At 37.2% G+C, this 115,549-nt stretch overlaps 8 protein-coding genes and 2 non-coding genes across 16 annotated transcripts; 4 read left to right on the top strand and 6 right to left on the bottom strand.

The window, feature by feature from the left end:
• Window positions 1-1,189: 1,189 nt before the first annotated feature.
• LOC131938417 (serine/threonine-protein kinase LATS1) lies at window positions 1,190-28,740 on the bottom strand. Of its 2 annotated transcripts, XM_059296432.1 has the most exons (9): window positions 28,677-28,740; window positions 28,461-28,526; window positions 25,700-26,493; window positions 11,261-11,372; window positions 9,911-10,164; window positions 6,902-9,311; window positions 5,668-5,844; window positions 4,920-5,026; window positions 1,190-3,639 (listed from the first exon to the last, which is right to left on the bottom strand). In XM_059296432.1, exons 3-9 carry the CDS (start codon window positions 26,141-26,143, stop codon window positions 3,211-3,213), a joined length of 3,933 nt encoding a protein of 1,310 aa, XP_059152415.1. In that variant the 5' UTR covers window positions 26,144-26,493; window positions 28,461-28,526; window positions 28,677-28,740; the 3' UTR covers window positions 1,190-3,210. The 2 variants fall into 2 exon arrangements, with proteins under 2 accessions (XP_059152415.1, XP_059152416.1); XM_059296433.1 differs by lacking the exons at window positions 28,461-28,526; window positions 28,677-28,740 and adding an exon at window positions 27,888-27,978.
• Window positions 28,741-31,303: 2,563 nt separating this feature from the next.
• Window positions 31,304-31,376, bottom strand: Trnak-uuu (transfer RNA lysine (anticodon UUU)). The gene has a single exon. It is a non-coding gene; the product is annotated as a tRNA-Lys (tRNA).
• A 1,887-nt stretch (window positions 31,377-33,263) lies between these two features.
• Trnak-cuu (transfer RNA lysine (anticodon CUU)) lies at window positions 33,264-33,336 on the top strand. Its single transcript has one exon. It is a non-coding gene; the product is annotated as a tRNA-Lys (tRNA).
• Window positions 33,337-35,647: 2,311 nt separating this feature from the next.
• Window positions 35,648-47,726, bottom strand: LOC131938429 (transcriptional enhancer factor TEF-1). Of its 3 annotated transcripts, none has more exons than XM_059296447.1 (12): window positions 47,605-47,726; window positions 45,663-45,899; window positions 41,313-41,452; window positions 40,971-41,150; window positions 40,685-40,713; window positions 40,326-40,485; window positions 40,069-40,131; window positions 39,797-39,904; window positions 39,542-39,600; window positions 39,343-39,424; window positions 39,054-39,206; window positions 35,648-38,848 (listed from the first exon to the last, which is right to left on the bottom strand). In XM_059296447.1, the coding sequence occupies exons 2-12, from the start codon at window positions 45,883-45,885 to the stop codon at window positions 38,735-38,737; spliced, it is 1,311 nt and encodes a 436-aa protein (XP_059152430.1). In that variant the 5' UTR covers window positions 45,886-45,899; window positions 47,605-47,726; the 3' UTR covers window positions 35,648-38,734. The 3 variants fall into 3 exon arrangements, with proteins under 3 accessions (XP_059152430.1, XP_059152432.1, XP_059152431.1); XM_059296449.1 differs by having other exon boundaries at window positions 41,319-41,452; XM_059296448.1 differs by lacking the exon at window positions 47,605-47,726 and adding an exon at window positions 47,295-47,452.
• A 1,019-nt stretch (window positions 47,727-48,745) lies between these two features.
• On the bottom strand, window positions 48,746-71,862 carry LOC131938430 (beta-parvin). Its single transcript, XM_059296450.1, has 12 exons — window positions 71,738-71,862; window positions 68,414-68,503; window positions 68,243-68,313; window positions 67,950-68,052; window positions 67,634-67,780; window positions 67,354-67,469; window positions 67,033-67,091; window positions 66,373-66,454; window positions 65,935-66,003; window positions 64,402-64,503; window positions 54,460-54,532; window positions 48,746-51,038 (listed from the first exon to the last, which is right to left on the bottom strand). The coding sequence occupies exons 1-12, from the start codon at window positions 71,841-71,843 to the stop codon at window positions 50,938-50,940; spliced, it is 1,119 nt and encodes a 372-aa protein (XP_059152433.1). The 5' UTR covers window positions 71,844-71,862; the 3' UTR covers window positions 48,746-50,937.
• Window positions 71,863-72,126: 264 nt separating this feature from the next.
• On the top strand, window positions 72,127-74,808 carry LOC131938406 (translocator protein). Its single transcript, XM_059296410.1, has 4 exons — window positions 72,127-72,229; window positions 72,736-72,837; window positions 73,347-73,562; window positions 73,728-74,808. The coding sequence occupies exons 2-4, from the start codon at window positions 72,736-72,738 to the stop codon at window positions 73,899-73,901; spliced, it is 492 nt and encodes a 163-aa protein (XP_059152393.1). The 5' UTR covers window positions 72,127-72,229; the 3' UTR covers window positions 73,902-74,808.
• Window positions 74,809-76,268: 1,460 nt separating this feature from the next.
• On the bottom strand, window positions 76,269-80,791 carry LOC131938404 (uncharacterized). Its single transcript, XM_059296408.1, has 7 exons — window positions 80,635-80,791; window positions 79,517-79,588; window positions 79,021-79,101; window positions 78,302-78,371; window positions 77,893-77,980; window positions 77,664-77,755; window positions 76,269-77,295 (listed from the first exon to the last, which is right to left on the bottom strand). Exons 1-7 carry the CDS (start codon window positions 80,770-80,772, stop codon window positions 76,703-76,705), a joined length of 1,134 nt encoding a protein of 377 aa, XP_059152391.1. The 5' UTR covers window positions 80,773-80,791; the 3' UTR covers window positions 76,269-76,702.
• Window positions 80,792-83,750: 2,959 nt separating this feature from the next.
• Window positions 83,751-86,816, top strand: LOC131938408 (translocator protein-like). Of its 3 annotated transcripts, none has more exons than XM_059296414.1 (5): window positions 83,751-83,899; window positions 84,294-84,421; window positions 85,136-85,237; window positions 85,967-86,182; window positions 86,640-86,816. In XM_059296414.1, the coding sequence occupies exons 3-5, from the start codon at window positions 85,136-85,138 to the stop codon at window positions 86,811-86,813; spliced, it is 492 nt and encodes a 163-aa protein (XP_059152397.1). In that variant the 5' UTR covers window positions 83,751-83,899; window positions 84,294-84,421; the 3' UTR covers window positions 86,814-86,816. The 3 variants fall into 3 exon arrangements, with proteins under 3 accessions (XP_059152397.1, XP_059152398.1, XP_059152399.1); XM_059296415.1 differs by having other exon boundaries at window positions 83,751-83,909; XM_059296416.1 differs by lacking the exon at window positions 84,294-84,421.
• Window positions 86,817-90,041: 3,225 nt separating this feature from the next.
• Window positions 90,042-96,057, top strand: LOC131938407 (translocator protein-like). 2 transcript variants are annotated; one of them, XM_059296412.1, is made up of 4 exons: window positions 90,042-90,191; window positions 93,463-93,561; window positions 94,287-94,499; window positions 94,995-96,057. In XM_059296412.1, the coding sequence occupies exons 2-4, from the start codon at window positions 93,463-93,465 to the stop codon at window positions 95,172-95,174; spliced, it is 492 nt and encodes a 163-aa protein (XP_059152395.1). In that variant the 5' UTR covers window positions 90,042-90,191; the 3' UTR covers window positions 95,175-96,057. The 2 variants fall into 2 exon arrangements, with proteins under 2 accessions (XP_059152395.1, XP_059152396.1); XM_059296413.1 differs by having other exon boundaries at window positions 90,042-90,204.
• A 2,496-nt stretch (window positions 96,058-98,553) lies between these two features.
• LOC131938405 (uncharacterized) lies at window positions 98,554-108,544 on the bottom strand. The gene is made up of 6 exons (XM_059296409.1): window positions 108,497-108,544; window positions 106,617-106,703; window positions 103,657-103,717; window positions 99,843-99,930; window positions 99,558-99,649; window positions 98,554-99,049 (listed from the first exon to the last, which is right to left on the bottom strand). The coding sequence occupies exons 2-6, from the start codon at window positions 106,698-106,700 to the stop codon at window positions 98,838-98,840; spliced, it is 537 nt and encodes a 178-aa protein (XP_059152392.1). The 5' UTR covers window positions 106,701-106,703; window positions 108,497-108,544; the 3' UTR covers window positions 98,554-98,837.
• Between the last annotated feature and the right edge of the window lie 7,005 nt (window positions 108,545-115,549).

The raw sequence follows: 115,549 nt of genomic DNA, 5'->3' as shown, positions 1-115,549 counted from the left end.
TAAAACCGCAACAAGAGAAGAGAGATATGCATAGTTTTATAAATGACGTTATATTAGGCGATCGTCTTTAATAAATGGCGTCTCACACCAGGGGAGGGGCGGGGTTTCTACTTTTGTGGCTTTTTGTGACAAAATGGAGTTTGGTTCAGAAGGTGTGATGTCAAACAGTTCGCGTTTTTAGAATTAAATCGGGAAAAAAAAACTTGACGTCATCTACGTAAGACCCTAAAATAAATTTTCAAATGGTTTAATTTATGATGTAGTTGACAGCAAAGGAGCTATTTATTTATACCCCCACCCCCTCCCTAATATTAATTAGAAATTCCTTACCTACGTAGCACTTGGTCAGTGAAGGCCAAAACCATCTCCCGAGACCCTTTTCTTCGAACATAGTGAGCAAAGATTCCTCTTTAGACCAAGGGGTCATCCATAAATGACGTCACACTTTTTGGAATGATTTTTACCCCCCCCCCTCCCATCCGTCACACATCGTCACAAAAAGCCAGACCCCCCCCCCCCCTATAATGTCACACCTCAAAATTGCAGTTGAATTTTTCTTAAAATACGATATTTTTCCAAAATCTTGTCTGAACTATGTCAACATAGAGTATTTTAATTACAATTTATTAAAACAGTTTTTTAAAACTCGAAATAACGTCTAAAATTCGTTTTCTAACATTGCTTTTTTATAATGCAAAAGTGTGACGTCAGACCGTCTGAATACCCCCTCCCCCAGTGGCGTAGTTAGGGGGGGGGGTTAGAGTGGGTCATAACCCCCCCCCCATAGACCCCTCGGTATATATATATATATATATATATATATATATATATATATATATATATATATATATAAAGTATGAGGGGGGGGTGCAAATCGAAAGTTTGAGGGGGGGGGGGGTGCAAATCGAAAGTTTGAGGGGGGTGCAAATCGAAAGTTTGTCCCCGGGTAAAAATTGGACGACGATGCCAGAAAGGAACTCTGATTTTCATACTTGTATAGAACTAAATGGTAGATTACGAGTTATCTGCACCTAGTGCACATACACCAATCATGTGTATAATGACATTCAGTTGTTGATGTCAGTAAGACAAGTGCTCCTTCATCTTCTAAGCATCAACTAAATAAATGTGTAGCAATTGATAAAAAAAATTGATTAGCAATAAAAGAGAATGACGAAAGAAATGTAAATAAGATGCATTAACAGTTTATTTCTATAGGAATATTGCCAGATTTTCGTCCTTTCTGTTCCCACAGATTCAGTATTTACAAATGTTACACACTATCATCAGGGGAGGCAATTAGAGTTACAACAAAATAAAGTAAGAATGATGTTATTTTAAAACGGTTTAAACATATATTTTAAAAAATGAACATTGTTCAAAAGAGTTATTAAGCTAATTTTTTCTTTTAACAGTAAAAGATAAAAAACAACTTAAAAAATAAAATAATGCATTTTTAAAATTAAAAGGTTTACTAAAAAAATTAAACTAATTACCTCCCCTAATACCATTCGCTTATACAAATAAACAAACCTTGCTTCCTCTATGGGAAACACATATATAACACACACTCTCCATCATTCGATGCTGACCACTCACTCTCGTTAAGAACAGCGTGACTTAACTCCATTTACAAACAAATGAATTGACAATAGCCACCAGGATGTAACATTGATCCTAAGTGATTGACAGATGACCTTACAGTTATCCCCCCACCTAAGACATTGTATGATGGTATGAGTCTGTGAGTTTACATACAGCAAGCCTTCCCTCTTACTCCATGTAAACTGCTGTGTGTGCATGTATGTCATGAAGGTGACCAATGTATGTGTGGTAGAATGATGCACAGAAAAACTGAAAGCAGACAAACTTGTGAGTGTGAAATATTAACACAATTCTTCACTTGGATAGTTATACAATACTAAATGATATGGTGAAATACAATATTGCATAGTAAAATGTATTGTTCAATTAGTTGTTTTTTTTTTTAATAAGATGTTGATGATTTATTCATAGCTTTCACTATGTTGGTGAACTTGATTTGAGCAGGGCCGAAGAAATTTTTTGAACAGTTCACCATTTTGTCTTACTAGACTCGAGGTGAGGTTCACCAAATTGTCTCACTAAGTGTTCAGATTGTCCTACAACATGAACTGTTGTTAAATTGTCCTACAATACGCATCAACTGTGTTCAGTTCAATGTTTTATTTATTTGGTGGTGCTCACCAAAACTGTCCTGCTACACTGAGGTATCACAGTCAATTCAAGACACACGGTAGAAACTTATTCAATCCAACAAATATCCAACAATTATTTCCTACTTAAATGTTCTAGCATTATCCAGCAGTGAGAGAGTAGGGGGGGTGGGGGGAAATATGATCACCACAGGGAACTCATCACCCCTAAGGTCCATATTATCACCCCAGATTTAGGGAAGAAAAATTGCTGTATTCCCTTTTCCTGGACTATCAAGGTACAATAACCACTGTAGGTTGGTTACAACCTTTCTTCTCTTCTGAAGAAGGGGATCATTCCCCTGTATAGATTCAACACATAAGAAATGAAAAAAAAAATATCACAACTTTTAAATTCTAATTTACATAATTTTGTTCGAGTCTTTGACTGTTTCTTTCAATATAAATAACATGAATATAAATAACAGATTATTATACAATTTTTTTTCACCCTCCACCCTCCCAAGAAAATTTAGAAATTTAATCAACCCTTGTGCACTAATTAATTAGATATTTTTTTATTATCCAAGTTATTATGGCAGCCGTGCAGTGCTTTACCTAAGAGAATCTAATCCAATCAATGAATGAAAATGTGAAACAACAAGACACACTAGCGCCTTCTCCGAGGGCGCAGATGAGCTTCAGTGAAGAAAGACATGACTATTGGGTGGTAAGGCAGACTAATGGCATCTACAAACAGGCATTGATAATTTTTTTTTTCAAAATAAAAGAAAAAAATCTGGCTTTCAAATTTAAAAAAAAACTGTACAAAGGAGCTTAATCATCAAAACAGATTTGATGTCTACCATTTTTGGAGTTATTTAAAAAAAAAAATTTGTCTAAACACTTGATTGCAGAGAAAGGAATGTAAAGAATTTGAAATTCTAAAAGTTTCAGTTGTGAATGTAGATGCCAAAGTTCTAAACTGTACACACCTTAGTTAAGACTTAATTGTATCACTACATCTGTATAGTTTTTAAACATATACAGGTAAGTTGGTTTCTTGATCTTGTTGGGATGGCATCGTGCACGGATGGCCACCATCGTCGAAAAATCTTCGAAATGTAAATTCGAAAAAAGCATGTTCTGGGTGCTTTCCATTTTCTAGTTTAGAGTCTACTTTCTTTGATCCTTCTGAGTCGTTAGTTCTCAATTTATCTGGGTCTACGGGATCAAAGTTAGAGGTGTCTGTCAGATATCTTATTGTAGGCTTAAATGGCGCTGCTTGTCTGCGAAGTCCTTCAAAATTTATCCCAGCAAAAAATGCGTGATCCTTGACCTCGGGGGCCCCGTTCCTTCCCAGCCTGGTTTCAGGTCCCTGTAGCAGCTGAACAATTAGGTCAGTGGCAGCGGCTGAAATGTTGGTGCAATGACGTGTGGTCAGGGTCTCTTTCCAATTGATTACCTGAAGACACAAACAAGAGTTCAGTTACATACAGTGTATCAGCAGTAAAGGTGCTTGTAGTATTTCTGAGTTAAGAACCCAATACAATAAAATATTAAATATAATAATATCCCACTATTTATATATATATATATATATATACAGAAAAGAATAGGTAGTTATATTGTGTATTGAAAAAAAAAGGCGCATATCTAAATATACATACATGTACAAACAATTATATATAATAGTAATATAACTCTAGTATGTAAATGTATCATTACTCAAATACTGGAGAAATGGAATAGTATAAATATTTACTAGGAACTGAATATTCTAACTAAAATGTTTTGAGTAACTGAAGCTTTTATTTTTAGTCATAAAAATAATGGTGCATTATTGCAGTTAAAGAAAGTCATTTTATTTTATTTTCCTTTTAAAAAAAGGCTGACTATTAATACTATTATAAACATTTTTATGTATTGCTTGATTAAAAAAAGTTTATGCCCATTGAACAGATTAAATTTGTCTGTGATAGTGCAAAAAAAAAATTATTGTTTATGTATCTATCTTTAAATAATTATAAATAAAATATCGAATTTTGTTACAGTTCATGTTGTGGTATTTTCAGCACAAGTTGATCTACAAGTTAAGTTTGAAACCAATTTGCTTGGTAGAAGTGGGTGAAGTTTTGTTCTCAAGTTCTTCTTCTTCTTCTTCGTTCTTAATTATTAGTGTGGAAGGGGATCGAGATTTATCTGCCAGTGGGTTTGAACTCGAGACTTATTTCGAATTTATCAACCATGAGCTTTTTGCCGACTCGACCGCGCCTCCAACACAATTAAGCGTTACGTGTCAACTGTTTATGCGCCATTGAGGCCATTGACTCCGATTTCAGCCTGCTTTTCTTTTTGGAGTTGCTTCCATAGCCTTTGTCCAACCATGAACAAACTACAAGGCAGCAGTTGTTTAATTTTGGAGTTGTCTCTCCTAGAAGAGTGGCTGTCCCCAGCTAACGAGCCTCATCTGCCCGAGGGTTCGAACTCGAGACTTTTCGGGTTAGCAACCATGAGCTTTACTGACTCGACCACGCCGACCCCTGAGGGGGGGGGGGGAGGGGGGGGGGGGGGAATGAGAAGTTTTATTTTAGCGTCGGAAGGCGGGGATCACAATTTTAAATGATTGAGATATTACTTTAAACAACTTCTTGCATTACGTCAGCTGTAATCAGTTCAGAACACCGTTCTCAAGTTTCCACCCAGACATAATGAGAAACAGTTCAATTAAATAAGCCGACCAACCTTATACTGTGTCTCTGCGGGTGTGCTAGCATAAAAAGGGGGTTGACCAATCACCATCTCATACAATATCACGCCTACACTCCACCAATCACAAGCTTTTGTATAACCTGGTGGGAAAAAGAAAAAATAATTGATTAAATAAGTCAAGGTTTAAACTATCTCAGAAAATAAGCAAGATGCATTTTACCTGTTTACACAAGGTATTCCTCCTATTTTAATATGTGATTATATATAACTATAATTTATACCACTATTTAATTAACTATCGCTTTACAATAGGATATCGCTAATGGAGGTTAGTAATTTAAAACAATAAAACAAATATAGAGTAGGCTATAGCTGGAAAATATGATAGTGTATGGTACATAAGCACAATGTTAATGATAAAACATTGTTCATCACCATGTCTAAATATTAATCACTGTGGTCACACCACCAGATTTATATCATTTTATTATTGACGCTTGTCAGTTTTAGTTTTTAAAAATGTAATTGATGGCTATATTATTGCAGAGAATCATTTTCTTATATTTACACTTATTTTGATGTCCTTATATAATTACATTAACACCAATAAAATCAGTGGATATTGGAAAAAATATCGGGTTGGAACGCTTCTATGAAATAATTTGATGATAAAGGTGTTAATATATCTTTAAAAAAATGTCAAACATGTTGTTATAGAGATTTTTTAACATCTATACAAAATAATCTCTTTCAAAATGAAGAAAAAAATCAAATTTCCTACCTAAACGTAAAAGAACCTCAGGGGCGATGTAGTTGGGGGTGCCCACAAGGGAATGTGCCTGACATCGCATTTGCTCACGCTGACGCCTCCGCTCTAATGGTTTTATGACATCACATTTACACTGGTCATCTAACTGACAGTTGACCTCCATTGAGTCTTGCCTGGCATGGGTTCCATCTAGACAAATGTAAACATAGGGTTAGAGAAGATGTTTAATTTAAATACTTGCACAGAGAAGCCTTTAAAGTAGAAATCTCAAGAACTTCTGTTTTGACAAGCGTACACATAAAGACTGAACTATCTATCTAAATAATTCTAAATCACAATGTTGTTTAAACCTCAGTAAACCAAGCTTTGTCTTACAAGCTTACATCAGATGTATATGTTCTATCTTAAAAGACGTAAAGACATTTGAAAATACTCATTACTGTCAATATCAGTTATAGTTATATGGTTTCTTTCCATTTTAAAGATTATAGGAAATTTGTTTTTAAAAGATTACATTTTGGTGATCTCAAATTAATTATTTTCAAAACATATCTCTATATGAATTTCAACAAAACAGGATGGTATTAAGTTATGTGCTTTCTATATGAATTCCCCCCTCCCCCAACCTTACTATATGTTTAGGTTAGTTCCCTTATGAACCCTGTTACAGATAAGATAGATTAGCATGTTGGTATGATCACTAAATACCAGGGTGGTAATGGTCAGCATTAATTAACAGCTGTCTTTTAATCTTACAAGCTAAAGCCACAAAGATTTAACCCATTGGATGTTTTCCTGAATCAAATTCAAATTTCTCATGGCCCAATATTTAAATAACCAATGTGGAAGTTTAGAAATTAGTTTTTGTAAACAACTATTTTAAAGAGAACTGAAATGGTCATACAATTATTAGTTTCAGTTGCCTTTTACTTTTCACTTACATTTACAAAAATCTTCTATCATATTCTATGATTTGCTGAATTAGCTGACTTTAACTTTATGTACATGTATATTTTATAAAATAAACACACATGTAACTTCTACTATTGTAAAAAATAAGTGTTGGTTAACTAAGAAAATATAATTATTTAATAAACCAAACATATTATCGTTAAAAAATAACATTATATTATTAACTACAGTGAAATAAGCAACGAATATTTTATACTAAACAGTAAAAGGACAGGAAATTAAAAACAATAAAGAGGAGCAAGTAAAAAGTTAAATGAAACAAAACAAAACTGACCTCTCTGATAGTACTTTGAATTATGTGTCCACCTGAAACCTGTACACAGGCCAAAATCTGTTAACTTGATGTGACCGTCCTTGTCAATTAAAATGTTATCAGGTTTGATATCTCTATGAATGAAACCCATGCGATGCACGCTCTCAATGGCAAGCACCAATTCTGCAATGTAGAACTGAGCCAGACGTTCCTCTAGAATTTCCTTCCTGATAAGTAGTCCCATGAGGTCACCTCCTGGTACGTAATCCATGACAAAGTACAAGTTGTCTTTGTCCTGGAATGAGTAATATAACTTCACAACCCACTCATTGTCAGCCTCGGCCAAGATATCACGCTCCGCTTTCACATGAGCCACTTGATTTCTTTTTATAACGTTTGATTTTTTTAACGTCTTCATTGCATACAGGGAACCTACATCTTTTTTCCTAACTAATGCCACCTCCCCGAACGCCCCGACACCTAGCGTTTGTATTTTTTCAAACATAGAAGAATCCATTTTGGCACGCTTTAGTCGAATGTAATTAGACTCTTTCTGATGCAGCATTTTTCTCATCTGACGGGCTGCTTCTTCTGACAAATTAACTTTTGCCATTTCTTTTTCAAGCTGCAGCCTGCGATTCATTCTCTGTGAGTGAGACTTGAGCACATTCTCCACATGCTGCTCCATGTAGAACTTGAAAGCCTGCGGGGAATACATTCTCACTTTTGTGTCGCACCGTAACCTGTCTCTCTCCCGAGCTTCGGACTTGCGCTCAGGTAACGGGGACATACAGCGGTGTTTCTCGTGGGGTGGGTTCGATGAGCTCTTAGCCTGGCTGTGCCCCTGACTGGTGTCAGTGTCAGTTTCCTCGGTCTCTGACGCCTGACTACTGCTGGCAACCTGCGGCCCGGGGAGGTTGGGGGAGGCGCCAGCCTGAGAACTGTCTGACTGTAGAGCTGGGTGGGGGGCGGGGATGTTGCCATTTACAACAAGGGGTGTGCTGGGCGAGGAGGGGGAGGGTGAGGAGGAGGATGAGTTTGAGCCCTGTGGGAAGTTAGCTGTGAGGTGAGATGGAGGAAACTTTGAAAGCTGAGCCGACAAAACCTGTTGAGATGTGTCTTGATCGTTCAGTGGTATCGGAGGGGGAGGCTTGTCTTTCAATGGAATCCGCGGTGGAAGTAAAGGTGGGTTTATCTGCAACACCTGGCCCATCCCTCGCCCGGGGTAAGGTGGCGGGGGCTTGTCTGGGATGTCAGAGTTAGTGGAAGGCGAGGAGGCAGTAGACAGAACAGACATGGGTGACTGGTTTGTGGCTCGTGATACAGGTGAGTCTGAGCGTGGCGTAGACATCGCAGTGTCAGGTGAAAACTGTTGGTACATCGTACTGTTCTGCAGCCTAATGCCTTGTAAGTGGTTTTGTGAAAAGGGGTTGTACTGATGACGAGTCTGAATGGTTGGCTGGCCTGTTGACGCTACGGTTGCCATGTGCTCGTTGGTGTACGTGGCGCCGTTTCCGCTGCGGATGCCTTGCGCCAGCTGATGTTTGGGGTGGGAGTGTGTGATCTGAATTTGAACGTCTCTACGCGGGGTCGTGATAGCTCGGGCTGGCTGCGCTACGGCTGACTGCTTGAGGTGTTGCTGGTTGGGGAGGGCTGACATGCTGTTGATATGAGCTTGGACTTGGGTGATGTAGCTGGGGGGAACAGAGCCGTTCATGCCAACGCCTTGTCCGGGTGGGATGATGGGAGCCGTGGCAGTCTGCGGCATAGGTTTGGTGACTTCCTTGCTTCTAACAGACGGCATGATGACAGGCATATGGCTGGAACCCATAGCCATACGGGTAGCCGACACTGCAGTGGACGCGACCATTTTCTTCTGCATCATCTGCTGAGCTTCAGCTGAGCTAGGAATCATGGTGTTATCTAAGCGGTGGAGCTCCTGTTGTTGGTTGTGATCTAAATGGCTGACCGCTCCGCCGTTAACTCCGGCGGCAACTGTAAGCCGGGCGGCTTGAATCTGGGCCTGGGCCTGACTATAAGGGGGTGGGGGAGCTTGTGTGTACCCCCGCGACATGGTGGAGACCCCGTTAGAGGGGCCTGGAGAAGAGCTGCTTGAACTGGGGATCCCAATGATCATGTTCTGTAGCTGGTGGGAGAGGAGTGGGCTGGGCGAGGGTCCGCCCCCATTGCTGACCACTCCCACCATGACAGGTTGCTGGCTGTTCAAGCCTGGGTTGGGGCTGACACCTCGTTGTCCAACGACTCCAACCTGCTGTTGCTGGATGTAGTACGGCTGACCAGTGGACATGCGCTGGATGATCTGCTGCACGTGGCCTTGGGGCACCACGTTGTTCTGGTTGATGAGCTGACCCTGGGCCATCAGTGCAGCGTGGTTCAGCTGGAGAAGTCCAGAGTTTTGTCCACTTGATCCCTGAAATACAACAGTAACATTTTTTCTCTCCAAAATCTTACTCTTGTTTTTGAGCAGTGCAGTCAATGATTTCATGTATTAAAGTATTAAATAGTGTAACAGTTAACATTTTATCAGATGTAAAACATCTATCTATATTCAACAAAACAAATCAACAGCAGCACCTACTGTCTTAGTTTAACCCTTCCCATCCACCAGTAACAAATGTATCATGTACAAGGCAATAACTCTAACCTGACAAAAGTGACAACCTGCTCTCCCCTGCTCCTCCCCCACATAAGTAGTTACCCTTTCAGTCCTAACATAGAGTTCATGTTTCTTGACCTGGGCATGTAGAGGCATGGTGTCGCCAGCTCTATGACCAACCGCCTTTACTTAAGGGTGGAGGCGCCTGATATCCATTGGACATGAACTGCCTCTGTGTGGAGGAGTTCAGGCCCGGGCTATCAGACCGTACGCTGTTTGTTTCTGACGCAGCTGGGCTGCTGGGACCAAAATTTGGTCTCTGCGCCAGACCTGGGTTCAGGTTAGCAGTCAGGCTCTCTACCACACGCCCATGCCACCCCATATTCAACAAACAAGTGACCAACCCTAATTACCTGTTGACCTAAACCAGATCCTGATTTGACACTGTTGTCGTTGTCACTTGAAGGTGGTGGTGTCTGTCCTCTGGTTGCGTGGTTGGCCATGGTAGTGATGGGTATCCGTGGAGGTAAGGGTGGAGGCGCCTGATATCCATTGGACATGAACTGCCTCTGTGTGGAGGAGTTCAGGCCCGGGCTATCAGACCGTACGCTGTTTGTTTCTGACGCAGCTGGGCTGCTGGGACCAAAATTTGGTCTCTGCGCCAGACCTGGGTAGAGAAAAATATTTTTCTATAGCTTAAAGTGAAATTTTATTCCTCAAAACTATTTGTAAAATGTTTTATATCAATAAGAATTCAATTATGTTAATTGAGATATTTTAATTTTATTTTTAAAACCCCACTACATGACAGTAACAGAAACCACACTGAACCACCATTTAAGACTTCAGTAAGCCACACTGAACCACCATTTAAGACTTCAGTAAACCACACTATAACCACCATTTAAGACTTCAGTAAGCCACACTATAACCACCATTTAAGACTTCAGTAAGCCACACTATAACCACCATTTAAGACTTAAGTAAACCACACTATAACCACCATTAAAGACTTCAGTAAACCACACTATAACCACAATTTAATACTTCAGTAAACCACACTATAACCACAATTTAATACTTCAGTAAACCACTCTATAACCACCATTTAAGACTTCAGTAAGCCACACTATAACCACCATTTAAGACTTCAGTAAACCACACTATAACCACAATTTTATACTTCAGTAAACCACTCTATAACCACCATTTAAGACTTCAGTAAGCCACACTATAACCACCATTTAAGACTTCAGTAAGCCACACTATAACCACCATTTAATACTTCAGTAAGCCACACTATAACCACCATTTAAGACTTCAGTAAACCACACTATAACCACCATTTAAGACTTCAGTAAACCACACTATAACCACCATTTAACACTTCAGTAAAACCACACTATAACCACCATTTAAGACTTCAGTAAAACCACACTATAACCACCATTTAAGACTTCAGTAAACCACATTATAACCACCATTTAAGACTTCAGTAAACCACACTATAACCACCGTTTAAGACTTCAGTAAACCACACAAATACCTCAGCCCACACACTAAATGACAATATCACACTTAACTAAAAAAAACTTTACACAAGACCACACTAAAAACCTATCCCCCCCCCCACACCCTACAAAAGACAAGACTACCACCCCAAAGGACGCCATACACACATCATCCCACACAATATCAATCAAACAGTAAAAGTTCCCCCCCCCGACACACACAAAGACCCCCACCAGACGACAAGCAGTTACCTGAAAGTTTTTTGCCTCCATTTATCTTATCCTCCATGATCTGCAGCAGGAGACGTAATGCAGCCTCCACGCTCTTGTTACCACTGACCTTCAGGGCCCGCACTGCAATGTCCTGTAGACGGTCAAACAGTGGCGTTTTTAGACAAATCTGACATAGACTGCTTCAAAAAATGGAACTTATTGTCTTACATAATGTCTCAACGGTTATTTATACATGCGTTTTGTAAAAAAAATGTTATACTCCTAATGTCTGGCACTAGTCACATTAATGAACATTTATTTTAGGAAAATGTGAATTAAAGAGTTTGCCTTTGTCGTCTGATAAAAAAAAATTGGTTTCTGCTGAATGTCGCAAAACGTAAGATTTGTAATTTGGTAGATGCTTTTTGTTAGATGTAGTTCGACAGTCACCAATACTATAGTTGGACGAACTTCAGCGCGTTATGTAACCACATAGGGCACAAGTTAAAGCAATCAAAACATGGACACGACCACAAGAATTAAAACCAGCCACACGCCAAGTATCACATAGTCAGGGGTTCTCACACATTGGATGACTCGGACTAAACGTAATGACATCGTGTGTATGTGGAGGGTCGTCATCTATTAAAATGACGTCAAGCTGCATTTACCGATTTCCGTTAACATCAGACATCCTTACAAAACGCCGCCTTACATTGTCGACACCCCACCCCCACAATTCAAACACCAATTAATAAGCTTTTATATTTCTAATATTAATAGAGTTTATGCTAGGCCTCTTCACCAAAGTCAGCCCCCCCCCCTCCCTCACACAAGGTATCACTAGGCAAGGTAACCCAGGTGTCGATCCCTCTGCCAACGAGGTACTCCACCCCCTCATACAGTGACCAATGATGTATATAGCATTAGTAAGTTATCAAACGATCAGGAATAGCAGAATTTCTCATTAAAAAAAAGACTAGCCACTGCAGGAAATCACCTTTTGCGGTATGCACCTCCCCCCCCCTCCCGACAAAACGGGACAATCCCTACATATATACTATAAACCCGCCTTTGGTGTTCTTTCTGTTCCCTACTAAAACACATGTGTGTGACCTGAGTTATTGTTATATAGTACCTCACTACATGATCAACACAGTTATCACTGGGTACTTTAGAGTAGGCAACAACAATGTCTTACAACCCAAACATCCACTGGACTGTAATGCTAACTCTAACACCAGGCTAGTGATAGTGTTTTGGTCTGAGAGTACAGAAGCTAACAAAGTATCAAATGGGACCCTCCAATAGTAAGTGGTTGAGAAGCTTTGAATTGAGTTTTGATGGCTCCGTGGCTAATCAATGTGTAACGGTTGTACATTGAGGGAGGGGGTGCCGACGAGGTGGGGGGGGGGGGGGGGGGTCATGTCCTGGTGGTTGTTTGTTTTCAGATGGGGAGGGGGGGATAAGCCAATTTTTGTTTCAACAAGTCAAAAGTTGAGATAAACCTTTTGTTTGAGTAAAACTAGAAACAAATCAGCACTAAAAGATAAGCAGTGCCAGTTGACGGGAGATGTGTACTGTGTGATGATGTCTTACGTAGGATTTAGTAAAGGAAAAAAATGGCTGCAACTAACACTTGTTTTTGATGCTGAGTTACCCTGGTAACAGTGAAGCAAGGGCAAGAAAAACAATGCGGCAACTTAATTTTAATGTCTCCCACTTGTAAAAGTAACATATCTACTTCGTGCAAATATATTGGCAGGACATCTGGCCCATATCTTTACACTAAATTATATGTAAACTTAATTATTTATTAAACTTGCAAGACGTGGTCACAAGGATTATTGATTTAAAAAAAAAGTATTTTTTTTTGTTCGGTCAAGGCCAGCTAGAATTACATAAACTCCTGTTACCAAATCCCACCAATCAAGTCTTATTGTTTCTGTGTCACGTGCTAATAGTTTATTTATAGAACAGAACAGAGTTAATTGTAAATATGACGTGCTCATCCTATCACTTGATTACAAAATAACTTGTTTACAAACCGGGCTATACATATAAGAATCGGAGTCCAAAGACTATTAACCGACTCCTTTTAGTTCAAGTCATATGGAATGATTCATTCCTTTTGACAATCTACAATTGTTATGCTTCAATTCCTTTTTTATTGCGATCCGGGCATTTTAATTGTGACAGCTGCTATTAAACAAAGTTAATTAGGCATGAACTTATGTAGAACAATTTATTCGTCTCCAACACGGGAGATCGAGCTAATACTGGGTAAATTCTGGGGCACAATATATCACGAAATTATTGAGTCGGTCTCCGGGTTCGAAGGCCCGTCGAAGGGTGTCCTATAAGTCATTTGGAGTGGGGTAATATAGAAGAGGCACGTCCAAGAAATCGATTATGTCACCCTTGTTGTTACCCCTACCTTTCTTCTTGAACCGTTCTTAATTTTAAATTTGAAAACGACTATTGATTATGAAGTTTTGATTTTAATAACACAAAGCTGAAATTTCTCATATTCTTTCTAAGAACTGTTGTCAATGTTTTATGGCCTCAAATTCTAAACAATTAGTATGATGTTAGGGTTATAGCGATGCTTGTGCGAATCAAATGGGGCGGGATCATAACGGACATAGGAACTTTGTGATATGTTATTGTTTTAATCATTCTCCTTAGCACACGTAGATTTGACACAAGCGTAGGAATCGTATTTAATAAATACGTTAAACAGCTGATGTTGGAATTTGTAGATGGGCGCATGTTTTGGAAACAACTCATATTTAGATTATTTTTCTTCAGTAATTAAAAAAAAAACAACCTAACGTCTAAAGGACATTTGTAACAAACTGACGTTCTACTGAGGCATGTACCACACCACGAGTCTAAAGGACATTTGTAACAAACTGACGTTCTACTGAGGCATGTACCACGAGTCTAAAGGACATTTGTAACAAACTGACGTTCTACTGAGGCATGTACCACGAGTCTAAAGGACATTTGTAACAAACTGACGTTCTACTGAGGCATGTACCACACCACGAGTCTAAAGGACATTTGTAACAAACTGACGTTCTACTGAGGCATGTACCACGAGTCTAAAGGACATTTGTAACAACTGGCGTTCTACTGAGGCATGTACCACGAGTCTAAAGGACATTTGTAACAAACTGACGTTCTACTGAGGCATGTACCACACCACGAGCTAAAGGACATTTGTAACAAACTGACGTTCTACTGAGGCATGTACCACGAGTCTAAAGGACATTTGTAACAAACTGACGTTCTACTGAGGCATGTACCACGAGTCTTAAGGACATTTGTAACAAACTGACGTTCTACTGAGGCATGTACCACGAGTCTAAAGGACATTTGTAACAAACTGACGTTCTACTGAGGCATGTACCACACCACGAGTCTAAAGGACATTTGTAACAAACTGACGTTCTACTGAGGCATGTACCACACCACGAGTCTAAAGGACATTTGTAACAAACTGACGTTCTACTGAGGCATGTACCACGAGTCTAAAGGACATTTGTAACAAACTGACGTTCTACTGAGGCATGTACCACACCACGAGTCTAAAGGACATTTGTAACAAACTGACGTTCTACTGAGGCATGTACCACGAGCCAGACATGCAACTACAACACACTGAGGAGTGTAGACCGTCGCGGCCCAAATACCTGCAGGTTCGCAACACGTCGGAGATTTAAAAGGATATATTAAGGCTTGGCACATCCTGCTGGCTATAGGTAGGTATAGCCCTCACCCCCCTCCCTTCACAGACACACACCAACACTCTCACACGTATAGACTCCAACATATTAGTTCTTATTGACTGAAGAAACTGTAGAAAAAAAAACAAAAAACACGTAAAGGCAATGGAGTATAATTATTATTCTAGTTTGGAAAATTTTCCATCGTTTTAGACAGTCACTGTTTATATAACTGTAGAGTAGGACACATGTAATCGTAAGTGATCGATGACTGTATGTATCGATACTACCCAACAGTAACAGACCCGTTACAGTAGTCGGCATGTGTTGAATTTTTTCCTGTACAGTTGAAGATGTGGTGATGAGTGATCGATGCCTGTATCGATGCTGCTTAGCTATGGGAGATAAGAAGCAGCCGACATGTCGCCGTGTGCTGTGTCTGGCTCTACACACTGTTTGTTTTTATGTCCAAGCAATTAAAAACGTGTCATGGCGCAGAACTTTGCCCTAGATACAACATTCCAAGATTTTTCGTCCGCTGGAGCAGTGCGAGAGGAACGGGCGGGATGGTGGACGCTGGCTTGGTCGTGCTACATGTCTGAACGTCTTGCTGTCTACAGGGGATAGGTACAGGCCTACATCACAATATACGGCGACAGCTGAGGGACTGACAGCATACAACTTTAAGGGCCATACAACTTGTTAATGGTCTAGGGCCATACAACTTTATAACGGTATAGGGCCATACAACTTGTTAATGTTCTATGGCCATACAACTTGTTAATGTTCTAGGGCCATACAACATTAAAACGGTCTAGGGCTATACAACTTGTTCATGGTTTTAGGGCCATACAACATTAAAACGGTCTAGGGCTATACAACTTGTTCATGGTCTAGGGCCATACAACTTGTTAATGTTCTGGGGCCACAGAACTTGTTAATGTTCTAGGGCCATACAACTTGTTAATGTTCTAGGGCCACAGAACTTGTTAATGTTCTAGGGCCATACAACTTGTTAATGTTCTAGGGCCATACAAATTGTTAATGTTCTAGGGTCATACAACTTGTTAATGTTCTATGGCCATACAACTTGTAAATGGTATAGGGCCATACAACTTGTTAATGTTCTAGGGCCATACAACTTGTTAATGTTCTAGGGCCATACAACTTGTTAATGTTCTAGGGCCATACAACTTGTTAATGTTCTAGGGCCATACAACTTGTTAATGTTCTATGGCCATACAACTTGTAAATGGTATAGGGCCATACGGTCAAACAACTTGTACAAGGTCTAGGGCCACATAACTTGTAAATGGTCTGGAACTATCTAAGATATACACAACTTTAAGCCCATAGCTTGTTAAAGTCTAGGGCCACACAAGAGCCAAGAATTATCAGATCACGGAAGTCTAAAGTCATAGAACGGACTAACGAGGTAAGGTTCCCTGTAGAGCACAAGCTGCTGTATAAATGCTACATCGATCTGCCCGTAGCTACAACTTCATCAAACAGAAGAGCATTCAGGGAGACAAACACATTGTTCTCAGCATATCTCAACACACATGACTGACGCAACACACTTCAACACACATGACTGTCGCAACACACCTCAACACACATGACTGACGCAACACACCTCGACACCAACTGTCGCAACACACACGACTGACGCAACACACGACGTGTCGCAACACTCTTCAAACGCACAACTGTCGTAACACACCTCAACACACACCAACTGTCGTAACACACCTCAACACACATCAACAATCCCAACACACCTCAACACACAAGGACTGCCACAGCACACATGACTTTAACGCACACGATTGTAGCAAGACACACCGTTAACATTTAAGCATACATTTAACTTCGCCACAGCCATATATACAGACTGCATATATTATTTTTAAAATGACGTAAGCGTACACCTTCTCCACCCCCCCCCCTTATTCACACACACACACTCTACCTCCCCAATTATCAGCGGAAACAGACCGTAGCAAGTTTGTTTATCACTAAATTAATAAAAACGTATGCCTAATGGGCCGATCGATGCTAGTAACTCGGGGATAATCACGCCATCAATGTGGGGTAGCAGGGAGTCAAACCCTGGGAAAATAAAACTAATCGGTCAGTTTTCATTGAAGGGCTCGGTTGTTTCAATAAACGGATTTTAACAAAGCTTTTTAAAAAATGTGTTACCATATTAAAACAAAACAAAAACAAAGCTTAATTTGTTGCGTTTAAAAAAAAAAGAGTCACATCCTACCCCAATACCCCCACCCCCTTCCCATATCTAACCGAGTGCATTTATTTTTAAGTAAAAAGATGTATTAGCCAACAACATCGACAAGGTCCAATTAGATATAGAAAACATGCCACAACACATCTTGACAAATGGTGGTTTATAACCACAACACATCTTGATAGTGGTCTACAGCCACCCCACAAATGTGGAAAAATGTTGGTCTACAACCACCACACACATCTTGACAGATGTTGGTCTACAATTAACACACAAATATTGGTCTACAACCCCCCTCCCCCACACAAATGTTGGTATACAACCACCCTCCCCCACACAAATGTTGGTATACAACCACCACAGAAATGTTGGTCTACAACAACATCATCAAAGTTGGTATACAACCCCAACACAAATGTTGGTCTACAACCACCACACAAATGTTGGTCTACAACCACCACACAAATGTTGGTCTACAACCCCCCCCCCACACACACAAATGTTAGTCTACAAACACCCCACAAATGTTGGTCTACAACCCCCACACAAATGTTGGTCTACAACCCCCACACAAATGTTGGTCTACAACCCCCACATAAAAGTTGGTCTACAACCCCCACATAAAAGTTGGTCTACAACCCCCACATAAAAGTTGGTCTACAACCCCCACATAAAAGTTGGTATACAACCAACCTTACAAATGTTGGTCTACAACCACCACACAAATGTTGGTCTACAACCACCACACAAATGTTGGTCTACAACCACCACACACATGTTGGTCTACAACAACATCATCAAAGTTGGTATACAACCCCAACACAAATGTTGGTCTACAACCACCACACAAATGTTGGTCTACAACCACCACACAAATGTTGGTCTACAACCACCACACAAATGTTGTCTACAACCACCACACAAATGTTGGTCTACAACCACCACACAAATGTTGGTCTACAACCCCCCCCCCACACACACACAAATGTTAGTCTACAAACACCCCACAAATGTTGGTCTACAACCCCCACACAAATGTTGGTCTACAACCACCACATAAAAGTTGGTATACAACCACCACATAAAAGTTGGTATACAACCAACCTTACAAATGTTGGTCTACAACCCCCACACAAATGTTGGTCTACAACCCCCCACACAAATGTTGGTCTACAACCCCCACACAAATGTTGGTCTACAACCACCACACAAATGTTGGTCTACAACCCCCACACAAATGTTGGTCTACAACCCCCACACAAATGTTGGTCTACAACCACCACATAAAAGTTGGTCTACAACCCCCACATAAAAGTTGGTCTACAACCCCCACATAAAAGTTGGTCTACAACCCCCACATAAAAGTTGGTATACAACCAACCTTACAAATGTTGGTCTACAACCACCACACAAATGTTGGTCTACAACCACCACACACATGTTGGTCTACAACCACCATACAAGTGTTGACAAATGTCTGTCTATAGTCACCACCCAAATACAAACAGATGTACTAGACTGTTGTACAATAACCACCGTGTTTACTCTCCTAACAATGAGGTTAATCTAAATGAGCGTGAGTCGACACGTGGGCCATTGAATGAGTACACACACATACTCACACCACACACACAGCCATACACCACACAAGCAAGGTAACACGGAGTGTTGACTAGGAAGATAATGGACCGTACAAATTGTTTTCACCTGACGTAACAATTGAAATGTGTTATGAAAGGGGGGGGGGGATGAGAAGTTGTTTTATTTTAGCGTCGGAAGGCGGGGATCACAATTTTAAATGATTGAGATATTACTTTAAACAACTTCTTGCATTACGTAAGCGGTAATCAGTTGAGAACATCGTCTTCAACACAACGTATCATGACATTTCATGACTGGGGGTAACATTCAACTATACATTTTACATACAATTTAGAAACAATGTGATCTTAACTGTTTTCATAAAATGTAATATTGATTTAAAAGTGGGATTGGCTGTGAAATAATCGTATTACAAGTGGCATGCAAGCGACACCGACATAGATCGTTTGGTGTACATATAAAAAATAAAGACGCGTACATATACTCGAACAAAATCACTGAGGATGCCACATCACCTCTACTAATATATTGCATTTTCGATTTGGTGTCACCCCTCTGCCTTACAATCTTAGTATTTTTACGGGATAAAACATTATTTTGATAATACATTTTACTTTTTTTCGATTTGGTGTCACCACTAAAATTGGTGTCAGTCGTTGCATACCACGCCGCCACCCCCCCCTTCCCCCCATCCGCGCCTCCGCCTTGTGACGCCACTGTATGTGTCACGATTTTCCACCTTCTGGAACTTTTTCTCTCATATTATTGTGGCATGTTTTTTGTCTGCTGATTACCCGTTGGTCCTGGCGTGTCCGCTTGTATCAGGCCTCATTTGTCCGGTTGGAATCAAAGTCGGACAGCCTGATAATATTCTTTCTCTTTGAAACTCTTTGTCACTTCACTTCGTTGTAGTGGCAACACTTCTCGGTTCTTCCTCCAATTTTTGGCGACCGGTCTGCAATATCATTTCACCGTATTAAATATGGGCCGGGATCCACTGTAGAACTGTCTTCTTGCTGACATTACCCAACATTATGTGTCCTGAGCATTTGGGTTAAGATGACAGTCTATCTTCTGTGCGGTTCGCAGGATTGATTTGGCTTCCGTCCGAAAAACGATTTGATTGGTTGAAGAGTTAAGTGTGACTTGATAGAAGATTTCCTTCTTGTCCTCATGCCTTTCTGTTCTTAAATTATCATCAGAGACTGTCGGTAGGAATCGACTGTTATAGACTTATCGCTTATCCAGCCCCCCCCCCCCCCCCCTTATATTTCTCTCTGTGGTATTGGCAATGACTGGGCAGCACCCATTTGGCTAAAACCAGTGAACTATATCCATATTTGTAGAACATATAACAAACCCAGAGTATGGGGATGGTTAAAGGTTCATAAACGAAGTCCCTCGACTTTTAGCCCCCCCCCAGGTTCCGTCATGCTTCACAAATTACGCTATGACCCCCCTCCCACCACTAAAAAGAGGTAACAAAAATGCACCCTGGTGTCAAATAACAAAAAAAATCTTAGCGTAAATTATTAGTGTGCATTTCATAAACTGTATCCAGGAAAAAAATATATGACACATGCTAAGGTACTCCCCCCCCCCGTGTATCTCATCGTGAATTAATCTGAACCCCGTGTCAATTTAAAAAGCAGGAATTGTTGGTTGTTTTATATACATCTAGTAACATTCAACTAGTATATAAAACATGCGACGTTTTATGCAGAGACACTAAATAAATATCGAAGAAATAAACGTCGAACAGCTAGCTAGTCACTAAAGTATGTCTGGTGATAAAAGATTGGATTGCGGTCTAGGCAAATGTAGGTTAGGCTAACGGAAGAAAATGTGTAAACAAGACGCCATATATTCTCATGACAGGCAAATATGCTGAGAATGTGAAAACACAAGGCAAACACTACTTGGCCTATTCGCTGTGAATGACCATAAATATACGGCAAACATTCACTGTAAATGACCACAAACACTAGGCAAAGAGTACATGAGCCAATCAATGTAAATGACCACAAACTCAAGGTAAACAGTACTTGACCCATTCACTGTAAATGACCACAAACACTAGGCAAAGAGTACTCGAGCCAATCAATGTAAATGACCACAAACTCAAGGTAAACAGTACTTGACCCATTCGCTGTAAATGACCACAAAGACTAGGCAAAGAGTACTTGAGCCAATCAATGTAAATGACCACAAACACAAAGTAAACAGTACTTGGCCCATTCACTGTAAATGACCACAAACACAAGGCAAACGGTACTTGGCCAATTCGCTGTAAATTACGACAAACACAATGCAAAGAGTACTTGAGACAATCGATGTAAATTACCACAAACTCAAGGCAATCAGTAGCCTAGTTGAGCCAATTAATGTAAAACATGTAGAAAACGTGTGGGATGGTACAACAGCAGTTTGTAACCTGTTGTTTGTAACCTGTTGTTTGTAGCCCAGTTGACAGTTTGGCAACCAATTCTTATATATTTAACCTACACATTAAGCCAAAAATAAATCCACCACGTGTTACGGTTTATCCTATTAAAAAAAACAATGCGTGAGTATTTCTCGATTAGCTACCATCACCGTCATCTGCAGGGGATTTGATTTATTAAGCCCAGTTGTTTATTTTCGCCTGTGCACCGTCTGGTAGGGACAGCTAATCTAGCAGGCCATATATTTGGAGGTCTGTGTGATCTGTACCCTGCACTATTTACTTTGATCCTGCCGCCAACACGATCTTTGAGTTGCCAGTTTGTAAAAAAATATATATATAAATCTTGATCACAGATTTATGAATGTATTTTTATGACAAAAATTATATATTTTTGCGGTATTTTTTAGCAGTCGTTAACTATTGATATTTCCATTTGAAAAATAAATTAAAATATATTTGTAATTGAACGGATGCAGGAAGCCATACAGACGAGATTCATATTTGAATGTTACAAGTGTAGACTAATATCCCACAGATATCACAAGCAGCAACAAAACAAATCTTGTAAAAGTAACTGCAGCAGTCACGATAAAGAGGAGTGGACCAAGGTGGCTACGGTGTGTCCAGCGGGTCTAGCCATACATGGGTGGCGACCTTTCTGTAGCCATTTAATAACAGATTAAAGATAATACCACACACATATTCACAATGAAAGTAATATTTCAGATAGTGTGATTTGTCTATATAGGCCTATTTCCCAGAAGCGGATTTAGACTTGATATGAACAAATTAAAATTTGGTGACAAAATGCCCACCACGGTTTACAAAATTCTTTTTTGGGGACCTCCAAGACAGCGGGGGTCCTAAGCAATAGCTTGTTTAGCTTATACTTAAATCCGTTTCTGATGTCTCCCTAAACAAAGCATAAAGTAACCGTTGATATGTTCACCGATCACTCAAACCTAAATTTCAATGAATGTCCTAAAGCCTTAATCAAACGAACATTGTGTCTGGTACTAATAAACTACAGCCTACGCAAGGGTACCTCCATATAAAGTGTTACAGTGTGTAATCTGTACTTAAAGTTATATCCCCGTAGCAATCCCCATGCAAAGTTTATTCCATTTAAAGGATTCGGTTTGTATTTCAAGTTTTTAAAAAACTTCGCAACAAGAATTTGTGTGGGAGGAAATCGTGAGGGAAAAAAACCGGGGCGGGGGTCTGTATCGATGTCAATTAGTACAAATAGGTCTTGTAAAGTGGGGCACGTCAATCTACGTGTCTAGCTGACTGGGGTCGTTTGATTTCAAAGTCTGAACAAAGGTCTGCTTACGCCTGGGTTGTGATTTATGGTTGATGCAGGGGGGTTTAAACCAGGTCAAACACTTCAATTTAGTTCGAGCTACCACACGTAGCACAGGTGTTTCCCCAATCATGTCATACAGGTGTTCTAGTAAACAACTGCATTACGTGAGCTCTGTATATATATATATATGTGTGTGTGTGTGTGTGTGTGTGTGTGTGTATGAGTATGAATGGCATCCGATCTAGCAATTACATAAATTATGTAAGAAAAAAAGACTATTAAGGTAGATCTATGTATGTCCGCGAGCACAACAATCGCTTTAAAAATATGAGATAGATCATCACAAAATCAGTAGCCAGCGTCTAAGTATGAAAGGTGTCATTATGTTCTTGTTTTTACTGGACAATCGGAGAAATGGACTTGTGACATGATGAAACAGATGTGCTGATAATTGAATAATTAAATCAAGAAAACACATGACATGGAGAAATAGACACATCTTGTTAACTGGACAATCAGAGAAGTGGGCAGTGGACATCTAGAAAATACATGATACAGTGAAATAGACCCAGTTGTGAGGCATAAGGTAAGGCTGTAGAACGTCAGAGTGTGGTGGTCGGCGAAATGTGTAACAGGGGCGCTGTGGTTGGGCGGGAGGGGGGGGGGGTGTCGAAATGTGTAACAGGGGCGCTGAGGTCGGGAGGAGGGCGAAATGAAGTCATAATGCACGCGTTAGAGCGAGACGGCGTTTGTCAGGTAGCCACTTGATGCGAGGAATACCGACGCTGGTAAATCTATGGTAGAGAGTCAACAAATAATAAAACAAATTGAACAGATCCATTTTCGCATGTTCACAGGACAGATTCTACACACTTTGGCGCTGACTTGATTGCCCCCCCCCCCACCTTAGATACGCCACTGCTATAATATTTCAATAATCACCCCAGCATAAGTGTACCGTTGTTAAGCTCAAAATGAGCACTAGTGTTCCCATGGTATTTGCTTAAAATAGGAATCCTAAGGTAGGCTTTATTTTATTTTTATCGGTTTTGACCACACACGTGAGGTCATCTGTTAGCCATACGTGACGACGATATGAATTGTAATGTTGGACGGGATTTGCTCCAACACAATTAAGCATTACGCATCAACATGTTATGCGCCATATAGGCCGTTAACTCCTTTTCTTATTGAGTTTCCAAAGCCTTTGTCCATCCAAGAACAAACTACAAAGCAGGTGTTTGATTTTGGAGTTTTCTTTCCTAGAAGGTTGCTGTCCCCAGCTATCGAGCTTAATCTGCCCGGGGTTCGAACTCGGGACTTTACGGTTTAGCAACCGCATCACCGACCCGATAACCAGTTAGCCTAATCTGGCATTCCTTTCCAAATCTCCAAACCTTCTAATTTCAAGAACATCTTTTATTAACTAACTAGCTGTAACTAAACCGTCAGTGAAATGATCACAGAACGGACAAGAATGAACAGAGCGATCGTCCATATTTAAAAAAAAAAACTTTTTATGTCCCGGCGTCACGCATGAGAGGAGCTGAAGAATTTGATTAGAATCGAACGTTAAATACCGAAACTAAGCGTGGCTACGTGAATGCCATTAGACTGAGGAATTTGATCGGGTAGATTAAACAGATCAGCGGTCGATGTCTGTGATAGAAACTAGTCAAATTAGGAGTGGACGGGGAAAAAAAAAAACCTTCGTTGACTCACCATATATTTCGTCAACCGGGTTTCCCAATTTCATATCGATATCACGCCTGAATACAGTTTTATCGCCATATTTGGCGATTACTAAAAGCGTTATAGATATTCGTTTTGAAATATTTTTTTTATCATTATTGACAGGCAGTAAAGTGGGGGGAAAAAGTAGGGCCGGGGTACACACCATAACACTGATTCTGGAATGCGTCATTTTTAGAATCAAATAAGAAACTAAAAATAAAATGACAAAACTTCCAAGCTAGTCATTCATTTCTGGGCAAACATGGCAGGGGAAGGCAGGAGAGGGCAACATTCTTGTAAAGTGACGAGGATTTTTAAACAAGTCCACAGTGCCTCGTGGACAGAGGGTTTTATTTTATGGGCCTTGTGATTTATGACCATGTACCACGTTATAAAAAAAATGGTTACATTAGTTTTAACACACTATATTTGAATTGTCAGTGCTAGCCTGGCAATGGGGTTTTTTTTAACATAGGAGAATAAAATTTAAAGTTTGTTTTAGGTTCAGTTAATCAATGAAATAAAATATAAAGTAAAAATTTTTATAAAGAGTTATAAGGCTTTTATGGAACATTCAAAGCCTTTTTATTACCATATTAGACAAATAAAGAGAAGATAAAAATAAACCTAGTGTATTACTTAACTAATTTTATGAACTTAGATTAGGCATGATTTAAAAGGTTATTAATTTTTTAGCTTCATCATGACTAGAAAGAGCAAAATGTAACACCAACTTCTATAAGTATACACAAAATCTTTCTATTTAATTTATATCTATACATTGTTATTTTGCCAACACCTTTTGATTTATTTTACAAAATTTTAAAATCACACTTAAAATCAAATCTCAAATTACAAATTTGAAAGTATAAAAATAATAATTTTGAAGATGAAAGATCTTACTTATACTTATGTAAAACCAGCGTTTCTTTCAGACATTTTCTTTAGGGGGATGGGGACTTAAATTTCTAGGCGGGTTGCACTAATTAAAGGCCTATATTATCTATATAAATTATATTTTTTTCTAGAGGCCTAAAAGAAACTCTGTGTTAAACAGTCTATTTTAGCCTAAAATTTAACTTTAAATAATTTGAACAAATTTAAGTCAACTGTTGTAGAAGGCTGACAAACATGAACCTTATCAGTGTTTGTGTTTCAGTGGGAGTAGCTTGTCTAGAAGTTTGAGACAAGCACCAACCCTAACTTTAGTATGGATCCTTTCTTACATTGTCTTCAAGCAAAGAAAAGAAAGAATTATACACTAATTTTCTCATTCGAGACATTATATAAAACATTTACTGCAATATTGTAAACAAATGTGATGATATTGTATAGCCTTGGTTGTGAGAAACTTTAAACCAATAGTGTGTAGTTAATTAACCAAGGATATGTAAACAATAAAAATATGTACCTCATCAAAACCGTACTGCATGATTTGCTGGACTTTGGTCTGACAGGCTTCAGCGTCGCTAGCAGCGTGCGAGCTGGTGGAACTGGTGGTGCTGCTGTTGTCGCTGCCACCACTCCCACCGGACGCCCCGGTGCTGCCGTTGCTGCTGGCATTTTGATAGGGCCTCAAGCTGTCACGGATCTCCGCCAACGCCTTGTGATGCTGGTTGTCCCGCCGGGTCATCTTGCTGCCTGAGGATTTCTCAAGAAGGTTCGGGGTGCTCTGTGACAACTCGGGCTTGAGTTGGAGGCTGGACAAGTCGTTGTAGCCCTCAAGTTCATTCTTTCGTAGGTGGCTGAGGCTGTCTCGAATTTCATTCAACATCTGCCGGTTGTTACCGACAAACGTGACCAGCAGTGGTCTTCTTCCGCCTGCGCTTGGTCTATCGGGTTCCTTTCGGATCATAAGTAAAAGTGATATCCGAGACTAGGAACTTTATAAATAATGGAAGAAACAAGTTTGATGGGTACCTCACTGGCAGATGCATGAAGAGGATCATTTAACTTCTTTAGTGTAGTAAAAAAAAAATACTTGATTTTTTTTTTTGAATAGCTTCTTATTTTGTTGAATGATGTAGCATTACATGCTTTTAATTTGGTAATTATAACCACCACTATAGAATCAGGGAGTCCTGATTAACACACTCTCGAAATGGCACATCGTAATCCAGATTTTTATCAGAATGCAGAATAGTAATCCAGTGAAGATGAGCACTCTTTGGAAATTTCTCACTTGTATAATACAATCCACTGAATCTGTATTGATGAAAGAAAGTGTTGAGATATGATTAAAGATTAAGAAGAAAAAAAATACAACATCCAAAAACATTATTCAATAATTTTAATTGAATAGACAAAAAGTAACAGACCAAATGCCATGAGATATGACTAGCCAAACAGTACTAAAAAAAAACATAAGCATGGGTGACTAGCACTTGGTACATTCATGTTTAAGCTCTATATAGAACAAGTAATTTATGTGAGCCTACTAAAAACATTTCTGTTGTTAGGGCATATAGTGTACTGTTTTATGAGTAGACCATACATCTAGTCTCTTCAAGTCATAAGTATGTTGTATGGCTATTTTAATGAGTGTGGCAAAACAAACAGCTTTTTGCATAAATAAATGCAGCCCTTTTTATAAGGTATTACACAAATATGTAGCCTAAATCTACAGTTACATGTTGGTTACTGGGAAAAAAGATTGAATAAAATATAGGCCTACATCAACAATTATAAATATCAAAACATTCTATACAGCTCCCAAAATGTTTTGCCCAAGTAATAGATAGATAGATTATCATAAGTTATCTATCAACTACTAAAAGATTGCTGATTAATGAACTAAAAATATAAAAAATGTAGCCTAGACTTTTTGTTTATTGTTGACATGATCATTTAAATAAAAGAAAAGCAGTAGCCTAAGACCTAGGCAGTTCTATTTACACTGAACTCTGTTGTTCAAAACACACCTGTCTTCTGTTTAATATGACTGTGAATGTGTAGGCTACATTACACTTGAGTTTATATTAAAAAACTATTAGGCCCTAATTAACTAATTATTATTTGGTCTATTTGGGATTGACATCTGATTTTTAAACTATAGAAGTCAATATGCAATCAGCACACCTGTAGGCCCAATTTGCAGTTAGGTTGGCCTATATATTGAATAGGCTTATAACAATAGTTTTGTATAGGCATATAGGCCTATTAATATTCTATTTTAACTATTTAGGGTTTTTGTAGACTAATAAAAGTATTATATATATATATATATATATATATAATATAATATAATATATATATAGGCATATATAGTTACCATTATCTATCTATTGCCCAATATAGGGGCCTAGGCCTATTAGTAATTAATTACTAAAGGCCTCGTTGCCATGATTAGCCTAAATGATTATATTAGTAACACTGTCATTTTCAAATATAAAAAAAGCCTACCGCCTATGTATTTTTCTCTATTCTAATAATTCTAAAAGCCTATTCTTATATAGATCTAAATTAAATATTAAATACTGCCCTATTAGTAAGAGGCTTTATTTATTATTAGTAGGCCTATAGTCTAGTCTAGCAGCAGCTACTAGGCTAGACATATCATAGTCTATCTCTATATAAATGGAAAGGGAATGCATAAGTACCATATATTCAAAATAAAGACATCACGTTAACAAAGGATGGAATGTTACAGCCACTACAGCCACCATGTTATTATTCAAGCTTGCTAACCCCTCCCCGTCTCCCCCCTCCGAGATGCACAGGTAGCGCATACCTTCGGGTATGCTACGCTACAACAGTGGTACACACACAGACCCGGGCTCCACGACCTCTTGAGGACCTAGATTTTTCTGCGACGTGCCAAAATACCCCCCCCCCCCTCAATTTAACGAATACACATATATACTTTACGAATAAAATATAATGGTAAATAATTTATAACAAAAACAAATACGTAGCAATTTAAAACACAACTTTATAAGAAATTTCAACTCCTCATCGTAATCGCTGAGGAAGGTATGCGACCTTCGGTAAATATAATGTAAGCACTCGACACTACTCCGCCATGTTGTTTCTCACAACAGAAGGTTTGCCGTGTATTCCAAATGTTGTGTTCACAAAATAAAGTTTTAACGGGCCCAACTAAACATACGTGTAAATACGATTAATACAAACTTGATAAATTACTTTAAATTATAATAACTTTATTGACTTACCAGTAATCAATCCAATTTCGCGTCACTTGGACTCCCTTATTCCCAACGCCGCGGAGGATAGTATACCTGTGAAAGGGGTGCAAGCATCCATAGTTTTGAAAATTATTTTCTTTGGTTTTATAATTATAACGTTTAGAAAAAGAAAAATTAACTTATATATTGTCACCATCTATTTATACAAAACATATTTCTTAAACATTAGAGTGAAAATCGTACTTAATAAGTTAACCAAATTTTACTAAACAGAATCCTGCTACCCCTAAAAAATAGCGCGTTAAAACTCCGCATTCCAGGTTTAAGCGTGATTGACAGAGGCTCCGCCTCTATGACATTGTTGACATTCCTTGATCATGTGTTTTATCTATTTTCCTGGCAGAGGGTCGCGTGGACATGGGTTTTGTATCCAGTGTGTCACTGTGAAATTCATCCGTTAGTAGATCGTAACATTACTAACATAAAATAAATGTTGAATCCGGCAAAGTATGTCAGTGTTAGTGTATGATGAAAGATAACAAAACCAAAAGAATACAATGGAACTGCGTTAGGCTCATTTTTAGACTAGGTCATCGCTAACATAAATAAATAAAAAATTAATAGGAAAATAGTGTCGTCGTAAGGTTTCTATAGACTCGTGTTCTTCGTGTAGGGTTCGTCCATAAACGACGTCCCACACGTCACATTACTAGGTGTGTGTGTGGGGGGGGGGGGGGCGGGGCGGGTGCGGAATGGCTGTGACGATGGGGAGAGGAATAAGAAGTATGATGATACACTTATTAGAAACTGAATTTCAGCTGTTTATTTATTTATTTATTTTTTCGCTTTTAAAGGGCTGTTTTTTATTTGTAAATTTAGATGTAAATTATGATACTTTAGAAAGACCAATGTTTTAAAAACTAAAACTGCCGTTTTGATAGGGGGAAGTAGGCTGAGGGGTGTCGTCATTGTAGGGGTGGGTGTCTGCCTTTTCGTGACTAATTCGATGGGGAGGGGGGGGGGGTCATGCCAAAAGAAAAAGCGTGACGTCTTTTATGGATTTCTTTACACCGCCACACATCATTGGGGTCGTCCATAAATGGCGTCACGCTCGTAGGGGGGGGGGGGGTCAGATGGTGCGACGTCACACTTTTGCATTATAAAAAAGCAATGTTAGAAAACGAATTTTAGACGTTATTTCGCGTTTTAGAAAACTGTTTCAATAAATTGTAATACGAATTGATTAAAATTCTCTATTTTGACAGAGTTCATACAGGAGTTTGGAAAAAATATCTCGATGTTTAAAATAAAATTCAACTGCAATTTTGAGGGGGATTGTAGGCTGAGGTGTGACGTCATTTTAGGGGGGGGGGTGTCAGTAGCGTAGCGAGGACGGGGGGCGGAGTGGGGGACATATGTCCCCAGGCGCCGACCTTAGGGGGCGCCAAAATGGGTTGGAAAAATAAATTGAAAGGTTGAGGGGGGTGCAAATTGAAAGTTTGAGGGGGGGGGGGGGTGCAAATCGAATAGTTTGTCCCCGGGCGGCGGGAAAGGTCGCTACGCCTCTGGGGGGGGGGGGTCTGGTTTTTTGTGACGATGTGTGACGGAGGGGAGGGGGAGGTAAAATTCGTTACAAAAACCATGACTTCATTTATGGATGACCCCCATTACAAAAAATTGCAGAATTTATTCTTAAGAAAGCAGGATTTTTTTTTCTCTCTAGAATATGCGTATTGTAAAGTAAGTTCTCCTTCAAAACCTTACGGTCTATGGGGCAAGTGAAATAGAGTTCACTTGTTTCTGTGACCACGGCATACAAGGGCTTAGTGTGGTCAACACTATGCTCGGCCGCCTTTACTAGCCTAACGTGAGAAAGGTACCCATCAGAGCTGGGTGGACCTAGGAACGGCCTACTGACTTGAACCCGGATCCGAACTCGAGACTTTCGAGTTAGCAGTCTAGCTCTCTATCAAAAGTATTTATTTTCTATATACATTTCTGGAGGGCGGTAGAGATGCCTGGAAGAAACACTGTACGTAGGCCTATTTTGAGGTTACGCTTTGCCACTGATTTTCGTGTAGTATCTAAGTAGAAGTGAGTGGCACACAGAGTTTCTTTCAGGTTTCTCTCCCGGGGAGTGTCCAGTGTCCACCTCCCCCCCCCCCCCCCGCTCCACCCGAAGATTTTAAGTGCCACCGCCCCAGAACTTTCAAGTCAATGTGAAGTGGTTTGTCAACCCATATTAGGCCGATATGCCCTCCTAATGCGCTGATGTGCCCATATTCGATGATATAGTTTGGTGTGCCCTTGTGTGGGTTGATGTGCCCTTGTGTGGACTGATGTGCCCTTGTGTGGACTGATGTGCCCTTGTGTGGACTGATGTGCCCTTGTGTGGACTGATGTGCCCTTGTGTGGGTTAATGTGCCCTTGTGTGGGTTAATGTGCCCTTGTGTGGGTTAATGTGCCCTTGTGTGGATTAATGTGCCCTTGTGTGGGTTAATGTGCCCTTGTGTGGGTTAATGTGCCCTTGTGTGGACGGATGTGCCCTTGTGTGGGTTAGACTCCACCCCCACCCCCCATTGACCGACCCCTAAAATATTTTTACTAACTATCTATCATCCCCTGTATTCGCCACGATAACAATCTACCACCGTTGTTGGTTATTGAACAATGAACACTGCATCATACATCAAACAAAACTTAATTATTACAAAATGCTAATTAATGGCTGATTTAAACGGCATATATCCCACTCGACATAATAGACAAAAAATACTAAAATATCTATCGCTTCGTGTTTCAAAAGACAAAAACACGAAGTCGTGTTCCTAAAGATTATTCCAAAAAATAAAAAAATAAAATAAAAAATTCGCCCGATAAGGGACTTGAACCCTTGACCCTCAGATTAAAAGTCTGATGCTCTACCGACTGAGCTAACCGGGCGCGTGGGATTAGGTGACATATTTAACAGCCCAATATCCATACAGGTCGGGCACTCCCGTCTTTTTCTTAGGTCACAGAACAATGCCTGTGGGTGGGAGGGGATATAGAATTATAGATGTAGAATCTATATGTGTACGAATTTTTAAACTCAATATTACCCATTTTTAAAACAGAGATTTTCCCCCAGGTAAATCCATTTCTGACGTCAGCGCAAGAATATTTGGTGGACATGCTCCGCAGATTTGCCTAAAACTCACAAAAGAAACTCCGTTTCTAATCTTAAAGTTGAAGCTGGTGAGATTAGACTAGAGCTAAGATCACATTCACAGGCAAATATTTAGTCGTAAGAAGAAGGAATAGAATAGAAATAATTAAAATATGGTAGTGATTGTTTTGAAATCTTCATATATGAATAGTTTCTTAAGAAATAGAAATATTTAAATATTCATATATGAATAGTTTTTTAAGAAATAGAAAACAAAACAAGTGTAGTAGTAGTAGTAGGCTTATACATTTTTGAATGCAACACAAATATAAATAGATCTAGATCTATATATTTCTTTTTTTTACAGGCCTATATAAAAAAAGGTGAGGGGGGCGTACGTTGGGCATACAATTTAAATATAATCCATTATTTAACTCAAATGACTTTAAGAGGAAACGTTGTAAGCTATAAATCAAACAGAAAATAATGCTCAGTTTAGTTTTTAAATTACACTTGTAAGAAAAAGCAAGCTAATTACTAATTACGAGATCACATTGATCAAACATTTATATTACTCCTAAGGTCAAGTGTCGAGGATGGTTGACCCTATAAATCTTATACAATGGGTGAAAATCTGGTTTTGGGGGAGGGGGGGGGGGAGGGGGTTATGATTTCCAAAAATGGCAGCTATTTCACATTATGTTACTTTTTCATTCAGGTATTGTTTACTGATATGGGGGGGGGGGGTGTCAATTCGGAGCACGTCTGAAGCACTACCTATCAAAGTCATATTTTGAATTATTTTGTTTCCATGTTTTTATAGGTAGTGTTTTTTTTATTAAAAACATTGAAGCCAATATTTGATTTAACATTACTTAGGCATACACAAAAGAAGACTTTAATCAGACGCCCCACTCTAGTGATTTAATTTAGGCGCCATACATGGATGACCACTTACAGTAGGAAGTATTTTAAGTCCAATCAAACGCTACGCGTTGCATGTGCTCCCGCACTTGAAAAGCAGCCACTGGCGTTGTAGGAGACAACTACGGAAATGTAAGATAATCTAAGTTTAGAGAAGAGTAGTCTCTCTTTTGTTGCTAAAAATAAAACCTCAATTTTTAAAAAATAATTACAAAGATTTGATCATCGGCTTATTCTGTAGTGTAGGATTTGCTTGAGTTTAATGAATAGTTATTGTTTGAAACTATTTATTAATTAAGATCCCGATGCCACAATTCCACTTTGTAGCTGACTATCAGTAGGCTACTTCGCGCACTTGTGCCTTGTCGGCTGTAGTGTTCGACATAAACATGTTTTTTTTTGTTATGCATTTAACTAAACCTAGATGTAAACACTAATTAGATTTATTATTAATCTATCTAGATCTATAGGCCTATATTAAAAAGAATAATAGTAAAGCCTACTTTGGAATCTAGTACTTTAGTTAGTAGTTATTCAATCAACTAACTATTAACTAAACTTCTAAACTAGATTCTATGTTTATTATATTACATCGTCCATACTTTACATAATTGAGTGAATCAAATAAAAGTAAATGAGTCGTTTGTAAGCACTCACTCCATTCTAATTTCATTATTAAGGTTATCAACAGAATGTTAATGTGTTCGAGCAGAAACATCAATTACTGTTATGTATTATTTTTTCGCTCGTGTCAGTGTGCCCGGCTAGCTCAGTCGGTAGAGCATGAGACTCTTAATCTCAGGGTCGTGGGTTCGAGCCCCACGTTGGGCGAATTTTTTTCCTTCATAAAATTAAAAAGGTCCGCGACACCACTTTATTTATAAACTTTTAAATTTATATTTTAAAAAAAAGTATTAATGGATATAGTTTTTATATTAGTCGCCATGTGTATCCAATTATCTTGGTGTCTTCTTCTAGATCTAGGTCACGTCTTTTAGGCTTTCCTTGGTCGGCCTCTGTTTCTTTTGCTCTGATGATTCCAGGTGGAGGGCTTGTCTTGTTATGCTGGATACAGGCTTCCAAAGTGTGAGGCCGATCCATCTCCATTTGCTCTGAAAGATCTATTCTTATGTTGGCTATCCGGACTTATTTTCTGTGCCTTTCCGCCCCGTGTGTCTATGATAAACTGAGGACGACTCCTCAACACCCCATGTAAGGTCCCCTACTTTAGGTTGTTCAAATTGATTTAAACTTTAAGTCACATCCCTCTGCTAAATATTATCTATGTGAAGGAAGCTATGACCTGACTAGTAGTAGGATTCAAAATATTTAAATTAAGTGTAACATGTATTAGTAGTTCCGTAACAGTAACTGCCTGTAATAACGTCACAACTGAATTCAAGTTCAAAGACCGCAACACAGCACCCTGAGGGGGGGGGGGGGGCGGGCACAAAGACCCATTTCGGCGCCCGGGGCTAATTATCAATTTTGCCCCCCCCCCCCCCATTCATGTTGGTGAAAAAGCAACATCTCCCCAGCAGTTGGAATGGTTGAGTTTTTGTTGCCACGCAATTGATGTAGAAAACAGCCACAACAGTGTGTAAAGTCTTGTAGCCGTTTAATTTCTTAACTTTGTGTATAATTCTATACTTCAGATTTAAATTTTTCTCTACCCCTTCTGGGCTACTGTACTGGGGGGGGGGGGGGGGAGAGAGAAGAGGGGAATAGAAGAAGAAATTGGGCAACGACTGCACCTCTCCAGTAAATATGGGACAGGGCAAAATAAAATAATAAAAACTGCATGCACACATGAACGTTTTACCCCTCACAATTAGATAACCCTCTCAAATAGCTGTCATACCAACACAAAAGAAACATTTTAAAATGATTAAGTTTTTTGTTCTGGTTACAACTTTGCTTAAAAATTAACTACTAGATCTAAGACTGTTCTACAAGCAGTAATCTATCAAAAACTGGATGTTAGGACCATGCTTACACCTTTTCCCCCCCTCCCCATCTCTTTCTGACCAGAAGCCTCTTGCTTTCAATTTTCAGGGCTTGATATTTAAATTTGCTATGGATTTGGTTAAAGCGCCTACACTTGTTATGGTCCTTCATACACATGGGGTTTAGATTATAGATAATAAACTGGACATCACTGTTTGTACATTTTCTTCTTTATATTATTATAACCTCACTAATCAATTTCCACACCCCACATACAACTGAATAAAAATTCTAGTGAAGTTCGCCCGTTTTCTTCTTTATATCATTATCACTCACCACCTAAGCCCCCATAAAGTCCACACCCCACATACAACTTGATTAACTTCTACATACATGTTGAGGGTTTATGTTTGTCATATTTTTAAAGTGAACACGCAATTATTTGAATTGGAAAGTATGGCAGAGAACATATGAAATAAAAACAAACTCAAGAACTCATTCCCCATCAGTACTGTATTAAAGTTCAATAAGCTTTGTCTTCACAACTATTTTGATATTAGAATAAACTAAATTTTTAAAAAATCACAACGTTCTTGTTGGATAAAATACTTCAAATGTACAATGGTGGGATAACACTCATTTGATGCTTATGAACATTCTGTTGATGACATCATAGGTTGCTAATGAACAAAATCTGTTGATGGCTTAGGTTCAACACAATTTTAAAAGAAATAGTATTCCAGGCAAACACAGCATTTTCTTAAAATTGACACAAGTTATTGCTAAATTTTTTTTTAAAAATATATATATTTACATTGCAGATATATTTGTCATTAAATGCTTAATTGTTCAGTGAACGGTAATGAAAGGTCATAATAGATACAATAGCCTGAAGCATTTTGGACAAATAAAACACAACACAATTTCTAGACAAACTGAACTTGAAAAAAAATGTAAAAGCACTTTCTAGCAGTATAAAAAAAACAACAACCAAGAAGCAAATGTACAAATTCTGGTAGCCAGGTGTATTCAGCAGCTTGTTAAAATAAGAGTAAAAGTAAAAGCCCATTTACCTTATATGTTAAACACATTGTATCTGTACTCTTAAAATATAAAGGTTATTTTTAATTGCAAGTCATTATTTTTACTTTAAAAAAAACAGGTGAAAATGTAAAAAAAAAAAAAAAAAAAAAAAAAAAAACAAACAAAAAACAAATTCAATACAAAATTAGCAAAAATAATGTTAAACAAAACTAGGCCCTAATAGAAAAAGAAGAGCATTATTTTAATAGGTATGGAATAAAATGAGTAATGGAGACACTAATGTTAAAAAGATCATGGTAAAGTTGGGTTACATGTATTTAAAGCACAAAACCATGCATAGAAATATATTGCTAAACATATTTTCAAAATAACCATTTGATAGGTAAGAGAAAAAAAAATATATTTGCTTATTTGTTGTAAATACAATATTAAACAGTATACATTTATACATTGGTAACAAGTTAGACATCCTATGTATGTGAATAGATCTTTGCCACCACTTTATGGCATAACACAATTAGACTGGTTCTACTTCTAGACAACGCCTTATGAATCTTACTGTTTAACTGATAAATGAAAGGATGAACATATTCCTTAATTTGATATGCTCAGAAAGATCTGTCAAAAGGCACTTATGCAAATATCCTTAGCAGAGTCACAGTGATACAAAAATCTTCATATACAATCTTAATTGGATTTAACATGAATCATATTCAGTAGTAAACCAAAGTGAATAAAAACAACAGTTTTTCTGAGATATAAGTTACAGAACACTTAACTATCACAATATTACAAATGGTTCCAGTAAATAGCAGGAATGAAAAAAAATATTTATAGAAACATCAAACTTTTCATAACAACTGTCAAAAAACCCAACAGCACTTCATGACTGGACGGTCAAAAGTAAAATAGAGTTTTCATCTATGAAAAAAAAAATCACTAACCTAAAATTCTAAAGCACATATCAGACTTCATTCAGCAGTAGAGATGTAGAGCTTTAGAACATAAAATATTGCAAGGCGATAATAGGAAAATATGTCAACAGTAGTCACATTATTACCGATGTCCAAACGTGAATATATGAACCAATAAATTAAAACTCTCCTTACATGTATGTATGTATATATACACAGAACTTTGAATAAAACAATCCATAACAGCCCATCTCTCTAGGGTTCACATCAATAAAAACAATATACAAAAGGTTAGTAGTTTCAACACAGATAGATCTACTGAGAATGCTCTTAATCATTTACAAATGTACAGTGCACACACAATTAAAATGGAAGCATGATAAAATTAAATGCAATCAGAACTGCTTCAAATTATTTATGAATCTCTAGCCTTGAAGTCATGTACAAGAAAAACAAACACTAAAATGATATGCCAGGTTCAGCACCAAAAATACATCTTATGAGAGACTAAGTATGACCACAAATCTCCTATTTTAAACTACGTCTAGGTCTAGTTGTCATCTTAACTAATGACTTATAATAACTAGTTACGATATAATAGGTATGTTCTGTTGATTGTAAAACAGTGTGCAAGCACTACATGTAAGCTGTAAAGACAATGAAATTTTAAGTAATATTTAATAAGAATGAATTGATGGCTGAAAATACTGTAATGAATAGTGAACAATATGTACCAGTACACAGGATTAAACCAGTGCAAGCTTTTAAACTGCTCCTACTGTGCTGCACAGTAAGAAACTTATGTTGCTAACACATGAAATAAGATTTCAACAATTTTTTTTTATGGTGAAAAGATGTATCGTTGTGTTAAATCTCTGGTTTTTTATGACCTATCCTTTTAATGACGTATTATGTTTGCTGAAAATTATCATTAGTTAACAATTGGTGGGATGAGAGTAGGGAGAGATTAGGAAAGCAAATTTATAGAAAGAAAAAGAATTTAGACAATTGAGAAAAGGTTGGCAAGTAGAGTTTGTAGAAGGAAAAAGTATGTGGAAAGGATGGCAAGTAAAGTCTATAGAAGGAAAAATAAACAAGACAAGTTGGAGAACAGGAATTAGGGAAAATGGTCAAATTGGAGGTGGAACAGTTGAAGAAAAAAGAATGAAACAGACAGTATATAACATAATAAAGCTTAGAATGATTTAAAAATACCTTGTCACAATGAACATTCGGCAAGTATGAAACAGATATGGTCTATTGTAAACATTTCACACCTAGCCAGTTGTTCTGTAAGGTTACAAGGAGTGTCGATGTTTTCTTATTCCAGTTACACATTGCATAAGTTTAAAAAAAATTCTATGCCTATAAACCACCATTAGAGGTATAAATATTAACAACAGAGCAGTTTATTTGGCAAGGCACACAAAGTTAAGGAGAAAGAAACATCTTGACAAAAGGGAGAGACATTAAAAATATGAAAATCTTTTTCTTTCAAACACAGCAGCAAATGTAACTCCTGCCAACAGAGTTCAAAGTGCAATTTTTAGTTAAATTTTTTCCAGAAAATATTATCAACCATTAAGTAGTCACAATTCAAAATTTCAAACAAATTTAAATAGTATAACACAACCAACCCCAACCCATACTCGGCATGCCAGTGTTATTTTTTTGTATAAAATTATATAAAATATACTCTATAAAACAGTTCGAAGCAAATTGTTTTTTGGATTAGAAAACACACAATACATCTCACTAAACTAAACCATCACGAATGAGGTAATTAGCATTCACTTCTAATAATGCTTATTGTTGTATATATTGTAAAGGTTCACTTATGTTATATTTACATACGCAAAACATTGTTATTGATAAATACAAACAAAATGCAACACTCTTAATACTTTAAAATTTTCATGTATGTATATTGCATAATAGTAAAGTGATGACTAAATTGTTGCAGAATAATACAGGATTTTTTTCTGAAAGATTTTTTTTAAAATATAGAAACCAAAATGCAGTAGATTCTTATAAAACTGCAGAACAGATGGAAAAGAAAATGTTAGAAAAAATAGTTACTCCCCTTTATAATTCTAGTTGGACAAAATTGTTTCATTCCCTTCTTTCAACATATAATGTTGAAAAATAAGGGTACATTAAAAACATACATCAACTAAACATTAAATCTATAAATTTTTAAAAAGTTATATAATCACAGGACTAAAAAATACAATTTCAATGCAACAGTTACCAACATAAAAAAAAAAAAGCAGTAACCACCAAGAACGCAGAGTAACAATAACAAATGGTATACAGGAGGAAATTCAATCCTTGACCAGTTTGTAGATGTGGTGCTGAGCCCCATGTTCACTGGTGGAAACCTCAAACACAAACGCTATGCATAGAAGAGTTTCTTGAGTATCACGGTTTGTCACAACCTGCAGCAAGAAACAAACTTTCACATGATCACAGGCTTTTAATTAATCTAAAATTAGCTTACTTAAAAAAAAAACATACAAAGGCCAAAATAAATTTTTGAAAAAAATAAAATTAATACACAAATGATTGTTAAACTCATTTCATACTATCATTCTAAATACAGGTAAAGTTTATTTTGAAATAATATTTAAAGTAACTGATTACCTGTAAAATTGTGAAGTTTTCAAGTACACTATTCATCATGTATTTTTCAGGTAAGTGCTTAAGTTTGTGTATAAAGTTGATCATATACTCGCACATTGGAGATCGATGAATACGATATATATATCTCCCATTCTCAACTCTAGCGAATTCAGTCTGTAAGAAGTAAAAAAAAAAAAAAATTGATTAAACACAAATAAAAATGACAGCAATTCCAAGTTTTAATAATAATTGACTATATATAAAAAGGTCAGCATTTTTGGTTTCAGTAAATAAAAAATAAAAGACATACCTCTACTTTTTCAACAACTTGTTTACCAAATGAACAAACTTTGGTGGATACTTGGATGGTTAAGTTTTCATTGTTCTCATACCTGGTGAACAAAAAAAAAAAAAGTTTCAGCACTGTTGAAACCAGCTGTCCTACAGTATACAGTTGGAACAGCAAGCAGACAAACCCCACCCCCTCCCCACATCAAGCTACTACTTACTGGCTTGTAACACCATAAAAAGCACCACTTTCATCAGTAAGATTTGTGTTGATGTCTGCCTGTAAAATATATATTTAAGACTATTTAACAAGGGAATGTTTTTAAAACAATCAGAAAAGAAAGGTTTAAATTAAGCTTACAGACACAATAGATAAAATGATATGCCTATAGCTCCATCAACTTTCTTTAAATTTTAAAATCAAGGATAATGTTTTTAATCAAGCAGGGAGAAGATCAGCAAAATATGGATCTTACCCAAAATTTGACTAAGAAAAATGCGGAGGTGGGGCCCTTATCATACAGCTCTTTTAGACCTCCTTTTTTCTCAGGAAACTTGTCATATATTTGTCGAATATCTATTGCCTGTATAGTAATTAACACGATAGTTATTAATTTGTAAAATTTTTTTAACAAAGACTATTCAAAATAAATAAGCAATTTAAATTCTGAAGTAATTAAATGGTGTAAAAGAATAAAATATAACAATCATTAACTACACAGGTCTATTAATAGAATTTATCGCTTACCTCCAACAGAGGATCATTATATGTGGCAGTAGATCCAATATGAACAAACAAATGCTTATTGTACTGAAAAATAGGCAACAATGGAATAAAATAAAGAAAATCATTTTCATAGGAGTAACGGTATGGAAAACTCATTTTAGTTAACATTTTGAACAAGTAAGTAGACGAAAGTCAATTGGTGCTATTATAACATTGAATAACTTCCAACATGTTTCTAGATTACCATTTAGCTTATTTACAAATAGAACAAGACTTACAGAGTCAGGATCTCTCTGTTGCTCTAAGAAGGCTGAGAATTCCACCAGCCTCAGTTTAGGCCCTGCAATGGAGCGGCCTTGCCAAGGGGGTGATGCCATTTCTGTAGAGATGGACGGAAGCTTGGACTCAAATCCATATCCAGATGTAAAAGGTTTTACACTGAAAAATACAATTTCCACAATAATAATATAAATGGTCAAATAAAAAATATATACAAATCTAACAAGTGATAAATAATGTTAAAGCTAAATACATTAAACTAAACTAAATTAGAGGTAACATTAAAAAAAAACACCTGAAGTTTAAAATTTGATTACCCAACCACACAAACAAAACAGAATTTTGAAATAATACTTACTCTCCCTGTGAAAGGCCAGGTTGCCAGATCTGAAACAAAGAAAATAAAATTTAAATTTTAGAAATTTTCAACACAAAAATTAAGCTAATTACACAAACTAAAGAAGTTATTTTAATGACTGAATTCAAATAATAAAAAGTAAAAATAGCTGAAAAACACCAGCACATAAATCAATTTGTAGTTAAAACAGAAAAACATTAAATAAAGCATACACAAGTCATAATTAACAAGTGAAAAAAACTAATAAAAAATGAGCCAAAAAAGCAGTAGTTTAATTTGTACTCACTGAAGGGGCACCAGGATATGGTGGTCTGACAGGGCCACTGGACATAGTTGGGGGTAGACCACCCAAACTACCAGCTAAAGCCTTGTTATGAATTGCAGAAGCTGATACAATCTGAGCTGAAGACATGGAGGCCATCTGTTGAAGAGCTTTGTCTCTTGCTGCTTGATCTTGAAGATTTGTCTGTTTTAGGAGTTTTTTTAAATTTAATATAACGCAACCTTCATAGATTTAATTTTGTAAACTATTGCTAGTAAACAGAAAATGAGGGGTAAGGGATAAGCAACCAAAGCAAATAACACATTTTGTTAATAATAAAAAAATAAAAAAGGGGGGATCACTCACACTTACTGTGACCTTGAGTTGTGCCTGAATTTCTTTAGCCTTCCTTCTAGCCAAAACCTGAATATGACTGGAAACCTGCTTCCTAGTCCGAGTTTTGCCAGTGCGCAATTTGATGTATCTAGCAATAAGCTCATTGCGACCTAATGAATTACAAAAAAAAAAAAAGAATCGTTTGATTAACACTTATGTTCACAATATAGTGTAGGCTATTGGGGTCTAAATAGACATGGGATGTTAACTTGTTTTTAACAACTCTAACACCAAAGGGTCGTCCATAAATGACGTCACACTCGTAGGGAGGAGGGTGGTCCGTAAATTTGTGACGGTGTGTGATTGGGGGGGGGGGGGGGGGGTTCAGATGGTGTGACGTCACACTTTGGCATTATAAAGAAACAATGTTAGAAAACGAATTTTTAGCCGTTATTTCGCGTTTTAGATAACAGTTTTAATAAATTGTAATAGGAATTGATTTAAATGCTCTGTTGACAGAGTTCAGACAAGAGTTTGGAAAAACATCGTATTTTAAGAAAAATTCAACTGCAGTTTTGAGGGGGCTGTAGGCTGATGTGTGACATCATTGGGGGGGGGGGGGGGCTGTCTTGCTTTTTATGACGATGTGTGACGGAGGGGGAGGTAAAAATCGTCAGAAAGAAGAACGAGAGACAATAAAATTATCGGCTGTGTATAGAGTAATAAGAGATTTGGTTCAACAAAATATGCACAGAAATATTATCTATTGATACTGTCATTTCAAGGATCCATACCAAACAAGAAAAGAGCTAACCACATGATTTTGTCAAGATAGGAAATTTGTACACATGCTACAGGACACGGTTCTTAACCGCCAGACCCCCCCCCCCCCTCCCCACTCACATAATAAAAGAGAAAGTCAGTCGTGGCTAATATCAAATCTAAAAATAGCAATTAATGTAAATCTACCAAGCATCTGCAAATTTTCAAACTTCACTTAAAGAAGTTAAAATAACGTACACAGGTCTAGGTCTATGCATTTCTGTCTGTACTTAACACCATATCGCCCTGCATACATTGTCCTACAATTGTTCAAGTATAAATTTGCGAGCGCCCCGATATTACTAACTACAATATGGATAAAGATAAATAAATGAATGCTGCATTTAACAATATCTTTCTAATTGGTCAACTGGCAGAGGGGAATTAATTATTGTTTGCATCCTAATCATCTAGGCCAGGGGTCTCCAAACTTTTCAGTCCGAGGGCCGCATTAACTATCAAATTTCAGTTCGGGGGCCAGTTTCTTCCAGGCATGTCTTTGATTTTTCTGTGCAAAGTTCCTCATCATCACCAACAAACGATTTTTCCTTAGACAAAAACATCTCCGCGGGCCGGATGAGAGGACTTCGCGGGCCGCATCCGGCCCGCGGGCCGTAGTTTGGAGACCCCTGATCTAGGCCTAGCAACGCTAGATAACAGTGAACAAAAGGTGTCGGTACTGGTACGGGGCATAGTGAGTTAGGTAGGCCTTACAACAGAATATAATTGAATGGAGGCGAGCGAGTTGACGAGATTCCTTCCATAATATTGTTGACATGGAATAAAAACGTGCTTTTTAGATTTAGACCGTAAAAAAAAATAAAACATAAAAACTTAAGCCTAAAATTAATTTAGAAATTTTATATTTTTAGAATAAATGCTATAAAAGTTGCAAATCCAGAGAACTTGAAAATAATTTGTTGAGTTTAAGGCTACATTTCTATTTATTTTCATCAAGCCTAAGTTAAAACCGGATGTTTCACTTTCGTAAGACAAATATTGATTGGCTGTACAGTAACTTAGTGATCGATAACTATTTGTTTACAAAACTTTGCAGATCAAATTTTTAAATAACAATGCAAATTAAAAACCCCATGACCTAGTTTTCTATTTTTAGCTTACAATGTGTACAATAAAATCAATGTCGGCCTATCCAATAGCAGGATGCCATTGTTTATGTCGCCATTACACGTGAAAACCAAATTGTTTTGGCTTGTTTTTAAATTTTCAATTAGTTACCGAAAAATTTTAAAACATCAAATAGACCCAATCTTTAGTAAAGTCCGAAATAAACCAGACAGACAGGATTTTATAACCATATTAATTGTAACTACGCTGTGCCTGATTTTTAAACTAATTTATACACCTCTCAAATACCTTTGAGAGTTTTCTCGCTCGTGTCCATTAATGAGAATAGAAAAATCATATCAGTATCAACCCTTGGATACACAATGTCTCGAAGTTTATTTAAATGGTAAATGTTGAGACAGCATCGTGAGTAAAATATGACACCAGATTACACTGTGTTTTCTCATTGTCTCCTACTCATGGATTTGGTGTATACTTGTGTGCCGTAGACAAGTTGGTTACTACTTGTTTGGCGCGTGCTAACCGGTGACCGCAAGCATCGTGCGACTGGTGTATACATCTGTGAGGTACACGACTGCCGGTGACCTGAGACTAAGGCGACGGTCGGTGTGCAAACACAACAGCGCACCTAGACAAGCCAACTTTCCCCACTAGCTGTAAGGATAGTGTTGACACAGGATTATCCGCCCCTGATGAACGTAAGCTTTTTTTTTTGGGGGGGGGGGGGAGAATTTTTTTTCCAACTTTAAGACAAACATGTACCACAACGCGACTAAAACTACAGCCAGTGCGGGGGAGGAAGGTCACGTCACAACAGATCAGCAGAAATAGCACCATTGTTATAATCTGAAGGTAGATCTATATGCTATTGGAATATATATGTGTGTGCTGATTACCCCCTCATAGCTGAACGTGGTAATGTGCTAACCCGCTGATCATTACTAATGCCGACAAACAATGGGATTTAAAAGTTTGTTAAAAACGGAAGCGCCGAAACAAACTTAATCTGGTATAACATGGACAAGTAATTTAGATCTAACGATTAAGTGTGAGATGCCGTCGTGTTTCATTGATCTGACAAAACCAATAAAATTTTGTTACTAGAAGCTAAAACAAACGTTTCATTGTCCTCTATCAACAGTAAGCTAATGCTACACAAGCAGATTTTTTATTAAAAGTCCAAGTAAAAAAAAAAAAATCTTGACCAAAAGTTGTTCGTGGTTAAAAACTAAGTGACCACAGATCATCAAAGTTGAAATAAAATTATGGTGCAGTGCTTGGGGGTATAGTTATATTTGAGGATAAAAGACGTCACCTGTAAGGCTTGATTTTTCCCGAGTGTTTGGCTAGTGTGTGGTGAAAGGTTAGACATGCATTCTTCAATATAATTACAAACCCTGGCGCATACATTTCACCTGCCATTAATAAGGGCCCACAGAGGTCTTTGTGTGAGAGTTATGGACCCTGCTAGTTGACAGAGTGTTTCCCCCTGACTCCACTAACAATGAGCCCCATGTTTGAGGGCAGCACTGACACTAATTGTGTAGCCTGGCCCAATGAATGAGCACCACACGGGGAAAGAATAACTTGAGCAATTGCCTATAACCTTAACCAATTGAACATTTTATATGGTTTTACAGAGACATAACATGAGATTTTAAAAAATGCAGTTTAATGTTTCAGACTAGAACTTTTAGTTTAGCAACTTCAATAATTACAAGATGTAGGCTTACATTAGATATATTTATATTATTAAGACACATTAACCACAATTTTGGAGACATCAACTTCTTTATTTACAACATTAGGTTTATTGACTATTTGTGTACATCTCTTCACACTAGACAGCATGGTTCATGGGTTAATGTCATTCAGGCTAATGTTAAACACTATCTAAAATATAGAGCTCCAGCTATATAGCTTCACTCATGACAACTAACCCATATCTAGTGTTAAACACCTGGTCAATGGGGCTGTGTGCCTGGACTAATCACCCATCACTGGATTACAATGATAACTGATTATGTAGATAGTGTGCCCGGATCACTGTTATTTATCATCATTTTGAGTGTGAACACTATCTGATATAGTGGCCCAGCCCTATTTACAACCAAACATCTTAGGCCCAACAGCAAAATTAGTAGATACACATGACAACAAGCTGCCCAATAATTTTTTTGAGTTGTAGATTTCATTAAAAGACAAGACAAGGTATAAACAAGGATGTACAATTCAAATTTGAGAATCTAAATTCCACCAAAGATGAAGGATCATTATTTAGTAATCTATGTCTATTTGATCTAACAACTATTAATACTGTTGATTCTTTACTACCAAGCAATCAACTGTTATTAGAGATCAGGTCATATCGATGGATCAAATCTGATCACTAATAAAGTATATTTGATCCAAGTGACTTGAATACTTAAATTAATCATGAACAACTTGCAGAACAGTAGCAGCACTCACCATACATCTTCCCCTCATCAGACAGGATGATTTTCCTTCTGCCACATGGTGGATATATAGCTAGGGCCTCCTGGAAGCTCTGCTCAATATCCGGGCTCCATACCCCTTCGGCGTCAGACAGCTCATCTCCTGAGTTGCCTTTCCCTTCACTGCAGTTGCTCAATGTGTCATGAGCCCCAGGATTTGGGTTCTCACCCGCAGTAGTACTCCATGCGGATGACATGCCTCACTGGCAACCTACAGGAGTAAAAACAAAAGAGAATCAGTAATCAAAGCAAGAATATATTAATATTGTTTACCTATATATAAATATAAAAAAAACAAAAACATACAGAGTCAAAGAAAAGAAAATCAATGTTGTAGGTGTATATTTAGCTTTAATTTTGGATCATACTTAGAGGTCTTCCATGGTGAGTTATGATATAAAATGTGTGATGTAGTGTATGGCCCATGAAGATAGCACTTGGCAGACTTAAAACAAACTTAATTGCTAAATGACTAAAAACATTAAAAGCCCCACTGCATAATTTAATTATTATCTTAATTGAGATGGTATGGTATGAAAAAAGGTCTTGTAGGCTTGACTTCCAATTTTATCAAATAGCCAAATGTACATTTACAAGTCACATCCACTTTGCACCACTCACTAAAACTGTTAAAACAAATGTACAATTCAGCCTCATCTGGTACTAAGCTACATTGCTTTCACTTTTTAGATCTATAAAATTTACTGCAGTTATTTAGTATGTTGATGTGGGCCTTTAGCTAGGCTTAATAACTACTTAAAATGTTAAAAAAACAAACAATGACAATGCCCAACAAAGAAACATCTTTACAACAGATGGTCCATGGGAAAGAAAAAGTTTTTATCATAGGCCTATAAGTTAATGAAAATTGCCTAGGCATATACTATTACCTAGGCTAGTATAATTAACTAACCTATAGGCCTAAATGTAATTAACCAACACTGATAAAATTAACATTTAGACAGCTACAAACTTAGATGTGTGTGAGGTATTTTGTTGCTTTGTGGTGGTGAGTGTAAGATGAAATAGAATCTAGACTCAAGGTAGTAGATCTACCATTCTATTTGCTGGTCTCTTAACAGTAGCCCAACAGTAGGCCCGAGCTCTATAATATTGTCTAGAATCTAGTTCTAGATCTATCTGTAGACTGTATGCCTATTTTTAAATTTTAGGCAATGAAAATACTAATAAATTAAGATCTACTATAAAATGATACTATTTATTGCAATACATTTCTTGGGCTATAATTATCGCTGATATGAATTAATAATATTACTCTCGTCTTTATTTATTAGGATTAGAGGTCCCCCGTAACAGCCCTAACAGACAGGCCAACACACTAACACAGTCACTACTAGTCTACTAGCTGGGCCTTATGCCTTAAAACTAATCTAGATTAGCCTACAATCTTATTTTTGTTATTAGAATCTAGACAAAATAAGAAGAATAAGTTACTTTTTTACACGTACATTGTCAGCCTTCCGTTACAATTAGTCAAATGGTGCACAATAAACGAACTCAAAAAGTTAGAAACAAAACTTTAAAAACGAAACTTGAGGCAGAAGTTGTCCTTTCCTTGAGTTGGTTTGTAAACCGGAAAACTAACCTGTGTAAAAGCAGCCATATTCCACACCTTGGTTTTTAGTTAACTAGGTCACACTTCTACTTCTTAAAGTCCGAATATATTTTCTATTTGTTTTTAATGTATTTGAACAGAAGAAGTTTAATTTGAGCTTATCCAGGAGCTCAATGCACCTATGTAGAACAAGGTGTGATATCCGGAAGTTCGATCTTAAAGAATGACAAGTATTTCAGAGATTCGAATCGCGCGGAGGCATAGCTGTCATTCCCATGCACATAATTCTTAATCAAAGCTTATCGATGATAAATTTTCAAATAGTTGAATAAGTACCAACCTTTCGAGACCTCCAGAGTGTGTTTTTAGTAGTTCTAGATGAGATTTAATAAAATTAAAGAGTTCTGGAACTTCGTTACTGGTATGCTAGGTATGACACAAAGAATCTAGACAACGTAGCTGTGCTGTGCGCATCTTCTTTGCGCAACGACCAGCCGGACGCGTGATTAAAAGAAGCGGTCGTTTGTAAACAAATGTATATTTTCGATATGTAATTACATAAATAATAATTTAATTGGCTTTGGCACGATGTTTTTTTAATCGCATTTTTGTTTCAAGCGCACCAGCTTCAACAATTACTTTTTGAAATGCCCAAAATACTATTTTATTGAGCACATGTGGCTGTTAGTTTTCCCTCCAGCCGACAAGCTATTTTTAGGAACGCGGCGTTTCCAACAGGTCTCTGGATTTGATCCGATGACTCACAATGTTGCTTGCCCTCGCACCTCTCCCCTCCCCACATACAGGATAGTGAGGAACAGACCGTCTCGAAAGAAGAGTTTTAAAATAAACCAGTGCTTTATTTATTGTGCATGAAAGTTATCGCGCCTTGTTAAAATACGCACTAGTAGGCACAGGTGTGCGTTTGTTGTTAATGTAAAGATAATAAATAGGCCTATATATTCTCTAGGCCTACCTTCATAATTAGCTAGCATTATTTAAGCAATTCAGTTACTATATAAAGGTAATAGACCTATATCTAGGCCTACATAAAAATACATTTGTCTAAAATACAGAAACGTTTCTTCCCCTCTGTTGCGTTTAGAAAATATTACGTAGGCCCTACCGGCCTACAGTTCGGTTTCTTTACTGACGATTTCAATTAGCAGTGTCAAACTGTACAATTTGTTCAAACTGTACAATTTGTAGCCTAGCTTTGTTTCGAGGTGTGTAGGAAAGCGCCTTTGCTATCAAACATAAAGAAATCTAGTTAAGAATGTCATATGCTTAACATTTCGTTTTGAAATATTTTCATTCTTCGCAGAACTGTGCTCACTTAATTCAACCAGGACAAAATTTATAGTCCGTGCTTATTCTACTTCAATCAAAAACTCAGTAGACAAACATACAAAATATAAAACAGCTTTTGGAAGGCAGAAATGTAGATAATATTTAAAAAAAAAAAACTATAACTGCAGTACTGAAATCATACAAATACAACTAATTTAATATCTGATATTAAAAAATATAATGATTACATTTCACAAAAACAATGAAAGCAAGCAATAGAAGAATACAATGTAAATGCATTAGAACCCTATATGAAACATTAAGTCATCTCACTGATACTTTTGTAACCTACCCATTCATCATTCAATTCTTCATACAGGAAAAATAAAATTTTACTTTATAAAACAGCATGCACAATTTTATTTGCTAATATATCTAGTTCAGCTATAAACTGTTACATAAAGAAAACAATAAAATTTTATTTGCCAATATCTTACTTAGAGTTCATCTTAAGACTTTTACATCAAGAAAACAATTACAAGAATAAAATTTTATTGGCTAATATCTTATAGTTCATCTTGAAACTAAAAAAATAATTACATGTTTCACAACAAGCAATAATATGAAGTTATCCAAGCCAATTTTTCTATGATTAATGTTGTCTTCAAAGAAAGAGCTGACTCCCCCAAGGGTAACAAACTTGTAGTGGCTAACATTTCTGATCTAATAGAACTTTAATCAATATTGTTTTACACACACAAATACAACTGATCAATAAAATACTAAGAGAAATATTATCCAGGTCTATTTTAAACTTTAGTACACAAATACAGTGCTTGTGTATTATTATGTATACATATTGAAAAAATCATAAATGAGCCTTAATTTTTTAATGATAACATGAAAAATAAAAAGATTACTGCAGTGAAAAATGACTTAGACTGGGTCTATAATTTTGTACGACTCCACAAAAAATGGTTAATTTAAAATTATTTTATTGTATATTTTTAAAGCAGACACTTTCTCAACTTTCTGATGCAGTTAATGGCCTTCATTTCTAGAGAGGTCACAAGTACTGATTGCTTATATGTATATTTTATACAAATAAGTGTTGAATAAGGCAAAAGGTGATTGCAAAATGAGGGCTTCTCACATTATTACTTGTAAAGTACCCCTTCAAGTGGGAACCTTGTGAGCCCAGTACAGCAACACCAGGAAAATAAATATCACAAGTAAACAAACACATATAGCACCAGATTTAGAACACATCAGATCACAGAAGCCTTTGGGTTTTTTTTTTGGTAATAAGATTTACAAAGTGCTAATGAAGGTATTTTGTCATTTACAATTACAAAATTAATTAATCATTAGTTGACATACTTAACCTTAGTCTTTTTTTGTTTTGCTGGACTTAATTGCATACTTGACTACACAGATCAATTCAGCAGCGCAGACTAAACGATAATAATTATTAATTAGCCGATATAACACTACCATCCAAAGGTTTAACTACATAATAGTACCAAAGGTAAAACTATACACAGCATACATGAACAGAGTATATTAATAAGTTACTTGAACATGCCTTCAGTGTACACATTATAAAACATGAAGGCATATTTGATTACGATAAAAAAAAAACCTGATGTTTAATACAGAAGTTATTATAGTCTTTCACACATGCGCTATACCAGCATCACACCACATGTAAATAATTTATTATAATGATAGATATCAGTAGCCAGTAGTGGTGATAGATAGCCAGTAGTGGAAGGAAAATATAGCCAACTGCCCAGGGTATCATTATCAATGCTTAGCTTATGTACTCAACACATACCAGACTGCTGTTTTACTAGCTCAACACATACCAGCCTACTGTTTTACTTGCTTATGCACTCAACACAAATACCAGCCTACTGTTTTACTTGCTTATGTACTAAACACATACCAGCCTACTGTTTTACATCAATTAACACTCTGAATAAAAACAGCTGATGAAACAAAACGCATGTATTTGGACAACAGATATTAAATATTCTGACAGCTGAAAATTAGAGTAATTAAAATGGTGTCACTAATTATCATCACAGGCTGCTGCTGTTGTTTACATGATTCTTTAAGCTCTAGTTTTCTTTAATCAGTGCCAACCATACCACTGAAGTGTTGGCTAATGATGCCACTACTGGGCAGTGTTGACTAATGATGCCACTACTGGGCAGTGTTGACTAATGATGCCACTACTGGGCAGTGTTGGCTAATGATGCCACTACTGGGCAGTGTTGGCTAATGATGCCACTACTGGACAGTGTTGGCTAATGATGCCACTACTGGGCAGTGTTGGCTAATGATGCCACTACAGAGTTGACTACTCTAGCTGCAGGTACTACTGGACGGCAATAGGCTGATTGCCATGAGTTGACTTGTACTTGGTGAAGATGTTGTACAGAACCCTCAGAGTTGACTTCAAATCTTGGTTCACTATATCTGTAAACATTCAAACAACACGATTGTTACAGCTACAGAAAAAAAAATCATTCATGCACTTAGACCATCTGTCAATTTTTTTCTAAAAAGTTGGTTTTTAAAAATTGTCATAGGCAGTAAGTGAGAAATACTGTTGACAAATTGGTGCTATCTCGTGTTGCCGCGAGTTCTATGGTACCCAGTACAGAGTCTAGCAAACAAACTGGTGTGAGTGACCTCTGCCAGCACCCAGCTAACCAACACCAAGTTAAAACTTCCCAAACTACGAGAAAATGAAAACGAACAAAGGTTTTTCGTATGGCGTCTGTGTACTCGTTCGGTTCTTGTCTCTTCCCACTGGCGCGCCAGGAATGCCGGCTGGAATGTGGCCGTGGCACGAAGGGAATGTTCCAGCTCCTTTACTCAGGGAGATTACTTCCCTTGCCCGTGGAACCCGCGTAACAGTTTGATTTGAAAAACCCACCGCTTTAAGAACAAGGCTTTTAATCAAAATATAATCACAAGCTTATTTAAAAATTACAAAACGTTACTATTAAAAACATTTTAAAAAAATAAACTATACTCCTCATTATAAAAAAAATAAATACAATTGCTTATTCGTCACGCGGAAATGAATTCGAATAAAGAAAATGGCCGCACCGAGTAACCACGTGCTCCGATAAAACAAACATCCCAGTAAAGGGGTTTCCGAGAACTGGAAGTTTGTCTGCGGCATGCCGGTTAGAGTTCCGGACATTCACGCTAGCCCCGCTGAGACGACAGTCCAGATGCTGCTGGCATTCCAACATGTCCCCGGGAACACGGCGCTTTGTTGTCTCAGCACGGTTCATTATCTCGCTGTCTAGGCTTTCAAGGGCTGGTCAAGTTTGCACCGGAGGGTAGGGTTCTGCTCATGTTTCGTCATAGCAACGCGTCCAATGGAAGGCAGCACTCGTTTGTTATTTCGTAACCACAACCAGACTCCCTTATTAGAGCATCCGGATTATTGGAGTATCCGGATTATTGGAGCAGGCGTATCTGTATTATTACTAATTATTAGAGTTTCCGGATTCTCAGAAGTGTCCTTATCCTTCCGTGCCAAGGCACCCGGTACTAACAATAATAAAAACAATACTAATAAATTATAATGAAAGCAGGTCAAATTGGAGATGAGTAATACCAGAGGCGTCATGGAATGACAACACGGCTTACTGTCAAAACAGTGTTTTAACCATTAAAGATAACAAAATCGTAAGCGAGAGGGGGGTGACACCAAACACAAAAAATGCAAATTTGTTGTAAATGGATGGGGTGACACCCAAAGTTACCGCACCGGTTGACACCCGACCTAATGCGTAGCACTAATACCGTCCTAGTGAGTGGACAAAGATTTTTGTGGAGATGTGCTAGGTGGCGAGAGTAGGGAAGAAATCAAGAAATATGACTACATTTGTTTTGTTGTGCTACATAAGGACAAACATGAAAGAAAAATTAATTGTCTTTGGTTGTTTGTATAAGGACCATCAAGGCGTCATTTTAGGAATCGGGATCTAGCCTTCAATAACTGAGTGACGCTTTTTACGGATGACCCTTAGAGACCTACCACCAGTATTAATAGTTGACATTAATTGTTTATTCACAACACCCGTCCATTTTGTATGAACATGGCTAAACAAGCTAAACAATCCTTATGACAAACTTAGCTTGGATGTGATTAGCCTTTATTTACTTTTTTTTTTGACGAAGTAACTGGTAGAACTTAAAGAAAAACTAAGCTTTGGGAGTTTTCTATTTTTAACGAAGATATTCTGTTTTCGTATGTCCTTGGCATAATTCCATGGGGTACTATCCTGTTTTGCACAGTACAAAGCCGTACTATAAATCAACATCGCCTTTAAAAAAAAACAACCCAAATCAAACACAAACCCTAGACTTATGACAACGGTAGACAGCAAGAACGTATGCGGTTCTTTGAAAGAACAAATGCAGCTCTTTGAAAGAACAAATGCGGCTCTTTGAAAGAACAAATGCGGCTCTTTGAAAGAACTTATGCGGCTCTTTGAAAGAACAAATGCGGATGTCAGTATCAAGATTGTATTTTGAGACAGGGATGGACTGGCCGGTCTATCGGGAAAAATCCCGGTGGGTCTCCAAGGACAGTCCTATTAGTGTTTAGATTTTTTTTCAAATAATATTTTTGGTGTTTCTCAATCTTACCATTTGATAGATCCCAGCCTAGGGCTAAGACAAATAGTTCTAAATGTCTTGTCAACAACACGAAGCCCCACTCCCACGACAACATTACTGTATATGTGACACAATCACATGATACCATCTTATTACAATTAATGTATCTAGGGATGAATACATTCTTGTTTGGCTCGTTTATTGCTCAATTTAGGCTTAGGCCTAGCGTAGAAATTACTTTCCTAATGTTTGCCCGAAGCCAAGTAAATATGAGTAGTAATATTTTTTATACGTTTAAATGGGGTGTGCTTGACAATTAAGGCTGTGTACGTGGGCAGCTGTACAGCATTGAGGCTACACTAAGATTGTGTACATGGGCAGATGTACAGCACTCAGGCTACACTAAGATTGTGTACATGGGCAGATGTACAGCACTCAGGCTACACTAAGATTGTGTACATGGGCAGATGTACAGCACTGAGGCGACACTAAGATGGTGTACATGGGCAGATGTACAGCACTGAGGCTACACTAAGATTGTGTACATGGGCAGATGTACAGCACTCAGGCTACACTAAGATTGTGTACATGGGCAGATGTACAGCACTCAAGCTACACTAAGGCCGTATACATGGGCAGATGTACAGCACTGAGACGACACTAAGATTGTGTACATGGGCAGATGTACAGCACTGAGGCTACACTAAGATTGTGTACATGGGCAGATGTACAGCACTGAGACGGCACTAAGATTGTGTACATGGGCAGATGTACAGCACTGATGCTACACTAAGATTGTGTACATGGGCAGATGTACAGCACTGAGGCTACACTAAGGCTGTGTACATGGGCAGATGAACAGCACTGAGACGACACTAAGGCCGTGTACATGGGCAGATGTACAGCACTGAGGGTGTGTACATGGACATCACGGAGAGATTAAGGTTGTGTACATATGACATATATATGACATATACAGTATAGAGCAATCAGGATGTGTACACGGACAGCACTGAGACGACATAACGATTGTGTACACGTACATCACTGAGACATTAAGGTTGTGTACATGTACATCACTGAGACATTAAGGTTATGTACATGTACATCACTGAGGACAGCACAGAGACGACATGACTGTGTACATGTAAAGCACTGAGAGTACACTAAGATTGTGTACATGTACAGTAATACAGCAAAGACAACTCCTACACGCCCACACTACAAATTAAAGACAGAAATAATGTCCACCCACCTTCTGGCCTGGCCTTTGGTCTCTGAAGACCGGCATCTTCCATGAGCTCAAAGGCAAACTTCACATTGTGAACCTAGGGAAAACATAAAAACAAGAGGTTGTGAACCTAGGGAAAACATGAGGATGTGAACCTAGGGAAAACATGATGATGTGAACCTAGGTAAAAGATAAAACATGACGTGAAACTAGGGAAAACATAAAAACATGATCTGAACCTAGGGAAAACATAAAAACATGATCTGAACCTAGGAAAAAACATAAAAACATGAGGACGTTAACCTCGGTAAAAGATAAAACAGGACGTGAACCTAGGGAAAACCTGAAACATGACAGCATCTTACGGTTGCCTAGGATAAAAAGTAGAATGAAAAGTGAAAACTCTAATTTTGTAGAAAAACTCAATATTTTTTCTATTGCCTTTTGCGAGTACATTTCTAAATTCTACCGACAGGCTGTTGTAGATAATTTGGTATCCCCACGTTTTTTGGGGCTATTTAAGTAATGGTGTTTGTTAATTTAACATAATACTTTTAAAAAAAAAACTAAGAAAAAACGTTTTCATAAAAAACTTTTACATATGCAAAGAAAGAGAAAATAAAAATAATTATCTTAAAATATATAATTATGTTGCACTATTTAAATAACTATAAAGAAAAGCGGGGACATCAATTTGTGACGTCCACATAATTTTGAATTTTAGACCCCTCCCACACTTTCAACGAACCGCCCCCCACCTCCCCCATGTGGATGTCCACAAGAATTTAGTACATTTAGTCTTAGGTTTTGATACAAAACAAAGATGAAGGCCTACCATGATTTGGTTGCAGGATCTATTAGGGCCTAGGTCTAACTCTAATTGTTTTTAAATTTTGGGAAATGTTTAAAGATAAACTTGAATTATCGTGAATTGTTTTAGAAAATTGCCGCGGTCAATGCCACCTCCCCCCCCCCCCACTCCCGCATGTAAATAATTGCCGCTTTTTACTTCCTCTTATACGACGTATTTTTGTCCGTGTGTGTATGCATCTGTCAACACGATAACTTGAGTACCATTACAGCTAGGTTAATGAAATTTCATACATAAGTATTATATCAAATTTGTAGTTCTGTATCAAGTATCAACTTTTCAGCGCTTTCCGGCAACCGAAAGTGGAACTTATTCAACTTTTGGGTTTTCAAAAGCCTATAACTTGAGTACTGTTTCAGATAAGTAGAAGATCTAATTTTCTGCCTTCTGTAAAATTTTGAGTAATTTCCGTTTACCTGAAGTAGTACTTTACGCTATTTCCGATTTCTCAAAAAAACGCATATGAGTTTTATAAAGTACTAATATTCCGCACTATTATAGACACATTAATTGCTGTTCACTTTGTGCGCAATTCTTTTTTTCAACAAGATTCTATTTAAAGCGTTTTAGTAATTAAAATTGATTAAAAAATCATGTCTATATCCCGAGATGCCACCCCCGTAGTATTTTATGAGAATATTCAAGAAAGTTTAGGGGAGAAAAGAATCTTTAGCATCAGATATAAAGATATTGATTGCATAAATACTTGCATCATTTAGTGTAGAACAGGGGTCTCCAAACTACGGCCCGCGGGCCGGATGCGGCCCGCGAAGTCCTCTCATCCGGCCCGCGGAGATCCTTTTGTCCAAGGAACAATTGTTTGTTGGTGATGGCTGAGGAACTTTGCCCAGAAAAATCAAAGACATGACTGGAAGAAACTGGCCCCCAAACTGAAATTCGATAGTTAATGCGGCCCTCGGACTGAAAAGTTTGGAGACCCCTGGTGTAGAATATTAATTTACGCTCACATTATTTTTACTTTCTCGTATATACGAAGTATAGAGAAAGTATTGTAATCGTGCACAAAAATCACTTGAAATTTTAACAATTTTCACCGTATTACACCTCAGTCCTTCATCACATCCGAAGTATAGAGGACTTATTTTAATCGGGCAAAAATTATCAATCCAGATTTATCAAAATTAAGAGGTTTTATGCGTAATCCAGTCTGAAAAACTGGGCTTTGCAATTCTGTCCGTGTGTCTGTCTGTCTGTCCGTGTGTAAACACGATAACTTGAGTACCGTTACAGCTAGGTTGATGAAATTTCATATATAAGTATTTTATCAAAATCGTAGATCCGTATCAACTTTTGAGCGATTTCCAATAACCGGAAGTGGTACTTTTTCTACTTTGAATTTTTCTATATAACTTGAGTACTATTTCAGATAGATAAATGAAATTTCACATATAAGTAAAAGATCTAATTCTCTACCTTCTGTTAAATTTTGAGTAATTTCCATTGACCGGAAGTAGTAATTTACGCTACTTCCGATTTCTCAAAAAACTAATGTAAATTTTTAAAGTACTAATAATATTGCGCACTATTATGCACTTTTTATTTGGCGTTCACATGGTGTGCAATTTTTTTGTCTACGAGATTTTATTCTATTTTTAAAACTTTAAGTATTTAAAATGGATTAAAAATCATGTCTATAGCCCGAGTTCCCATCCCGTTATATTATATAAGAATATTCGAGAAAGTTTAGGGGAGATCACTCCCGGTTTATTTTTATCCTATTTGCATTAGTAGACGATCGTAACATTTTACAACACAATAGCTTAAACATTTACATTAATATTATAGTTTAAATAGACTTTTTATTTTAAAACTTAGTTTATATCTTTCGTAATTTTTGTTAACAATATTTTGATAAGTAAGTAAGTAAAGTTTCCCTTTCAAACCTGACGGTCTATGGGGCAAGTGAAGTAGAGCTGGGTGGACTCATGGACGGTCTATTGACTTGAACCCGGATTCGAACTCGAGACTTACGGGTTAGCAGTCCAGCTCTGTACCGCTAGACCACTCCGATAAGTGCATGGCTTATATTTGTTGTTACACAAGATATACAATATTATTATTACAATTTGCAAACAGTATCTTAAGCCAGCTTCGGATTCTTTGTCAGTACCAAGTCAGACGCCGTTTCCCCATGTTATGATCCTATGCTGTTGTATGCAAACACAAATCTCAACCCGTGGAAGCTTCAGTCCATGTTTTGTTAAAACGTGGAAATGTACCAATATAAGGTCGGAACTTCAAGGGACATTACCAACCAAACTAGCATCAAAATGAAAACAATCGATGATAGGATGGTCGATACATCGAAAACATTTTGAACAGAAGACATGACCTTAGTATTATGTTGTGAAAGCTTAATCACGTTTGAGGATTTTTATAATGCACTTTTCTAAAAAAAACGTTTAGCAAATTTCCGAATGAGGCATGCTGAGGACTTTGAAACTTGATGCTCTAGCAACTGCCTAGATTGCCGTGGCTGATCAAACAAGCTATCAGCTAGACCTTATTCTAGCAGATCATGTCAAAATGTCCAATAATTAGCCTAGCGTAATTCTGCTACAGATCATGTCGAATTGTCTAACCTAGTTGTTAGTCTCTACCTCTACACACACAGACACACACACACACACACACACACACACACAAACAGATGCTGACAGATGTGTCAATGTTGGATGTCAGCGGCTGGTCATTAATCACAGTTTTCTTTAATTAGCAAAAGTAAATAAGGACATGGCTGAAAAAAAAATAACCTCGGTTCGCGTGACAGTAGGCCGATATTACAGATCATAGTATCAGGCCTAGTAGGCTATATTTGACAGTAGGTCTATGTTACATACATATCGTAGTATTAGGTCTAGTAGTGTATATATGACAGTAGGCCTATGTTACAAACATATCATAGTATTAGGTCTAGTAGGCTATATTTGACAGTAGGCCTATGTTACATACATATCGTAGTATTAGGTCTAGTAGTGTATATATGACAGTAGGCCTATGTTACAAACATATCATAGTATTAGGTCTAGTAGGCTATATTTGACAGTAGGCCTGTGTTACATACATATAGTATTAGGTCTAGCAGGCTATATATGAGCTAAACTTTTGACTTCCTTTTGTCAAGTCTCCAACAAAGCACGTCCGTCCCTCAACTGATCACTTATAGATCTATGTGTCTACAGGAATTGCGATTGTGTAGTCTATAGCTTAGATTAGAACCAGCAACCATGTTTTAGTAAACGGATATTTTAATGAACGATTTCTGCTAAAGAATTTTATAGCTTATTTAAAGCAGTAACTTGAACATTTTGGGACTTCTGTATAGATACAATTTTCTTAGGCTTTGGCTTAAGGTAATGGTTAGATATATGAACAGGGTCAGGGTTAGATATTGGTTTTAGGATTGGGGTTAGGGTCAGGTTTAGGTTAGGTTGGTCAAGTAATATGCCTAGTTCATAATCAAGAATTAATTATGAGATAGATTGGTTTAGAGTTTAAACGTCATGTTAACATTCGTAAAAGGACATTTCCATTTAGTAACATCTGTTTCTCTTAGCCAAGGCAGACTAGTCAGAACTATAAGCTACACAATTATATTGTAACAATCTTTAAAATGTAACATTAAGCTAAGTTATTTATCTCCGAGAGAAACCTAACACTCATAACAGAGCAGAAGAATCATATGTATAATTTGATTTAACCCCCCCCCCCCCCACCGTATAGAATATGCGACACCCTGAACTAGCCAAAACAACGATCAGCTACATCTCCTTCACCCCCCCCCCCCACCACCACCACCACACACGACTGATGTTGACGAGCTAGATCAGCCCAAATGAAAACTTCCGGTACAGATTTGCCGAGCTGGGAAGTTGCCGTGTTCACACAATATCCGATTGCAGGCAGCATCTGGTGGAATCGTTGGGTCCGAGCACTAGACAAACACGGGTCGGGCCCATGATTGATAACTTACCTAACCACGCCAGGCAACAATTGCTGGGGTGCCACCACAGGGCTACGCTAGGTAAACACATCAGAACTACGGGCTGATGACTGTTGCTATATAGGCCTAGTGATAGACAGAGGGAATTCTAAAGCAGTTTGAAATGACGTCATGAAAACGTAGGTATCCCCCCCCCACCCACCCCCAGTTTTCGTCACAAAAAAATGACAGACCCCTTTCCTACAAAGACGTAGATTAATTACACATAAAATTATGCTTTTCCTCACTTTTATTTTTTAAGTAATAGAAACTGTGTTCTATGTAAGATTTCACCCCCCCCCCCCTTCCAACGTAATACAGTCGTTTATCAAGTGTGTTGTCGCACATAAACATCTTATAGAAGGTTTGCTGAATTCACGTTACAAGAGAAAAATGCTGCTGTACCATAAGGTAGAGACGGGTGAACATATCACTTGGGGGGGGGGGGGGGAAGGAGAGAGTCCGAGGGCGACATTAACTGCTAATTTTTCGTCATTGTTCGAGTGTTGTCACTCAGACTGTGTATTAATTAATTACAACATGATTGATAGCTGGGAACAGCAGCTCATCTAGGAGAGACAACTCCAAAATAAAACAACCGCTGTCTTGCAGATTGTATTTGTGTGGGGGAAAGGCCGTGGAAGTACGTCCAGAAAGAAAAGCAAGAGGAGGTCAACGACCTATACGGCGAATGACATGTTGACACGTAATACTTTACTGTGATGGGGGGAAACTCGCCCAATATTACAATTATGAACGAAGAAAAAGAAGAATAACAACAAATTAAAAGGACATAAAGGACATTGACACCTATTTTGTTCCATAGTTTACGAACAGATCGAGGACTTAGACACTGGCATTAATGGGCGAATGTGTGCACCACACAAAGACCCCAATCTACAGTGACACTTAAACGACTCGCCGAGTCACAAGATTTCACGTTTTTATTGCTAACTGTAATACATTTTTCTGTCGTCTCCCAATACAGTTGAAGTTAGAATAGTGTCCGAATATGTTTTGATTGGATCAGAGGCGTAGCGACCCTTGCCGGCGCCCGGGGACAAACTTTCGATTTGCAACACCCCCCCCCCCTCGAACTATTCATTTCATTTGCACCCCCCTCAAACTTTCGATTTGCACCCCCCCCCTCAAACTTTCAATTTGGCGCCCCCCCCCTAAGGTCGGCGCCCGGGGACATATGTCCCCCCCCCCTCGCTACGCCTCTGGATTGGATGAAATGTAGTAAAAGTAAAAAACAAAAATAATTTGAAATAAAAATAATTTTTTAACAGCAACTAGATCTAGTAATTGTAACGGCAGAAGAGCTTGCCTTGACAGGATCAGAGACCACAGCTACCATAGGCAACTAACGTGGAGGGAGACGTGTAACCAGTCTGACCAGAGGCTAAACTAGGTTTAGCTGAATGCACCCACTTGGTTTACACCTTCCCCCCCCCCCCCCCCCCCAGAGGCGTAGCTAGGGAAGGGCGGGTGTTGCGGCCGACCCGGGCGCCGACCATATGGGGCGCCGAACGGGTTGGGAATTACTATTATTTTTTTAAAGCTCATTTTGAGCTGCATTACCTCATCATACACAGTTGAAATTGACTGTTACTTAGCTTTACGGGCTTATTTGCCTGTTTTCATTATCAAATGTGTGACACCAACATAAAAACCGTTAACGGACAGTAAAAGTAAAGTGGTGAAAATTGCTACCAACGTTACCCCTAATGAGGGGGGGGGGGCGCTGTTTTGCAAGTGTAAATAAAGGTATAAAAAACTGCAGTAATATTTTATTATGTCTTCATTTTATGAGGAATTCTATAGCAAAGTAAAACAAAAAGAAAAGGAGACAATGTTTAGGTGATATAAGGCATCTGGCAAAGCTTCTCATTTAGCCCCCCCTCCCCCCTTGGGTTTAAGGTTAAGATTAGGTAGGTTTAAAATAAACAAAAAAAAATAATGGAAAAAACACCGGCGCTTCTATTGCTTTTTAAAAATTAAATAAGTAATTTTAAGTTTAAACATTTTAGGTTTGATCATTAGTTATCAACTTTAAGCTTGTTTAAACAAAAACAAAAAAAACTACTTATAAACAACACCATGGTCATGCCAGCACAGTCGGTGGGGGGGGGGGGGGGGGGGGAAAGAGAAGAAAGGTGAGTGTGGTTGAATAAAAAAAATTAAAAAGAAAAAAGCAGAGCGGGACAGGGGGGCTCCAACGTTTGTCAAGAGGCGGGCCGATGACAACAAACAGTTGATGGTGGGAAGGACCAATATTTTGGTAACAGCCATGCTGACGTTATCTGGGCAAACAGCGGGACTGTCATAAGGGAAGCCTACACGGGGCTTTCAAGGCTGACTCCCGACACGCTGCACACGATCACACCCCCTCCCCTCCTCTCACCACCCCCCACTCACACACACCGTGTGCTAATCACTGGGGTAACAATGCTGCCGAGTTGCACAGACAGCGCTCAAAACATCCTCGCTACGTTAGTAACACAATATCTACGTGTCATACTAGAGGAAGATAAACATAAAACGAGGGGGTGTTTTTGTCGTGGTGGAGCACACAGCACTCAAGGTGCTCCGATCTGCCTCTGTCTGGGGCTTCTTTGTACTTTAGGTTAGGTATAGAGACATCCTTAACACCATAACACACACACACAATATATATATATATATATATATATATATATATATATATATATATATATATATATATATATATATATATATATATATATGCATGCGCGTGATTGTATTAGTAACAAGACAGAAAATAAAATAAAAAGGGTTAGAGCTGAATAAAGAGTAGGGATATACAATTATAATAGAAAATTATTATAAAGTAATGACCCCCCCCCCCCCCAAGAAGCGTTTATGCCTAAGCCTACAATTTAATCCAACCATTAACGATACATTTGATTATGACGTAATTCGTTCAAACCAATTTAACAAGGCGAGCCACTTTCTAGCCTTGATTTCTCACTAGCGGTTCTAGTCTCGATGTAGGACCAGCCAAGGAATAAACAAAATTTCCTGACAGCACTATATCTTACGCAAAGCCTCGTTTTCGTCACACTTGGGGGGGGGGGGGGCATAGTAAACTAAAAAAAAAACGCCGATGTAACAAAAGTATTACATGAAATTTAAATAAGCAGAGCTAAATTAAATTAGTTTTAATTTAAAGAGCGCTGAAAGTCTCGAAAAATGTCAAAACACAAAGAGTATTAAAAGAATAAACAAAACAAAATAATTATTGCTTCTTTTCTACACAAAAACCAGACGAAGAGAGGTGGGAGGTATAAAGAAGAGCCTGGCAGGGTAATGAGATGAAAAACAAACTGTTGAACGTCTGCGCTAGCCTACCTAAACTCTGCATGTGGCCATACGGACCAACCTGCGCTAAGGTTGTGCGCGCCAAAATACAAAGCCAGCCTGTGACACGAAACAAACACAGGGCTAACCCCCCCCCCCCCCACCCCCAACAACTAGATCTATTAGCATAAGGATAAGAATCTTTGTCTAACCATCGTGAAAATCAATAAAACAGGTTAATAATAAGAACTTACCAACCACACTTGTCTCCACAATTTAAAAAAAAAATTATCTGACAAAAGGGGTAACAATTTTGGAAAAGTGATTTTCCAAATGACGAAATTACGTAATTAAAATGACTAAAGAAGAATTAACCCAGGACACAGTTGCCCTCATGTTGACACATTTACAAGTCTTTAGTGAATAAAATTAATACCAACAGTAAACACTTATTTACTGCGATGAAATTGGAATAAAAGTATGAATGATGTTATTTATGTAAATGTAAGTGAATTAGTTTGAAATTGAAATCTGAATTTACGTGAGAATTAGGTTTACAAAGTTAAAATGTAAACTAAGTACAAAATTTAAATTTGAAAGAAATAGAAATGTAAAGCACTCGTACAAGATAAATATCTATACTTGTATATTGCAAGAAATATAGCTCTTGCTATTATCATCCTCTGGCGTAGTTCAAGACAGAATATTTTTAAAGTATATAATATGCATAATTAAAGAATGCTCATATCTACATTAAAACTATTTCCCAGATTTAATCTTTCTATAACAAATTTAATAAGTGACACAAAAGCTGATTGATATGTAAATGATTATAAAACAAATGTAATGCTTTGCTTGAAGTTGTCTCATTTATATCAACTAATCAATATTTAAATGAGAAAAAGTAAAGGCAAAAGATTAATCATATGTAACCAGTGTTTCAGTTGTTTTACACCTAATGTTCATTTAGAGTTTTTTAGTTGGTCTTACTGAACAAACTTAATTTTAAAGATGAAAACTGTTGAGGAATTAAACAAATATTCCCTGTGATATAGCCATTATGTCAATAAAAAAAATAAAAAAATGGTTCTTCAAAAAATTGTGTGTGTAGCCTAAATAATTTGTTTTTTTTTAATTGAAAATTTACTTAACAGCAATTTAAAATAAGTTACTAGCATTTTAAAGTAAATTTGACCACAAATGTATGCATAAAATAAAAACACTACTAAATCAGTATTAACAGATGTGTAACCAACCATGTCAGTAGATATTTTGTTTGATTACCATAAGCTTGACCACAGAAAGCAGACAAGGGGTGGTGTGGGTTATGGAGAGGTAAGTAGCTAGTGTCAAGGAAATTGGGATATGAGAGATGTATTATAAATGATAACAGCATGTCTTGACATACTTGTTTTTAAAAATTAGCATGTTCTTTTAATTTTAGTCAAAACTTGTCAGGAAAACTTTCATTTTTTTGTACACTATTTTCTTGAAAAGAAAAAAAGGTGAGATTAATATAAAACAGACAGGACACAAGACTAAAATATGCTCTACTTACTCTGTGCTCAAATGTCGTTGGTGTCATATGGAAGAGGTAGAGTGGAAAAAAGGTGAGATTAATATAAAACAGACAGGACACAAGCCTAAAATATGTTCTACTTACTCTGTGCTCAAATGTTGTTGGTGTCATATGGAAGAGGTAGAGTGGAAAAAAGGTGAGATTAATATAAAACAGACAGGACACAAGCCTAAAATATGCTCTACTCACTCTGTGCTCAAATGTTGTTGGTGTCATATGGAAGAGGTAGAGTGGAGTGAAGTAGCCTTCCAGTAAAGCCATCATCATTATCAAAAACACTCCATCATGAAACTGAAATGTAAAAAAAATAACATCAATAATATCAATAACACTCCATCTAAAACCTGGATTTAAAAAAAAAATATTATAATTGAGAAACTAATATTTAAAAAAAAATTGTCAACAAGGTCTAATAAAATGTCAAAAAAGTTAAATTTTAAAAATTAACTATTTCTATAATTGTATTATTTAACTAACACATTTAAATAGTGTATATAATGGAATAGAGAGCATTTTATCAGAGTTCATATTTTTAGAACATGTATTCTTTTAACCACAACAAGACAATGATTGTTGGAAAGAAGAAAAATATTCAACACAAGTAATTCTTCTTCTTCTTCTTCGTTCTTAATTATTAGTTTTGAAGGGGATAGAGATTTATCTGCCAGTGGGTTTTGAACTCGAGACTTTGTTCGAATTTATCAACCATGAGCTTTTTGCCGACTCGACCACGCCTCCAACACAATTAAGCGTTACGTGTCAACTGGTTATGCGCCATTGAGGCCATTGACTCCGATTTCAGCCTGCTTTTCTTTTTGGATTTGCTTCCATAGCCTTTGTCTAACCAAGAACACACTACAAGGCAGCAGTTATTTAATTTTGGAGTTGTCTCTCCTAGAAGAGTGGCTGTCCCCATCTAACGAGCCTCATCTGCCCGAGGGATCGACCTCGAGAGTTTTCGGTTTAGCAACCATGAGCTTTACCGACTCGACCACGCCGACCCCTAACACAAGTAATGATTGGAAACTTATGAGTGACCCATAACAAAGCAAACCATAATTGCCTGCTACAGAAAGTATCATCTGGCTGGTTATTTCCCCTTTTCAAATGCCCATTGGGAACAATTATAATGATACACAAAAAATAACACTTATGAAAAACATTTATTATAAAGTGTTTATAAAGTGTAAATTAAAAATAAAATAAAACAAACTAGCTTTCTTCAGTATGTGTAAGAAATTTTATTTTTACTAATTAATCAAAAATGAATTGTTAAAAAATTAAATAATTAAGTGGATATTTTAATTTTTTTAAACAATTGGTACTTTATTTTTTGCTTTTTATCTGATCAGTAACTTGTGATGTCTTAAAGACAATAATCTACCTCTTCTTAATGTATACTGTCAGCTCTTCAGTGTGAAAACAGTTCACAAGTTTACTGAGCTTATTGAGCAATCATTAGCACCTGTTATCTTCTCTTTTGTTTTTGAATTTAACAAACTTTACAATAATTTTAAAGACCACTTTAACCCCTAATCAGATTGAAAGTAAGATGAATGTGCCTTTAAAGTTTGAACACAATCACTGGTTTTAATTGAGTAATAAAATTTGCCACAAACCCTCAAACAAAATTCAATCTTAAAGTTATCAACAGACAGATAGAAGGACAGACAGACATTTTGAACTAAATAAAAGCTTAGAAAAAGTTGCATATCAACTTACCTGAGTATCCAGATCTGACACTTCCAAATTCAGCCTCATCAAATACTTATTCACAAATGTCAGAAGAGTCTGGAAAACAAAACAAAAATGCCACATATTTACAAATTGCATTATTTCTTATCAATAAATCATTGACAAGCAGTTGTTAAATGTAAACTGCAGGCATGGGAATCTTCTGCAATGCAGGATGGGGTTATGCAATCTATAATTAGAAACTTTCAAGGCACCAAACTAGCCAATCAGACAAGTCATTACAGCTCACCCAGTAGGTTTAACCCTATAGTATTTGATATAATTTAGCTCTTAAAAACAATTTTATTGAATTAATTAATTAAATTTAAAAAAAAATCCAATGTATATTAATTAATTTATCAATGAAAATATTCTAAGCAGCAATAACCCAAAAGGCATCTAAAGAATTAAAAGTGTATTACTGACCTTTTTAACTACATTCAACTTGTCTGGTGCATGGTCAAACAGAGTGTCAAATGCATCTCTCTCTCCTCTTCCATCAATATCACTATTACAAGAAAAGATTCTTATTAAATATGAGTTTGCAAAAACCACATTTAAAACAAGAGAAAACAACTCAAAGAAATGACAAATTATTTTAGTTCTTTAAAGATAAAAAAAAAATCAAGTATAACTGAAAATTTAAGAGGAAAAAAACCCAATACTGTCAAAGATATTTTACATGACAAAAAACTGTGCATCAAAATTAGTCAGGACAAAAGATCAGGACAAACCCAATGGACCATGAAATTTGGAAAAGATGGAGATGGATAGGCCAAATTTTCAGGAAACTGGCAGCAAGTATTGTCAGACAAGACATCGTAGCCACAAGGATCAAGAAAAAGAGGGAGACCTAGAAATACCCAGAGTAGAGAAACTGAAAAAGACATGAAAATTATTGGAAAAGTTGACAATAAATGACAAAAATAGTGAGGATCAGAATGGTGAAGAGAAATTATTTGACAAACCATAGTAAGATAAATATGAACAGAAGCCAATATAATTGCTGCTATGATTTGAAATTGTATTGGGAAGCACTGAAGTCAAAACGGTGCTCTAAATGTATTGAGGAATTTGTAAACTTACTCCAAGTTGGTAGTGATCTCCTCAGGTACATATCTTGTCACCAAATTGTTATCCACTTTCTGGAATTTTCAAAGATACAAAAGCTGGTTTTAAATAGTGCAATGATTATATATATATCTCTTTAAAAGAAACTCAAAAGCAAAACACAAGTAACAAAATGTAAGCAAATGTATGATTTAGTAAAGGTCTGTGTTTAATGGAGGACTACACTATTTATGACTAGAATGTATTTTCAGAGGCCAAGACATTGTTATTTTTTATTTTAATGTATAAACCAATTATCTTATGCACAAAATTATAAACTCAGTCATAAATCATTACCTGGATAACAATCAATGTGACAACAACATTATCAGGCATTCGAATTGGAGCATTGAAATGCTTTGCCAGGGCTACTAGAAGATGCAGGATAGCAACCAGATTCTTTGAGTGAATACCTGTACAGAATTTTTATTAATTAGTCACATGGTTTACATTCAGAATCAAACTTAAATTTTAACATGGACATTATTGTACACATAAAAAAGGTAAGTAATTCAAACTTAGTAAATTATAATCAAACTAAGTCAGATGTAAATTCTGAATGTATAAGCTAACTTACTATCTACACTCCATTTCTGCTGGCTCCAAACAGGAGGTACACCAAGGATGTGGTTAATGTAGTCAAGGACAACTCTCAGCTTTTGTTTCTGTCCTATTTCTGACTGAGTTACCTCTCTTGCCTCAACTCTAACATTACAAAGCTTTTCTGCAATAGAAAAAAATTGTATATTAAAATTTACACACATGAATAAATTGAGATCCAGACACTCGATGGGTGTATTATCATAGGAATCAGGATATTAGATGACTAATGATTATTAAATGATTATGGGGATAAACTGCAAGTCTGAATTTTGTAATGATCTGTTACAAACCAATCAATTTTTGTAAGATCTGTCCATCAAACAAATCTTCCTCAATATCCTTGACAATGATACGATGATCAGCAAGTTCATCATTAATCCAGTCAAGAAGAACCTGTAAAAATGTAATACATTTTTCAGTAACATTAATCAATAATTTGTTTTGAACACATTAGTACCACAAAAAGTTTCCTAATGCAAAACGATTCTTGAATGAATAGACAATGAAAGTTGAAATAATTTAATATTAAACTTATAAAATATAATGAAACTGGTGGTTTTTCATTAATAAAAATGCACTTTACCTTGATGAGCTCAATTAATTTAGGATCTTCCCTAGTGGTTGGTTCAATCATAGATCTTTCTTCATTGTCAGCTAGAATATACATGAAAAATATTAAACAGTGTGATTTCAAATCAGCTGTACAACGGTTGATTACAATATGAAATTAAACTTTGTTGAAAATAATACCTACCCAGTTGATAACCTTCTGGGCCTATGTCAGGAATTAAAGGACTGGTTGGGGATTCTATGGCATTTTTCCCTTCTTCCTGTAATTCGGTTACTGTAAAATATATAAGTGCAAAGTTTAAAACTTATGAAAAAGTAAATTAAACTAGGTTTCCTATATTTTAAAAAGCAAAAAGTAATTGTTGCTAAACATTTTTAATCATAGTTGAAAATCAGATTTTAAAAAATATCAAAAGTTGTCAATTTTCCACATTAATTATGCATTTATTAAGCAGGACAAGCAAATTATATTTATCTTATTCAACTCATAATTTAAACTTATTTTTACATATCCACCCACTTAATGTCATACCACAAAATGATATCATCACAAAGTTCCACTTAACACTTATTATTATTCTAACAAAAATAAAACATTTTTAAAAACATTAAATTACTAAATGTATGCCTTAAATATAAACTAACTAAATTATTGATGGAAATATTTTAAAGAAAAACTTATGGGAATAATTTACAATGACACTAAAAAAAGGAACATAGCTGGTTTGCAATATGTGACATAATTTATGGACAACTTCACATCACTTATTTGGGTATTTGGTATTGACATTTTAACAACAAAGGATATTCAAATGCATATAAAAGGTTAAAAGTTGGGGATCAACAATGTTTGAGAGAATGTTTTACAAGAGAAGGAGGAGGGATAAAACATGAAATGTTTTGAATTTTGCCTAATACAAAAATGCTGAAAGGCAAGGTAATTTTCCACATTATGTCAATTACATTTTCAATGAAATCACTAAATCAAAAAAAAAAGACCTGAGCACATGAAAAGAAAATAACAAACAAACAATATAAACTTAAACTAATATATAAATAAACATTAGATTTAGTAGTAGCTACAAAAAAGGACTTTTTTTACTTTCTAAATGTATCAAAGTAGCATAGTTTTAGAACTGATGATGTTTATTGTGAGTCAATTAAATTTTTTAAAGGGCTCAATTAAAAAAAAAGCCTGCTTTGTATTTAAAAACAAGACAATGGTATTTAATAGAAAAAATCAATACATTTCTATACAAATAGAAATTAAATGGAAATTAATTGAAATAATATTTTCTTTTAAGATGGCTGCTGTTTTTAATAGCGAATTTAGTATCTGGAACATCGTTGTTAAAAGCTAATTTCATTTATTGATTTAGCCCTTTACTGTAATTTAATATTCTATTATATAGGCCTATAGCACCAGCTGAATTAATAACGCTAAACCATTAAATTACTCAGATAGACTACATCATAATAGACTATAGGCTGATGTTAGCCAGAGGAAGATACTCATGTGAATTGTGCAAACCTGGTTTTTCTTGTCATCTACATGTTCATTGTTAAGGATTATATGGTAAGATTATTGGATTAAGATGATAAATACTTAAATAGTAGATTTAAATAGGCTATTAAAATAAATTTTACCAATATTTGTTATTTATTTAACTTACAGACTAGATCTTTTTACTAGTATGAACACTCAACCCCTAACAACCAGTATGATGAACACTCAACCCCTAACAATCAATCAGACCATACTGTACAGATAGTTTTGTCAGAGGAAAATAAAGCTGAAAGAGTAATTTGAGCCCATTGTGCAGCTATTAAGTAATTGCATTTTGCATCATCTGCCAGCCAGACTAGCAGGTGGGTGGCAGAGACTTCTTCTGAGTAGTCACTTTTTATTTTTAGACTATAAAAAAATATAATTATAATATGTAGGCCTCTATACTCTATAGGCCACAGGCCTACTTATATTGACTAATAATAAATAAAAAAATAAAATTAAAGTGTATGCTGTATGTAACTACTATGCTAGCTAGATCTAGATAGTAGATCATTAAAAATAGGCTGCATTTGCTCTGCGGTCCATTAAATCTTCTCTCTAGGTAACACACGATTTAAAAATCGATATCAGGACTGCCTGAATTTTTTTCTTCTTCTGAGCAGTTCAATGTTGACGTAACATTTAAGTGTTTTATTCAATACCTGTAAGGTAGGCGCAGGTTTTAAAAGAAGGATAGAAAGGAATCTAAATCTAGTAGTTCAGATGATAGTCCTAGATCTAGCTAGATATCTAGATCTACATCAAACTGTTCTTTAGTAAATTGTTTTTACTGCTATCTAGCATGTGTGGTAGTAGATCTAGATCTAACTCTATAAGCCTATGTGAACTTAAAAAAAAATTACCAGAAGTAGGCCTGATTTCAATTTGCTTGAATGGTTGGGGGGGGGGAGAATGAAAGAAAGAGAGAGAGAGAGAGAGAAAGAAAGAGAGAAGTGAAGACACTGACAATCTCAAATAGAAGAGTTTGGGTTCATTTTATGACTATAGAATAGACCTTCTGACTAACAGTGACCCTGCTGACTGTGGTGGGATTTTTTGCACACAGGCTAAAAAACATAAGCAAGCTATCACGTGAGTGACAAAGTTTTGAAATTTTATAAAAATTTTTTTTAAAAATTCTAAAAAACAAAACAAATTACACTAGGATGTTTTCAATATGAAAAAAATAATAAATATAGTTGTCAAAAGGCACTGTGTGCCAGTCGTGCTAACCCTGGGTTCGAATTAAAAGCTCCAGGTCTATGAACTTTAGATGCAGCACTGTTGACTCTACCACACCAGATGTGCTAGCAAACAAAATATTAAGCTTTTTAAATCAGAAGATGGCAAATCCCAAAATTTTAGAATGCGTCCTCCGGAATTCAAATAATACTCAGAACGCTCTGCGATCCACGTTAAAAATATACTAATTTCTAACTTACCTAACCTTAGGCCTAGTGAACTTAGGAAAACGTTTGAAAACAAGAAAACACAACACTCAACACACTAGCCTACACAAAAATGTGACAATGAGTAACTTAAAATGTAGTAAACATTTAGATTTTAGAACTAGAATCTAGATCTAGAATGAGATTCTAGTTACTGTTACTATACCTAGTAATCTAGTAGTAGTTAGTTACATTCATTAGTTAGTAGGTTCTAGATCTAGCTACTAGATTTAGCTAAATTCTAGCTAGCTAGATCTAGATTCTACTATAATAATATGTTAATATAATAAATATAGAATAATATATAGATCTATCTAAATCTAGATTCTAGCTAGATCTAGATTCTAGATCTACTAAAAACTTTAAAAAGTTGAAAAAAATTTAAAAAAAAAAACACTCGGGCCACAGGCAGATTCATTTTGAGTTTGAGACTTCAATACGTAGATCTAACAATGAAATATAGATCTAGATTCTAACTTTTAAAGTTAAAGACAGTTATGATTGATCATACCCTCTTTAATCTTTTTTTTACGACCCATAGTTCCAATTTTTTCAAGGAAAGATTCATCTTTCTTTTTGCTCGGGGATAGAGTAGACGTATTTGGAGAAGTAGCCATTCTTAACAAACTTCCTATTTCCGTTTAGAGAAACTAGAGGACTGGAATTACTCTAAAAATAGGATAGAATTATTTTTGTATTTGTAAAACTAAGTTAGTGCTAGATTATGCAATCATTCCAAAATAATAAACTGTAACACCAAAAAATGTGTAGTCAAATTAAAGTTATATTTTTGTAATTTTAAATAAAATTTAAAACATACGTTTAAAAAAAAATTGAGGCCTAGATCTACATCAATCTTTTACAGAATCTAATCCTATCCTAGTTTAAAGTTTTATGCATTACATAAGGTGTAAAGGTCAAGGTGTTAATCGTTGCAGCATCCTCAGTTTTCAGTCATAACATCAGTTCTGTGTTTATTTGCGACGTCACTTGTCTTCTAAGTGTAAGCGCAATAACTGTTTTTATGTCAAGTTCATTAAAGTTAATTCGTATATTTGCATTGCCCATATTTTAATTTAGATCTAATTAAGCCTACCCATTTACTACCAAAACTTGTTTTAAAAAATTCATCAAATTCAATCAGTCGCAAAAGCCGGCCGGGTGTTCGTTCTGTCAGCAGGGAGGGTCGACTGGAAATATCTTCCGTAGATCTAGATTTAGACTTAGATTCTAGATCTAGACTCTATCTAGATCTAGAGTGATCTATCCGACTATGGGTCATCCAGGGCATCAAACTGCACGCCACCCCTCTCGGCCCAAATAAATACAAATTTCAGCAAACAAACATAATACATATGCAAGCAGCTATCTTGAATAATCTTCACTGATTCTTCACAGTTACAACTCCTATTTTTAAGTACTTCACTTATTATTATATATCTAATTTTCTAATAAATTAATTTTAAATTATCATGCCAATTAATAATTAAGTTCTCTTCATTTTATTAGATGTCTGACTATATTGCCCCGGCCACTGCTATAATTCTTCCAAACATCGGAGGAATAGCTGGAGGTTTTATTACCAGGGGAAACATAAAAACATGGTATGAGGTAAGTTTGCTGAAGATAATTCTTAGCTCAAAGTTACAGGCTTTACTTTCTATGTGGATTGGTTAATAGGCCTAAAAATAAATAAAATAAAAACCTTAACAAGTTTGGCATGGTTTGGTGCGGTTGAATGGTAGAGAGAGTGGCTGCTAACAAAGGTCTCTAGTTTGGATATTGGTTCTGGCTAGTGACAGTAGAATGTCACTGAGTCCACCCAGCTATGATGAGTATCTGACTTACATTTAAGAAAGTAAAGGACGCTGGGCATAGTGTTGACCACTCCAGCCCTTTACATGCCTAGGTTGAATATATGAATTCTTCATTTGCCCAATGGATTGTAGGTCTAATGAGGAACTTTACTTGCTATGTTTGTGATGTAATATTTCTTGGTAGGCTGTTAACCGTTGTTAATGTGCATTTGAAAATTGAAAGAATATCAATACTATGGGTTTTTTTTTTCTCAAAATAATTTTATCATAATTTAAAAAAAAATGGTAATGTTTACATTTCAGGGCTTAAAACGTCCCTCATGGCGTCCACCAAACCAAGTCTTTCCACCAGTTTGGACAGCTCTCTACTGTAGTATGGGCTATGCCTCTTATTTGGTGTGGCGTGATGGGGGCGGGTTTGGTGGTGATGCTGCCCTACCACTTGCTGCTTATGGCACCCAGCTGGCTTTAAATTGGGCCTGGACTCCAATTTTCTTTGGAGCACACAGTCTTAAATGGGTGAGTTCACTTTGTAATTGAATGATTAAGATTTATTGTAGGCCTACATGATTATTTTACTCATCCTAGTGAATACAAATTTTATATTAAAAGAAAATGTCAAAAAACAACTCCCAATCAGTATTTTAAGCATTTCCTAATATCTTTAAAATGTCTATTTCTTAGGGTCTGATAGAAATAGTGTTCTTGTGGGGTAGTATTGCTGGAACCACCTACCTGTTCCATGGCATCAATGAAACAGCTTCCTACCTCATGCTGCCTTACCTGGGATGGGTCTCATTTGCATCTGTCCTAACTTACAGAATTTGGAGAGACAACCCTGACCCAAAAAAAGAGTAAAGATAAAATGTTACATTTTTGCCTTTTGATCTTCCATGCACCAAAAAGAGTATTGAATCCCAGAGTTGTTTTGGTCACTGAGTCAAGTAGATTTTTATTTTTCTTGTGTTGAATAGTAAGAATCTCTTGCAATTTATGTTTGACTCCAGCTGTTTGTGCAACAGAAAGTTTTCTAAATGTTTTGACTTGGAATTTTACATTTTTCTACTTGGAATTTATTTTAATTTCTAAATTGACATTCTAATTAATGTATCATAAAAGTGTAAATGTAAAGTAATTACTTGTACTGGTAGTTTTATGATACATAGATAAATGTAACCTTTTACTGTGCTCTGTAATAGCCATAGTTTGATTAGTATATTTATGTAGTACAATAAATTATACTGCTTTCATTCTTTAAAAAAATTATTCAGTGACACGATACTGCAGTGTTAATGTGTAATTTCATTCGCATGAATATGTGCTTTCATTTTTTGCTTTTCCAATTTGTATTCCTACATCTTTACTGTAGACAATCAAAATATAAAATCTAACCAGCCTCCTACAATGTAGTTGTCTAGGCCAGGGGTCGGCAACCTGCGGCTCTCCAGCTCATTGAACAAATACTAATAATCTTAATATAAAAATAAAATAGTTGAACTTAAAAAATGTTAGTGGCTCTTTAAAACCAGGGAAATTTTGAAAATTGTAACTTTTGGCTCTTCCGCTTCAAAAGGTTGCCGACCCCTGGTCTAGGCAAATAACATCTGAATTACTTTGTCATCTAAATTAAATATTTACTAGTGCTAATCAAATTGAAATATTGAACTTAATTGGATAAAGGGTAAGATGTCACATGTGACTCACTAATCACATGGCTACAGTGTATCTTATTTTAGTGTAAAATAGAAGCTCGTTTCTGTTAATATATAACAATTATAACCTTCATATTATGGTACTTTAGGAAATGTTTTCAGTTTCAAATAGGAATTACAAGACTCAACATTGTTCTGTTATTATCTGTTTCTATTTTTACTGTAATTTCTTAAGTAATGAAGAGTCGTTTTCAGGAAAGATGTCTGACTGCCATGCTTTTTTTACTCGCAATATTTTTTCAATTTTTATCCTCTTTACCATTATGTGTGCAATTAAGGGGAGAGTACTGTGATCACCCCGAAAGACATTTATATGTCATTTCATTCCACAAGAGCCTTGTTAAACAAGAATTACATCTGCATCATAAAAAGTTAAACATAGGTGACTTGTTAATCTATTCAACTAGTTTTATTATGGACTTATGTAATGTAATAAGCATCTGTGTGTGATCAGATTTTTCATTGTAGAAAATAAATAAATAGTTTATTTATAATACACTTGTTGGTTTTTGTTTAAAAAATATTTTAATTCATTGTCTCACTATAAAGTGTTGGCGTGGTCAGGTAAGTACAGCTTGTTGCTGCTAAACTGTTAAGTTCCTAGTTTAAACCCCCCCTCCCCCCGGGCAGATGAGGCCTGATAGCTTGGGCAGCAACCCATCTAGGATAGAAACTCCAATCAAACAATTCCTGCCTTGTAGTTTGTTCTTGGATAGAGATAGGCTATAGAAGCAAATCTTAAAACTATTAAAAGAAAAGCAAGCTAAAATTAGAGTCAATGGTCAATCATCTGTGCACTTCTTCACATTCCAGTCAAGCGCTAATTTGACGGCTGGGAACAGCATTTTCTTACACCACATTCAACAGATAATATTGTAGACCTGACAGAACAGGCCTACAGAAACACTAACCTACAGACCCAAGATGGTGATTTATTAACCTCCAGGGGACATAATTATTTAAATATAGGCATTGTCAGCTCAATGCTGCTCCACCATAGAATTCAACTTAAGATAGGGAAGCAAAGTATTGTCAGTGTATTTTTGTGATGGCTTAAGTGTATTGTTAAGTAACAGTACTCTAATGTGATTAATTTCTTGTCAATATTTTCTTAAACTATAACAATTATTTTTTGCGGATGTGCATAAACTGAGCAGACTGTCCATATGCTGAGGTCACAAAAAGAGGAGAACCCTACTTCATCAGTGGTCCAAGAGGATTATTTTACTCAACTTTACATTTATTGAACTAAATGCTTTGAAATTAGTTCTACATTTTTGTATCCACACACAGCAATTTCCCAAATTGACCTACAATTTCTTGTTTAAGAGGAATATTTTTGTGAAACCAAAACAAATTAGAATGCAGTTCAGTTCTGACCTAAATGCTCAGGTATTGTTCATGTAATTATTACAATACTACCTGTCATTCTCAAATGCTAGTAATCCTACATTGTAGTATTATTTTAACTTAGATAATCTAACTACAAGTAAGGAAACAACACTAAATAAAATGGATTAAATTATCCATTTAATATAGAAAAAAATAATTTCTTAAATATCGAATCAATGTAAATTTAAATTAATCTAAACACCATTATATACTTTTTAAAAATTGTCAAATAAATTTTTTTTTTGTCCACAGTTGCACATTTAATTAAGTTCTTGCACATTTCTGAATGACTATATATAGTAGATACATGGGTGATAAAAAATGGTATTGTTGACTACTAAAAATACTGAAATTATGAATAACATTGCATGGAAAAATTAACTTGCATACCCTAAGGACTTTTGAAAAAAAAATTGTTATATAGTCAATACAAGAAACAAGATAAAAACAACCGTTACTTTTCCTCCATAAGATAAAATTCTTAAATGAACATTTAAAAAAGGAATTTTAAAAAAGCTACTGGCACTTAAGGAAAATGTACCAAATGTTCACACTTCAGGGTCCTGATACATCTGGTGCTGCAAGGTGCAGTTCTGGTGCTTGCTGGGGTGGTGCTGGTTGGGCTTCTGGTGCATGCTGGGCTGGTGCATACTGGGCTTCTGGTTGTGCATATTGGGGCCCTGGACCCGCTTGGGGTGATGCATACTGGGGTCCTGGAGCCTGAGGCTGTGCATACTGCTGTCCTTGAACTTGGGGCTGAGCATATTGCTGTCCTTGAACTTGGGGTGGTGCATACTGCTGTCCTTGAACTTGGGGCTGAGCATATTGCTGTCCTTGAACTTGGGGCGGTGCATATTGCTGTCCTTGAACTTGGGGTGGTGCATATTGCTGTCCTTGAACTTGGGGCGGTGCATATTGCTGTCCTTGAACTTGGGGCGGTGCATATTGCTGTCCTTGAACTTGGGGTGGTGCATATTGCTGTTCTGGAGCTTGGGGTGGTGTATATTGTGGTGGTGCATACTGGGGTGGTCCATATGGCGGTACCTGAGGCTGTGCATATTGGGGCTCTGGTAGATAAACTTCAGCATGAGCTTCAATTGGGGCTCGCTCAGTAAACACTATTGCCCTAATTATTTTCAAGACAATTTCTGAAAAAAAAAATTAATAACAAGCTTAATAAGAGTTGTTAACTTAAAAACAAAAACAAATCTCTTTCTATGCTAAAAAATTAAGGCAAAAGTTGTTATTCTAGATGAAAATTAATAAATTTAGAAGAAAAAAAAATATTGTAAATACAAATTGAAATAAAGAATTAAGATTATTTAAAAAGTTTCACTCATCAAACTTCTTGGTGAAAAATTTATATCAACTTAATTCTCTGCTAATACTGAGGCAGAGCTTTAACACCTCACCTCAGTTATTTTGTCTATGTCTGGCTGCTTTTCTAGGCACAACTTTGCAGCCTACATCAACACTAATTGGTAAGTTATGAATTAAAGTAAAATGAATAACTTACTTAATAAGTACAGAAATCCACCCACTAATCCACAGACTTCCAGAAATGAGCCAAGGGTAGATCTATACTCTGGTTTTATTATAAACTCAGACCTGTTTATCAAATAAAAAATAATTAATTGGAGGAGAAAATTTGGTCAGTAGGAGTTAAATTTCACTCAAAGTTCAACATGAAAGTGCTGAAAAGATTGATGGAAAGATGAATGGATACATTTTTAAAAAAATCTTACTGGTCATAGCATCTTTGCCTGGTACAAAACTTTGTATTTGAGCATAGACCTAAATCCTCTCCTATACTTGAGCAACTGGATGCTGAGCCTGTAAAAAAATGATGTGTTTGTATATATTTAAATTTGATTTGGATGATAATGAGCATGACTGCTAACCTGTAAGTCTCAAGTTTTGAGACCACCTCAAGTACAAAGGATATCTCTGAGTCTACCCAGCTGTAATGTATACCTCACTCACATTGGGGAAAGTTAAAGCCGCTGGGGGTAGTGCTGACTTCATATTCCGAGTTCACAGAAACATCTTAACTCTACATCATCTGCCCCGTGGACCTCAGGTTCAAAATGGTAACTTACTATATATTTAAATACTGTTTAGGTTTTTTAAAATAAACTTTCATAGTAGACTTACTTCCATTTACCATAGTTGTCATTATCAAACACATGATGAAGAACAACTTAGTTTTTAAATTATACTGAGCCTGGAAGTAAAAAAAATTAAATGAAGATACACTGCCATTTTTGTTGTCTATCAGAAGTGTTTGTCAGTATTTATAAAAAGAAAAGCTAAAATTAGATTGTCTATTTAAAAAAATGGCACAGCTATCTTAAGTTTCTATGTAAATAATCACTATATATATGTATAGGTTAGTTAAAATACAACTCGTGTGTGTTTATTTAGTCCATCCAGCTCTTATAAGAACCAGATTGAGTCTGGGAAAGTAAAGGTTGCTAGTCATTGCTGATCAGAGGCGTAGCGAGGGGGGGGGGCGGAGGGTGCGGACCGCACCGGGTGACACCATGTAGGGGGGTGATATCAAGGCAAAAAATAGTAAAATATATAGAGAAAAATTTGAGGGGGGGGGGGTGCAAATCGAAAGATCGAGGGGGGGGGGGTGCAAATCGAAAATTGAAAGTTTGTCCCCGGGAAGAGTCGCTATGGGGGGGGACACCATTAAGTGACACCCGACCTCGCTACGCCACTGTTGCTGACTATACTATTACTATTCATGTGGTGCGGTCAGAACTTTACTTCATCTGCCCTGTGATCTGTTAGGTGAAAAAGTGTATTTTACCGTACTAATAAATATCTATTTTTAATTAGTTTAACGATTAATTAGTTTAACAAACCCTATTTAGTTTATAAGATCCAAGAAGATGAGAATCTTTATTTACTCCAATGGCTTGTGATAGAGTCAGCTCAAACATGTTCTAAGATAAAGAATGTAAGAGTGAAGATACAGTCATAGCTGAGAAGTTAACATTATTTAAAAATTTAAACATTGAATTTATGAATCAAATAACAGCAAAATGGGTCAATACATTACATTAACTTTACTGACTTGATATAAAATTTGAGCAGTAAACATTACATTCACTCTAAATATTAACTTCATTGTATGAATTAAATAAGAGCCAAACATAGAGGTCTAATTTTATATTAACTTAAACATGAAGTTCACTGTATGAATTAAGTAACAGTCAAAACTAAGCATTGAATATTAAATAACTAAAAACATCCACTTCATTGTATGAATTAGATAACAGCCTAACTGAAACGTATAACATTATATTAAGTTTACTTCAGTGCCATCAAGTTAAAATAAGAGAACAAATGTCCACTTACCTCACCAGCTCCTTGGTCACTTCTGTTGATCAGCTGGGCACTGAGATTTGTATCACCCAAACATTCCATCAGCTGAAAAGTATTTTAAAACAGGAATACAGTACATATTTATGATGAGCAATGCATCAATGATTGTTTCACTAAATATTAACATATTTGTTCTTACCATTGGAATGATAGTAGAAGCAACATCTGGGAACTTAACACTGCACTGGTGCAAAGTTCTAACAAGCAGCTGCCTATATTTTCCAGTATCCTCATGTTCAACATTATTTGTCTTAACAACTTCTTTCTTCAAAGCTAAAACAAGGGCACCACTGTATTGATCCAAGTCCCATCAGCATAAAGGGGACATGGGGCCCTCAATATAGATCCAAGTACCACCAGAAAAGTGGACATGGGGCCCTCAATATAGATCCAAGTACCACCAGAAAAGTGGACATGGGGCCCATCATTTGAATCCAAGATCCCCTCAGAGCTGTGGACAAGGAAAGGCCCACCACCCTCATGATAAAAAGCACTGAAAACCTAAGTGGACATGGGGTCCATCATCTTAATCCAAGGCCTCTCAGAGCTTTGGACCAATAGAGGCCTACCCTTATGATCAAAAGCACTGAAGACCTAAGTGGACATGGAGCCCACAATCTTGTTCCAAGGTCCATCAAGGAGGCCAAAAGTCTTGATCCAAAATTCTAGCGGATTATTTTCTCTCCCCATCCCTGTCTCCGATCAAAGAAGCGTCATACGCCATAGAAGTAACCAAAAAGACAGCCAAGTCTTTTTGGCTGGTCTATATATCCCCCCCCCCCCCAAAAAAAAAGCTGTAGCTAACATTTTATAACAACAACATGAGTTCGTGAAAATGGAAATAAATTATGTTAACACTTCTCAGGAAAAGGCGCACAAAATTAAATGTTGAATTCAACTTGAATGGTCAGAAATGTAATGTAATAGTTTATTTATGCTCGGTTATTGTTCCCCGCCCTAACTAAGCCCCCCCCCCCCCCCTCCATCCATCTTCATTGCGGGATAGGGCTAAAAGTACTATTAAAGTAGGCTAATACTAATAGATCAAATACAATTTAGTATCCCTTAGATTATGTTTAGAATCTACTCACAACATCTGAATATTCCCTATTCCCTGTGGTATCACCAACGTCCACAGATAACAATTTGATCTCATCCTCCCGTTTTGGGCTTGTTGGGTGGGAAAACATTTCTGGCATTTGGCCAAGATCGTTTAACATGGTATCCATATTTTCAGAAATCTTCAAGTATGACGTTTCAGTTTATATTCAATTTTTTTGTCCGATAAATTAAACAAAAATACGAAAAACAAAATTTGTTAAGGAATTTCCATTCGCATGTGCAAAATCTATGCGTAAATTCTATTTATAGTTTTAAGTAATAACGACACTATTGAATTTATCTGTTTAATTAATTGGGAGGGTAGCAGAGTAATATATAAATTGATCTAATTCTGGGCTTAATTAATCTCAATCCAAAATGTAGACTCGTTGCATTGAGTTTTACTAGTATCTAAGTTTAATGGTCCGCTTGTCTCTTCCCACCCCCACCCCCCCCCCCCTCCCACACACACAACATTTCTCTATCTTCTTCAGTCCCGGCAAATGTCAGTTTGAAAACTCAGTTGTGAGTAGGAATTTCTGTCGGTTCATAATAAAATCACATTTTGGCTCAGTTTCCACATCAGGACCAACGAACAAACACAATCGTGATGAGAATCTATTTGCGGTTACAACAAATGTGATACCGAATAATGGGAAACGTTTTCAAGATTTTGGTTTGTTTACAACGGTTTCTCATAACCGCCAAACACTCACATGTGACACCCTGGTCTATGGGTGATATTGGATCAAGGCAGTCCCAGCATGCATTGATTGCTACACCTGATACAGATCTTATACGAGACGTCCTTAAGATTCAGTGACCTCACCTGAAGGTCACGACTAAGATGACTCACATCATTAGCTGGACGAGACCTTTATCTTTAGCTGGACTAGACAGCACATCTTTAGCTGGACAACACATCTTTAGCTGGACAACACATCTTTAACAGGACTAAACAGCACATCTTTAGCTGGACAACACATCTTTAGCAGGACTAGACAGCACATCTTTAGCTGGACAACACATCTTTAGCTGGACAGCACATCTTTAGATGGACTAGACAGCACATTTTCAGCTGGACAAGACAGCACATCTTTAGCTGGACTAGACAACACATCTTTAGCTTGACAGCACATCTTTAGCTGGACAATACATCTTTAGCTGGACAATACATCTTTAGCTGGACAACACATCTTTAGATGGACTAGACAGCACATTTTTAGCTGGACTAGACAGCACATCTTTAGCTGGACTAGACAGCACATCTTTAGCTGGACAACACATCTTTAGCTGGACAACACATCTTCAGCTGGACAACACATCTTTAGCTGGACTAGACAGCACATCTTTAGCTGGACTAGACAGCACATCTTTAGCTGGACTAGACAGCACATCTTTAGCTAGACAACACATCTTTAGCTTGACAGCATATCTTTAGCTGGACTAGACAACACATCTCTAGCTGGACAACACATCTTTAGCTGGACTAGACAGCACATCTTTAGCTGGACTAGACAGCACATCTTTAGCTGGACTAGACAGCACATCTTTAGCTAGACAACACATCTTTAGCTTGACAGCACATCTTTAGCTGGACTAGACAACACATCTTTAGCTGGACAACACATCTTTAGCTTGACTAGACAACACATCTTTAGCTGGACAAGACATCTTTAGCTGGACAACACATCTTTAGCTGGACAACACATCTTTAGCTGGACAACACATCTTTAGCTGGACAGCACATCTTTAGATGGACTAGACAGCACATTTTCAGCTGGACAAGACAGCACATCTTTAGCTGGACTAGACAACACATCTTTAGCTTGACAGCACATCTTTAGCTGGACAATACATCTTTAGCTGGACAATACATCTTTAGCTGGACAACACATCTTTAGATGGACTAGACAGCACATTTTTAGCTGGACTAGACAGCACATCTTTAGCTGGACAACACATCTTTAGATGGACTAGACAGCACATCTTTAGCTGGACAGCACATCTTTAGCTGGACAACACATCTTTAGCTGGACAACACATCTTTAGCAGGACTAGACAGCACATCTTTAGCTGGACTAGACAGCACATCTTTAGCTGGACAGCACATCTTTAGCTGGACAATACATCTTTAGATGGACTAGACAGCACATCTTTAGCTGGACTAGACAGCACATCTTTAGCTGGACAACACATCTTTAGATGGACTAGACAGCACATCTTTAGCTGGACAACACATCTTTAGCTGGACTAGACAGCACATCTTTAGCTGGACAACACATCTTTAGATGGACTAGACAGCACATCTTTAGCTGGACAGCACATCTTTAGCTGGACAACACATCTCTAGCTGGAAGAGACATCAAATTTTAAGCTGGACGAGGCAACACATCTTTAACCAGATGAGACATAACTTTAGCTCGAAGAAATATCTTTGGCTTGACGAGACATCTTTAGCTGGATGAGACAACACAACTTTAGCTTGATTAGGGGTTTATCCATAAATGACGTCATGCTTTTTTGGACGATTTTTACCACCCCCTATCCCCTCCGTCACACATCGTAAAAGACCCCCTACTTAAAATGACGTCACACATCAGCCTAGAATCGCCCCCCCCCCCCCACCCTCAAAATTGCAGTTGAATTTTTCTTAAAACACCGATATTTTTCCAAAATCTTATCTGAACTCTGTCAAGGTAAAGTATCAATTTCCATTACAATTTAGATCTATTAACAGTTTTCTAAAACGCGAAATAATGAAATAACGGCTAAAACTCGTTTTCTATCATTGCTTTTTTTTTAAAATGCAAAAGTATGACTTCACACCATCTGAACCCCCCCCCCCTCCCTCCCCCCCTCCCCCTCATCACACACCGTCACAAAATTACGGACCCCCTTCTCCCTACGAGTGTGACGTCATTTATGGACGACCCCTTAGGCAAGGCATATTGAACTGACTTGAACTAGATGAGACACCACTTTATTCTTAACATTGACATCACATCTTCAATCTAGGCAATATTTTAGTTTGACAGCGCATGCGTATGTTTACATAACAGCGCTACGCGTGACAGAATGAATGCTGCGTGTGTAGTGTGTTGTCAAAAGCACACCGTCACGTCTGTCGAGTACGGGCGTACTTGTTTTTATTTTAATGCTTGTTCAAGCCTAGGGTCCACTTCTATGATTACCAGCTGGTCAAGGTGTAATACTAGTAATAGAGTTTATTGAGTTTAGTCTCATAACACGAAGGTAACAAGAGGTTGTTTATCAACGGTTGTTAAAATGTTAGGCCCTATCTTTTTTTTTTTTTAAATTTTGGTAATCTTTCGATTCTTTCGTTTTAGGTAGATTCTAGATTTCTAGATCTAGATCTAGATTCTAGATCTAGAATGTGAAAAGGAGACTCATTAAATTTTTAAAATTATTTCACATTTTTTGGAAGATTCTTGCTAGCAAACACTAAATTAGTGACTAATGTTTAAAGTTAATTTCTGGCCTATATTGATATATTTATTATTTAGCTATTGATTACGGCTGTGTAATGAGTCTTTTCACATCTGAACAAGTTTTATAAAATATAAATTATTAGAATCTAAATGTTTTTCTGTTAAAAAAAAACTTTAAAACTTTTTTTTCCCCACAGATTTTAATAGGTTCATCAAAGAGAAAAGCTACAATAGATTCAGTCAGGGGAAAAAGTAAACAAAATCATCACAGGAAACCTTTTAGCCCAAATAAATATCAATAACCAACAACAACCAGGAATAAAAAGTGAGTTGTTATAATACTCAAACTCTCTCATTTGAGATCAAAGCAGTGTTTCTTCCAGACTTCTTTCTTCAGGAGGGGGGGGGGGGCACTGTTAAAAGTTTATATTTTCTATGTAAATTCCATTTAGTTTGGGGGGGGGGGGGGTAGACTCTCTTTGGGGGGCTCTTGCCCCCCCCCCCCTGAAGATATGCTTGGAAGAAACACTGGAACAAAGCATCATTTTTCAAACCAAGTAAAGTTTTCTATAAAGATTATTAAAACAATTTTTTATCTCACCTCATTACCTAACAGCCATGTAACTGATTACATTGTTTACACCTTTAGATGTCTAACTAAATTGCCCCAGAATCTCACCTCATTACCTAACAGCCATGTAACTGATTACATTGTTTACACCTTTAGATGTCTGACTATATTGCCCCAGAATCTCACCTCATTACCTAACAGCCATGTAACTGATTACATTGTTTACACCTTTAGATGTCTGGCTATATTACCCCAGAATCTCACCTCATTAGCTAACAGCCATGTAACTGATTACATTGTTTACACCTTTAGATGTCTGACTATATTGCCCCAGAATCTCACCTCATTAGCTAACAGCCATGTAACTGATTACATTGTTTACACCTTTAGATGTCTGACTATATTGCCCCAGAATCTCACCTCATTACCTAACAGCCATGTAACTGATTACATTGTTTACACCTTTAGATGTCTGACTATATTGCCCCTGCCGTTGCCATGCTGATTCCCAATGTTGGAGGATTTGTTGGGGGCTTGGCTGTCAAAGGCAACATAAAAACATGGTTTGATGTAAGTTTGAAAATAGTGGTTCAGATCACCTAGACCAGGTGCTCCCAACCCTGTGCCCGCGGGCGCCATGGCGCCTGCTGAACGATTCGTATGTGCCGCCAGAGAGAAACAGAATTTTTTTCATAAACATTATTTTAAAATATGATTTATTTTTATTCATTTTTTACAGTTTTAATTTTTTTTTTGACTGCCTAGGTTTATTAAATATGTTCGATACTTGTCCCAACTTGTCTAGCGGCGAGCCAGACTGCACTATTTACGTTTTGTAAATACATTTTTCTGTGTGTATACAATTTGAAAAAAATGCCAAATAATTTTATTATTTTGAAACATTTTTGTTTATTATTTATTAATACATTATGACTATAAGAAAATAAGAAAATCATTTATGGGAAAATGACAAGTTATGAAAGGAGTTTGTCGATTTAAAATAAGTGGTGCCCGCCACCCTACCGATATTTCAGAATGTGCTCTAGAGTAAAAAAAGGTTGGGAACCCCTGACGTAGACCATAGAGATGATACTTGCTATATGGGTTGGCTAAACAGCAACTACTTAGTTTATAACTTATTATAAGAGTATCAAGAATTCTTTTATAAGAATAGAAACTCTTCTATTATAACAATATCTAGTCTTTATGATTTTAGTGGCTAAATTTTTTATTAGAATATTTTCATTAGGGCAACATAAGCATGAAAAAATATTCAAAATTTTGTCCAATTTTTTTCAGCACTTGAAACTCCCCTCATGGCGTCCACCCACATGGCTGTTTGGTCCCGTCTGGACAACTCTCTTCTGTTGTATGGGCTATGCTTCCTATTTGGTGTGGCGTGATGGGGGCGGGTTCGGTGGTGATGCTGCCTTACCACTTACTGCTTATTGCACTCAGCTGGCTATTAACTGGGTATGGGCTCCAATATTTTTCGGAACACGCAACCTCAAATGGGTGAGTTGAGACATGTTAAAAGTAAGTTTCCCTTTCAAACCTGACGGTCTTTGGGGGGAGTGAAGTAGAGTTCACTTGTTTCTTTGACCTCTGCATATGAAGGGATAGTGTGGTCTGCACTATGCCCAGCCGCCTTTACTTTCCCTAATGTGAGTTAGGTACCCATCAGAGTTGGGTGGACTCAGGGACGGTCTACTGACTTGAACCCGAATTCGATCTCGAGACTTACGGGTTAGCAGTCCAGCTCTCTACCTCTAGACCACTCCCTCACCTGACGCATGTTACCAACTTTTTAAAATTAAAACTTGAATTATCACAAATGTTTTAATTGCTCAAAATGTATTTCTGAAATCTAAATGAATACAATCATTTTTCAAAAATAACAAGGCTCTACCTTTACTTTGCAACATTATTAATGCTAATATTTCAATAATTTCTGGAGTTATTTCCCTTCCAGAGTATGACAACTGCAGTCTGCCTGTGGACCAGTATTGCTGGAACCATCTACCTGTTCTACGGCATCAATGAAACAGCTTCCTACCTCATGCTGCCTTACCTGGGATGGGTCTCATTTGGGACGGCCCTCACTTACAAACTTTGGAGTGACAACCCAGACCCAAAAAAAGAGTAAAAATTTTTAAAATTAAACATTTTACTTATATAAAATTTTAATGAAGCAATCTTACCTTTACTGACATGGTACATTTTGGTCTTGAATAAAATGTGACATGCACACCTATTAATTTTACTTGCACCAAGTATGAGTCCTAGATTGTTAAGTCAGTAAGGCAAGTAGTTTTTTACTTTTTATAAGTGGGATAGTAAGAATCTATTACAGCGCTTGATTTAATTATATATAACTGTTTGTGTTATATATAACTGTTTGTGTAACTTTATTTTTATAAATAGCATTGTAATTGAATGCTAGGCCAAGAGATTTTTATGTTGCTACTTAAAATCGATCTCATTTTAAAAAATAACTAGTGTTTTATTGACAATTAAGTTAAAAAAAAAATATACTTCATTTGAATCCTTATGCTTTAAATAGCTGTAGGTTGTGTAGTATAGAATGTGTGTAGATTTCTTTTATGGTTTGAATATGCAGATTTAATACGATGTATACCCAGGACCAGTAGATTATATAGCTTTAATCAGAACAGTTTCATATTATTGAACTGTCAAGACAATTTAGATCTAATTCTAATGCATCACTTTGTGAGCTAACTTTTGTTAGTAGCACTGATAACTTTAAAGCATAATTGAAAAGTTGGTGAATAATTGAAATTTTTGGTGGATAATTGAAAACTTTGGTGGATAAATTGAAATTTTTGGTGGATAATTGAAAACTTTGGAGTGGAGGATTATTGAAAATAAGTTGCGTGTGAATTGCTAAAATTATATATTATGTTAGTTTCAGGGCATTTTTATATGTTTTTTATTAAAGCAGCAATTTACACCTGCCTTTTGTTAATTTGTGATCATTTTCTTAAATATTTTATTTTCAAGAAGGACTACTCTGTACTGAAACAATAAGAAAAAATTTAACAGGAGTTATCAGACCTGTTACTGTGTTGCTTTAATAATTATACATGTATGTCATACATTTAATTATGGGTTGTTAATGGTTTCTATTTTTAAAAATAATTCCTTGAATATGGTGTTTACTACTTTTTATGTTACAACTGATATACTTGAAAGTTTTACTACATAATTTTACATTTAATATCCTACTTACTATTGTGTGTTTGTTTTTAAATGTTGAGATCACTAAGATCATTCTGATAGTTTTTTTTACCAAAGTTTACATTTCAGTCAATATTGTTATAACATTGCATGATAATCTGATTAAAGAATTAGTCGTGGAACATCACCAGCAATATGTAACTCTAAAAAAAAACTGGTTTGTTTACCATTGTGCCATAATATATTGTTAAATAAATTATTTCACCAAGTACAAAATATTTCTGTGCCTAGAGAAACTTGGTTTAGGAATTAAAAAGTTTTTTTTTTATAAATGTATAAAGATTTTGTACATATTTTTTCAAATGATGGGTTTAATTTTATAGAACAACATTCACTGAGGGTGGTGAATCATTAATTTCATACAAACAAAGCTGTTTTCATGGAAAGTAAAAAAATTTTCAGTTTTAATTATTAGTTAATCCTCTCCCCCAAAACCTCCTGAAATAGACAAATAAATACCAGACAAAGTCTGATTTGTTACACTACAACAGTACTGGTACAGAGTCCACCACAAATCCACCCACCTACTTGGGAAAAAAACCCAAAGAGTAAGAAAATCAAGTCTGGTGAGGTTTTGAAACGCTTCTTCCTTTAGACAAACATGAAATAAAAATTATTAACAGAGCTGGGTCAAGCTTACGAATAGCGATTTAAAATTAGCAATATGGCAGAAATGGTGGGACGGTGTGGTTGAATGGTAGAGCATTTAGCTGCTTGCCTGAAGGTCTTGAGTTCAGATCTCAGTTTAGGACTTTATACTTTAGGTTGTCCCTGAGTCCACCTAGCCATGATGGGTACCTGACTCACGTTAGGGAAAGTAAAGGCGGCTGGACATATCGTTGACCTCACCAACCATCCCTTCATATGCCAAAGTAAAAAAAAAAAACATGGACTCTGTAAACTATATTGCATTTGTCCAATTGATCGGTCTAAAGATGAACCTTAACTTACTTTTTAATATGGCAAAATATTCTGTCTAAAAATACAAAAACAAGTTAATAAAAAGTCTAGTGACAATTTAAGCGCAATTTCCTTATGTTATCCATAACAATTTTAAATCGAGATAAATTATATATTCAGCAACGGTGCCCAAATATTAAAACGTTTATATCAGTATTTGACTATGATTAAAACCCGCCCTCTTGTTTGTAAACATTAGCACGTGGAATAAAACGAGCGACGCGTAGCTCGCCCCTCTCTCTCTCACTTGCCGCGCGCAGTGACGCGAACGATCCCACGTCGCGACAGGCTAGCCTCCCGTATCAGTCGAAAAAAAAAACTTACACGATGCTCAGTTTAAATTAAAACTAGGCCTACAAGATGCTCAGTTTAAAATATATTAAAAAATTTTTTGTGACAGAACGAAAGGATATTTTTGAAAACTTTCTTCGGCAATATTGGTTTAAATAATGGCAGGAATCGATTGGTAAATGTTTCAAGTCGCTAAGTGGTCTGGTTGCCGAGATATGGAGAAAAAACTGCATTTGTTCGAGGTTTTTTGGCTTTTCCGGGAAATCCAGGAAGGAATTCCGGGAATTTTTTTGGCCCACAATCATCCCTGGAACTTGCTTAACATATTTGCTTTTGGAACTAGTCCTCGATATTGCTTCGTTGAGGAGGAGATACCACTTAAAGCTGCGGACACACATCCATCCATCCATCCATCCATCCATCCATCCATCCATCCATCCATCCATCCATCCATCCATCCATCCAGAAATGACGAGTTAATAATCGCAATTGTCCGTATGGAAATTGCGCTAAAACGGTAACGTCACATTTTCCGCAACCCCTTCCCCCCTCTGACACAGATAGTCACTGAAGATCGAACCTTTCCCAAGGTTTGGGACGTTTGATATTATTTGTCAACGTTACCTTTCTATAAGCTTAACCAAACATTGTGCTAAACATTGAACTAGCCTAACCTAGTTTCCTAGTCCAAAGGATAATATATTTTGGTTAATATTGAAACTTAATATCGTTATACAAAAAAATGAACCAATGAGATTCGCGCATTCCGGGTGTTTTCGTCCAGACGTGACGTCACTGATGGCATTGAAAAGTAAAGTGCACTGTTTAGTGTCAACAAACCACACAACGTGAACGGTTTCACATGCTGGTTTTTACATCCTGCCACAAAAGAGCTCCACGACGCGCACTGCCTCAGTTAGTTTAGTATTAGTGGCAAGGTTTTTTTTTCTCCCATAACGTATACTTTGTTGATTTTCTGGATAAGATTGCTGTTTTAAGTCTGCTCGTTGAAAAAGTATGTAATTTATGTAGGTCTTAAATATTTTTTCAATCAATGTTTTTAGTTTAATTAATTGAACTCTGCATTTGTTTAAGTTTAATCTAAAGCAGGCAAGCAAAACTTTTTTGGAGTATAATAATTCAGCTATTATAAAATTAGCTAGACCAAAAATTCGAGAAATATTTTAACGCGACATCAAGGTATTTTTCTCATGCATGTTTGAATCAAACGTAGGCCTAAGTGTTCTGTTGTTATAGATTGGCTTTAACCTTACTAGTACCAGTTTTGGTTAGTCGCCAAAAACCCATGCAGTTCCACACAAGGTTAGGCTTAATATTTGATAATTTTAAACTAAGGTAAACCTTGATCAGGTCAGGACAATCGCCCAGTATAACATTTTAAAATATTCAAACTTGAATTAACTTATTATACAGGTATATACAGGGGTTCTTTCAGACATTTTTCTCCTGGAAAGAGAGAGAGAGAGAGAGGGGGTGGGGGCGGCACTGTGTAAAGTACTCCTATATATTTTTCTACATAAACTATTTTTTCATTCGAGGGGTGGGGGGTGAGAAGGGGAGTGGGTGGGGTGGCTCTTCTTACTAAAGTCCGACCCCTTCCCCAAGAATGTTACGTCATTTTCATTTCGTGATAAAGTGCATGCACTATCATTACAGATCGGTTAAAAGTGGGAGAAAAACAGAGGAATATCTTGCTTATGAAAATATTTTCAACCTGTATAGCCGTCACTGTTTCTGTTATGCTGTTCTTATTGCGTGTTGCGTGTGGATGTAGGTCGCTGCCCCGAGAATGATAACAACACTATGCTTACTCGGAATCCCCGCTCACGTCATCTGTGGCTAAAAATAACTTACACTCGATTTTCCCCTCGAGTTAAAAACAAAACACAATTTGTGGCCGATTTTAATCGGTCATTGCCCGACGTAGATGGCACTGAAAATAAATGAGGATTTTGCACCTTAAAAATTAGTTTAAACTGGGTTTTTTTTGCAGGAATTAGGCAATGATGACCAATCACAGCTAATCATCGATTAAACTTATCCCACCTAGAATTATATGATCAGTCTATGACTATAAACATGTTCTGCTGTTTGCCCACTTTCTTTAAATAAACAAAGGTAACAATACCCCTTTGGCGGTCCATGGGGCAGAGGAAGTAGAGTTCAACTGTTTCTTTGATCTCCGTATATGAATGGAATGTGTGTTCAGCTCCAGCGCCTTTACTTTCATAACGTGAGCCAGGTACCCATTATTGCTGGGTTTCCTCAGGGACATCATATGGACGCGAGCCAGGGTTCCGAACTCAGACTTTCAGACTAGCAATCGTGTGCTCTACCATCTGAGCACGCCGTCCAATATCTTCTACAACTTTGTCATAAATCTATGACCTCGCTTACTTTCTTCTTCTTCGTTCTTAATTTTTAGTGTTGGGAGGGATCGAGCCTTATCTGCCAGAGGGTTTGAACTCGAGACTTTTTTCGAATTTATCAACCATGAGCTTTGTCGACTCGACCATGCTTCCATCACAATTAAGGATACGTGTCAACTGGTTTTGCGCCATTGAGGCCATTGACTCCGATTTTAGCCTGCTTTTCTTTTTGGATTTGCTTCCATAGCCTTTGTCCAACCAAGAGCAAACTACAAGGCAGCAGTTGTTTGATTTTGGAGTTGTCTCTCCTAGAAGAGTGGCTGTCCCCAGCTAACGAGCCTCATCTGTCCGAGGGTTCGAACTCGAGACTTTCGGTTTAGCAAAAATGAGCTTTACCGACTCGACCACGCCGACCCCAACTTACAACTTCTGCCCATCGTCTGCTACAACATTTAACATTGTCATAAATTATCTTCTGCCTGTCATAAATCTATGACTCCATTACAAAGTACTGCCCATCGTCTTCCTGTCATAAATCTATGACTCTCCTAACGAGCACTGCCCATCGTCTTCCTGTCATAAATCTATGACTCTCCTAACGAGTACTGCCCATCGTGTGCCTGTCATAAATCTATGACTCTCCTAACGAGCACTGCCCATCGTCTTCCTGTCATAAATCTATGACTCTCCTAACGAGAACTGCCAATCGCGTGCCTGTCATAAATCTATGACTCTCCTAACGAGCACTGCCCATCGTCTTCCTGTCATAAATCTATGACTCTCCTAACGAGAACTGCCAATCGCGTGCCTGTCATAAATCTATGACTCTCCTAACGAGTACTGCACATCGTCTTCCTGTCATAAATCTATGACTCTCCTAACGAGAACTGCCCATCGTGTGCCTGTCATAAATCTATGACTCTCCTAACGAGTACTGCCCATCTTCTGCCTGTCATAAATCTATGACTCTCCTAACGAGTACTGACCATCTAGTGTGCCTGTCATAAATCTATGACTCTCCAAGCGAGTACTGCCCATCTAGTGTGCCAGTCATAAATCTATGACTCTCCTAACGAGTACTGCCCATCTTCTGCCTGTCATAAATCTATGACTCTCCTAACGAGTACTGCCCATCTTCTGCCTGTCATAAATCTATGACTCTCCTAACGAGTACTGCCCATCGTCTGCCAGTGATAAATCTATGACTCTCCTAACGAGTACTGCCCATCTTCTGCCTGTCATAAATCTATGACTCTCCTAACGAGTACTGCCCATCGTCTTCCTGTCATAAATCTATGACTCTCCTAACGAGTACTGCCCATCTTCTGCCTGTCATAAATCTATGACTCTCCTAACGAGTACTGCCCATCGTCTGCCAGTGATAAATCTATGACTCTCCTAACGAGTACTGCCCATCGTCTTCCTGTCATAAATCTATGACTCTCCTAACGAGTACTGCCCATCTTCTGCCTGTCATAAATCTATGACTCTCCTAACGAGTACTGCCCATCGCCTGCCTGTGATAAATTTTTTACTCTCCTAACGAGTACTGCCCATCGTCTTCCTGTCATAAATCTATGACTCTCCTAACGAGTACTGCCCATCTTCTGCCTGTCATAAATCTATGACTCTCCTAACGAGAACTGCCCATCGTCTGCCAGTGATAAATTTTTTACTCTCCTAACGAGTACTGCCCATCGTTTTCCTGTCATAAATCTATGACTCTCCTAACGAGGACTGCCCATCGCCTGCCTGTCATAAATCTATGACTCTCCTAACGAGTACTGCCCATCGTGTGCCTGTCATAAATCTATGACTCTACTAACGAGTACTGCCCATCGTTTTCCTGTCATAAATCTATGACTCTCCTAACGAGTACTGCCCATCGTCTGCTAGATGTCTGACGTCATCGCCCCTGTTGCAGCTGTCTTCTTCCCCTACATCGGAGGGTTCCCCTCAGGTTCCATCACCAGAACCCACATGCGATGGTACGAGGTAGGTGTCGCTTTCTTGCCTTACTTTATTAGAATACTATACTATTTTTGTAATCTTCAAAAATGAAGAAGAATGAGTACATCCACGATCTCTTTAAAATTGTCTTCAGAAAAATCGTAAAAACCAAATACACAGGCCTATCTAGTTAGACGGGTGTAATTTCCTAACGTTAGTTGTTTTTGTTGTTGTTTTAAGGATTTTAATATTACCACGATGCAACAATTAGCTGTATACATAGATTCCATATGTAAAGATGGTGCTCTACATCAAACTACATGCCATTTTCTCGCATGATGCGATGTTTTAAATGCTGCCCAATCACTTACATGTCTAAGACACGTTATTGGATTTGTGTATTCTCTTTTTTGTGTGTGTGCTAATTTATCATCACATTTATGATACTATTCAACAATACTTCTTTAATCTAGGTTTATTGGCTATGAATCTTTATACTCTTGGGCAGTGGCGTCGCTAGGTCGTGTGTCATCCAGTATGGTAACTAATGGTGTCAAATCACCCACTGCAATAATTAGCATTTTCGGTTTGGTGTCACCTTCTCCCCTACTATTTTATCGTTTTCACTAGAAAAACCATTGTTATTACTATAAATGTTACGATTTTTCGATTTGGTGTTACCCTCTAGCCTTGCGATGCTACTGCTCAGTTTTGTTACACAATACACCATCAAATTTACCCCCCCCCCCCCATATTACTGTCTGTCCCAGAGTTTGAAGAAGCCTCCATGGTGTCCCCCCAATAACTTCTTCTCCCCCGTTTGGATGGTGCTCTACGGAAGTATGGGCTACGCTTCCTACCTGACGTGGCGTGACGGACGGGGGTTCGACGGGGCTGCCCTACCCCTGGCTCTCTACAGCACCCAGCTGGCCTTAAACTGGGCATGGACTCCGATCTTCTTCTCAGCACGAAGCATCAAATGGGTCAGTTTAGGTTAGGGTTGGTTTAGCCTGTTGGCGCATGTGACAGTTTATGAAGAATTAAAAGGGTCAGTTTAGGTTAGGGTTGGTTTAGCCTGTTGGCGCATGTGACAGTTTTATGAAGAATTAAAAGGGTAAGTTTAGGTTAGGGTTGGTTTGTTGGCCCACGTGACAAAGTTTTAGAAAAAAGAAATGGGTCAGTTTGGTTTGGGTCAAAAGAGACACAGTTTAAAAATAGATCACATTTTGTTTGCTTGTCGCGTATTTTAAAGCCTGAAAGGCCAAGGTTTAACCCAAAGAAAACATCCATACTATAAGACTATCTTAACCATCATGCTAGAGAAGTTGAGTATTTTATTTGTAAATATTCTTGCTTGTAACTTGTGAATCATGCAATTTTAAATATTTAATCAATATTTTAAAAAATAGTATTTAATTTTTTTTTTGCAATTATTGTTGACGTTTTAATTTAATCATTAAAACAATGTCCCCACCCAGGCTCTGATAGATATGGTGTGTCTTTGGGGTGCCATCGCTGGAACCACCTACCTGTTCCACGGCATCAATCAAACAGCTTCCTACCTTATGCTGCCTTACCTGGGATGGGTCTCATTTGCATCTGCCCTCGTTTTCAATATTTGGAGAAATAACCCGGACACGACAAAAATAAAAGAATAATTTAATCGCATTTTATTGTTATAATAATATATTTTTTTCTTATAATTTCTCTTATACAAAGTATGAGTGAATTATTTTAAACGTGAAACAAAAATCGAAATCTAGATTTTGACAAATCTCGACGTTCTATACCTATCTGATTGGGAAAAACACGGTTTTGCAATTTTTTTCCGTGAGTGTGTTTAAACATTACAAGTGTGAACCGTTAAAGTTAGTGCATGAAATTTCATGTATTAATATTATATCCTATACGAAGGTTTCCTTCGACCTTCGGGCGATTTCCGATAAACGGAAGTAGTAATTACTCTATTTCCGTTTTCTCAAAAACTTTGGAATTTGATAATGTTAAACTAATTTCTCATAAAGTAACAAATTTCAACATTTAACAGAGCTTACTCTCTGCTTTATGAATTTGCTCTTGATCTCTCATGCAATGAAAATAAATTACTTCCTGAATTTTGTGTCCAATTTATATTCAGAGAAGATTGTATTCTTCAACCGAATAATTAACGAAAGTACTTCCATATTTGTTTACTTTGATGCAAATGATTAAATGATGAACCCTGTTCACGCCGTTGAAAAATAAAGTTGTTTACATTTCTTTCATCCGCGAGTTAACCTTCCTGATATTTTTGTTCTGTTTTTAATGCATTAATTATGTATGTTATAAATGTTTTGTATATTGAGACAAATGAATGGCTTTGATATACTGGCAGTTTTACCTTGATTGTACTTGCTTACTTTAATTTTCTATCATTTATGTCAGTATCTGATTTTGTTGTACTCTAGTTTAAATTCATTTCTAATCTTTTACTTCGTACATGAGCAGATACAATGACGTCTGTAGTTATCGAAAATTTATGTTTTTAAATACGCAATAAACTTTTAAACTGAAAAAGAAAAAAGATCTTGTCTCACATTTTTTTTGTTACACTTTATATTTTAATCATTACGTTAAAACTGACATTTTAAACTGACAAATTTATAGACACATCTGATTGTTTCTTAGATATGTCCATGGGTGGGCGGGGGGGGGGGGGGTGACGATGCGTGATGGGATGAGGGGAGGGGCGTCAGAAAATTTGACGGCGCAGTGTTGCTTTAAAAAAAATTAATGTTAAAAGCTTATTTTTTCCCCGTAAATTGTATTACAAGTCGATTGATATACTCTATGTTGATTAAGCTAAGTCAATACTTTAGAATGAAATTGATGTTAAAAAAAATAAAATTAAATTGTAGTTTTGAGGGGGTTGTGGGCTGGGGTGTAACATCATTTTTAGGAGAAGGGGGGGGGTGTAGACTTTTTGTGACGATGGGGGAGGGGGGAGGTAAAAATCGTCCAGAAAGTGTGACTTAATTTTGATGAATTCTAATGGGATCGGGGGATGTATTGTCCGTATCGTGCATCCCCTAAGAATTTTAACAAATTTACCTAACCTGCGGTAAATAATTTTTTTTTTCTAAGAGCGAAGAAAACCAGATGCCAGTGCGAACAAGCAAAAGGCAATTTCACGTTTAAAGCTGAAATGTGTTGTGCATTCACCACGGCTCTCCTACCCACAAAACCCTGACTACAGAGGCGTAGCGACCCTTCCCGGCGCCCGGGGACATACTTTCAATTTGGCGCCCCCCTCGGGAGCAAATTTTCGATTTGCACCCCCCCCTCGAACTTTTCATTTGCACCCCCCCCCTCAAACTTTCAATTTGGCGCCCCCCCTAAGGTCGGCGCCTGGGGACATATGTCCCCCCCCCCCCGCCCCCCCCCCTCGCTACGCCTCTGCCTGGCTACGCCTCTAAGGGACGTCCACATGGAACACAAAATCAACTTGTTCAAACCCCCCACCCCACATAAGTGTTGACGTTATAAATTTGTCACACCCAAACAAAGAGGGAGATAATTCATGCTGTCCTCTGATATTTTGTTGAGTGGCCTCCCTTTTAAAATTTTAAATCGTAAGGATGATTTATTTTGTTTTCTTTCAGATTTTATTTCTGCATCGTACGTTATAGCTTCCCCAAAAACCATCCATGTAAATTTGGGTCATGTAGATAAAAGCAGCCGGGTTGAATTTAATAACAACACTGTTTAAAAATATTATGTATTTCAACATCATTAATAAAAACCCATTGAACTCTTTTTTTCTCAAAACTATCAAATTACACTCAAGTACTTTTCCCCATTTAGCCCTATCTAGGCATTGTCGGCTTACTGATTTGGATTTCAGATTGGGTAGCAATGCATGCAGTATTATCAATGGATTTAGTGAGATGACTTAATTTTTAAGATAACTGTCCTTTATAAATATAATATGTATTAAATAATTTCTTTTTAATATTTTCTTAAACTTTAAGACAATTAATTAATTAATTACGTTTTTTTGTGTGTGGCTGTGCGTAACACAGGCCACAGTTTCCCTTTGTAGGCCGAGGTGACAGAAACAGTATAACTCTGCTTCATCTACCCAAGTGACTACCAAGTCTTGAACTTAAAGGATAATTTTACTTTACTTATTTACACTTTGTTAAACACATATTTTAAAAGAATGCTGTTGTGAGCCACATATTACAAGTACCCAAATTCTAATCAAAGAACCAACCCATTTAGAGGAATACATTTTTTTTGTAAAACCAAAATAGATTACAGGAAGCAATGAAGAGCAATTAAAAGAGCAACTAAATTTTTGATGTACTGATTACATATTGGAATTCACTACCTTCTGATTACATATTGGTATTCACTACCTTTTGATGTACTGATTACATATTGGTGTTCACTACCTTTTGATGTACTGATTACATATTGGTATTCACTACCTTTTGATGTACTGATTACATATTGGTATTCACTACCTTCTGATGTACTGATTACGTATTGGTATTCACTACCTTCTGATGTTCTGATTACATATTGGTATTCACTACCTTTTGATGTACTGATTATATATTGGTATTCACTACATGTTGATGTACTGATTACATATTGGTATTCACTACCTTTTGATGTACTGATTACATATTGGTATTCACTACCTTTTGATGTACTGAGTACATATTGGTATTCACTACCTTTTGATGTACTGAGTACATATTGGTATTCACTACCTTTTGATGTACTGATTACATAGTGGTATTCACTACCTTTTGATGTGTGTTTTAGTAGTCCATTTTAGAGCATTATACATGATCCACATGCTTAAATGTAAGAAATGGTAAAAACAAAATGTAATTAAAAATGTAAAGTAATTTCAAAGATTGAAAAGTTAAACATAAGCCTTATAAGATGCAGCGTTAACCATATTACCCCCCCCCCCCCCCCCCCCCCCAATGTTATTAATCCTACATTATAGTATTAATAAAACCTAAATAATCTAAATATAAGAAACAACAATCAATTAACTGGTTTATATGTTTCATTTAATAACCAAATAATATTTTCTTAAATATTTAATTGAGAAACACATCATACAAATAACCTACATTTCTTACAGACTTTTCGTTTTAACCATATACAGAATTTAAACAAATTAGCATTCTTAAACAAGAAAAAAAAAATAAAAAAATAAAAATAAAATAAAATAACAGTTACTTTTTCACCAAGGTATGCAACGATAAACATTTAGAAAATGTTTCGTTACAAATTAATTTAGTAACTGAAGTAAAACATCACATGACCATACAATTATTTTGTCTTCGATCCTCATGTCCACTGTCATCCGATTCACTGTCATCCCGTTCCTCATGGGGTCTTGCAGCACCTGGTACCCTGTCAGCGTGGGGTCGTGGGGTCCTCGCTGGTGGGGGTACCCCATTCAAGGGTTCATCGTGGGCTTGATCAATAATTTCAATCATTTTTTTCATTATTTTGAAGGCAGTGACTGTAAAGATAACAATTAACAACCTGCTTAATCTGACATGTCACCTAAAAAACAACAACTACTAAAGGTTTAACATTTTCTTTTCTACCAAAAAAAAAAAAAAAAAAAAAAAAGTAAAAGCCGTTTAAAAGAGCATGAGGACATTTCCTTAAATTTGCTGTTAGCTCTCACATCTCTGATTAATAAAGTGGCAGTTTATTTAACTCCTTACCCCATTTATTTTGTTAGAGTCTAACTACTTTTCTAGTTACAACTCTACAGCCTTATACAAACACCAATTGGAAATTATGAATCGTTGCACATAAAATAAAATAAAAACTTACCTAAGAATTATAAAAATCCACCAGAATCGTTTCAAGTAAAATAAAAAAAAACTTACCTCATAGGCCTACTTGTACAAATCTATCCACTAATCCATAAGAATAGTTCAAAGTGGAATAAAAAACTTACATAAGAAATGTAGAAATCCACTGGAATCGTTCCAAGTAAAATAAAATAAAAAACTTACCTAAGAAATACAGAAATCCACCCACTAGTCCACACATTTCCAGAAACTTGCCAAAGGTGGACGTACTCTCTGGTATTATAATGAACTCTGACCTTTTTATAAAGCAAATAAACAATTAATTCACGAGGGGGGGGGGGTTAGGCAGTCCATTGACTTTTTGTGTAAAATAACGCCAACTGACTCCATTGTCAGTTGGAGTTAAATTACACAAAAAAATTGAAAATAAATGGTATGTGGATGGGTTAGAAAGATGAAAAGATAAATGGATAAATAAAAAAATCTTACTCGTCAAAACATTTTCCATCTCTACAAAACTGCATATTTGAGCAGAGACCCAGGATCTGCCCCAAACCTGAACAGCTGGCCGCTGAGCCTGTAAAATAAATGTTTACATTTGGACATTTGGAGGTTTCAATTACGATCTGGATAGTTGCAAGGTCTTAGTTGTGTTGATTGAGTTTGTATGTAATACTCAGGGCAGGCGCTACCAATAAGGCGAATCGCCTAGGGTGCATCTCTAGGGGGGGTGCAAAATGTTTAATCGCTATTATCAAAAAGTACCGAATAATTAATAAATTTTTATAAAGGAGTAGCGATCTATTTCGGCACCCAGGACGAACTATCAATTTTGCACCCCCACCCCAAAATTAGGTCTATATAGGCCTATATTTATACGCAATGGTGAAAATGCAATTTCACCACCCTAATTTGGAAAGGTCGGGGCGCTTTTTACCAATCACTTTGCCTTTTTACTAATTATGTAAATAAAACATATAAAATACTGAAAAAATTTAATAAAAAAACGTTTTAATAACTAACCAATGGTTTTACTAACCCTGCTTTTGATTTACGCGACGAAAGAGCTATTTTTAGATAACATAAGAAAATTGCGCTAAAATTGTCACTAGACTTTTTTTAATTACTTGTTTTCTATTTTAAAAACTTTAAGTTGTTTTATATAGGAATATTCGAGAAAGTTTAGGGGAGATCACTCCCGATTTATTTATTTTGCCTTTTTAATTTGGTGTCATACAAGTTCGTAGTGTACATTTCGAACATTTCAAACGGTTATCTAATTTTAATAGGGCTTGTAAGTCACGTTTTCTCTGACTTTGAATTAGAAATCTGCCCTGGTGTATAAAGTTTTGTAATGACGGGGTGTTCAAAGTATTGTACTTGTTTGGTAAATTTTGATGAATCGTTTAGATTTGGGAGTAACGACGGAACGCTGTTGCTGATATGGTTTCGAAGGTATAAAGTATCGAAGTGTTAAAGTGTCATAATTTTTATTCGGCTGTTTTGTATTTGACTATCTAATGGAATCTGATTGGTAATAGAGAAATGAGAATGCAGGTGATGAAGTATCGTAGTTCTGGAGTTCGGGATGATTGATTCTTGTGGGGTTTTAAAGTATCGAATTTTATTGACTGTTAAAGTGTAGTAGTAGGTCCAGTGAAATCGTTGTTGATTTGGAGTATCGTTTGTAGAGCTTGGTAAAGTTAAGCGAGTTGGTGTCATAGTTCTGGAGTATCGAGTCTAGTTAAGTTTAGGTATCGAAGTTTGATATGTGTGTGAATGCAGTAGAGTATATCAAGTAGTCGAGTTTATCGTAAGTTAGACGATTTCAATTCAGTAGGGAACACATGAGAAAGGTAGGAGTTCTCTAGTTGAAAAATCTTTAGATTTTTAGGAATCTATAATACCTCTCTTAAAGTATTAATATATAACGAGCCGACCCGCGGTGTATCATACGCCGCTATTTAGTTGTTTTATTTTTTACTTTACAGTAATTCATAATTTTTGAATTCGACAGTACCAATGCTGCCACTGAAAATATTTGTTTTAAAACACTATCAGTGGGTCGTTAAGGACGATACCCCCTCCCCACCCTCCTTTCTTCCAACCTCTACCCTACCCCCCCCCCCGATAAAGCAGCCTCCTCTTAGTTACCTCCCCTAAGTTTAAAATAGTTTCAAACTAAATTATCTGCCCCTAATAGCCGTCACTAAACCCGGCTCTACGATTGTAAACATTTAGCGTGAACCACAGCTCACCAGACCATGTGGGGGTGGGTGGGGGATGGTTGCGATATGCCAAGAGAGGAAGGGAGGGGACTGCTTACAGCTCGGTGTTTTCTAATGTCTCCAAGAAGAGACTTATATATATATATATATATATATATATATATATATATATATATATATATATATATATATATATATATATATATATATATATATATAGATAATAAATAGGATGGAATTTATAACTAACTGTAAACTTTATTTTTTTAAATAATAAAAAATTTAAACAATTATTCTAGCAATGTCTAATACTAAACAGTTAACCGTGTTTGATTTTTGAAATACGCCCCTTTATTTAGGGGATCCAAAATTTAAATTTCACTATCATAAGCAAGAGACGCTAAAAGGAATGTCATCAGAATTGAATAGAAGTATGTTATAATAAAGTTATTGTTTTTTTAGACTTTCAAAGAAAACCTACAGTTAAGTATTCAATTGGTAAAATATATTGCTTTAACAAGATTAAATAGCTAATATAAAAGATTTATTATAATTATTACGTAAAGAAATTGAGAGCGTTTTATTGTGTTTTTCAAGCATGTCTTAGTTACACTTGGTTAATTAAGCCATTCTTGTGAAAGTTTTTTCCCTTGAATAAAATTTTGGTATTTGGATTTTCAAATGGGAGATAATAGGTTGACCACTTACATATACATACAACTTTAAGTTATTATTTGCTATTGTAACAATTAGAGCAAAAGTTCTAAACAAAATAGTTTAGTATGTTTTTTTAGCATTATAAAGTTGAAAAACAAATACATCAGTAGCCGTTGTAGATTGCAATACTTAATGTATTAATACAGTCTTAGTCGTAAATTAAACATCTAATTAATTGTCTTTTTATATTTTTCACCCTCTCCTAAAGGATTCATTTATAACAATTTTAGGCTGGAATCTATAACATTTATAACTTTTTATTTTTCAAAAACAAAAAAAATCGGGGGGGGGGGGGGGGGGGACACTTAAAATTTTCTAGGGGGGGGGGGGGGGTGTGATTACGCTTGCAAACTGGAATTGAAGGAATTAGTACAAACTTTTGAGACGAAGGAGGCAAGTAAAATTTGATTTTGATGTCTACTTATAACGTGTGTGCAATTGATAACAAATTAATATGTCACTTTTAATTAATTGTTTTCTTATACGTATGTTTCAGTAATTAATTTGTGTGAAACGGGGGCGTTTTAATAAGTTTTGCCTAGGGCGCTAAATAACCTGGCGCCGGCACTGGTAATACTGCTCGGGCATAGTCGCTGCTCCTCTATTGAGCGCCTTCCCCAGGTGGCAGATAGGATATTAGACCTGCTCGTCAGGTACGGAAAGTACCGTGTACATCACATACCCGGGGTGGACAAAAAATCGGAACCTGCCACCTCGCGTGTCGTGGAGGGATACACAAAGGATAGGGAACTTGTCCCGAAAAGTAACACAGCTATCATGAGAGCTGAACGGGGATTCCCGGATTGTTGGGCTAAAGACCAACAACCCACGCTTGTAATTCAAAACTCGTTACAGAAACGACAATGTAATCAACAAGGTAATCACCACTCATTAAGCACAGACATGCATGCTGTAGTTCTAAAAAACAGGTTGTTAACCTTTTTTGAAGTACCGAACTCCCATTAGTTTCATAAGAGCTTTCGCCGAACCTTCTTAATAGTCCAGTAGCGTCGCCAGGATCGTCTCATAGGGGGGGGGGGTGTTCAAATTTTGTCCAGCAGTATATAACCCGGGGACAAACTTTCGATTTGCACCCCCCCCCCCCCCCCATCAAACTTTCGATTTGCACCCCCCTCAAACTTTCAATTTACACCCCCCCCCCAAACTTTATATGTACCGAGGGGTCTATGAGGGGGGGGGGGGGTTATGACCCCCCCTCTAACCCCCCCCTGCCTACGCCACTGTAATAGTCCTTTCGACCACACTTACATAATCCGATAGTAATTTATATTTACTCATTAGCAATTTAAACAATTATTTTTTTATGAATTGAAAAAGGGTTTTATGGTAAAACTTACCTCCATTTACCGTTGCCAATAAAATGACGAAGAAGAACTTAGTTTTCAAATTATACTGAGCCTAAAAGAAACAAATTAGACAAATTATTGATATAAACATGCATTAATAATTAATAGCACAACACAACCTGTATTAAAAATATAAAGCATATGAAAGAACTCCAGCTGGAAAAGGAGAATGTCATTCACGACGAAAGCTTAAAACTGTACAAACACATTAAATACAAATGTTTGCATCAATTGAAGCTGAAATCAGACTAGTCCACCCAGCTCTGATGGGTACCTGACTCTAGTCCACCCAGCTCTGATGGGTACCTGACTCTAGTCCATCCAGCTCTGATGGGTACCTGACTCTAGTCCACCCAGCTCTAATGGGTACCTGACTCTAGTCCACCCAGCTCTGATGGGTACCTGAATCTAGTCCACCCAGCTCTGATGTGTACCTGACTCTAGTACACCCAGCTCTGATGTGTACCTGACTCTAGTACACCCATGAAAATAAAGATGGCTGCGCATTGGTATTTATTAAACTCTACATAGTGTGAGATCAGAGAAACAAACTTCGTGTGCCCCATAGACTATCTGGTGTATAGAGTATTCTACTTGACTACTAAATGTGTAAAATGTACAAACCCTATTTAGTTTAGAAGATCCAGGTGTATCAGGGCCTCTGGGTGTAGTTCCAGCTAAAACTTCTGCCAGTGACAGCTCAAACATGTTCTAAGGATAAGAGTGTGACATAATTTGTATCAATCGTCCACGCAGCTCTGATGGGTACCTGACTCTAGTCCACCTAGCTCTGATGGGTACCTGACTCTACTCCACTCAGCTCTGATGGGTACCTGACTCTAGTCCACCCAGCTCTGATGGGTACCTGACTCTAGTCCTGCTAGCTCTGATGGGTACCTGACTCTAGTCCACCCAGCTCTGATGGGTGCCTGACTCTAGTCCACCCAGCTCTGATGGGTACCTGACTCTAGTCCACCCAGCTCTGATGGGTACCTGACTCTAGTCCATCCAGATCTGATGGGTACCTGTATCTAGTCCACCCAGCTCTGATGGGTACCTGACTCACTGAGCACACCCAGCCCTGATGGGTACCTGACTCTAGTCCACCCAGCTCTGATGGGTACCTGACTCTAGTCCAACTAGCTCTGATGGGTACCTGACTCTAGTCCATCCAGATCTGATGGGTACCTGTATCTAGTCCACCCAGCTCTGATGGGTACCTGACTCACTGAGCACACCCAGCCCTTATGGGTACCTAACTCTAGTCCATCCAGCTATGATGGGTACCTGACTCTAGTCCACCCAGCTCTGATGGGTACCTGACTCACTGAGCACACCCAGCCCTGATGGGTACCTGACTCTAGTCCATCCAGCTCTGATGGGTACCTGACTCTAGTCCACCAAGCTCTGATGGGTACCTGACTCTAGTCCACCCAGCTCTGATGGGTACCTGACTCTAGTCCACCCAGCTCTGATGGGTACCTGACTCTAGTCCACCCAGCTCTGATGGGTACCTGACTCTAGTCCACCCAGCTCTGATGGGTACCTGACTCTAGTCCACCCAGCTCTGATGGGTACCTGACTCTAGTCCACCCAGCTCTGATGGGTACCTGACTCTAGTCCACCCAGCTCTGATGGGTACCCGACTCACTGAGCACACCCAGTCCTGATGGGTACCTGACTCTAGTCCATCCAGCTCTGATGGGTACCTGACTCTAGTCCACCAAGCTCTGATGGGTACCTGACTCTAGTCCACCCAGCTCTGATGGGTACCTGACTCTAGTCCACCCAGCTATGATGGGTACCTGACTCTAGTACACCCAGCTCTGATGGGTACCTGACTCTAGTCCACCCAGCTCTGATGGGTACCTGACTCTAGTCCACCCAGCTCTGATGGGTACCTGACTCTAGTCCACCCAGCTCTGACGGGTACCTGAATAGTCCACCCAGCTCTGATGGGTACCTGACTCTAGTCCACCCAGCTCTGATGGGTACCTGACTCTAGTCCACCCAGCTCTGATGGGTACCTGACTCTAGTCCACCCAGCTCTGATGGGTACCTGACTCTAGTCCACCCAGCTCTGATGGGTACCTGACTCTAGTCCACCCAGCTCTGATGGGTACCTGACTCTAGTCCTGCTAGCTCTGATGGGTACCTGACTCTAGTCCATCCAGCTCTGATGGGTACCTGACTCTAGTCCATCCAGCTCTGATGGGTACCTGACTCTAGTCCTGCTAGCTCTGATGGGTACCTGACTCTAGTCCACCCAGCTCTGATGGGTACCTGACTCTAGTCCACCCAGCTCTGATGGGTACCTGACTCTAGTCCACCCAGCTCTGATGGGTACCTGACTCTAGTCCATCCAGCTCTGATGGGTACCTGACTCTAGTCCATCCAGCTCTGATGGGTACCTGACTCTAGTCCTGCTAGCTCTGATGGGTACCTGACTCTAGTCCACCCAGCTCTTATGGGTACCTGACTCTAGTCCACCCAGCTCTGATGGGTACCTGACTCTAGTCTACCCAGCTCTGATGGGTACCTGACTCTAGTCCACCCAGCTCTGATGGGTACCTGACTCTAGTCCACCCAGCTCTGATGGGTACCTGACTCTAGTCCACCCAGCTCTGATGGGTACCTGACTCTAGTCTACCCAGCTCTGATGGGTACCTGACTCTAGTCTACCCAGCTCTGATGGGTACCTGACTCTAGTCCACCCAGCTCTGATGGGTACCTGACTCTAGTCCACCCAGCTCTGATGGGTACCTGACTCTAGTCCACCCAGCTCTGATGGGTACCTGACTTAGTCCACCCAGGAAAATAAAGATGTCTGCGCATTTGGTATTTATTAAACTCTACATAGTGTGAGGTCAGAGAAACAAACCTCGTGTGCCCCATGGACTATCTGGTGTAAAGACTAGTCTATGACTACTAAATGTGTAAAATGTACAAACCCTATTTAGTTTAGAAGATCCAGGTGTATCAGAGCCTCTGATTGTATGTCCAGCTAAAACTTCTGCCAGTGACAACTCAAACATGTTCTAAGGATAAGCGTTTGAGGGTTAAGTAACACTCAAAGTACATCAAGTAAATGTTATATTGATTTTAAACATTGACATAATTTGTATCAATTAAATAACTGCAAACAGAGTTTCTTCCAGGCATCTCTTCGGGGGGGGGGGGAGGTGGGGCGAAGCCCCCCGAAAGTTTTTTTACCGCCCCCCCCGAACGAAATGAAATTTATATAATTTATATAGAAAATATATACTTTTAACAGTGTCCGCCCCCCGAAGAAAGTCTACCGCCCCCCCCCCCCCGAAAATTTCAAGTGCCCCCCCCACCGGAGAAAAAAAATCTGGAAGAAACACTGACTGCAAAACTGAATGTCTTGATCTAAGTCCCATCAGCATTACATGGAGATTGCGGTCCCCATCTTGATCCAAAGCAATCAGATCTGGATTGCCCGGGGGGGGGGGGGGGGTTCTGTCCTTAACGTATTATGACCTCCTTCCCACCCCGCCAGAATGCTATTTTAAGGAGAGCAATAAGTCATAGGAGTGAATTGAAGGTTAACTAATCTTTCACACTACATGCGTTTTTGTATGGTACTTTATTAAAGTACTTTCACGCAGTGGCGTAGCGAGGTCGGATGTCACCCGGTGCGGCACTTAATGGTGTCACCCCCCAGAGGCATAGCGACCCTTCACGGGGACAAACTTTCAAATTTTCGATTTGCACCCGTCCCCCGTCAAACTTTCGATTTACACACCCCCCTCAAACTTTCGATTTGCACCCCCCTCAAACTTTCGATTCGCACCCCCGTTGAAACTTTCGATTTGCACCCCCCTCAAGTTTTTCTCTATACATTTTGCTATTTTTTGCCTTGGTGTCACCTCCCGAAATGGTGTCACCCGGTGCGGTCCGCCCCCCCGCCCCCCCCCCCTCGCTACGCCTTTGCTTTCAAGCGTGTGTTAGTGACTAGAATAATACGAGCACAAACACAACTATAATGATCTACAGCCTATTATTTCACGTGCAAAACAACTATCCAAGCTAAAAAAAACCGCAAGAAATTAAAAATTTGAAATTTGATTTCATATTTTATTTATTGTCGGATTTGAGTAAAACCTTGGTTTAGCGTCGGTTATTATTCCGGAATGGTATAGCAGTAAAAAAAAACAACCCAGTAAACCAATGGCTAGGTCTGTCACACGGTTCCGGAATACACCGGAACTACTGTAAACCAAAATGTATTTGCCGCCATATTTTATTTTTTAATACAAAACGTTTAAAATTTGGATAGATTGGTTTTAATTGGATGTTAAATACTGCTTTACTAATCACTTCGTATGGCTAATTATTTTAAAGTGTTTCTGCTAAATATTTCTGCTACTAGATTCTAATCATTGATCTAGATTCTAGTAATTTTTACTATTTTCATAATTTTTTTACTACGCCTAGCAGCTAGCTACCTACAGCTAGATCTAGATCTAAATCTAGATTCTTATTAACTGATTGTCGCAAATCCTCTGCTAGCCAAAAACATTAAACAAATTACTATATTTGACTTCATTATTTATTTATTTTTGGATCTAGATCTACTAATTTTAATCTACTATTATATTTATTCCTATTTCCTTATGTCGATTAACGTTTAAAAATTAAAACATTAATTTACTACAATCGACTTTATTTATATTGCAATGGTCAAATAAACCATGGTTTACCGTAACGTATAATTTCCGACGCAAAACTAAGGTTTTTCCCGGAGTTGTTACCCTAACTAAACTCCTAACCCTTTTATTTGTGTTGGTAGGCCTAAACATCTACTCACCAGCCTTTAATTTTCTCTATCCCCTGTGACTGTGGTCGTCCGACTGAGCTCTTCCAGTTTTAATTTTGGGTGGGAAAACGTAGGTCAAGGTCGTCTATCATAGTGTTCATATTTTTTAGAAATCCTCTAGATCTATTAGATATGACGCATTAGTTAAAGTTCAAATTTTAATGTCCGCTTAATTAAAAAAAAATACGAAAATTCTATTATTAACTAAGGAATTTCCATCTGCATGTGCAAAATATAATGCGCAGAAACTTTGAATAGTTTTAATACAATTAAATTTAAGAGTTTTAAAAAATAATAAAAACGTCATATTAACAAGCTTTTATATAAATTATACACAAAAATGAGAAAATAACAATACACCATTTAAAAAAAAAATAGCTGTACAGAAAAGCATGGGTCGCTTGTTAAATTTTAGTACTTTGTAAAGTTTTTCTATAGATATTATAGCTACCCATGCTTTTCTTTATAGTTATTTGAATAGTGGTGCAGTATTATTTTCTCGACTTTAATGAATAATTATATGAAAAGCTTGTTATTAAAACGTTTTTTTAATTATTTTATTTTCACTACTTAAACTTTTTAATTCAATAGAGTTAAATGACAAAAACAATGCACACCAAATGAACACGAAGAATGTGCATATAATGGCGCGGTAAATAGTACTTTATATAGGAAACTTTAATTAACTATTTAAGAATTAATTAGGCATCCAATTAATGAGTTAAATTTGATTTATTGTTGTCGAGTTTTAACAAATTGTCAAATTTGAAATGAGTCAGACCGTTAGAAGTGGTCGAAATTTCGCTCGCTAGTTTTGACCCATAAGACAATAGACAGACACAGAAAGTTAGAAGCTTGTAATAACAGGGAGGCTTTAGTTCTGGCATCGATATAGCCGACCACTAAAATCGAGCCAATGTTTATACCTGAGCTCAATCAACATAGAGTATATTAATAGTAATCAATTTATAGTACAATTTACTAATCATTTTTCTAAAACACAAAATACTAGCTAAAATTCATATTCAAACGTTCATCAATGTGTGAGGACCACTCTGATAAGGTAAGTTCATCATATTATTCGAGCACCCCCTCCTCCCACCACAACCTATTTGTCCCCGTCATCACACGACGTCAAAAACGACCCAACACCCCTTCCCCTCAGAGTATGGTGCCATTTATGGTCGACTCCTATGCTCACAAGCTCAGCAGGCCAGTGGTTCTACATCATATTAAAAAAACACAACTATTCCCCCATCTAACACACTAACAACACCACTAACAACACCACTAACAACACCACTAACAACACCACTAACACCACCACTAACCACACCACTAACAACATCAATAACAACACCACTAACAACATCAATAACAACACCACTAACAACACCACTAACAACACCACTAACAACACCACTAACAACACCACTAACAACACCACTAATAACACCACTAACACCACCACTAACAACACCACTAATAACACCACTAACACCACCACTAACACCACCACTAACAACACCACTAACAACACCATTAACAACACCACTAAAAATACCACTAACAACACCACTAACAACACCATTAACGACACCGCTAACAACACCACTAACAACACCACTAACAACATAAAAAACAACACCACTAACAACACCACTAACAACATAAAAAACAACACCACTAACAACACTACTAACAACTACTAACAACATCAATAACAACACCACTAACAACACCACTAACAACATAAAAAACAACACCACTAACAACACCACTAACAACATAAAAAAACAACACCACTAACAACACCTCTAACAACATCAATAACAACACCACTAACAACACTACTAACAACTACTAACAACACCTCAAACAACACCGCTAACAACACCACTAACAACACCACTAACAACACCACTAACAACACCACTAACAACACCGCTAACAACACCACTAACAACACCACTAACAACACCACTAACAACACCACTAACAACACCACTAACAACACCACTAACAACACCACTAACAACACCACTAACAACACCGCTAACAACACCACTAACAACACCACTAACAACACCACTAACAACACCACTAACAACACCTCTAACAACATAAAAAACAACACCACTAACAACACCACTAACAACACCGCTAACAACACCACTAACAACACCACTAACAACACCACTAACAACACCACTAACAACACCACTAACAACATCACTAACAACACCACTAACAACACCACTAACAACACCACTAACAACACCGCTAACAACACCACTAACAACACCACTAACAACACCACTAACAACACCACTAACAACACCTCTAACAACATAAAAAACAACACCACTAACAACACCACTAACAACACCACTAACAACACCACTAACAACACCACTAACAACACCACTAACAACACCACTAACAACACCACTAACAACACCACTAACAACACCACTAACAACACCACTAACAACACCACTAACAACATAAAAAACAACACCACTAACAACACCACTAACAACATAAAAAACAACACCACTAACAACACCTCTAACAACATCAATAACAACACCACTAACAACACCACTAACAACACCACTAACAACACCACTAACAACACCACTAACAACTACTAACAACACCTCAAACAACACCGCTAACAACACCACTAACAACACCACTAACAACACCACTAACAACACCGCTAACAACACCGCTAACAACACCACTAACAACACCACTAACAACACCACTAACAACACCACTAACAACACCACTAACAACACCACTAACAACACCACTAACAACACCACTAACAACACCGCTAACAACACCGCTAACAACACCTCTAACAACACCACTAACAACACCGCTAACAACACCTCTAACAACACCACTAACAACACCTCTAACAACACCTCTAACAACACCACTAACAACACCACTAACAACACCACTAACAACACCACTAACAACACCACTAACAACACCACTAACAACACCACTAACAACACCACTAACAACACCACTAACAACACCGCTAACAACACCGCTAACAACACCTCTAACAACACCACTAACAACACCGCTAACAACACCTCTAACAACACCTCTAACAACACCTCTAACAACACCTCTAACAACACCACTAACAACACCGCTAACAACACCGCTAACAACACCACTAACAACACCGCTAACAACACCGCTAACAACACCGCTAACAACACCACTAACAACACCGCTAACAACACCACTAACAACACCACTAACAACACCGCTAACAAAGCCCACTAACAAAAAAAGCAAGCCCTCATCCACACAAGTTGCATACTTTGTTTTTATTTTTTTTAAATTTTTTTTTTTTAATTTTTTTTTTTTACTTTATATAGTGAACTACTTTTATTTTTAATCGATAGTATATTGTATAGATCTACATGTAAAAACAAATTTAGTTAAAATACTATGTATACAAAAACTAAAATACTGTGCGACTAAAATGACAATTTAACCCGGTTAAGAAACATTGAATGATGTCTTACACACTTTATTCAAATGGAAAAAGTAAAAAAAAAAAAATAGACTCAAGAGTGACAACTCCGTACAAAAAATGTTAAAATAATTACAGAAGTTATCGGTCTTGATTAGATGAAATGGTGCACCAAGTGCAACGAATTAAAATTGTTCTAAATTTTTTTTTTTACGTCTCAAGATTTATTTCAAAAGAAAGTACTGTAAACACTGTCAAATTTAGTGGAATGAAAATTTAAATTTTGTTAATTAAGTTTATTAAATGTAATTTTGTAATTAAAAAATAATAATTAAAAAAACAACATTGCCGATTCCTTTTTACAAGCTTTTATTTAACTCACTTCCTCGTCAGTCGCCAGTCGTCAGTCGCCAGTCGTCAGTCTAGACCGAAACGCAGGAGTGAAAATTCGGAAACTTCTACTTGACCGATACGATTCACATTTGGCACGTGGGCCAAGACACGAAGACAGTGCAATCTGAAACTAAATTTGACTTAATTGGATGCCTAATTATTTTTTTATGAATTAATTAAAATTTGGACCGAATTAGTAGGCATGTCTAGCCAACCACACCACACGCGTCATCACGTTTAATAGCTGCGCCATCACGGTACGTTCAATAGCTGCGCCATCACGTTCAGTGGGCGCGCAATGGTTTTTAGTCATATAACTCTATTGTAAATAAAACATGTAAAGTACTGAAAAAAAAAATTCATAAAAAACGTTTTAATAACAAGCTTTTATGTAATAATGCACTAAAAAGTAGAAAATAAATTATAGACTACTATTTAAATAACTATAAAGAAAAGCGTGGGTGTCTTCCTTAACATTAGTAAAGGTATCCAATAGATACTAAAGTGACCCACGCTTTTTTTTATAGTAATTTAAATAGTAGTCTATAATTTATTTTCTACTTTTTAGTGCATTATTACATAAAAGCTTGTTATTAAAACGTTTTTTATGAATTTTTTTATTTTCTCTTTCTTGTTTATTCAAGTTTCTCATCGCGATAAGGCTTGACAATGTAAATATACGATGTTACAAAATAGATGAGTGATAGGGCTTGAAAGGGCCTCAACCTTCTAGACTACTGTTGTCTGATAACAGGATAGCCTTGTGCATTCTAGACTCATGTTGTTTGTTAACGAGATCAGTGGCGTAGGCAGGGGGGGGGGTTAGGACTCCCCCCATAGACCCCTCGGTATATACATAAAGTATGAGGGGGTGTAAATCGAAAGTTTGAAATCGAAAGTTTGTCCCCGGGTAAAAATTTGAACAACCATCCCCCCCCCCCCCCTGAGACGATCCTGGCTACGCTACTGAACGAGATGGCCTCAACTTTCTGGACTACTGTTACCGAGATGGCCTCTAGCTTCTAGACTAGTGTTAACGAGATGGCATCTGAACTCTACACGCGTGCTATCAGGTAACTGAATGGCCTCTAGAATCAAGACCAGGGATATTTAACAATAGATGTCCTCGAACTTCTACATTAAGATTACGATATAAAAACAAATTGTTTTGGCTTATTAAAAATATTAATTTTTACCTAAATTTTGATTCTTATTTTTTATAGTAAAAAACACATCGACTTTGTACAAAACTAATACAAAAACATTCAATCGTCTTCATTATCACTTTTGTCTTCACATCTCTCCAGGTATTATTTTTCTTCTATTTTCTATAAACGTTCTTAAATAGTCCACCCCATTCGATGTCATTCTACAGAGACTTTTTTTTTATATTTTAAAATACGCTTCCTACTTTTATATTACCTAACTGTATGGACCAGGGCCAGACGATCAATGTTATCAAAACTGTTGATCTGTTGAAAGCACAGAAAGAAACACCTGTCGTACACACCTCACTGTGTACAGCGGCAATATAGAACCATATGCCTCCACTTAACAATTCGTTCCTACACGGTAATTTAATTTAAATCTAATTAACTAGCCTTAACTACACCATACCGATGTTTGGTTATATAGACTAGTATTTACCAGAGAATTACAGCCTATTAATATAGAATCTGTCCTGATTAAACAATTTAAAAGTTAATGTTGATTTCATGAATTATTTTTGTTTTGCTGAAGATCAACCATTTGTCGCATGTAGCGAGTCCGTATTAATGTTGGACGTTTGTATCTAAAGACAGGACTTTTTAACACAAGGATATGCGCTTATCTTAATTACATACGGTTTACAAAATTATTTGAAAGATTACAAAATATTAACAATGAGTTGCTGATCATTTTCTCTAGAAACGTTTTAATGTGACAGGACTCATAGGGTCTGCAGATCAACATTGTGTAAAAATCCACTCGCTTCTTGGACGTTCTTACACCCGGAACTTGTTCCAAACTTTTTGCGAATCGAATCCTTCAGGTTTCCAGCCTTCAGCAAAGAAAAAACAAATATTCGAGTTAGCGGTTCATAAAAACATCTTTAGGGGAGTCTACAAAGTCATATTTTATCAGTTTGCAAACTGCTCTAATTAGGTACGTTCATCAATGTGTGAGGACCGCTCTAATAAGGTACGTTCATCAATGTGTGAGAACCGCCCCACCCCGTCCCATTTATCGTAGTGCCCTATGACTCTCTCCCCCCCCCCCTCCCTACCGTAAAGCCTGACCTACGTCGTATCGTTGTTGTCAGATAAATATCTCCCCTTCACGCCAAGTTTATTTTCAAAGACTTTCACCCGTCACCCCCTCGCCCTACAGATTAGGTGATACAAACCTGCACACGGTATAGGATATATAGAGTAGTGGCATAAACGGTAACAAACCTACGCGCTGTGTTTGTGTATTAGCGATAAAAACCTACTGGTTGTGTTTGTGTATAAGCGATATTAACCTACTTTCTGTGTTTGTGTACAGTTGATATAAACCTACTGGCTGTGTACCGGTGATATAAACCTACTAGTTGTGTACTGGTGATATAAACCTACTGGCTGTGTACTGGTGATATAAACCTACTAGTTGTGTACTGGTGATATAAACCTACTGGCTGTGTACCGGTGATATAAACCTACTAGTTGTGTACTGGTGATATAAACCTACTGGCTGTGTACTGGTGATATAAACCTACTAGTTGTGTACTGGTGATATAAACCTACTAGTTGTGTACTGGTGATATAAACCTACTGGTTGTGTACTGGTGATATAAACCTACTAGTTGTGTACTGGTGATATAAACCTACTCGCTGTGTACTGGTGATATAAACCTACTGGCTGTGTACAAGTGATATAAACCTACTGGCTGTGTACCGGTGATATAAACCTACTAGTTGTGTACTAGTGATATAAACCTACTGGCTGTGTACCGGTGATATAAACCTACTAGCTGTGTACAGGTGATATAAACCTACTAGTTGTGTACTGGGGATATAAACCTACTAGCTGTGTACACGTGATATAAACCTACTAGCTGTGTACAGGTGATATAAACCTACTCGCTGTGTACAGGTGATATAAACCTACTGGCTGTGTAC

Source organism: Physella acuta, unplaced genomic scaffold (genome assembly GCF_028476545.2).
Source record: "Physella acuta isolate Inbredline_101_S28 unplaced genomic scaffold, ASM2847654v3 ptg000243l, whole genome shotgun sequence".
Taxonomy (NCBI): Eukaryota; Metazoa; Mollusca; class Gastropoda; family Physidae; genus Physella; species Physella acuta.
Note: the sequence above shows the minus strand (reverse complement) of the source record. Positions and strands in the feature narration are given on the sequence as shown.

What these genes read in the sequence shown, in the direction of transcription:
- LOC131938417 (XM_059296432.1), bottom strand. Translation starts at nt 26,143, where the DNA reads ATGATCCGAAAGGAACCCGATAGACCAAGCGCAGGCGGAAGAAGACCA. An exon ending in TGGAGGCAAAAAACTTTCAG is followed by an intron (nt 10,165 to 11,260) that starts GTAACTGCTTGT and finishes TTCTCTACCCAG; the next exon opens with GTCTGGCGCAGAGACCAAAT. An exon ending in TGAGGTTCTTTTACGTTTAG is followed by an intron (nt 5,027 to 5,667) that starts GTAGGAAATTTG and finishes TTTTCCCACCAG; the next exon opens with GTTATACAAAAGCTTGTGAT.
- LOC131938429 (XM_059296447.1), bottom strand. Translation starts at nt 45,885, where the DNA reads ATGTCATCCGCATGGAGTACTACTGCGGGTGAGAACCCAAATCCTGGG. An exon ending in AACAGAGAGATCCTGACTCT is followed by an intron (nt 40,132 to 40,325) that starts GTAAGTCTTGTT and finishes CCTATTTTTCAG; the next exon opens with TACAATAAGCATTTGTTTGT. An exon ending in ATAATGATCCTCTGTTGGAG is followed by an intron (nt 39,905 to 40,068) that starts GTAAGCGATAAA and finishes ATTACTATACAG; the next exon opens with GCAATAGATATTCGACAAAT.
- LOC131938430 (XM_059296450.1), bottom strand. Translation starts at nt 71,843, where the DNA reads ATGGCTACTTCTCCAAATACGTCTACTCTATCCCCGAGCAAAAAGAAA. An exon ending in TCACATTGATTGTTATCCAG is followed by an intron (nt 67,092 to 67,353) that starts GTAATGATTTAT and finishes TGAAAATTCCAG; the next exon opens with AAAGTGGATAACAATTTGGT. An exon ending in TGTCAGATCTGGATACTCAG is followed by an intron (nt 64,504 to 65,934) that starts GTAAGTTGATAT and finishes TTTACATTTCAG; the next exon opens with TTTCATGATGGAGTGTTTTT.
- LOC131938406 (XM_059296410.1), top strand. Translation starts at nt 72,736, where the DNA reads ATGTCTGACTATATTGCCCCGGCCACTGCTATAATTCTTCCAAACATC. An exon ending in ACATAAAAACATGGTATGAG is followed by an intron (nt 72,838 to 73,346) that starts GTAAGTTTGCTG and finishes TTTACATTTCAG; the next exon opens with GGCTTAAAACGTCCCTCATG. An exon ending in GAGCACACAGTCTTAAATGG is followed by an intron (nt 73,563 to 73,727) that starts GTGAGTTCACTT and finishes TCTATTTCTTAG; the next exon opens with GGTCTGATAGAAATAGTGTT.
- LOC131938404 (XM_059296408.1), bottom strand. Translation starts at nt 80,772, where the DNA reads ATGGATACCATGTTAAACGATCTTGGCCAAATGCCAGAAATGTTTTCC. An exon ending in GATCTTATAAACTAAATAGG is followed by an intron (nt 78,372 to 79,020) that starts GTTTGTTAAACT and finishes TTTTACTTCCAG; the next exon opens with GCTCAGTATAATTTAAAAAC. An exon ending in TGGATTTCTGTACTTATTAA is followed by an intron (nt 77,296 to 77,663) that starts GTAAGTTATTCA and finishes TTTTTTTTTCAG; the next exon opens with AAATTGTCTTGAAAATAATT.
- LOC131938408 (XM_059296416.1), top strand. Translation starts at nt 85,136, where the DNA reads ATGTCTGACTATATTGCCCCTGCCGTTGCCATGCTGATTCCCAATGTT. An exon ending in ACATAAAAACATGGTTTGAT is followed by an intron (nt 85,238 to 85,966) that starts GTAAGTTTGAAA and finishes AATTTTTTTCAG; the next exon opens with CACTTGAAACTCCCCTCATG. An exon ending in GAACACGCAACCTCAAATGG is followed by an intron (nt 86,183 to 86,639) that starts GTGAGTTGAGAC and finishes TTTCCCTTCCAG; the next exon opens with AGTATGACAACTGCAGTCTG.
- LOC131938407 (XM_059296412.1), top strand. Translation starts at nt 93,463, where the DNA reads ATGTCTGACGTCATCGCCCCTGTTGCAGCTGTCTTCTTCCCCTACATC. An exon ending in CCCACATGCGATGGTACGAG is followed by an intron (nt 93,562 to 94,286) that starts GTAGGTGTCGCT and finishes TGTCTGTCCCAG; the next exon opens with AGTTTGAAGAAGCCTCCATG. An exon ending in CAGCACGAAGCATCAAATGG is followed by an intron (nt 94,500 to 94,994) that starts GTCAGTTTAGGT and finishes GTCCCCACCCAG; the next exon opens with GCTCTGATAGATATGGTGTG.
- LOC131938405 (XM_059296409.1), bottom strand. Translation starts at nt 106,700, where the DNA reads ATGTTTGAGTTGTCACTGGCAGAAGTTTTAGCTGGACATACAATCAGA. An exon ending in GATGGAAAATGTTTTGACGA is followed by an intron (nt 99,650 to 99,842) that starts GTAAGATTTTTT and finishes CTTTATAAAAAG; the next exon opens with GTCAGAGTTCATTATAATAC. An exon ending in TGGATTTCTGTATTTCTTAG is followed by an intron (nt 99,050 to 99,557) that starts GTAAGTTTTTTA and finishes TTATCTTTACAG; the next exon opens with TCACTGCCTTCAAAATAATG.